Raw genomic sequence first — 120,206 nt, 5'->3', positions numbered from 1 at the left:
ATCTTCAATAGTAGAAGATTAATAATGTTCGTATCTGAACATCTCTCCATTCGTTAGAAATTATAGTTTTTCATAACCGTATCAGTTTTATGGTGTTTTTTCAAGGTAGTTTATCGTCAAGTTGATATCACATCAAATTGATAGTTATTGCCTATGTTACTTATGATGTGCACTTTTTTTTTTTTATCATGTATTGAAATACGGTGTTGCCTAAAATTTCAAGGGTTACGTTACAAGGACAATGCGTGTGATAGAAAGATATATTGAGTCATATGGATACATATTCCTTTTTGAAAGCGTCCGATCAGATCACTCTCAATCTATCAGTCATATTGATATTTGTTTTGTCTTTTCTTCATTTAAAATCATCAACCATAAAACACAATGTTTTAATATGGGAAAACGTGTCGTTCATTAAGTTGAATCCTCTTACAACAACTCATGTTGATTTAGGATTTTAAATGAAAATAGGTTATTTCTGCGATAGTCTATTCCTTAACTTATATCCTAACCAATTCATTCAGGTTTCAACACATTAAACAAACGAAAATCAACTGTCATATTTCTGACTTGGTTTAAATCTTGTAACTTTAAGTTTTTTTTTCAATAAATGAGAACATTGGATTGTGTCATATATAAGTCTGCACACTGTAACGACATATGCTGTTGTTGAAAGGATCAATATGATGTATTATAAAATTAAACAACGCTTTTGAAAGCAAAAATGTCAGACTTGGGGACTGATTCTGAGAAAAAAGTATATTTAGCTTAGCAACTGAAAAAGAGTAGTACATGTATAGTGTCATATGGATACAGAGATTTAATGAGACACTTTAAAACCTTAAGTTAATAAAACCGTGAACCTATGTTGTTACATAGATTGAAACAAATGAATTGCAAATGTTTAGATGTGATATCAAGAAGCTTCATTTAACTTTATTTTGTAAATACTATACTTCTAATCTATTCAACTGATGTCATATTTTCTTTTGTTCATTTATTCTGCAGCATAATATCATTAAATAGAAAGTTCTATATCATTGACCAATATATTAGCTTGGATTTGCAAACACTGTATTTATATTCATTTTCCTCTCTTGCTTCATAATATATACCGTAGTTTGATGCATTAATATTGAATGAATACACGAAACAAATCAGAGGTACACTACAAAAAGTAACTAACTTTACGATAAACATAGTAAAGGTCACAGTTAATATAGCTAGACGTAAGATACTGGATGAAAACCAAACTAGCTGAGGGAATATGGTAACATGTAATGAGCAACAGATCCGGTTTGGTTTCAGACTGAAATATTTGCAAAAGAAATGTTTCTTGATAATAACTAAAGAGTCGTAGTATTGTTTTGTTTTTTTTTCAGTTAAAGCTGGAATCACAGTGGAAAACTATATCTTTGTATTTCTAGAAAAACACGAACTACAAAGAATGAAATCATATTTCAAAATCTGTTAAAACTTGATTAGCAAAGTGACAAGGAAGACTTAAGATAGTTATGGAATTCTCAGACAAAAATTTACAAGGTGGAAAATCCTAAGAATTTTAAACAACAAAGGATATAATAATTGAACATGTTTGTTTGAATATCTGGAATACAGTCTTGAGTATCGAAAAATAGTAGAATTCCCTAAAAGTACTATACATCAATATATGCTGGTATTTACAACAGCATTGGAGAAAACTCTGAGCAATAATTAATGCCAAACCTTTCAAGCAGCAGACACTCCTAACTATTCGGATTAAAGGAAATATCAAGATAAACAAGGAAAGAAAGATGGCAAGTACCGACATATCACATGTTTCAGAAGAAGAAGAAGAGAACTATCTAAGAATGCATTTGTTGCTGACTGGAATTTCTCCAAGGGCTGTGCGTGTATTATTCGATAATGAATTTCATCCTTCTTGTTTAGAAGCCTCTATTAAAAAGGAATATGGAAAATTGTATGACTTGAAAAAGAAGCATGTTATCAATGCAGCTCAATGGAATTTACTGTTTCCAAGTAGCGGTAGGTATTTGAATTTTTTTAATCCTAATAAGGCTCTTGTTTGCAAATTTTTAATTTGATTTGATATCAGGAAAAGGATCGAGTTGTAAGGTATATATGTCAATGAGACAGCTGGCTAACAAGGTAAATATATTCGGAGTGTTATCAACTTAAAACTAAAGAACAAATTCTCTTCTCAATTGTTGTGCTCTTCAACTTCGTACTTTATTTTGCTTGTTTAACTTCTTTTGATTCGAGCGTCACTGATGAGTCTTTTGTAGACGAAATGCGCGTCTGGCGCAAATACAAAATTCAACTTGTATCTATGATGAGTTTATTTATGGCACATGTGTTTACATGTACTTGGGTCATGGAATAGATACATAGTTTTGTGAATCGACACGCAATAGTTTGACCTGTCTGCTCAATAGTGGCATCATATGCTGCATCATTGTCATTACTTCGATAATCAACATTATAATATGAAAGACTCTGATTTTAACCAAGTGTATCAAATTCTAGAAAAAAATCAGTTATGTTCATATTGATTACAAAATTGAAATTAATATTTGATTTGCTATTTAGTGTCTTTACATATCAGATGTACATGTACTTGGCTAAGAAACAGGTGTAACGAGAGCTTCAGGAAGCTATTACTTCTGTTTCGAGCCTAGTACAAATATAGCTGATATGTAAAAACAATAAACAGTTATTGTTTTTATCCTGGAATTAGTTTGGTACATTTTTTCCATATCAATCGTTCAATTTGTTTTTGAAAGAAATCGACAGGTCTTAAGCGCAGACCGCAATGAGCATCACAAATTGAACAAATTGAACAAATTGAACAAATTGAACTGTGACATAAACAGAAATTTGATATAACCGTTCGCTCGCAACAGAAGCAGGATACCAGGAGACTATATACGTCTAGTATATGTATATCGCTTTGGATTATCTGTACACCTGCATTAGTATAAAAGAAAGGTCGATAGCATGATAATGTTCATAAAACATGGGTTGAATTTTACTGAAATCTGTACTTACAGGAGCCCCAAACTCCAATACTTTTGATGTCACATTAATGGTTGCATTACTAAGGAACTTAACGAATTTTCCTCCACCTGTTGGTGGATATGATCAATTACCAATGTGTTTAAATACCACACCCACAGCTGACCTGGCAAGAATAAAGCACTACAGAAACCAGTTGGCTCATCATGATGATGGAAAGATCAAGTCTACTTTATTTACCACCGCATGGGAGGATATTAGTGGGGTAAGTATATCTGTTATAACCTCAGATAATTATTAGCCGCTGCTTGGAAGGATATATGTGGGGTACGAATGCCTCTTTTAATATAGATATAATTATAAGCTACTGTTTGTCAAGGGGAGTGAGAAAGTTTAGTGAGGTAAGCATGTCATTTAACACTTTGAGTAATGGTAGACATTGCTTTAGAAGATTCATGTATCGTAGAGGTATGAATGCAATATTTTCATCTACGACAATGACCAGCCACTGCTTGGGTGTATAACCAGCGGGTTAAGGATGTACCTTATGACCTAGGAATAATTATAAATGAGGTAAGAACATCATTTTAAATAGCTAGGGTGATGATAAGCACTGCTTAAGAGAATACAAGGATATATTTATCAGTGGGATAGAAATATAATTGATTATATAAGGTAATTATAACTGCATTTCAGGATATCTGTAGGATAAGAGTATAAATCATCACTTAAGTAATGATCAGTCACTAAATCGGAGGATATCATTAGGTTAAGAATATCATTTTCCACCCTGTGTATTGATCAACCACTAGATGGTAGGATATCAGTGGGAAAGAATATCAGTTATCATTCAGTCACTGCATATGTGGATACCAATTTATCTTACCTCCTATACATTTCCAGGAATATGATTGGTTAAAAGCGTCCGCGTGCAAACCGTGTATATTTGATATTAGGTTAGTAGGGAGACGGGCCTTATCTCATACACGGTTAGTAGTGGAGTTACGTCCCTTTATATTCCATATTAGGTAAGAAGGGGGCGGGGCTTATTTCATACAAGGTTAGTAAAGGTGTTATGTCCCTTGTAAAAACAAAACGGTACTTAGAAAAAACTTAAAAGTTCCAACAGACGAAGAAATTGATGATTAAGATTGAAATGAATTCATAAAACACATTTAAACCTTACAAGTCGTTATTGTTGGCATCTGTTTTTGTAGGATCAATGGAAGTATTTTCTTAATGCTAACAGTATTGCCGAAGACTTGCTCATTTTGGGAATCACACGTTAAGATAGTCGGTAAGATAAATTCGTTACATAGTGTGCTAGTGACGTAATACGGTATATATGGGGTCAGTAAATTCCATATGGGGATTCGAGCTTCGCTCTCACCCCATATGGAATTTACTGACCCCATATATACCGTATTAGGTCACTAGCACACTATGTAACTAATAGTGTCAAGAATATCTTGCATTACTTAAATTATTGATCAGCCATTGAATTGGAGAAAATCAGAAGGGTAAAAATATGATTTATTCCCCAAGGTAAGGACCAGATTCAAATTCATATCTAAAATAAGAAGGTTTTATACCTCCGTCATATATTATACATTCTAGTAAGACGTCCTTATTACGCTTTGTAAACAAAGCTGTTCTAATTAGCACAAACTGACACATACATGTACGCTTTCATATTCTCGTTTTTTCCATTATTATTCAAAATAAAATACATACATTTTAGCAGCTTATATAAACTTTAATTATATATTGTTTATCAAACAACATATATTTACTATGCTTTTAGTTTTTAAAGTTATTAAATATAAAAATGTAATGTACAGACTTCACAGGGAGGAAACGAGAACAGCCAAATATTTTTCAGGTATTTTCGTACGCTTCCACCTATAAAAATACTAGATTTGTCCTGTTAGAATCCAAATAATTCCTTCATGTCATGCTCCATGCTCATTCTAACGCTCAGTGTAAAATATCGACAAATATAACGCCTACCCATGTTTCTTAACTAAACTTGTATAATGATATAACGTTATTCTATTTTACATGCTTCGTTCTGTACGAAATAAGAAAAATTCTTTCATATCATAAAATTTGTAAGAAATACAAGCCACTTTTGTATTGATTTTTGTTGAAGCTAGTCTTTCAAGAGATACAGGATTTCACTATGTTTGTGGCCAATTGTTCACAATCCACATTTCGTACTTTTTCAGTCCAAGATGATTATAGAACTTAAACTGACATATTTTAGACAACCTTACGCATTTAGAAAGTAACTCTATGTGTATGTGATTCAAATAACATCATGACTGATAGGTTTTTTTATTACAAATGTTTACTAGTTTTACTAGAGGTAAAGGGGGAGGGTTGAGATCTCACAAAACATGTTTAACTCCGTCGCATTTTTGCGCCTGTTTTATTTAAGTCAGAAGCCTCTAGCCTTTGTTAATCTTGTATGGTTTTTTTAGTTCGTTTATATGTTTTAGAGTTAAGTATGACGTCCCTTTTCACTGACCAAGTACACAATTTTATTAAGGGGCCAGATGAGGACCATCTCCAGGTGCAGGATTTTCTCGCTGCGTTGAAGACCCATTGATGACCTTCAGCTGTTATCTGCTCTTTCGTCGGGTTGTTATCTCTTTGACATATTCTCAATTTCCATTATCAATTTTATTGAATGTTAAAATCGAATGTTGAATGTTGAATGTTGAAAATCGAATGCTGAATGTTGATATTGATGATTATTGAAATCGAATGTTGAAAGAAGAAAAATGGGGAAAAATTGAATGTTCAATGTTTGAAATCGAATGCTGAATGTTGAAAACGAATGTTGAAAAAATGAATGTTGCATGTTGAAATTGTGTTTTAAATGTTGAAAACGAATGTTGAAAAAAATGAATGTTGCATGTTAAAATTGTGTTTTAAATGTTGAAAACGAATGTTGAATGTTGACAAACAAATGTTAAATGTCGAGATCGAATTTTAAAAGAAAGAAACATCGTTGATGAATTATTCGACCTCATTGTATCCACATGTAAACTTCAATTTAACTCATAAGCTATAGATTGGTAACGCATGTTTTAGTCGTGTTCAGCTATTTAAAAATAAAGAATGTCAACATTGAAAGTGAAACAAAGGTGAACCATTTCGTTGACTGATTCGATCCACAAAAAGAAGAATTCATTTTTGTAACCTATATATAACCCATGTATAACATGAAATCAAACAGACATAGAAAAATCTTATTGCACGATTTTGCTATCTATTTATATTTATTTTTATGTTTATATCGGGTTGTATGACCATATGCAGTCTTCGGGGGGTCATCTCGATAGTTAATTAGATGGCGTCTAGACTAAAACACACACGAAATTCTGATAAATATTATCAAGTACATGCATTGTTTACTGTTTATTTCAGACTTATTGTATTTTTGATATACGTATTAGTATGTTATAATCAAATATGAGAATTTGAGTCAAATTGGTGTATAGATTTTGACAGATAATCTCCTTTAACAAACACAATATTGAATGTTCAATGTTCAATATTGAACCAACTTGACATCCCTGTTTTTCTTGAGTTATGATTTTATTAAAAATAAAAGAGAAAAAAAAATAAAAGACGAAATACAGCTGAGTAGTACAAACTACATAGAACACCAACACATGACTCCAACCTAAAAACAAACAAAGACAATCAAAGACAAACAATCAAGCTCCAGTAAACTTCACTTCGCATAGGCACAAAATATGGTGGGGATAAACAATTAAAATCAATGCTTTCTACATGCATGTATGCTCCTGTAAATCATAGTTTTACCATATATACAGACACTTATCATTTCTGATTTAAATATCAACTTTTGAATTTTCAATTTATATAGGCTGTAAGAAGAATAGGTGGTCAACATATGGAAGAGGAATGTAAAGAACTAAGATCAAAACATTTAGACCAATCAACAGTGCCTTGGAATATTAGAGGTAAGGATACCAAGGGTAAGAGTTCAATTTCCATTATGTGTGATTTGTGCCGGTTGAATTCGTTGAGATGGTGAAAACAGGTTCCATATATTAGCTTTTTAAAGTCTCGTTGGGCTAAGATTATTGCAGCATTACACTACCTACTACGAAATGTAGATACGATTCTTGGGAAAGTAAATATGTTTTTTCTTTATATTTAAAACCCCATATTAACATAGGATAATGACTTATTACTTTTGAGACAATACTTTGCCTTATGAAATTAAGAAGATGTTTTTTTAAACCATTCATAACAATATTATGATCTTACCACAACAAAATGTAAAAATGCAATGTGGGGGTAAAGTTAGTTTGATGGAGAATGGTATTTTTACCTATACTTTTTCTATTTTTAAATGAAAATTCAATGTAGTTTGAGTTTGATTTTCACAGTTGCTGCAAAAACTGTTTCAATGTTATCCATTTTACATTTTTCAAAATATTTATATTAGGTATCTGAGTTATGACTCATACTCCCAATTTTTGTAATGTTTAAGACTCTTTGAAAATGGTCCAAATGAGTTATATATTCAGAGAAATTTGTTCCTATCTCTTTTCAATTGACGTTTACTTAATTCATTCTTTATCAAATTCATCGAACTCTAGTACTGCATAACCTCATTAAACCAAATTCGTTTATAAATTATATAATGAAATTGGTTGTATTTTAAGTGCATATTTTGAACTGAATGTATGAAAGAGTGCCTGCACAAATATGAATTCTAAACATGTCTTTCTTATATTCATTTTCTGTACATACAAGACATGTGCAATTGCATGTCCTCATCCTTGCTTCCCCAAGTGTGATTGTGGTATATGCATATGGTCACTGCTGGTCTTCTTCCAACCAGCAATAAAATCTATGCAAAAGTGGGGTGTCCGTTTTGCCTTGTGGACTACATTATTACCGTCACGTCCGGTCAGAATGGGACGTTAAATAAAATTCAAAATGACCACAGAAGAAATTTTCATTTTTATATTTTAGTACAAATCAGTAAGATATTGGATCAATGGCAGAAGAATGATGGTGACTTTGTAGAAACTTCAGCTGCAAAACAAGTGTTGGAATGTGCCCAGGAAAATAGTTGTGTAACTATTACAGCTAGTTCTGGTGTTGGAAAGACAGCAAACCTACAACATGTTGTTTTGAAAATGGCAGAAGAAGGATATGATGTACTACTTGTAACCAATCCACAGGACATTGTTAAATTTTATAATCCAAATCAGAAGACCTTGTTTGTTATTGATGACTTCTGTGGGACATATTCTATAAACCAGTCGGATCTACTGAACTGGGAACCATGCGTGAAGCGTATCGAAAAACTGATTCAGAATAAACTCACTAAAATTATTGTGGCTTGTCGATTACAAGTGTACAAAGATGAAAAGTTTGACTCTTTATCAATTTTCAAAGCCAATGTTTGCAACTTGTTATCCGAAGACTTGTGCTTGTCAAAAACCGAAAAGCGGTTAATAGCAGAGATGTATTTGGGCATAAAAGCCTCAGATATTATTGAATACAGTGATTTATTTGATTGTTTCCCGCTTCTGTGTAAATTGCATCATGACAATCATCAACTCAATATTTCCAATTTCTTCCAGAATCCATTTTTAGTTTATGAAGCCGAGATTGATCAGCTGAAAAGGAATGGGTGTTTTAGTAAATATTGTGCCTTGGCATTGTGTGTTATGTTCAACAATGAGTTAGAGGAAAAAGTGTTGACAGACGAGATGGATACAAACACAAGAGCAATCATAGAGAACACATTTGAGGCATGCCGACTAGATAAAGGAACATCAAGGTTAATTTTATTGGATGAACTTGACTCACTTGAACATACATTTATTAAGAAAGAATATGGTATATACAAAACTGTACATGATAAACTTTTTGACTTTTTATCTTATTATTTTGGAAAAACTATGATCCAGTGTTTAATAAAAAACGCACACAGTCAATGTATCATGGAACGATTTTTATTAGAAAAAGAAAAAAATATGGATCAGTTCGTAACTATTGTTCCACCTAAATACATTGAAATGTACATGCAGAGAATGGTTAAAGACTGGTCCAATGGTAAAGTAGTAAATGTTTTCTGTAATAACAATATGACCAACCGAAAGTTCAGAAATAGATACCTGTGTTATTTGAACACACTTGACATATTATATCAAAGACAATTAGCACACACATGTGATATTGATAGCCAAGATACTGTAATACTACAGTGTTGTTTTATATGTGATATTCCATTGATTCAGTGGTGTTTGTATCATGGTGTTGATGTAAACAGGTGTAGGTATGATGGTGGAAGTCCACTATTTGCATCATCACAGCTAGGTCATACTGAAGTAGTACAGCTTTTGTTGGACAATAAGGCGGACATCGATAAGTGCAAAGATGATGAAATATCTTCCCTGGTTATTGCTTGTCAACTATGATATACAGATATAGTACAGTTATTACTTGATCATACGGCAGACATAAATAAGTGTAGAGCTGATAAAACATTTCCACTTTATATGGCCTGTCAACAGAATCGTATAGATATAGTAAAACTGTTAATTTACAACCAGGCAGACATAAATAAGTGTACAGACAAAGGATCATCTCCTCTGTTTATTTCTTGTTATAAAGGATGTATAGATATAGTAAAACTGTTACTCGACAACAAGTCAGACATAAATAAGTGTACAGATAACAGAATATCTCCTCTGTTAATGGCCTGCCAGGAGAATCATGTAGATATAGTAAAGTTGTTACTTGACAACAAGGCAGACATGAATAAGTGTAAAGAACCTGGTTTATCCCCTCTGTATATTGCTTGTCAGGACGGTTATACAGATATAGTAAAGCTATTACTTGACAATAAGGCAGACATTAATAAATGTAGAGATGATGGCACATCTCCCCTGTATATTGCTTGTGCGAATAACCATTCAAACATAGTACAGCTGTTACTTGACAACAAGGCAGACATAAATAAGTGTTTAGATGATGAAACATCTCCCCTGTATATTGCTTGTGAGAATAACCATTCAGACATAGTACAGCTGTTACTTGACAACAAGGCAGACTTAAATAAGTGTTTAGTTGATGAAACATCACCCCTTTTAAGGGCTTGTCAGGAAGGTTATGCAAATATAGTACAGTTGTTACTTAGCAGCAAGATAGACATTAATAAGTGTAGAAATGATGAAACATCGGCCCTTTTTATTGCTTGTCAGAATAATCATGCAGGTATAGTCAAGATGTTACTTGACAACAAGGCAGACGTTAATAAGTGTACAGATGAAGGAACATCTCCCCTCTTAAAGGCTTGTCATGAAGGTAATAAAAATATAGTACAGTTGTTACTTGACAGCAAGGCAGATATTAATAAGTGCAGTAATAATGGAATATCTCCTCTGAATATTGCTTGTTTCGAGAACCGTGTAGACATAGTACATTTGTTACTGGACAATAAGGCGCACATTAATAAGTGTATAAGTAAAGATTCATTTCCACTGTTTATTGCCTGTCAGAAGAATCAGGTAGATATAGTAAGGTTGTTACTTGACAAAAAGGCAGGCATAGATGAGTGTTTAGATAACGGATCATCTACCCTATATATTGCTTGTGAAAATAACCATGAAAACATAGTACAGCTCTTGCTTGAAAACAAGGCAGACATTAATAAAAGTAAGAATGATGGCACATCTCCTTTATTTATTGCATGTGCGTTTAATCATGTAAAAATAGTAAAGTTGTTACTTGACAACAAGGCAGACATTACCAATTGTAGAAACGATGAGGTATCTCCCTTGTTTATTGCATGTGGGAATAATCATAAAGATACAGTAAAGCTCTTACTTGAAAACATGGCAGATATAGATAAGTGTAATATTAATGGATTATCCCCTATTTTTATAGCATCTGGTCATGGTTATATAGATATAGTCCAAATATTAATTGAGAAAGGGGCAAATTACAATAAATGTGCAAGCCTTGATGGTGTTTTCTACTCGCCAAAACAAATTGCAAGAGAACAAGGGTATAATGATATTGTTGCTTTAATTAGTGAACATTCTAGAAAGTATCAATTCAAGATGTAGAATGGTTTAAGAATTAAACAATGGTATTACTTGCTTTTGGTATAAATAGTCACTTTATTTATGGAACAGACAGTACCTAATGCATGGACTTTTACTTTCTCAGTAAATTCAAAATGAAACTTTCAAGTTATATGACAGAACAAAACAGTTATGCTAACAACTGGGCTTCCGAACCTTCCGTTAGTCTGTCAGTCTTTCTTCAGATCTTTTACCCAATACTTTTGATTAGATTGTAACCATTCTTGGATATATGGTCAAGAATTAGTTTTTAACAACAAATGTTCATATTGGTTCATGTACATATTGTTATATTTTCATTATATAGTACCATTTAACCATTCTTGGTGAATAAATAGTTAACCTGTGTCTCGCTATTTGAACACAAAAATAAATTGTTTATGTATTGTGTTAAAATTTTACCTAATTAAATGTATATATTGTATTTTGTATCGTAATTGTTTTGATCATTTCTTTTGTATATCGAATGTGTTATTGTATTTTTGAATGATACTTTTACCTCCATAGAATGTATGGCACAATGTTTTCCTGCTGTCCGCCATAACAGAGCTATGCTATGCTCCTCTTAATTCCTAACTATCATCATTGTCAGTGCTTTCGAAATACAAGAGTGCACACGCTGAAATGTATCGTCTTCTTTACTACTCATTGATATTAATTATGTTCATAGTCCTTAATATAAGGCTTCATTACAACTGTCACATAAACTTAACATTAACCAAGAAAACTAAACATTGACCAATGAACCATGAAAATGAGGTCAAGGTCAGATGAATTATGCCAGGCAGAGATGTAGAGCTAACAATTCTTCCATACAACAAATATAATTGAATAATATATAATATAAAATATATATATATATATATTGACCTGTTGCTTATAGTTAAAGAAAAACGGACCAAAACACAAAACCTAAACACTGAGCAATGTACCGTGAAAATGAGGTCAAAGTCAAAGTCAAATAATACCTCCGCGACTGAAATATAGATAATAAAATATTTCCATACACCAAATATAGTTGATCTATTGCATATAGTAATAGAAAAAAGACCAAAAACTAAAAAACTTAACTTTGACCACTGAACCATGAAAATGAGGTCAAGGTTATATGACACCTGCCAGCTAGACATGTACACCTTACAAACATTCCATACACCAAATATAGTAGACCTATTGCATACAGTATAAGAAAAAAATACCAAAACACAAAAACTTAATTATAACCATTGAAACATGAAAATGAGGTCAAGGTCAGATGACACCTGCCAGTTGGACATGTACATATATGCAATGTAATGTGTTTTTCTGTATACCGTTGTCCAACTTAGGTGATACCAGAATAAAATGATATAGACATATATATCTTACAGTCCTTCCATACACCAAATATACTAGACCAATTTGTTGTTTCAAGTAGTAACTGAACCATGAAAATGAGGTCAAGGATATTTGTCATGTGACGGACGGAAACTTTGTAACATGAAGCATCTATATACAAAGTATGAAGCATCCAGGTCTTCCACCTTCTAAATTATAAAGCTTTTAAGAAGTTAGCTAACGCCGCCGCCGCCGCTGCCGCCGCCGCCGGATCACTATCCCTATGTCGAGCTTTCTGCTACAAAAGTCGCAGGCTCGACAAAAACTGTGCTTCCCTATTAAATTTGAAATATGGTTAACCTTACTTTTATAGAACATTCTTAAATCTTCTAATGTATGTACTTTAAACAATTTTGATATGACACGGTCATTATGATTGTTAAGTCTTTTTCAGTGTTCCAATTAATTTGAAGACTGTGATAAATTCAGTACTGTTCACACAAATCTGAATCATGTAGAAATAGTAAAGTTGTTTTTTAACAAAAAGGCAGACATTAACAAGTGAATAAACAATGAGGAATATACAACATACTGAATTTTCTGTTAAGCTACTGAACAGTGCTGAGTTGGCTGCAAGTAAAGTGTCTTAAAACAGTGCTGAATTTACCGCAGTTATTAAGGCTGAGAGTTGACTGAAAGATTTTACATGACTTTATATTTCATTGATTACATTTAAGACTTAAATAAATTCACTAGTTGAAGCTTCACATGTTTCCAAATGTTTTACGGTGTATAAAGGTGTCACAAAAAAGCTTCACTCATTCCTTTATTTGTACTTAATTGACTTATACTTTATACTTTAGTTTAATATTTGAGTGTATTTTGTAAGTAATATACATGTCTGTCTGACGTATTTCTTAATGTTTCTTCTACCTTTGATGTTTTTCGTCTGAAAGTTGTTCTGCAAATATATAAAATATTCAGTTAAGAAAGCAAAGTATTTTATCTAGTGACATCTTTTATCATATTGTATTGTAAATCGAAAAGAATAAGCATTTTGTGCATTTGTTTCAACTCTGATTTTCATTTTAAATATTAAAATTATTATTATTGTTTTATTGGCAAATTAAACATTTGACTTTGTGCATGCTGTGTTCCTATTCTGGCTGAGAAAGATGATTTGCACTTGGTTAATAAAATAATCTTATGTTATATATAATTATTAGAGTGGCATTTTTGAAAATCAGTTACGTACAAGTTCTGTTTAAAAAGTAATCGCACTAAAATACCGAACTCTGAGGAAATTTTAAAATGGAAAGTCCCTTATCAATGGCAAAATCAAAAGCACAAACACATCAAACGAACTGATACCAACTGTCATATTCCTGACTTGGTACATGCATTTTGTATGTAGAATCTGGTTGTATATCTAGCTAATCATCTCACTTGTATTACATTCGCATGAAATTGACCGATATGACAAAGCATTCGAAGTATTCTTAACATCGTGAATTCTGTGCCTAAAGTCTCTTATTTAAATCTCCATTTTCTCAAATTAATGTCTTCTAATTGACACACTTCATTTCTATAGTAAATATGTATGTTAACCATCTTAAGTATCAAGAATCAATTCACTTAACATAATTTCCAAAACATATTGAAACATACAAGCCACACAAAAAATCCAACTGAACAAACAAAAACAAACAAAGAGAAAATCAACGAAAATTACATGGTTAAGAGACCCCGCCTTGGTACACCAGATACAGTTAAGTGACACGTTAGCAACCAAACACGCCATTGTTGCTCATCTTTATCATATGCTGAAATATTAGCATGACGGGACTCATACACCTTGTACATGCGTCTTAATTACTGCTGTGAAATTCGAATTCATTGTTGAGAAAATGACATTTTAGATCGTTGGCTTTCCGCCATTTTGTTACGGCCAGGAATTACCTTTAAAGTGTAGCCAACAAAAGACACAAATCAATACTAAAATTTAACAATATTTATTATACAAAAGTTTACAAGAAGTATTATACAAATATTACTGTCAACTTTACTGTCAAAATATGAGTCCAATCTTTTATCTTTATCTGTATCCGGATATCTTTCGGAATCCAATCTGAATATTACGGTCACAATCCAGTATGATGTTGTTTGTAGAATAAAAGTGTCAATCCAAATGCTATGAATATTAATGTCTATCGATGTCTAAGTCTAAGTGTGTGTTTAACTTTAGTGTCTATATATATAGTTGTCACGGAAAATTCTAGAAGACTCTATAATGGAACGTCCTAGAAAGTTACAACGGAAGTTTCTAGTAAAATGTAGAAGTTTATATAACGCATCTTTTATTAGGATCATTCTGGAATCATTATGTAAGTCAAATGGAAAGTTACAATCATTCTGTGATTGTTCCAGTGATTTCTAAACTGCACAGTTCTAAGATTATTCTGTAAACAACTAGCAGGCCACACAACACAAATCAGGCCAACATAAATAAATACAATAATTACAATATCATAACAATATCAATGTTAAAGGTCAATCAACTTCTTGGGCTCAAAGGTCAAAGAAAGAATGATCATTTTTCACTTTCTAAGTAAGGAGCCTAGCATGAATCGGACAAGAATTTACCTTATCAAGAGTCAAATGTCAAAATGCAGGTCAGACTGACCTATGCTGTGAATGGAATGATTGCATGATGTGCATGTTAAGTAAACTTAAAATTGGTCAACAACCCATGATAATGATATCAAGATCAATTGAGCCTGGCCAGTCATCATTTTCACCATGCATTAAATTTCATACACCAAAAATAGTTTGGCCTTTTGCTTAAAATATCTGAGAAACAGACATTGCCATGTGAATATTTTACATTGACAAATTTACTATGAAATAAGATCAAGGTCAGATGAACCTTACCGGACAGGTAAGTAAACCTAACAATCATTCCACATACCATATACCCGTATAGTTGACCTAATGCTTAACGTATATGATAAACAGACAAAACTATTTAATCTTCAAAAATAATAAATGAACCATAAAAAGGAGGTCACAGTCAGGTAAAACTAGCAATCTTTCAATACAACAAATGGTCCGATTGCATATAGTATCTGACATACAGACCAAATAAGAAGAAAAAATAAGATTGACCCTATGAACAACAAAAATGATGTTCATATAATACTCTAATCAATGGGTCAACTATACTTGATGTTTGGATTTACATGTCTGTCTGTTTTCAATGAAATGAGATTTTCCAATGCTACTGCATCTGCATACTACATATGATTGGCCTACCATTTAAACCTACTCACTGACTTTTACATGTAAACTAAGCAAATGATTCAAAATCAATAGACCATAGAATTTTTGGCATACGTGTACTTTGAATCGAGTTACATCGGAATATGTAATAAAAAATGGGGGTCACCATTTTTGTTTTTTTGTAATTTTCATAGGAAAACGTCAATTTTGGCGACAAATTTACTTAAGTATATAGGGGAAATGCCTTTTTTTCGGCTTACCTTTTTAGATTTTCGAATGGATGGCTAATTTCTTATATACGGAGAAAAACAAAAAACTAACATAATATCCAGGATTGCATAGTGAATCCATACACGTATAGAAACTCATATGTCACCATCCTTGTTTTTTAAATAAATGGCTTCAAAGTTGATCGATAGGCCTAGAATTTGACCAAAAACGTGTGACGTTATAGTGTACGGAATATAACGTTATTCCTTCTCAGAGAAATGGAGAAAAAAATATGTGTCGGGATCTGAATGAGTATATTTTATTTTCATTTCCCCTGTCGACTGTCGTAAAGTTCCTAGTAATGCAATATAAAATTCTACTGAATCAGATATAATTTTATTTCGTCCAGCACATGGAATTTCACTCATGAATTAATCGCAATATCGTCCGATTTTCACTTCAAACGAGCATATATATACTTGAAACATGCGTGAACAGGTTCCATGTGAATCTTATAATAATAGTTCATGCATAAATCACCGGAATTTTGTACACGTTAAATTCACGTAAATATTTGAAATAAAATTATTTAAATAATATCTTTGTTCTAAAATTTGATTAAAACCATAAAAAATACCTTCAGATTTTTGTTAAGTTTAGGTGAAAATTAAAGGAAACATCCGAATTACTGATTTATAACTCCATCATATTAGACAATGGTGGTATCATCACTGCATCCCGTGATGCAGAAATATAGTATTTTAAAAAATTTGATTCATTTAACAGTTTTTTAATTACTCGGTTTGATGGTTGTTTAACGTTCAGTGGCAAATAGTTCATGCATGTTCGGGACGATACAATACAATTGTGAAAACAGTTGTTTATAAAAGACACATTTGATGCACCAGTCAAAAAAGATTAAACATTCTGTTATTTGTGAAAATTATGAGGAAAAATAATGATCACGATAAAATACACATTCCAAAAAATAAAATAACAAAACTCCAAGAAAAAATCAAAACGAAAAAATCCCTTATCAAATGACGAAATCAAAAGCTGAAAAACATCAAAAGAATGATAAAAGCTGTCATATTCTTGACTTGGTACATACAATACATGTAGTATAGTGTACTCTGCGTGGTGTAAATGTGTTACTTGTTTGCTCAGCAAGTCGGACAAACCTTGCAAACTGTTAACCCGAATAATTCAGTCGTTATATTCCGCTTACTCACATTAAGTAAGTAGGAGAGATCGATTACGGGGAGGGACTGAATTATTCGGGTTAGCAAACTGTATGCAAAATTTCACAAATTTCAACATTCTGTCATTTGTGAAAAATTATTTACATAACAAATCTTGAGATCATATATGCATTCTTTATATAAGTAAAACAACTGCGAAATTTAAAAGTTCCAGCTTGAAATTCAACCTGTATCAGATGTAAGCCGGAGTCTGTACTCTGTGTGCCTTTGTATTTTATCAAAATGCCTAATCCAGCAACCTGTCATGAAACAAAAAAGAAACTCCAGACGATATGCGCACCTATAATATGAGTAGTAACACCAGGTACATAGTTTTAAAGCTGAAGCAAAACTACTGTAGTCCTAAATAATTAACCGAATTAACCCTATATATACTTAGTGCGGGATTAACGGTCGAACGAACAAATGTAAAACAATATGATGATACCATGGATACGTGCTCTATAAGTAATTTGGTGACAACGCATATTTTTGAATATGCAGTTCATATAATGGAATTGTAATTTGGAGATCTGAATGTAGTAGCAATGTAAGAAGGATAGCATTTCCGTCATTTCGTCTTTGGTGGAAAGTTGATTAATTGGAAATTTTACCGCATCTCCTTTAAGGATATAATATATATCATAATGGTTTGAATTTTCTAGAGAAGAACAAAAGTTTTAAGACTTAAACTAATATTTACCAAGAGACTGAAATGTTACTGTGACAATTATACTACACATACTCAAAATTTTCCAACGTTTACTAAAACTACAAATAAGAAGTGTAAAGATACTATTCCAATTAGCTTTAGTCACGATTTTCTTGATGTCTTCAAGGTGTTGATGTCAGTTATTTAATGCCCAGCTGTTGCTATCTTATAAATTGCATATCACATATCTCAATTTATCATTCTATCAGCCAACTTTTGTACAAATAACATGTACAATTTTATTTTTTTTATTTGTACTTGTACTTTTACAAATAAAGTCTCATGTTACCCCATTTCCAAAATGAGCAAGCGGTAACGTAGATAGATCTATTTAGTTTTGCGTAACTGTTCAGTTTTGATCTTCCTCGCGGTCTGCGTTTAAACTTTAATTGTCGAATTTTTTGAAAAAATTAGAGGCAATGATTTAGATTTTAACAACTAAAGTTTCAAGTGACGGGTGTAAATTGTAGGATTGATTGCTTTGATTATTGGTTGGTTAACGTCCAGTGGAAAATATTACATGCATGTTCAGGACGAGAACAAGTTAACAATAAAAAAACAATAGGTAGGTTTTGCAATAGAGGCAGGGCATCCGCGATGATGGTCGGGAAAATTTTAACTGACGCTATACATGTATATATATACTTGTATACTTGTTCTAAAAACTAATTTTAAGAAAGAAATTTCCGGGCCTTTTTCGACGCCTAGTATGCGAGCAATATGGACCTCAGAGCCCTAAAAGGTAACTTTGTTAATTTTCTTTCAGTCGTTTTGTCTCCCAACTTGTACATGTACATTATTTCCAACTCAAAACTAGAAAAACACCGAATACCCATGCAAGCGTAAATTAACACGAATATAAAATCTAAATGATTTCAAGATCAAGCTTTTTTACAGTCTCTTGCCGTTTGAATAATAAAAAGTCAGCCGCTTGCATGTAAATTTCGAGAAAAAAATTATAACGGAATCAGGGAACACGCAACCGGTCTGACTACAGCAAGCCCCAACTATCCGTGAACTTGCGTTTGTAGACGCAAGTGGATACTCGGGGCTGGCTTTATTCAGACTGTAACGGAACCTGAATTTTGTTATTTTATTTTAACTTTCTAATGCTTCATTCCGATGTTGTTGTCCGTCCTAAGTAGACGTGGTTTATACGATTACAAAGCTAGCACTGTATTTTAAAATATTTCCAAAACTATATCGAATTTACTCTGTACAGACCAATGAATTTCAAAGACTGTTTTGTTTACACATGGAACACAGGAAAAGTTATTCGGCTAAATAACCACTTTTTTACATTCCATATAAACAAACTATTTTCTGTATGATTTTCAACGCCTGCTTGTATTGTGCTTTTCCCCCTAATTATATCCGTATTCTCATCCAAATAAATTTCAATTTGCCCGCGCGGTGTTTTCGATGACCATTTTAAAACGAATTAATAGTTGTAAAATTCCCCGTTTTTTCCACACATCATCCTAAGCTTCTATAAATTAGATTTCTACTTTCAAAACAAAATTTCATGGGGATACGGCGTGAATCATGAATAAGTACTTATTGCAAAAATAAACCAAGGTTTACTTTTATAAATTGTCATTTGGATGTGTCTGTTATGCATAAGAACATATATAGATAAAGCGTGCAGATGCTTAAATATCAAAGAAACAGAATATTTAAAACGTAAAGTAATACTTTTTAAAGATTAACAATGAGCAGAATGATTGCAGGAAAACGATAAAACAATCTATGTCAAATAACCGCTACGTATTGCATCAAAACTCTCTGCACTCTGCATCTAGGGAAAGATACCGTTAAAAATGCCACACAAAACCCGCTGCATTGGCTTACATGTGTGAACGTTATTCGATAACGTCAGGAACGATAACTCATGGCGTAACGTCATTCGGTATCGTGTTACCTTATATAAACATATATAATACAGAGCTGCCTCATGGCGCATGATAAGCCTTTAGGGTTTTTTTTAATAACAAAGTCCAGAACTCCTCATGTCACCAGAAACCTATAAAAACAAGAGTGCAGATTCTGAAATGTGTCGCCTAATTTAATTAGTATTGATTTTGTTTTTATAGTCCTATATATAAAGCTAACTACAAGTACCAAATAAACTGAATATGATCCAATAAAATGAGATCAAGGTCAGATATACTTAACTGGAAATACATTGACACCTTAACATCATTCCTTACACTAAATATGGTTGACCTAATATATACATTTTCTTAGAAACGAACTTAACTAGGAATCTGAACACTGACCAATGACCCATGCAAATGAAGTCAAGGACAGATTATATCTGCCAGACAGACATATACACCTTACAATCATTCGATACAACAAAGATAGTTAACCTATTTCTTATAGTTGAAGAAAGATAGATCAAAACATAAAAAAACTTAAAACTGAGCAATGAACCGTGCAAATGAGATCAAGGTCAATTAAAACCTTCCAGACTTACATGTACATCATAAAATATTTCCATTCACCAAATATAGTTGACCTATTCCATATAGTTTTAGAAAAAAACCAACAATAAAATGCTCCACAGGGCGCAGCTTGATACGACCGCAGAGGTCGAACTCTGAACAATTGGGGCCAGTATGGACACAACCTTCAAGCTTAATACATCTCTGAAATTTGGATTGTGAATAAATATTGTACACAGCATAGGTTTCTGACACAGAATGAATGTGGTCTAATCAACTTAAAAAAATTACATTTACCTATTATGGTCCAATATCTATAATCTAAATACATGGATTGATTCAGCATATCCCCTATTTGGACCAACTTGAAAACTGGGCCCATTATCAAAAATATAACTACATGTTTAGATTCGGCATATCAAAGAACCCTAAGAATTCAATTTTTGTTAAAATCAAACAAATTTAAATTTGGACCCTTTGACCCTTAATGTAGACCAATTTGAAAACGGGACCAATCATTTAAAATCTTAAAACACAGTAAGATGCGGCATATCAAAGAACCCCAATAATTCAATTTTTGATGAAATCAAACAAAGTTTAATTTTCGACCTTTTTTACCTCAATGTGGACCAATTTGATAACAGGGCCAAAAAAATCAAAAACTATATACATGGTTAGATTAAGCATATCAAATAACCCCATATTTTCAATTTTTGTTGAAATCAAACTAAGTTTAATTTTGGACCCTTTGGACCTTGATGTAGACCAATTTAAAAACAGGACCAAAAATCAAAAATCTAAATACACAGTAAGATTCGGCATATTAATGAACCTCAATAATTCAATTTATGATGAAATCAAACAAAATTTAATTTTGGACCTCAATTTGGACCAACTTGAAAACTAGGCTCATTATCAAAGATCTAATTTTTGACCCCTATTTGGACCCTAAGAATTCAATTTTTGTTAAAATCAAACTAAGTTTAATTTTGGACCCTTTGGACCTTAATGTAGACCAATTTGAAAAAGGGACCCCAAATTAAAAATCTAAAAACACAGTTAGATTCAACATATCAAAAAACCTCCATTATTTAATTTCTGATGAAATCAAACAAAGTTTAATTTTGGACCCTTTGGACCTCATGTGGACCAATTAAAAAACGGGTACCAAATTCCAAAAATTTAATACACGGTTACATTCAGCATCTAAAAGAACCCCAAGAATTAAAAACATTGAAATTGTTCAAGAAATAAGCAATTTATACAAAGTATTAGATAAGTTTGTTTTGGCCCCTTTTTCCTAAACAGTTTGGACCCCTCAACCTACCTTTTTTGGTATGGAACCATGTTGTACAATTTCAGAAAGATTCATGCACTTACACACAAGTTGTTGTCTGGAAACTAGAAAAATACTTATTTTGACCCCTTTTGGGCCCCTTGTTCCTAAACTGTTGGGACCATAACCCCCAAAATCCCAACCTTCCTTTTGTGGTTTCAAATCTTGTACTAAAATTTCATGTGTCTTCTGATGATGCTGAAGACGACAACAGACGACGACAACATGATACCAATATACATACGCAAAATTTTTTTGTGGTTGTATAAAAACTAAACCATGAAAATTTAGGTCAAGGTCAGATGACACCTGCCAATTGGACATGTAAACCTTACAATCATTCCATATACCAGATATAGTGGACCTATTGCTTACAGTATCAGAGATATGGTTTTGACCATGAAAACTTAACCTTGAAATGATATCAAGGTCAGATGAAAATGAGGATTTTGCAAAGAACTCACATACCAAATATAGTTATCCTATTACTCATAATGAGAGAGAAATTAACATTACAAAAAAACTGTTTTTCAAACATGAAAATGAGGTCAAGGAAAATGGACATATGACAGACGAAAACTTCATAACATAAGGCATCTATAAACAAATTAAAGTATGAAGCAGCTATATACAAAGTATGAAGCATACATCTTCTAAAATATACAGCTAAGTAGTTAGTTAATGCTTCCACTGCTGCAGCCACCCATCCACTGTCCCTATGTCAAGCTTTCTGGGAAGTTGCAGACTAAAAGCAGGTTTCATTTCAATTTCAATTCTGTTATCTATGATGAGTTTATTTACAACCACTGGGTCAATGCCACTGCTGATGGAGTTTTTATTCCTTGAGGATATCACAAGCCCAGTAGTCAGCACTTCTGTGTTGACATGAATTATCATTAATATGGTTATAATTATAAGTTAACTGTTCACAAAATTTTGAAATTTAGAAATACTAAGGCTTTTACCTTAGTTGTATTTGGCAAAACTTTAGAAATTTTTGGCCCACAATGCTATTAAAGTTCGTTCTTTATTTGGCCTATTTCACTTTTTTTATTTGAGAGTCACTGATGAGTCTTTTGGAGACGAAATGTGTGTCAGATGCAAACAAAAAATGTCAATACTGGTATCTTTGATAGATTGATTTATAGATAAATAGCAATAACACCAGTTCCATGAAAACTGCTCAAAGCATATTTATGTTATAGGCCTAAAACTGGAAAATAACCACTTTTTTATAATTGAAATCCCACAACTCGTAAATGTAATATCTAAAAATAATTAAAATTGTAAGGTACCTCACGTCAACAGATATTAACAATTCACCAAAGTTTCATGCAAATTGGTTAAAACCTTTTTGAGTTATGGTCTGACATGTTGACCACAAACTTACAGATAGGCAAATAGAAGGATGGATATGTGGACAGACAGATGGTCGGACAAACAGATGGAGGGACAGGCGACAAAGGTATACCATAATATGTCCTGTAAACAGGCTTGAACAAACTGACTGTATTCAGGGTATTTTTCTTCTTTTAATGGCTACACAAACATCATATATACAATTTTAATGCAAACAATCATTATACAAATTTAGAAATAAACATTTATGACAACTATGCATTTTGTTGTGTTATCTGGTGTGATTGTAGTCTGTCTTCATATGTCTGAATAGAAAGTTCTAATTCTGCTGCATATTCTTTACTGGCATGGTGCTTACAAAAATCCTGAAAATGTAAATTAATCACACATAAAACATAAAACAAGTCATAACAGTTTGAAATCATTTTTCTTTATCAAAATACAGTTTGCAGGCTGTACTGTGGTTGTTAATTTTAACTTCATTATTTGAATTCTGGTAGAAAATTGTCTAATTAGCAATCATACCATACCTCCTTATTTTTGTTGTTGAAAATTTTCAATTGTTTCAATGAGCAATGTAAAGTTTTGTTTCATTGGCAAACATTAAATTTAAACTTGCACACTACATCTCTAAAGGATCAATCTGCCGACCAAATATATAATTAATCCCATTCATAAAATCCAAGAAAACTTTATATACCATTGGACAAACAGACTGCAGATCGTTATTTAGTAATGCTTTTGCTCAAGGCATAAAATATCTTTCATATGAAATTAATTGCTTGTTATACTGAATAGTTTATGTCATGCAATTTGATTTTTATCATAAGCTATTATAAATGTTAAACTCAATACTGCTACAAATAAAACTTTACCATTAAAATCTTCAGTTTTTCACTAATAGTATTCTCATCTGTTTCCCTTTTAATGCAGTATCCATTCATAAGCTTATTTTTCTTTAATTGTTTCATAGCTTCTTCAGACTGTTCAACATTATCAATTTCCATGGTAACCATATTTATACTTTCCAGCATGTTCACACCTGGATGAATAATCTGATATAACTCTATCAAATCTATAGCATCTTCTAACCTGAAAAAATGGAATTCAGTATAATTGACAATTCAATATTCATATTCTAGTTTAAATGACAAAAAATAAAAGAATAATTGCATTGGTATTATTTGGGTCTAAAATCTAAAGAAAAGAAATCAAAAACCTGTTTAAATTTTGGTAAATGACCTTTTATGAGTTATTGAAGTCTTTTAGGGGTAATGCCACTTAATAAAGTATGTCACATACGGTTGAATACAATAAATAAGTTGAAAAAAAGATTCCCTTGAATTTGACAGTTGTTGGTTATCAATCCTAGATTTCATTGCAGAAAAACATTCCTGGGTCATTAACATATATCTTGAGTATTTCAAAGCCCTTTTTTTATTTGGGCTTTCTAAAGAATATTTTTACAAGAGTGCACACGCTGAAATGTCTCGCCTTCTATACTAATCATTGATATTATGTTGATAGTCCTAAGTATAAAGCTATGCTTTATTACAACTGTCACATAAACTTAACATTAACCAAGATAACTAAACAAAGACCAATGAACCTTGAAAAAGAGGTCCAGGTCAGATGAACCATGCCAGGCAGACAGGTACAGCTAACAATGCTTCTATACAACATATATAGTTGACACATTACTTATAGTTTAAGAAAAATAGACCAAACACAAAAACTTAACATTGTGCAATGAACCGTGAAAATGAGGTCACAGTTAAATAAAACCTGCTCGACTGACATAAAGATCATAAAATATTTCCATACACCAAATATAGTTGACCTATGGCATATATAGCATTAGATAAAAAGACCAAAACTCAAAAACTTAACTTTGACCACTGAACCATGAAAATGAGGTCAAGGTCACATGACATCTGCCCGCTAGACATGTACACTTAACAATCATTCCATACAACAAATATAGTAGACCTATTGCATATGGTATGAGAAAAACAGACCAAAACACAAAAATTTAACTATAACCACTGAACCATGAAAATGAGGTCAAGGTCAGATGACACCTGCCAGTTGGACATGTACACCTTACAGTCCTTCCATACACCGAATATACTAGCCCTATTGCTTATAGTATCTGAGATATGGACTTGACCACTAAAACTTAACCTTGTTCACTGATCCATGAAATGAGGTCGAGGTCAAGTGAAAACTGTCTGACAGACATGAGGACCTTGCAAGGTACGCACATATCAAATATAGTTATCCTATTACTTATAATAAGAGAGAATTCAACATTACAAAAAATTTAAACTTTTTTTTAAAGTGGTCACTGAACCATGAAAATGAGGTCAAGGACATTGGACATGTGACTGACGAAAACTTCGTAACATGAAGCATCTATATACAAAGTATGAAGCATCCAGGTCTTCCACCTTCTAAAATATAAAGCTTTTAAGAAGTGAGCTAACTCCGCCGTGGTAGCCGCTGGATCACTATCCCTATGTCGAGCTTTCTGCAACAAAAGTTGCAGGCTCGACAAAAACTTGAGGTTACATGGTTACTAAAACTTGTACACAGGTTAAATAGAGGTGAACATTAGATTGCTTAACGTCCAGTAAACACTTGATTAGTTAACTTTCATTGATGGTCATTTTTTTATAAGCAATGAAATGTTATGTGAATTTTTTTCTATAGTACTGGACAGGATAAAACTTTACTCAAGTATTTCTTTTTTTGAAACAAAGATAAATTCTGCACAATTTTTTGAAAATTGTGAATTTAACACAGACTAATAGGGGAAAATCAATGGATGGTACAACACCTAATATGAATAGTAAAATAGTACCATCATTGTAAATATAACGGAATTTGATGTGACTGTCATCAAAGTGAGAGGGTTAGAGCTACAAAATCAGGTTTAATCCACCATTTTCTACATTTGAAAATACCTGTACCAAGTCAGGAATATGACAGTTCTTGTTCATTTGTTTTTTATGTGTTTTGTTATTTAAATTTTGCCATGTGATTATGGACTTTCCGAATTGATTTTCCTCTAAGTTCAGTATTTTTGTGATTTTACTATGGACTATATATAAATTTATGTGCGGTATGCGTACAAATTTTCGGATCTATTTTAGTCTATTGTTTAACAATAGAATAAACTAGTTATGCAAATTACTAAGGTATATAATAGATTGAAAACGGGTTTTCAAGTTTATCGAAGGCTGGCCGGTGACCACTCGACTTGCAGACAATTTTTCAAGATGTCCGATTCAGATCTAGACCTCGACGATAGAGAATTAACCAAGTCTCCTGACAAGTCAATTGAAGCCTTACGTTCGGCTGCTGAACCAACTAAGAGAAAAGGTAATTCAGAGCAAGATAGGGCACCTGAAGTTTCAAATGCAGATTTGTTTTCTTTGATGACCACTTATTTTAATAATAAACTTTCCGGCATAGAGAAGAATTTCTCAGATACTACAGAGACATTCATAAAGAGAGCAAAGAAAGCAGAGAATACCTTTAAATTTAAGGGGAATCAGTTACAATTTGAGCTTAACTCTGATATTCAAGACAGTATAAGCACGGCAATTGGTTATATTGAGAAGAATAGACCTAAAAAGGCAGTTAGGGTTTTAGAAGATTCGTCTGTTCAGCTCAAGAAGAGAAATAAATTAATTAGAATTGCAAATAAGTCCGAGGGTGGTTGGAGAACGGTGAACGAATACCTTTCAGATGAAGTGGCCAGTGACTCGGAGGACGAGAAAAGAATATGCGCAGCAGATAACAGGGCAGTTAAAAAGATCAAAGCAGAGAAAACAGATAAACGCAGCAGTAGAAAGCGTCCGGCAGAAGCATCTGGTTCAACAGCTCAAATGACACATAATGGTACAGGTGGTTCTGATGCTACATTTCGCCTCCAGTCCTTTCGAGGGGGCTTGGCCGCCAGCGGCCAAAGTTTCCGCAACCAAAATAGCTTCAAGACCTCAGACGTCTGCTACAACTGCAGCATGCAAGGGCACTGGGCAAGAGACTGCAGGAAGGGAAAGGCAAGGATAGGACCTCCCAGAGGATCTTCTTCTTAAAGACCATAACAGTGACATTTTCAAGGTACAAGATTATGATATTGTCGAAACATTTTATGAATATGAAAATTGTAATTCTGATATTTATGTTAAAGGTCGTTTGAAAAAATCTATTAACTTTTGGAAACAACTTAATGCTTCAGATTTCATTTTGAATATTATTACAGATGGTTACAAAATTCTTTTGCTTAATGAGCCCGAAGAAATATTCTTAAGAAATAACAAATCAGCATTTGATAACAGCGAATTTGTATCAAAAGCTATTTTAGATTTAATGAAAAGGGGCTTGATACGTGAGGTATCGAGTAGACCGCATGTGGTTAATCCTTTGACCATCTCGACTGCGAAAAATAAACACAGGTTAATTTTAGATTTACGACACGTAAACAAACAGGTAGTCGATAGCAAGATTAAATTTGAAGATTGGAAAGTAGTTAAACAGTATTTATCTTCCAACTGTTTCGGATTCGTTTTTGATAAGAAATCAGGATATCATCATATTGATATTTTTAACGAGCATCAGAAATATTTAGGTTTCTGCTGGAAATTAGGAGGTGTAAAAAATTTTTTTTGGTTTTACTGTACTTCCTTTTGGTTTGAAATCTAGCGGATATATCTTTACTAAAGTAGTTAGACCTTTAGTAAAACATTGGCGAAAGAAAGGAATCAAAGTTGTTGTTTATTTAGATGACGGCTTCCGTTTAGCCGATAATGAAAACACATGTAAAATGCATTCTGATTTAGTAAAGTCAGATCTTATAGCATCGGGGTTCGTACCAAACAGAGATAAATGTCACTGGACACCAACACAAAAATTAGAGTGGTTAGGTTTTATATCGAATTTAGATATATGTAAACTCAATATACCAGATAGAAAAAAAATGATTGAATTTAGATATATGTAAACTCAATATACCAGATAGAAAAAAAATGATTTAATTGAATAAGTTAATATTATACTTAACAGTTCCTGCAAAGTGAAAGTAAGATTGTTAGCAAAAGTAGCTGATAAAATCATTTCTTTTACGCCTGCTTTAGGTCACATTACACAGATCATGTCGAGAGGTTTGTTTGAAGTTATAAATTTAAGACAAGATTGGAACCAATCTATTAATATAAATCATTATAACGCTTGTATCAGAGATCTGATATTTTGGAGAGATAACATTTTTGAGTTAGAACCAGTTTCATTGTTGGGACTGGATTCTGAATTTTACATATTTTCAGATGCAAGCAATACAGGGGCTGCTGGATATATTGATAATCTAAAACAGATTATGCATAAATCTTGGTCGGACGATGAGAAATTGAAGAGCTCCACTTGGAGGGAAGTCAAAGCAATAGAGTTGTCTATACTAAGTTTTGCACGTTTGCTTAAACATTGCATGGTATCGTTTTATACAGATAATCAAAACGCTGTAACAATAGTTCACAAGGGTAGTAAAGTACCAGAATTACAGTCTTTAGCTTTATCAATATACGATTGTTGTCGCAAAAATGATATTACTATTTTTGTTAACTGGATTCCAAGGGAACAGAATGAAAAAGCAGACATGCTAAGTAGAATTGTCGATATTGACGACTGGCGTATTTCAGATGAATTTTTCACATTCTTGAATGATTTATGGGGTCCATTTTCAGTGGATAGGTTTGCTAGCTTTGAAAATACGAAATTACAAAAGTTTAATTCCTTATACTGGAACCCAGGTTCTTTATGCGTCGACGCTTTCACGTGCGACTGGTCCGGTGAGAACAACTGGCTAGTACCTCCAGTAACCGAGGTTAGCAGGGTTATAAATCATTTAGTAAAATGCAAAGCTAAAGGAACTTTGATAGTTCCGAATTGGCCTTCATCGCCATTTTGGCCGTTGATTTTTGACACTGGTCTAAAATATAGAAAGTACACAAATGATGTGCTTCAGTTCAACGAACCAGAGGGAATTTTCGAATCTGGAAATAATTTGAATTCTATTTTTGTGAGAGGAGATTTCAAAGGAACTATATTACCTGTTTTGTTAGAAGCTTCATATTGTTAATATTAAGTTTTTTATTTACAGAATTGTTTTTACTATATGAATATTGATGTAATGTGTGTGTGTTGGAAATCTAAATGCAACTGTCTTAGATTCGAGGGCCAAGACGACTGTTACAAAATATATTGGAGGTTTCAAACGTTTTTAAAGTGGACACAAAAATACAAAGAGATAACTTCAGTACTTCCGTGTAATAAACTTTATGTGGGTTTATACTTGCAACATTTGATTGAGTCATCAGTAGATACAGCATTTTATAGCATAAAATGGGCTCATCGTATTGCTGGCGTAACTGATCCAAGCGAATCTGAACTAGTCAAGAGTATACTAGAAGGTGCTAAGAGAATACTATCTCGTCCGAAAAAGAAAAAAGAACCAGTTGACTCGAATTCAATGATTAAACTGTTTGATAAATACCAAGATCGTAACTCACTAAAAGAAGTGCGTTTATTGTTAATGTGTTCGTTAATGTATACAGGATTTTTGTGTTTCAACGAGTTATGCAACATCACAGCTAAAGACATAGTTTTTCATACTTCGTATGTCAATATCTTTATTCGTAAGAGCAAAACAGACTGTTATAGACATGGTAATAATGTCGTTATTTCTAGATTAGATAGTTCCTACTGTCCTGTAAAGCTTTTGCAAAGTTATCTAGTTTTCGCTAAGATTGAGAATAATTCAGAATTCTTTATATTTTGTGCATTGTCTTTTTTAAAGAAAACTAATTCTTTTATATTGAGAAGTAAAAATGTAAAAATTTCGTATACTCGAGCAAGAGAGTTAGTCAAAGAGGCCTTATCACAAATTGGTTTAAATGTAAACAAATTTGGTTTACACAGTTTCAGAGCAGGCGGTGCCACAGCGGCCGCTAAATATGATATACCAGATAGACTTTTTAAAATACATGGAAGATGGAAATCTGATTTAGCTAAAGATGGTTACGTATCAGATAGTTTAGAAAAACGATTATCAGTTTCTAAGAATTTAGGTTTATAACATTTTCACTTTCTGCTTTCTTTGTACGTCAAGATGGTCACCGTGTCTGTTAGTATCAGAACTATTCTTGTCTTATTTATATAAATATATACAATATGAGTCAGTTTAGAACAGAAATTAGGAGCAGAGTTGTACAAAAAAAATAGAGCAATTTAGCACATAAATATGTTATGTTCGTTTGAACATCGTGAATTAAGAACATAAATAAATTTATGTGCGGTATGCGTATGAATTTTCGGATCTATTTTAGTCTATTGTTTAACAATAGAATAAACTAGTTATGCAAATTAGTAAGGTATATAATAGATTGAAAACGGGTTTTCAAGTTTATCGAGGGCTGGGCGGTGACCACTCGACTTGCAGACAATTTTTTTTGTATTGTTAAATGTGTATAAGATGTCTGTAGTGGATATGTATATATAGTATACTGATTTGTAATGTTTATTTTATAGATTTGATATGATGAAGTGTTTATGCAGAGATGTTTGGGACATTGTTTGATGAAATGAAATGAAAGACATTTATAGAAAATTGATTACTAGTAGATTGTGAATTATGATGAATAAATAGAAATGATCACCGTGCCTGTTAGTATCAGAACTATTCTTGTCTTATTTATATACATATATACAATATGAGTCAGTTTAGAACAGAAATTAGGAGCAGAGTTGTACAAGAAAAATAGAGCAATTTAGCACATAAATATGTTATGTTCGTTTGAACATCGTGAATTAAGAACATAAAAGTATTTAACTCTAGAAAAAAAAACCAAGGAGGGCAAACATCTAACGCATCTTTCTAAACCTCACCTAATTAGCACATCCTTAAGATTAATAAAAAACAACTTACAAATCATTCTGTATCATATCTGTAAGTAAGGATTCTATTCGATTATTCCAGGCAAAATAAAATGTCATTGGTCCAAAAAATCTGGTCGATCTCAAGGCATTGAATGTCTGTGTTTCTGCTACATGGTTGTATACTCTGTTACAAACCTTAAATGAGATAAAACTATGATGAACTTTGCATGAATAATTTTTCAAAGCTTATATATAAAAAAAAAACACCAATCTGTTTTAAATTTCATGTGTCTGTAGCATTTTTCTTGATTTATCATCAGGAATATTGAAAGCCAAAGTTATACAAGATAAAAAAAAAAAATAGTTACAGAGCTATAATATAATATATAACAGAGCTATAATATAATATATAACAGAGCTATAATATAATATATAACAGAGCTATAATATAATATATAACAGAGCTATAATATAATATATAACAGAGCTATAATATATAACAGAGCTATAATATAATATATAACAGAGCTATAATATAATATATAACAGAGCTATAATATAATATATAACAGAGCTATAATATAATATATAACAGAGCTATAATATATAACAGAGCTATAATATAATATATAACAGAGCTATAATATAATATATAACAGAGCTATAATATATAACAGAGCTATAATATAATATATAACAGAGCTATAATATAATATATAACAGAGCTATAATATAATATATAACAGAGCTATAATATAATATATAACAGAGCTATAATATAATATATAACAGAGCTATAATATAATATATAACAGAGCTATAATATAATATATAACAGAGCTATAATATAATATATAACAGAGCTATAATATAATATATAACAGAGCTATAATATATAACAGAGCTATAATATAATATATAACAGAGCTATAATATAATATATAACAGAGCTATAATATATAACAGAGCTATAATATAATATATAACAGAGCTATAATATAATATATAACAGAGCTATAATATAATATATAACAGAGCTATAATATAATATATAACAGAGCTATAATATATAACAGAGCTATAATATAATATATAACAGAGCTATAATATAATATATAACAGAGCTATAATATAATATATAACAGAGCTATAATATAATATATAACAGAGCTATAATATAATATATAACAGAGCTATAATATAATATATAACAGAGCTATAATATATAACAGAGCTATAATATAATATATAACAGAGCTATAATATATAACAGAGCTATAATATATAACAGAGCTATAATATAATATATAACAGAGCTATAATATAATATATAACAGAGCTATAATATAATATATAACAGAGCTATAATATAATATATAACAGAGCTATAATATATAACAGAGCTATAATATAATATATAACAGAGCTATAATATAATATATAACAGAGCTATAATATATAACAGAGCTATAATATAATATATAACAGAGCTATAATATAATATATAACAGAGCTATAATATAATATATAACAGAGCTATAATATAATATATAACAGAGCTATAATATATAACAGAGCTATAATATAATATATAACAGAGCTATAATATAATATATAACAGAGCTATAATATAATATATAACAGAGCTATAATATAATATATAACAGAGCTATAATATAATATATAACAGAGCTATAATATAATATATAACAGAGCTATAATATATAACAGAGCTATAATATAATATATAACAGAGCTATAATATATAACAGAGCTATAATATATAACAGAGCTATAATATAATATATAACAGAGCTATAATATAATATATAACAGAGCTATAATATATAACAGAGCTATAATATAATATATAACAGAGCTATAATATATAACAGAGCTATAATATATAACAGAGCTATAATATAATATATAACAGAGCTATAATATAATATATAACAGAGCTATAATATAATATATAACAGAGCTATAATATAATATATAACAGAGCTATAATATATAACAGAGCTATAATATATAACAGAGCTATAATATAATATATAACAGAGCTATAATATAATATATAACAGAGCTATAATATATAACAGAGCTATAATATAATATATAACAACAAAAAGGACCAAAAAAATAGCAAACTCCATCAATATCTAAGGTCAACTTTGCCTAAGGGGGTTGAAACTGTATCAGTTATTATTTCAAAATTTATACAGACACTTTTAGAAAGGTTTGTGAGTTGATACCTTTAGAAAACAAATGTTCAAACTAATTAAAAATTAAACACATACAAAATAACAATACTTTTTACTATGTAACACTTTTTTCTGAAAAGATAACTTATTTGAACTTTGAAAGGTTATTTCTATATTCTAATTCCATTTATCTTTTATTACCATCAAATGTTATGTATTATCTACAATATTAACTTTATAAATCAAATTGCCAGGCAAGAGTGCTATAATAAATTTCACAATGTTATTTCCATTTATCATTTTTCTCACTGGAAATCATACAACTTTTTCTTTATTTATGTACAAGCGAATCAAGAGATACCAGAGTGACATTCAAACTGACAATTCAAAAAGAAATCTGGCAACTCCATTGAAAAAAAAAGAAAAGACAACACCAAAACACAAAACACAAGGTATCATTGTGTAAATGATTGTCAAAGTCCCATAACTCCAACTTAAATTGTCAAAATCAAAATGATGGTATTATACATTGTATGTCATATGTATTATATGTCATATGTATTATATGTCATGTGTGTATTATATTGAATTTGATAAAACTGTCATACAAGTAGAAGGTTTAGCTAGCTTTAAAACAAGGTTTAATCCACCATTTTCTACATGAGAAAATACCTGTTCCAAGTCACGAATATGACAGTTATTCATTCGTTTTGATGTGTTTGATCTTTTGATTTTGCCATTTGATTAGGGACTTTCCCTTTTGATTTTTCCTATGAGTTCAGTATTTTTGTGATTTTGCTTTCCATATATGTATAAAACATAAAATCATACCTAAATGAAGAAATCTTATAAAATGACTTACCCTAATAAAATCTGGACTGTCTGGTTCAAACTGTATACAAGCTCGCTCTAATAAATATATGTAGTTCTTTTCATGCAATATATTCTAAAACCAAAAATAGATATTTCAATTTTTATAACCAAGGAACAATATTTTAACATAACTTTTTACCTTAAATAACAAAACATAACAAAATGATTCACTTAACATGTAAAACCAGTGAATAACATTGTGTATTGTTTTTATTTACTCATGTAGATATAAGTACTGTGTTATTCAAACTTAGCAATTTAATTGATTGTTTTACTGTGAAATCTCAAAATGCTAAATGATTTATAGATTGAATTATTGGTGTTTAATGCCACTACTATCAGTGTAGGAAGCCAATAAGTCTGGAGAAGCAATAGACTTTTTGTAAAATAACAATTCTGGTCAATTAAGATTGGAGTTGAGCCATGTGGGATTCAAACTCACAACCTCAGTGTTGACAGGCTATTGATAGAGTAGTTTGACTACTTAAACCATGCTTTGACCTTTCATCATACCTAACTCTCAAATGGTTTACTTTAAATTCAACTCTACAAACAGATCAGACTTTATACTGGTGTGGAATTCCATTAAACCTTTATTTTTCATGTCAGGGCCTTTTTATGCTGACAATATTATTTTTAAATAAATCATGGCTAAAAATTTCTATTTTGCTAATCAGTTTTGTTATTTACAGTTCCTAGCTTCTGTATATTTTGCTAAAAATTGCATAACTTCTTGTGCATTGATCTCAGATCTACTAAAAGATTTTGTCTCAAGTTGATTGGACTTTAACATCATCAAAAACTTCCTCAAGGAAATACTTTAACCTGAAGCGGGACAGACGGACTGACAAACAAACAAACGAACAGACGCACAGACCAGAAAACAGAATGTATGCCTTCCTACCCAGCCCTATACCATGAGTTATATGGTTCGCTACTGACCCCCTACGGATCCATAGAGGGTTAGTAAAATCCCTAGGGGGTGAGGCCGTATAATGAATTTAACGCATGCTGGACTTTTTCTGCTGCATTTTGTTGAAGAATAAACAATAAAACAGATCAAAATTAATATATGACGTCACCATTAAAGCGTCATGAACCCCCTATGAAATTTACTAACCCCCTACGGTCTCATAGGGGGTTACCACGTGACAGCGTTAAACCAATCACAACGTGATAATTTACCCGCTGTGCGATAAATTAATTTATGGAACATCCCTTATACAGGGTGTCCTGATTCTATATATATTAACCTCAAGATGATCTGGTTCAAACATTTTTGGCATTATAACTTTGCGAACTTCATTCGTACTGTACATCTGACATGCTCTCTGTTTCTCATCTGATGTTGCAGGTCTCAGACTACCATCCGTGTCCCTCACTGTCACATGCCTATCCTGAATAAAACAAAAGTACTACATATGCATAACTAATTCATATTTCAAAATAAAAATTTGTCATATACATTGTACCTACTCTCAACTTGTATGAACAACATAAAACAAAAGTATAACTAATTCATAAATACACATTTGTCATTCAATTAACAAACTCACTCATAACTGACAGGTGCCACATGCCGAGCATGTACTGATTCTTTGTAGAGCATCTGAAGTCACTTTTATAGTTTGGTTGGGGTTGTTCATGTGTTGCTCTGTCTTTAGTTTTCTATGTAGTGACTTGCAAGCCTTGTTTGTCTTTTTGTCATTTTTCATTTCAGCCATGGCATTTTTAGTTTTTCTTCAACTAATGAGTAATAAATGTTCCCTTGGTATCATCTTCCTCCATTAAGTCTGATTTTAATGAACTTTCCCTTTTTTAATTAACCTTGGAGTTCTGTATATTTTTCTTAAAATCTATGTTTAGTCACATACTAATGTAGTACTGAGTTTTACTGTGTGTATTGCTGTGCGATTGTGTTTTTTTTTCTACATAGAGGTATAAGGGAGGGTTGAGATCTCCAAAAAACATGTTTAACCCTGCCTCATTTTGTGCCTGTCCCAAGTCAGGAGCCTATGGCCTTTGTTAGTCTTGTATGATTTTTAATTTAAGTTTCTTTTATATATTTTAGAGTTTAGTATGACATCCATTACTACTAAACAAGTACACAGTTTTGTTAAGGGGCCAACTGAAGCACGCCTCCAGGTGCGAGATTTTTTTGCTGTATTGAAGTCCCGTTGGTCAGGTTGTTGTCACACATTCCCTATTTAATTTCCATTCTCCATTTTAATGTCTATGAATACATATTTGAAGTATAAAATATTCGCTATCTCTGGATCTAACATAAGCTAACAATATATAGTCTTACAGATTAGGTCTCTAGATTTTACCTAAAGCTGATTGATAACTTATAATCTTGTAAGATTTTAAGAACCTCCCTTGAATTTACCTTGGAGTTGTGTATTATTGTTTTACTATTTTTCTAACTTACTCGATCTTTAAGTCCTATACTTATGTCTGTGAAGACAAATTTGAAGTCTAAAAGATTAGCTATCTCTGGATCTTGACCGTACACTTGTTCCACTGGTTCATCAGCCTTCATTACTGGTGGCATCTGTAGTTTGTATACTGCCTTTCTTATGGCTTTCAAATGCATCTGTAAAGATAAATAATGAAGTTCTGTTAATTCAGAAGTTTTTGCGTTCATGTGGATTTATTATTGCAATTGATGGCCATATGGGCACGGTGACCTATAGTTGTTGACTTCTGAATTATTTGGTCTAATTTTGGAGAGTTGTCTCATCATTGTTCATTGGAAAACATACCACATCTTCTTTTTATAATGTACATTCAAAATGTCATAAGATAATAGTGGTTGATATTGGTTCATGTAGGTCATATTTATTTGTTGTAAATTAGGCTGATGTATCTTAAAACATTTTTCATGTCAAGGCCTTGTCACATTGGTTATCAATTATACCATAGCTCCTTATTATTCAAATAAATAAAAACAAGATAATTAATAACAATTATTGAGATTTAAAAGTATGATGTCTTTCAAATAAAGCAATTAACATTGAAAATGTTTGTTTTAATTTTCCATTTACATATATAATCCCAATAATAAAACATTGCAAAAATTTGTTAAATTACAGTGCACTATATATGGTGAGTGGGGAAACATAAATTTGTTTGACCCTGCCAGACCTATGGAGTGAATGTGTTTTTTTCTTTTGCTTATCAAATTCTAATAATATAATTATGAGAAATGCATGAGAAGGATATGGCTTTTTAAAACACAGACTCATAAACCAAATCCCTACCAAACAATGGGAATGGAAATATGACAGGCAAACCTTCAGCTTATATTTATCTACTCTCCCTAAACTATGAAGCTGATATGTTGTATCTTTTGTTTCATCAAAATAAATTACAAGTCACCTTTTGATACTTAAATACATTAGTATTGATCAATATTTCAACAATATAAACGAGTGGTACATGTAGTGTTAAGTCAGCCCCTGTCAATGAATTGGAAAAGCTAGTCCATATGAGATGTAGTGTTAAGTCAGCCACTGTCAATGAATTGGAAAAGCTAGTCCATATGAGATGTAGTGTTAAGTCAGCCACTGTCAATGAATTGGAAAAGCTAGTCCATATGAGATGTAGTGTTAAGTCAGCCACTGTCAATGAATTGGAAAAGCTAGTCCATATGAGATGTAGTGTTAAGTCAGCCACTGTCAATGAATTGGAAAAGCTAGTCCATATGAGATGTAGTGTTAAGTCAGCCACTGTCAATGAATTGGAAAAGCTAGTCCATATGAGATGTAGTGTTAAGTCAGCCACTGTCAATGAATTGGAAAAGCTAGTCCATATGAGATGTAGTGTTAAGTCAGCCACTGTCAATGAATTGGAAAAGCTAGTCCATATGAGATGTAGTGTTAAGTCAGCCACTGTCAATGAATTGGAAAAGCTAGTCCATATGAGATGTAGTGTTAAGTCAGCCACTGTCAATGAATTGGAAAAGCTAGTCCATATGAGATGTAGTGTTAAGTCAGCCACTGTCAATGAATTGGAAAAGCTAGTCCATATGAGATGTAGTGTTAAGTCAGCCACTGTCAATGAATTGGAAAAGCTAGTCCATATGAGATGTAGTGTTAAGTCAGCCACTGTCAATGAATTGGAAAAGCTAGTCCATATGAGATGTAGTGTTAAGTCAGCCACTGTCAATGAATTGGAAAAGCTAGTCCATATGAGATGTAGTGTTAAGTCAGCCACTGTCAATGAATTGGAAAAGCTAGTCCATATGAGATGTAGTGTTAAGTCAGCCACTGTCAATGAATTGGAAAAGCTAGTCCATATGAGATGTAGTGTTAAGTCAGCCACTGTCAATGAATTGGAAAAGCTAGTCCATATGAGATGTAGTGTTAAGTCAGCCACTGTCAATGAATTGGAAAAGCTAGTCCATATGAGATGTAGTGTTACTGGTTTGTTTTATCACAAAATTCAAATTAGGAGTTATTGACAATTAACACAATGAATCAAAGCTAGTACAGTGACTTGATAGAAAAAACACCTTTTTGTTGAAAATTTTCTTTCCTGCGTCTTATTGAAGATGTCACAAATAGTACTCTTTCTTTGATTTTCTATGAAAAAATCATAGAAAACGGGTAATTCCCTTTGATTATACATGTATGACAGGAAACAAAGAGCGTGTCTAGGTGACATAAAAGTTCTATTAAAATAATGTTTGTAAGGACATTTTACATGCCAAACTTGAATATTTTGTTTGTCGGCTCCTGTGCTCTGTATTTCCTGGTTGAATTTAGGTCGATCTTGTCAAATTTTGTCAAAATCTCATATCTTGGCCTATTAAGGATGTAAAAATCAACGCTTTAGAACAAAACTATGACACAACTGGTTCTATTTAACTTTCTCTCAATGCAAGTCTTTAATTCAACTTAAAACCTTTTTTTATCTTGTAAAATGGAACTTTATAATGGGGGCCAAATATGGTCCTTACCGAACCTACTCCTTTGAAGGGATTATAAACACATTTAAGAAATAGACTGACAATTTCTACCATCTTGACATATATTTGAGAACTTGTCTAGATATATAGCTTTCTCTCTGTCTATTTTTAAGTATATTTGACCTTTTTTTCTTTAAAAAACATGACTAATCAGTATAAAATATTTGTTTTAATTATTCTCAATAGTATTGACTATTCACCTCTTCAAGTTGTTCGTCTGTTACTAATGCAAATGTAGGCTTCTTTCCTTTTAATGTTAAATTAAATGAAAACACTTTGGCCATATCAAAGCCAGTCATCTGCTTCAGTATTGTCTGAACTCTTTCTTGGAGAAATACTGGTAAAGGATCTTTGTTGTGTAAGCTGGCAGACTTTCCAGGAGAACTGCTTGCACCTTTTTATGAAAAAAAACACAGTTTTAACAATCAAGGACATCACTGAAGCTATAGTTATTTAAAACAAATATATGGTTTATATTTGTGGTTTTTTTTCTTCAAATAACTGATTGATTGATTGTTCTTTGAATTACATCATGTGGCAAATATTCATTGCATGGTAAGAATAGGGGCAAATTAACAAAAAATATAATAGGTAGGTTCTGTAAAAAACTAGCTGCTATTTCAAAAATCCTGGTTATGGGGTGAAATTCTCAGGTGTGACCTGCAGGAAACATGTGAGTGAGGGATTCAATACCTAAAATCCCACGCTTACAAACATAAACTCCCAAGGTCTTGAAATTTAAATCCTGACATTCCGAAATATAGAAAAAAGAATTCCCGGATCCCAAAAGGATCAATCCCGAAATCCAGAGCTTAAAAACACCCCGATCCTGGCATGCCTGGAGTCCTGATAAAGGTCCCAACACCCCATCCCCCAGGTCAGTCAGGGATGTCTTTCAACCAAAAGAAAAGAAATACACAAAAAACAAGATTACTGAGGTTTTCATAAGTATTCATTTTATTTAAAAGTGGTGTGAATTGACAGGTCCTATATTCAACAGGAGTGCAACACTTGACATGACATTAGTGGGACGAGTTGGCATGACAAATTTTATCTCGATTTATCTGTTTTTCATCAGTGGGAGACTTGGCAGACCATATTCAACAGTATTTTACCTTTTTCATTAGTGAGTCGAGTTATGGTACATGTAAGTTTGTGAAAAAGTTAGAAGATTTGGTGTGGAGTTGTCATAGATTTGTTAATTGTTAGCTATCATTTCTTTTGAAATTAATTAAGCTAGCGCGCATTTGTAATTGTTGCAAAAAAACAAACACAATATTTGGTATGTGTTCAATCTTTCTTTATTCACGATAATAAAATATATCAATAACTAAGAAACACCAAAGTCAAAGGGAAATGTCATATGTGACATCTTCTTGTTTCACAGCCAATTGGAACTACATAATTCATGTACACATAATTGTACATGTTGTATATATGCCAACATACTTTTTGTTAAGTACTACTCTATCTCAAAACAAACTTATGAGTTTTGTAAAAACAATAAATGCATGTACATCTGTTAAGATCAATAAGAAATATTAGTAGTGGGGCCGAACTAGTCCAAATAAAATGTAGGAAGGCGTCCCAGAAAAAAATAGCCTTGCCAGATGTCATAATTGTTATGAACTAGGGCCGAACTGATAATTTGTGTCTCTGTTGCCGAAACAGCTCGAAAGCTTTGAACATCATGGTTAGTCCGTCAACCACAGTCACTTGTTTCTATCCATTGGAAGACCCACTATCAACGGGTACGCACTGAAACCCACACCGGACCGGACTCCGGACCCGGACCCGGACTGGCCGCCGGACCCGGACTGAATGCCGGACCCGGACTGTGGGTATTTTACCACTTTGATTTTTTTTAAGATTACTGTCATATAATTAGTTACAGTATATATAAATTTTTTAAAAAAATCCACATTCCGAGCGCAAAATTGAACAAAAAAGAGTAAAGTAAAGTAAGGAAGAGATATATAATAATTCCTTTGTCGTTATTGTTTTATTGAAATTAATAAAATCTTTTTATTATCAATGAAAGTAAAAATTTTATTCTTATCATAGGAAGAGTAAAGCGCAATAGTTTAAAACATTCAAGGGTTATATTTTTTTTGTGTTGTTTTCTTCTTCTAGACATTAAGGAAAAAATAGAATTCCTGCTTTTCTAAAACATTGTTTTGGCATTCTTAATTATTTTAATCACTTTTAATATTGGTTTCCTGTTATGAGAACATCAATTACGCGTTTTTATGTCACTGTGTAATGAAAGTCTCGTGTTTTATTGGGTGTTTGACATTTGCGCCGATTTTTAAAAGTTTCAATCTTTCATTTGCGCCGATTGTGCACAGGTTAATTGCAGGTGAATGTCACATTCTATTCATCAATATAAACCTCTTTCGTTAGCCAATTGTACATATGTTATGAATTGTCAACTAGTATCATATAAGAATTCCTATGATCTCTTATTGTAATTCCGAATTCTTATGATATCTTATTGTTCATCCGAACTCTTATGATATCTTATTGTTCCTCCAAATTTATATCTTATTGTTCCTCAGAATTCTTATGACTTTTTATTGTTCCTCCGAATTCTTATGCCTTTTGATTGTTCCTCCGAATTCTTATGATCTCTTGCTGTTCCTCAGAAGCCTTATGACTTTTTATTGTTCCTCCGAGTTATTATAATCTCTAAGACTTATATGGTTTCTCCGAATTCTTATGAGTTTTAATTGTTTCTCTAAATTCTTCTCTAATACTGTTCCTCAGAATGAATTATTGACAAAGGTTTACACTCGCTTTAGGATATTGGTTTAATTGAAAGAAAAAGAAAAAAGAAGACACAACCAGGAATTACTTACAAAATACATTAAGGCTATTGGTAATTCAGTGTTTAAATAACCAAAGTTAAAACTATGATGGATTGCTTTTTTGTACTTATGTACTAGCTGTGATCAGTAACTGCGAGTATTCTCATATCTGTAGTTGGTGTCGTACGGTGACCTATAGTTGTAAATGTCTGTGTCATTTGGTCTTCTTTGTCAGCTGTCTCATTGGCAATCACATCACATCACATCATTCTTATTCTTATATCAACATCGCAAATAACGCGTCACTTGTCGATAACATGGTATTTATAAATAAAATAATAAAAAAAAGATTTACTTTCTTATTTGATTGTCATCACAAAGTCTATTAAAATAATTCAACAATCCAATGTTTCATGCAAAAGGTGTCAAAGACTACACTATCAATCATAATCAAGCATGTATAGAAGTCAGATTTAAAGGGGCATTAGCTCCGAGATATAATGAAATGATAAATAAAAATGTTCAATATAGTGAAATAATTTTATTTTAGCAGCCATTGTCAAAATAAACTAAGATACATCGCTTATGAATTATTCACTCGTAATCTCCGTATCAGTAGTATTCCTTTGGTAAGAAATACAGAAATAATCTTGTGTTACACGTTAACCGGGATATTTTTTACCCCAAGATGGTACTCTGAATAAAATCTTCTGCGGCTCCTGATTGGATTTTTTAAAAGTCAATAGAAACAAACAAAATTACAATTTTCTTCTCAATTACGAAGTGTTTTATTTTAAAAACACCATTTGCATAAGTTTTCAATTTATTTAGTACATAGTTGAGCAGAACAATTAGATATCAAGTCGATGACATGGGTATCTTTCAAGTTTGATGTAGAAAATGCATAACCTCCGATTTTTAAAATAAAATTACCACGGACGGAAAACATATCAATCTATTAGTTCAGTAATTTTCGTGTCTGCCCTTCCATTATGTGATTCAAGAAAAAAAAAAAAAAAATGGGTAACAAGTGTATCGAAAAGAGAAAATCGAGTGCACCTTTTTATGTTAGGGCGTGTTTGAGTTAAATATTTTGTCTTGATATCGTACAAAGCAAGAATATCTCATACATCGTCTCGCTTCAGATTCTATCATTTTTATATATCAAAGCTACAGGTTGACTTTATAACATAAAAAAAATCACAGTACTAAAAGATGAAATATATGGGTCAAGTGATATACTCACTAATGAATCACAAAAACAGAGTAGGTGTGTTCGAATAGCTATTTTTTTACTGAAAGTACTTGACGACAGTCTTTCAAGTTGGATGATGAAAATGCATATCTTCGAAAAATTAGAATTTTTTGTGTGTGATAACTGTCTTCAACCACTAAAAAAATCTAGTCTGCCCTTCTACGAAATATTAAATTAGAATTTTTTTAAATGTTTATGAATTTTCGAAAATTCCACCTGACAACCGGTCAGACAATAGTTTTAAGTTGAATCAATGCAGACTAGATCATTAACTGATGCTCATTAGCTAGTTGATACATTTGTCTTTTAAAATACAACTGACATATAAGGATCGTAATGGTGCAATGTGGATAAATTTATCGGTTTCCAAGAGCAAAATTGGTAGCGCGTCATCCCTACAATGACTTCAATTTCTACGATTGTGAAAATGAAATGGCGTAATGGGGAGATAATTTTGACGAAGTAGAATCCTGACTGTTACTGCTGCTGCATAAGTATTTCGCAATTTAATATATGTAGTAAGCTTGTCAGTTGCCTATTTTGTCAAAAAAACACAAATATTGACGGATGGGATCTATAAAAAGTTCATTGTAATTATTGTAGAATGCCTCTGCTCCATTAGTTGTACGTCTTTCGGTAGATGGGATTTAAGCACTTACGGATGGTGAAACCAACGCACTATCATCAAATATTTGTCTATCGTTATTATGTATGATACAAATGTGTCACAAGTAAACTGGTGCAAATAATTTCCGAATATTGGCGCAATTGATACATTTGAAAGAAAAAATGGTGCAAATGATACCCTTGAAAAACATTAACTGTCACAAAAGGACTACTGCCAACTATAGTCAGTCGTTTTTAAACTGTTTTTTTTCTAAGTTTATGATTCAAATACATGTATGGGATTATAAATAAGATTAATTTTTTAAATCATTTCATAGTTCAACAGTTTTCAAAATATCATTTTGTTCATAACACTTTTATGTAATACATTTGTTTATGATTCGGTCCTTCCCTAATTTGATTATCAGTATGACTAACGGAATTATTGCCAGAGTTATTGTGAGGTGACATGACCAGGTATTCTAGTGATTTCCTGTCGGACTTTAAAACACATATAGTACACAATTACGTAATGCGTGTTCATGCATCGCGTCACTGCTGCCCATATAAACTACTGTCACGGTATATATCAGTATATGGGGCCGGTTATACAGGTCTGATTAATTTTCATAATTATTATACATGTAATGCATCTTGTTTATTTCTGCCAAAATTAACTTCCTTCTGAATAATTTTAATAAAAAACGGAAAAAATAATTCTAAGAAAATCCACTTTCTCCCTATAATTTATAAAAAAATATTTCCATGTTTTTTAAAGTCATTTGTAAACATTCATACTGTATGTATGATTTTTTTTAAAGTAATTGCACAACTGTAAATTAAAGATACAGAATCATTGCAAGGCTAACTTGCATACTTGTCTACTCTTCTAGACTATACAAGAGTAAGAGCAAAATTTGATTATTATTATAATGTACTGTGTTACAGTTCTCAAAAAATTATCTTCCTTCTCCTGATTAAAAAAAGAAAAGGTGATTCTAAGAAAATTCATAATTATTACCCAGTCCGGGTCCGGTATTTAGTCCGGGTACGGCGTCCGCTCCGGGTCCGGGTTTCATACCAAAGTCTGGGTCCGGAGTCCGGTCCGGGTTTTAGGTGTCAGACCAATTACTCCCTCCAATTTAGTAGTCCTACTTTGACACAAAATAGTGCTTTTGATGTCATTGTTTACTTAAACTAAGCAACAAATTTGCAGAAATGAAACTTTTGGTGAAAGGGAAATATATTTAGACCATTTTGAGCCAAAATTCACTTGTCTATGAGTTTGCATTAAAAATTCAGGATTAATGCGCTACATAGTACACTAATTTAAGATTTCCAGAAAACCGGGAGTTATTTTGGTAGTACCTGTCTTTTCAAAATCAGAAATTTGTTACAAGACTTTAAACATTGGTTGAAAATTGGCATGTAGGAAGGTGATACATGTACAATTCAGGATATACCTGGTTTCCTTGAAGTTAAACTTAAGGTAAAATATTTAGAAAGCTGTGAAAATTGCAAAATTTGGTTGAACAGATAGGGATTTTTAATTGGTGGTCTGACACCTTCAGTACGTACCCTATCAACGTATATTTACGAGAAGGTACCCAACTACTTTTTTCACCTCTCCGCTTAAAACCCTTATTTCTCTGTCAATTCAGTCTCAAATTTTTTGTTCCATACATCATTCAGGGGCGGATGCAGGAAATTTCGAAAGGGGGGTGCTAACCCAGGGCACCCAGGGCAAAGGGGGGGTGCAAAACATATGTCCCGATACAAATGCATTGATCGGTAAAAATAAAGGGGGGTGCGCACCCCCGGAACCCCCCCCCCCTGGATCCGCCACTGTCATTCGATTCATGAAAATTTTTCTTTCAGAAAATATACGTTGATAGTGCTAGTGGGTCTTCCAATGGATAGAAACAAGTGCCTGTGTCGTCAACCTTGGAATAAAGCATTTTAAATGTGCACAATTTAAACAAAATTAAAAGTAAAATGTCAAGATCCTTTACCAGCAGAGAAATTTCGATGCAAGCATATCGTTCTTCTCAATAACCTTTGGAAAATTCTTAATTCATTTGGACAGGACATTTTCACATGTTTTTGCAGAGTTGTCTACCTTCTTTATTAAAACTAATAACCGAATCGAAAGAACAACAACGGACCTCAATAGACGTGAAAACTGCTAAAATATTAAAAGCTAGTTATCTAAATATTGTGGGATGATAAAATAGCTTTAAAAGTTCATCACGAAGAAAACAAAATGGTAAGTATACTTTGAATTAAAAGAATTGAAATGAAAGCACCTTGATCAACAACTTGTAGGTTTTTCGATTGTTGTTTGTCCGGTGGCACATCATGGCCTTCAAGTTGCTTTCGAGACGCGACGGCCATACTTCCATGACGGCCCTAGGATGTGTCGGCCATACCGTCATATCGTCCATGGGACATATCGGCCACACATTGTGAGACGTATCGTCCACACTTTTATTTTTTTTTTATTGAGTTTATTACATAAAATATAATACTAAAAATAAGTATTTGTTCATAATAATAACATAAATATGATTGTGTAGTACTTTTTTTCTGTACAGAAGATTTTATTTATTCTTGTAAGAGTTATCTTTGCTTGATCATCATCGCTCGTGTTTACAACTTGTTGCGGCCATATTATGTAAGTATATTGATTATTTCTTCATTTTCAGTTGTAAACATTTTCTGAACAATCATTTTTATTGTAATGTGATATAAAGGCATCATATTTTATATGAATTTTAAACTGTAGGAATGTTGACTGTCGCTGTCAATGACGATATATAAATACAAGCACATGTTACAGATCTTTTTATTGTATCTGTAAAAAATATATATTATTCTAAACTATAAAAATCTTCTCAATCTCAGTCTTGGTGAAATTAAAAACAGGACTCAGTGTAAAGGTTAACTCTAAGGAAGGCAATTCATCAAGTTTGAGTTATATTTGTCATGATCATCAGACACATTGTTTAATAATTCTGATCTTTTTTTTCTTTCTTATAGTTTAGAGTCATTCTATTTGCTGAACATCTTTCCAAGACAGAGACTGCTGAAGAATTTGCCAATAACATGCAGTTATAAAAAGTCACAACATAAACATGCAGTTATAAAAGTCACAACTGAAACAAAAGCACTAAAACATACCAAAATGCACTATATTACGATCATGAACTCATTAAAGTTACTATTTTAACAAAGCACTAGTATACACATAATAAGCACAATCAATATGTTCATCAAGTCACTACAATTAACACTTAATCAGACTCGTAGTCGGAATCTTCAGAGTCGGACTCTGGGAGGGTCTCTGGTTGAGGAATAGGTGGTGCATACAGATGGCCTACGAAACGGAGAAAGTCGGATGTACGGATACTGTCTTCCTCGTATTGGTCCCACAGTGAAGTTAGACGACATTGAAGCTGCTTGTATGTGTCTCGTTGGTATCGGATGAGCTGCTGTTCACTTACAAGCTGCTGTGTGATGGACACGGTCTTGGCTTCCTGTTGGAAGGCTGGCACAATCTTGTAGAAATGGAGGTGGTTGTGGGAAGCCTTGCCATTGAAACGCCTATGCCACCCTAAAATAAACATTATTAACTTTAAAATAAACTGGATTTTCTTCTGCTACCTCAAGTGTAATGTCAAAAGAGTGGTCTGGAAGCGTATCATCAAGTGGTTGTGGAGATGCTGGTGGGGTGATGGTGGTGCTGGATGTGGAGAAGCTGGTGATGGTGGGGGTGATGGTGGTGCTGGTGATGGTGGTGCTTCTAATACTTCTAGAGCCTAAACGGAAAACATATGTATAAAAGTCGTGAAACAAAATATAATTGTGTATTTTTGCACAAAAGAAAAAGTAAAGAACAAACGTCAAATATAATATTATATTATAAAAAATATTGTCAAAATATATAAATTCACATTAATATTTGTAACATTGTTTGACAATTGGCAATCACATAAACTAATTAAAGGATTAACACCTCCGTAATTTGTTTACTTTGCATTAAACAGAGACACGCGCCCAATGATTGGATTAATATGATTTATGATCGGTCTTTTATAGGTAATCATACATTGTCATAAGTAACGGTTTGAGAACTTTGGCATAACAGCACTTATTCGGACTAATAGTCAACTTCAAAAAATGAAACATTTATGTTTAATACAATTTTTCTTCTAATACAAAATAATAAAGAAACGATAAGAAATTAAACAATTCTGTCGAACACACAACATTTAAAGAAATAATACAATAACGTATATGTACCTCAACCTCCATATCTTGTGGTATGCGGACACATTCTACACAGTGGAAAATGATGTCGACTTCTTCATTGACCATCAGGCGGTAATCAGTAATTGATATACCTGAAATAACAAAAAATTAAAATATAACATATTTCTTTACAGTCAAGTAATATTAATACACTGATAAAAATATTAAAGGCCGTAGTGAGGTGACCTATAGTTGTTAATTTCTGTATCATTTGGACTCTGATGGATAGTTGTCTCATTGGGAATCATACCGCAATCATACCACATCTTCTTTTTATATCTATTAATTGATACCTATTGTCCATTTATTGGACAAATGTGTAATGCAAATAACACTTAAGATTTAATTCTTATCAGGGAAGGGTCGTAACCCAAATTAAAGTAAAACAAAATGTACCAAATATGACCGAAAGTACGAAATATGATTCAAAGGAAAAACTAAATTAATAATAAATTTGTAAATACCTGTATTGCAAAGCCTTTGTTGCCATTTATCACAATCTTCACATTGGAGAGCATGTTGTCTTGGTCGGACTTGCTGGTCACATAGCACACAAGGGTACGACATGATGAACAGCAATTTCCCAAATGATGGCCACCGACTACTACTACTACTACTACTAAATAAAGTTTAATGGCGACTACCCTTGCGGGTATTGCGCCATGCAGATTACCTTATATAAAAACATTTCAAGTAAATGTTTTAAATTTATCATTATTTAGGTGTTAGCCTATATTAGTTATATTCATATTATAGAAATTTTGTGAGTTTTTTTCCCCTTAAATTTAATTAATCTTGTGATTTAAATCTGAGCTATAGTGTGTATTTTAATTATCTTGATGATCTATTGGTTAATTTATATTACGAAAAGAAAAATATATGTGAGCTTATTATTCCGTTATTTGTAACTTAGCCTTGGCCACCGACATTTCTGGTTACTTTTTTAAAGCAAGGTCGGTACATCAAAAAGACTGCTCAAACAGCTTGTATTTTTACAAGAATTTCACTACCAAATGTATGTTTTCACTCCGCTTGAACTCAGCTTGGGAGTTGTGTTTTTATAGTGATCTTGAATTGTATTTCCTTTACAATTTCTTGACAAAAGCATAATTAATACTTGTGTTCATCAAAGAGGTAATAATAAGCAATCAACAATCTTCTTAAATTTCCAACTTAATCATTACTTGATTACAGCTGATTACCTTGTTTTATATTTCAAAACTTAACTCATTGTTTTAATTATGACAGAAATTAGTCTCCCATTCGGATATAGTCATTAATATTTGTTCATTTCGTTCTATTTGCTATACGGTAACAGTATCCAAACTAAAGGGAGAGAATTATATAATTTCATAGTCAATAACAATATAGTCATTCTTAATGATGGAAGTGGTACCAGACTGAATCCAATAAATCTAGAAACGTCGAGTATAGATATATCACTTGTAAGTCCAAATATTAGCCACAAAGCTACATGGGCAGTAGATCATAGCTCAACTTATGGTAGTGACCATTTTGTGGTCTCATTAACACTAAATGAAAAACCGGATTATAAAAATGAATCAGTTTTTAAGTGGAACTACGCTAAAGCTGACTGGAATGGATTCTCCAGCAAGTGTGACCAAATTCTATGTGAAGACATGGTGACTTGTAACACTCAAGAAACATGTACTTTACTAACTGATACAATAACCAATATCGCTGGGGAGTTCATTCCAGTCAGAAAAAATAATAACAAAAGTAACAAACCATCTGTACCCTGGTGGAATACTAATTGCACTAAAGCAGTAAAAGATAGAAATAAATCCAGAAATAAAGCTCAACATACAGGTAATGGGCAAGATTTTAAAAACTATAAAGAGAAACAAAATAAGTGCAGAAATATACTAAATGATTCACAGAAACAATATTGGGAATCATACTGTGACTCAATGAATACTGATACAAAATTATCAAAAGTGTGGTACAATATAAAAAGAATGTTAGGAAAGGTAACTGAGAAAAAGGAAATAGAAACCTTAATAGATAATAATAATATATATGAAACAACAAAGGAAAAGGCAGATTTATTAGCCCAAAAATTTTGCACTGTAAGCAGTACAAATAACTATAACGAAGAATTTAAAAAACACAAAGCAGATATAGAAAATAATGATACTAATTTAGTACAATTCTATAAAGATAATTCAGACTGCTATAACGAAGAGTTCACACTAAATGAACTAAAAGATGCGATTAATGACACAAATAACAGTGCACCAGGAAAAGATAAAATTGGTTACAATATGTTTAAACACATGTCGAACAAATCCTTAAGTGTTATATTATTATTTTTTAATAGAATATGGTTTTTACAGGAACTACCCAAAACATGGAAACATGCAATTATTATCCCACATATAAAACCTGGTAAACCCCACTCCGACCCTTTGTCATATAGACCAATCTCCTTAATTTCAAATTTCAATAAAATTATGGAGAAAATAGTTAATAACCGCTTAAAATGGTATTTAGAAAAAAATAAGTTGTATGCACCCACCCAGAGTGGGTTTAGAAAAAACAGAAGCACATTAGAACAGTGTATTAGATTAGACAATGACATTCAAAAGAGCTTTTTGAAAAAGTTAGTCACTATAGGTATATTTATTGACTTCCAGAAAGCATTTGATATGCTCTGGAAACATGGCTTGTTGAAAAAAATGATTAAACTAGGAATTAAAGGAAACATGCTTGCTTATGTTAGTGATTATCTTACAAATCGAACTATACAAGTCAAAATTAATGACACTTTCTCAGAAATATATATACTTCAAAATGGAACGCCCCAAGGTAGCTGCATAAGCCCTACTCTCTTTAATATTATGGTAAACGACCTCACTGACTGCATTAAAAATTGTGAAATGTCACAGTTTGCAGATGACGGAGCTATCTGGTTATCGGGAAAATGTATTTCTTTTTTACAGAAAAAAATACAACATGATTTAAATAATATTTATAAATGGTGTAACACTTGGGGATTCAATTTATCCACCAATAAAACAGTGTGTATTATATTTAATAGAAAAAAGAATATTCCTGATATCAAATTTAAATTTGGAAACAATATATTGCAAATAGTTAAAGAAGTTAAATTTTTAGGGATTATATTTGATTGCAAATTAACTTGGAATAAACACATTCAGTACATACATACTAGATGCACAAAAGTGTTGAACTGTATGAGGGTAATATCTGGGACCAAATGGGGTGCTAACAGTCACACACTACGAAATATATATGTAGCGTTAATAAGATCCAAAATAGATTATGGATGTCAAATTTATAATACCGCATCATACTCGACCAAAAAGATCCTAGATAGTTTACAAACGCAGGCCTTGCGTACTTGTACAGGTGTCATCAAAGGGGCCTCACTGGCAAGTTTACAGGCCGAAATGGGTGACCCTCCCTACGAGGACAGAAGAAAATCTTTAATTACAAAAGCATATTTAAATATTATGAGTTATGATGATCTCCATCCAGCTAAAATCAGTTTACAAAACGATTTTGACTATCAATACTATCAAAACCGTATTAAAACGAAGCAAAAACCATTTTATAGCATAGCACAAGATGTTATACAAACATTTAACATTGATACAAAAGTTATATATAAACAGAGTGAATGCCCACAGCCCCCGTGGCACTTACTTAAACCCAATGTTAGCACCCAGTTACACAATATTATAACAAAAAAGGACCTCCCACATCTTATCAAAAGCGAGGGCGATATCCTCATTGATACTAATTATAAAAATTATATAAAAATATATACTGACGGATCCAAAGAACCAGATAGTGGAAAAAGTAGCTGTGCTTATGTAATACCAGAATTCAAAATAAAAAAAGGGTATAGACTGCAAAACAATTTATCAGTATTTACATGTGAACTTATGGCAATATTCCTTGCACTCAATTGGATACAAGATGTCCTACCATTAAATGTTGTAATATTCGTTGATTCATTATCAGCTTTACAGGCAATACAGGGACCTCTATCAAAGGTCAATAACTTGATAATTTATGATATATACTATAGTATAACAACACTACTAAAATCAGGTATAAATGTCGTGCTCGAATGGATTCCTAGCCATGTAGGTATCTGGGGAAATGAGTTAGCTGATATGCAAGCAAAACATGCTTTGAATTATGAAATTATATATGCAAATACCCCACTATATAAAGAAGATATTAAAACTTTATGTACAAATATACTTAAAACTATGTGGCAAACTAGCTGGGATTCTAACAAAAAGGGTAGACACTTGTATGAAATAAAGGAAAAAATATCATTTAATGTGTCCTTACCAAAAATGATAAGGCGCAAAGAAACTATTATGTACAGACTTAAAACTGGATATGCTAAACTAAATAAACATCTATTCAAAATAGGAGTTAAAAATTCTGAAATGTGCGAAAATTGCGGTAGAGCACCAGAAACAGCAAAACACTTTCTGCTAGAGTGCAATACATATAGCGATAACAGAAATGTTATGTTCCAAGAATTAATAGCACAAGGAGTTACTAATTTTTCGATGCAAAGTCTGCTTAGTGAAAAGGCACAATCAGTCCTACCCATTATTAATTTTATTCATGCCACAAAAGGGGACATATAAACATATGACATTTGTATAAAACAATGCGTAAATTGCAATTAAACTCTGAAAAGTAAGAAAGAAAAACAAAAACAAAAACAAACAACAGAACTAGGTAGGGATACATAAGTTCAGATAATTTTCTACGAATGGCAGACCAAGTAAGCTATGAAATGCAAAGACAAATATATATATCTTAACATTTTCATTGAAAGGATAATATCCGTAATAAATGTATATATATAAAAAAAAACTAAGATAAGAAATAAGTATAGGAAGAAATAACAGGTTAAAAAGTAAACATGTAAACACAAAACTTACCCAACTTCTTCAATAACACCAATGCCACACCACAAACACGTGTTACAACACTATAGTGCTTGTACATACACACCCAGGTACAAGGACGTGATTTAGAAACCAAACATCCTATCAAACACACCCACATTTTTATTGTTTGATTACATAAGTATAACACAACAACACTACAAGGTCAATTAAATAGTTCAATTGTGAAATAAAGGAACACAGAAAGGGTTAAAGATGAATTCATATATAAGTGCCTTTACGACTTTATAAAATAGCAAACATTTTAAGCAAAACGGTAGTACTGCTACAGTACCCTTAGCATTTAAGTTTAAAAACAAACAAACCAAATTTCTCTACTTAGATTTCAATTTAAAGGCTAAAGCTACAACTAACATATAAAAATATAAAATCTAACTAACAAACAAAATTATTTAAAAAGTCGTAAGCATTACTTGTAGACATGTATGTAGATTAGCGGTGCCAACCAGTGGTCGCCCCCAGACATGGTAGTCATGACATACAGGGCATGAAATTAAGTTAAAGTTAAATCCAGTTTGACATGTACGAAGCTTACAAAACAGTGGAGTCAGCGCAAAGTACATCGATTGTACTGAAATGACAAAAAAGCCCGTACAATTCAAACTGGAACCCTTGTAATTAATTTAGAAGTAAAATGGCCCGTTTTTTTTTTTAAAAATAAGTAATAGTTTCATTTATTTAATTATTTTTAATTTTTTTACTTTATCTATACAATTTGGATTTTCAGGGGGGGTATATCATGAAACAGTTATTGCATTTCGGGAGTTAGACATGGGCTTGTTCTCTGCCTGACTGATCACCAGTCAGAGCACACGACGGTGCCTTGTTCCAGGTTGCAATTAACCTACACTATCATGGTTTGTATCTTCCGTGAGATAGTGCGTATACACGATTCTCACGGGACCACTGGCTGGGGCAACTGATCAAACATAGTCTACTTATAGTATTCAAGAAATATGACAAAGCAACTGACTATCATAATTAAAACAAACATAATTAAGTGACACAACACGTTATTTATAACAATAACACTAACAACCACAGATGGAGAAAAAAAAAAAACAACAACAAAAACAACAACAAAAACCAACAAAAAACTAAAACTAAAACAAAAAACATGCAGCATTTTTCTTCTAGTTAAAAAATAGATGGAAAAGTATAGGGCAAAACCCGAAGTCTCAAAAACCAAATTTCTTAACCCCTTATAAAAGTTTAAAAAGAACATTCATTTGTTTTATAAGTTTTATTTCTATTTAAATTTAATAAAATAAGTTTAAACTAGTACAGGCTTAATAAGGCGCACCACCTGTAAACAAAGAGGGTCGCCTTGAATATATATTTATTTTCTTAAATTTTTATTTAAATGGAATTATCTATAAAGTAAAATATTACTATAATGGACTAATTCCAAATTTAGTTACCAGGGCGCAATTACCAATTGGTAAGTCGTCCACCAAAACATATAACCGTAACCGTAATTTGCTATACGCAAGATATCAAACAATCATTTAGAAAACAATATGATATTTTAATATTTTATTAGATTAAACACATTCATTTACGTAAACATATAATGAGTAAACAAATGATATAACAAAAATTAAGATGAAAAATAATGTAAAAACAGTATAATTTATTTAAAAGTTATAATAACCATCTATAAGTATCAAAATAATTCATCTATAACACTTAAAAAAAAAAAAAAAAAAAACCATGGACGATACGTCTTTACAAAGTATGGCCGTTTTTGTACTATGGCCGTTTCATCTTTTCGGGGTATGGCCGTTTCATCCTATGGCCGTCATGGTAGTATGGCCGTTACGTCTTGCATCGTTCAAGTTTCTGTAATTACCATATAATAAAACATATTCTCTTTTATTTGGCAACAGTATTCAGTATACTTTTTATCCTTTATTCATTTTATATCTTTTGTCAGTTACATTTCTCTATTCATTTGACTGTGTGTGTGTCATTTTCAGCAAACAGAGTTCTAGATCAAAATAGTTCTAAAGCCAAACAACTTTAACAACTACAACTTGAAGTTGAATAGCATTGAAGACCCAAAATTCCAAAATAAATTGTGCCATATACGGCTAAGGTAATGTAGCTATAAAGCCTGGTATAAAAAATCCTTACTGTTTTTCAAAAAAATCAATGTTTTGTAAACAGGAAATTTATAAAAATGACCAGTGGCGTAGCTGGGTCATATTCACGTGTACGCCTGAACTTTGGCGAGGGGTCTGAGGGGGTGACAAACCACTCAATGCCAACACCCCTGTTGGTAGTGGGTCCAAGGGGACGGAGCCCCCGAAAGCGATCGAGTTATCGAGAATGACATACCATTCCTGTTAGTAAAAAATCATTGATAGTAAGATACTTTTGAATCTTAATGGTATATTTTTATGTTTGATTTTGAGAACTTATTCATTGTGTAAATTGGAAGCTAACGGACATTGGTTGTAGAAAAAATTTCAAACCAATATTACTTTAAAATTGTTTAAAGTCGTGAGTGAGCGAGCATACAATCGACAAAAGCATCTTTTAATGAACACGAAAAAAATATTTCTTAGAAATGCAATATAACATCTGGAACACGATTTCTTTCCATAAGAAGTGAATCAATTTACCAGTCTTTTCCAGGAATTTATAAAAAATCAAAAATTTTCTTTATTATATTTTCTTGATCTGGAATTTAACGTGTGCCCATATATCACATTTTATGAAGGTTTATAAATTAAGCAATTAATTGCGCAAAGAAAAGTCCAGCTATCAGTAAAGAACAGAAAAATAAACGAAAACATACGCTTTCAAAATTTTGCTTTAGACATTAATCATAGAAAAATCTTCTTCCAAATTTTCATAAAAATCGATGAAGATTCGACAAGTAGTTAATGTAATTAAGAAATAAAAAAAAATTAAGCCCAAACTGTGACCACTTATTAATTGCAGAAAGAAATACCTTTTATCCGTAAAATGTGGGGGAAATTAAAGAAATAATTGCATTATTATATTGCACTGGATACTTTTTTGATCATAAACAGTTTTTTTAACAGAGAGTCATTCAAAAAACTTTGTCCACATTCGGAACCTAAATATTGACTGCGCTGACGACGCTCTGTATCGCTTTTGCGGCATAAGTCACATGCTCGACAACAATGCAAACCGCATATCGAATCTCAGCAGATAATAAATTGCTTTAAATATAAGAAAAGTACGTAGAATTCACAGTAGATTCAGACGTTTACAGAAAATTGGAACAAATATATGAAATGAACTATTTCATTAAAGTAAATTTAGTCCCTTTTTATTGAAAATTACAATCCATTGAAGAGAGAAGCACAAGGCGGATGTGCTTTTGACCAGTTTTTCTTATTATATTTAGATAAAAAAAAATATTTTCAAAATTCAAGTGTACGCCCGGGCGTTTTGACGTAAACGTAGCTACGCGCATGATGACCATAATCAATTAATATTCATGTCAACACCGAAGTGCTGACTACTGGGCTGCTGATACCCTCAAATACGAAACGTCCACCATCAGTGGCATCGACCCAGTGGACAAGTGGTGTAAATAGTCATCAAAGGTACCAAGATTATAATTTAATACGTCAGACGCGCATTTCGTCTACATAATTAAGACTCATCAGTGACGCTCAGATTAAAATAGTTATAAAGCCAACCAAGTACAAAGCTGAAGATCATTGAGGACCCAAAAATTAAAAAAAAAACTGTGCCAAATACGGCTTATGAAATCTATGCCTGGGATAAGAAAATCCTTAGTGTTTCGAAAAAATCAAAGTTTTGTAAACAGGAAATTTATAAAAATGACCATATAATGGATATTAATGTCAACACCGAAGTGTTTATACTACTGGGCTGCTGATACTCTCAAGAACAAAATGTCTAGTGGCATCGACCCATTGGTGTAAATAGTTATCAAAGGTATACCACGATTATAATTTAATAACGTATTACACCAGACGCGCGTTTCGTCTACATAATCATGATAATTAAGACTCATCATGCAGTGACGCTCAGATCAAAATAGTTATAAAGCCAACCAAGTACAAAACTGATGAGCATTAAGGACCCAAAATTCCAAAAAGCTGTGCCAAATACGGCTAAGGTAATCTTTGCCTGGGATTAAAAAAAATCTTAAGTTTTTCGAAAAATTCAAAGTTTTGTAAAACGGGAAATTTATAAAAATGACAATATAATTGATCTTAATGTCAACACCGAAGTGTTTACTACTTGGCTGCTGATACTCTTAATGACAAAAATTCCACCATCAGTGGTATCGACCCATTGGTGTAAATAGTTATCAAAGGTACCTGGATTATAATTTAATACGCCAGATGCGCGTTTCGTCTACACTAAGACTCGTCAGTGACGCTCTGATCAAAATAGTTGTAAAGCCAAACAAGTACAAAGTTGAAGAGCAATGAGGATCCAAAATTCCAAAACGTTGTGCAAAATTCATAAAAATTACCATATAATTGATATTCATGTCAACACCGAAGTGCTGACTACTGGGCTGGTGATACACTCGTGGACGAAATGTCCAATTCGCCCACTAAACCATAAAGATTCGGCGCGGGTCGGTATTTGGCCATGTTGAAACCACCATCTTTACGCAGAACATTAAGCCAGTGAAAGATTAATCGAGGAGGATAGACATTCTTTTTGATCGGACATTTGAATTTTTACACACAATCACGACATCCTCCCCCTTTTTTCTTCAAACAACGGATCAGTTCATGAAAGCCACTACGTCGAAGTTTAGTAAACAAAAAAGATAACAACAAAGTTGATATTTGATATGAATTAGGCTATCATTGTTGGTCATACTTGGTCCTATTTCGGTTTTATACATCATTTGTTTTTAAAAAAAATCGGTGTTGAGAGTTCCTGATGAATACAGGCAAACCGAGATACCTCGGGCGCACTGGTATTTTCATTATTTTTTTTATAATCTTAACATCTTTTCATTTAGTTACAAAAAATGAATGAAAATTGTTTAAAAAAAATCAGTAATCAAGATTAATATATATAATAATTTCAAAAGATTTTTTAAATTCAGTGAAATGGTTAAAAGAACAACAATTACTACTGCTATATAATATTTTTTCTTTCATACATTGACACACATTTGAATAAAAAATATATACACAAATATACAAAGTAATTGCAACCCATGACAAAGGTAAGGGTGTTTCAAATATTTTTTTTATTACTAGTATTAAAGTTTATTATCATTATTATTAATATTGTTATTAATTTTTAAAGGTTTTTTTTATTTCTATTGTAGTTTATTATTATTTTTGTTATTGAAACCACGTTAAGAAGAATCTATCTGTATTTTCATGCTAATTTTTATATCAAAATGCTATATATAAAAAAAGAGCAGTTAGTTTTTCGGTAAATTGGGGCATGATAAAAATTAAATTATTTTCCTTTAAACTTGCTGTTACTTTGATAGCGGTATGGGTACAACTTCGTCATGTACAATAGATTCTAAAACCATATACTACATGTAGGTACTTGGGGACAGGATGATTTTTATTCCCCCTTAAGTTTCCAAAGTCCTTTATTTATTTTGTTTCCCATTCGTTTCAATTATTTTCGCATTACTTTATTATACGTACACAAATATACTAGGAATATCTTGTATTTGCTATTTACTTTCAATTTCAATTTTACTACCCACAACAGTCACTGATATATTTGCCTCTGCATGCAGAGTCGCTAAATCAGCCCATGTTTTGCCCGCTGTTGATAGTTAACTTGGAATTGATATTAAATAACAATTGCAAGTTATTTCTTGAAAATACACAAACAGACGCAAAAATAATTAAACATAATGGACAAAAATAAATAAAGGGTTGTTGAAAGGGGGGGCTATAAAAATGTCCTGTTCCCAATGCATATGTTTGTAAAGGTTTTGACTTAAAATCTTCTTAAAATGGCCTTTCTGTTTCATAGCTCATCATTATTATCATGAACATTATTTGTTGTTCTGTACACTGAATGTTCACAATTTGATTTTGTTTTCTCAAATGTAGGTCATGAAGCCAGAAGATGTCAATTGTGCACTTTGCGAAACTCGTCACACAATCAAAATAGCAGAAGCATGGTGTTCCATGTGTCAGAAGGGTTTCTGTAACAAATGTCGTTATAATCATTTATCTAACCGTAAAAATAGGGGCCACAAATTCATAACAGTCGAAAAATACCAAAAGCAAACCGCACCCGAAAGTGCAATATGCAAAACCCACGAGAACAAATCTCACTATTATTGCAAATCACACGATGAGGTCGTTTGCGTCGTGTGTTCACCGGAAACTCACAAGGCATGCGCCGCTTTTTCGACACTACATGCAGCGGCAAAGGAGTTAAAATTATCAACTGTTACCATGGAGTTTGATAAAACTATAAAAGCATTGGCAGGCAACATACAGAAGGTTATTGTTAATAGAACTAAGAATTTGACATCTATGAAAGACCGAAAAATTAAAATTGAGGACGAAATTACATCTTTAAGAAATAATATCAACGACAAATTAAATAAAGTCCAAGACGAACTTCTACAAGATCTACAGAAGACTTATCAAAAACAGAAGCACGAAATAGAAGAGTGTTTAAAAACTTTAGACAAGAGCAAAAAAGAAATGCAAAATCTCAAAGAACAGTCCGTTATGTTGAACCAGTCGCCATCTACCAGTATCCATAACTTCCTGAGAACACTACAGATGAGAACGAAATTTAAAGAAGAGGAAACAGCAGTTACAGACGCCATTAAAAATACGAAACCAACAACGTTAGTCCTTAAACATGCGCCTGGTTTGCAGACATTCTATGACGAGGTAGTGGAGTTTGGAAATATAGAGGTACAAAAAGGTGGTTCCAATAAAAAGACACCAGAGCAACAGACAAAACCTAAAAATGGACCAAAGTCGAATACCAAGTCTTTAGAAAAGTTGAAGGTCGAACTAAGAGAAAACGTGAAGAAACCATCTGGACACCAAGGGTTTATAAAAAATTGCGTGTTTAAATCAGACGGGCAAATGGTTTTTACGGAACCTGAGAACAAAATGATTGTAGTTTATGATAAGAAAGGTTCATTCGTTACAAGTATTACTGTACCGGGTCATCCATTCGACATTGCCGCGATTAATTACTGCACAGTCGCAGTAACATTTGAAAAACAAAATTCCATTCAGATTCTTGATACAACGTACCAAAAGGTATCGAAAACGATTCATGCAAAAAACATGTGCAGAGGTATATCGTACATGAACGGCCAGCTGTTTGTCGTTGTCAAAGATGAGGGAATAATGATTCTGGACACGTTGGGTCAGATAAAAAAGATACTTCCAATAAATGTAGCCGATGTTCGTTTCCTGTCTGCTTCCAATAGCAGACTCTGCTTTACAAACGAAATCACGCGAGAAGTTAGTTGTTGTGATCTGAGAGGAAAGATAATTTGGACCTTTAAGGAGAAATCCGTGGAATGTCCACAGGGAATAACATTGGATTCCGTAGGAATTGTCTTCGTGCTGGGATCGAACGCGGTCGATACAGAAACAGAGTCTCCATCGGAAAGTTCGTACAGCGTCGTTGCGATAGCACCCGATGGAAGCAGTAGTAAAGTTGTATTGAAGAGACCTGGTCGACCATCGGGTGTTGATTATGACAAGAAACATAAGCGTTTAGTTCTATACAGTCTTGATGGGTCGGCAGATTTGTATGCCGTTATTTGAATGTCTATCTTATGTACATTTAAGAACTTTTTAGATAGTTTAATAATAAATATTTGCACCAATTAAGTAGTTCTGTGATCTAGAGTGCCAAATTAACTCATCGAAATAACATTTCAACTCAAACGTCTACAGAACCAACTAACAAATATATTTATAAATGCTTAAAAACAATCTCTAAAAAAACGCAATAACAGCAACACATAGACAAAGAAATACCAAATTGACATCCAGTGGTCAAAACAGTACAATACAGGAGAATTTAAGAAATAAATATATTAGCCTGATATGAACTGAAAATAAATAGCGTAGCAAAAGACCGAATGAAAATGCATATTGTACAACAAAAAATGTCGGAAAATAAAAAGGAAATTATTTTGGCTATACATAACATGCATAAGCATGTGTAACAGCAGATGAACGCACATGCTAAATACCGGAAAAAAAGAATGTAGAGCTCGAGACACACATCCCATATGATCGTGAAAGTCAATTCTTCAAAAATAGCAATTTCAGGTTTGGTATCTCTGGGCATACATTACCATCGCCGTATTTGGCACAACTTTTCAGAATTTTCAACTTTTGTTCGATTAAGCCTCTCCATAAATTTTTTTTTTTTTGCGACACTGATGAGTTATACATGTTATATGTAGACGAAAAGTTAGTCTGGCGTACCGAATTATATATTTCTTTGGTTAATTTCTATTTACGTGTGTTGGCGGACGTTTTTGCCCGAGGGTATATCTATATATGTAGACGCAACGTGTGTTTGATATTCCAAGTGATAAACCTTGTATCTTTTTTGTGGGTTACAACAAAAAAGGAAAAAGAAGATGACATAATACCACCATTTCAAATAAATGTTCATACATTGTATAATAATTAACAAAAAGTAATCCATGTCACCAGCACCTGTTCAAATCACCAGCTCAGTGGTCAGAGTTTCAATACTGACTTGATTTATAACATATATACTTATTTTAAATTTCCATTCATAAATTAAGAATTTATAAAGAATAAAAGGGTTCCATCTCCCATAGAAAAAAAAGTAAGCCTGTTATAAATTTGGATATTCGGCTTGGATATTTTTTGGTCATTTAACTCATAACTTTCCAACGTATTCCATGATTTCATATAATCAAATTTAAGAGTCCCTGGTGGAGATGAATACAGGAAAGTGCCTAAGAAGCACAACATTTATGAACTGTGGCAGTTACCAGTTTGGACGAGGTCGGTTTGCTTATAAAGATTTCAAGACAATTGCTATAATGTGTAAACTGAAAAAATACGAATGTATATTTCTTTTTACTAATAGAATAAGAAGATGTGGTATGAGTGCCAATGAGACAACTCTCTATCCAAGTCACAGTTTATAAAAGTAAACCATTATAGGTCAAAAAACGGTCTTCAACTCGGAGCCTTGGCTTTTGATGACCATCTACATGTTAAACTTCTAGACAGATTTAAATAAGTTCTTTTTGTTTCCGAATCCCAGTATTTCTATAAAAGTATAACAAAAATATCGAACTCCCAAGTTAAAGACTAAAAGGGGAGGTCCATAGAAAATGACAAAATCAAACGTCATTAAACAACGGAACTGTAAATCCTCTATACAAATGCAATTCTTAGAGTATAGAATATGTAGCAATATGTATCTTCTTCCAAATTAGGTAAAAACAATATTTATCCTCTTCCAAATTAGGTTAAAAAAATATGTATCTTCTTCCAAAATAGGTCAAAAAAATATGTATCTTCTTGCAAATTAGGTAGACAAATATGTATCTCCTTCCAAATTAGGTAAAACATATGTATCTTCTTCCAATATAGGTAAACAAATATGTATCTTCTTCCAATTTTGGTAAAAAATATGTATCTTCTTCAAATTATGTATCTTTTTCCAATTATGTATCTTCTTCCAATTTAGGTAATAAAAAAAGAAGAGCTGAGGCTGCTATAAATTTTCAATCATTAACGTAATGTAACGAATAAATTCATCAAAAATATCAGGTTTATAATTTAATACAGCCAGACGCGAGTTTCGTCTATAAAAGACTTATCAGTGTAGTGAGGATCCAGATATTTTTTTAATAGGGAGAATTATTCAGCCAATGTTTGGACTGATACTTGTAAAAAGACTATGCATTTATCATATATGTAGCTCAACGAGGAGTAGCAACTGAGCACAACTGATTAAGTAGAAAGTTGTTGCTGGATTAGAAGCTTCCATCTCATAGCTATAGTATAGTCCAGGACATGATCTGGCTTGATTGAAATTCTATTCGATTTAGCAAAAACATATTTAGATTCTTTATTTTTTGACCGACTTTCACTTAGGTTAAAACTGTGCTGTTTTTGTATTATATATCTCTAAACCAAAAATAGACACTGATTATTAATATATTCTGAAGGTACATCAGCACGAATAGATATGAGGCTCTAGAAAGGGTTAACAGAAGAGAATAATAGCAACAACAAATAGAGAATGTTTGGGTGTAACGTTAAATATAAAAATGGGGAAAATAAAGTGCAGATAAAAGGAAAAGAGAAAAATGGACTGAAAAGTGTAAAGAATATAGAAAAAAATAGCCCAATGAATTAAAGAATAAAAGAATACAGAAATAAAGACCCAAGCCACCCAATTCAACCAAGACTTCAGATACGTTGTAGTAAAAAGAAAAAAAATATGATCTAAAGTATAACTATAATACGATATATTGTCTTTTGTCCGTGTCCTTTCATGGTGATTAACTTTTTTTAATGTAATTGTTTTACTTAAATGGACATAGCTAAGTCGTTTAGCCCTTTTCAAATGTTATAAAGTATAGAACTACAAAATGTATTCAAAATTATTTATTCTTCAATACTTTATTTTAAAAAGAGTGACACATTTAATTTACTGTTTCGCATTTGTTGCCAAAGTTTAAAAGATCTCTATCTTTTGAACTAAAATTTAAACCACGTTATAAGATTAATTTACGAGCTAGAATAAGCGTGAGTATATATTTATCTTTTTCGATTAATAACTTAATCAAATAAATGATCAATTTTGCCAGATTAAGGTAGATCATAAGTAAAAGTTTTTTGAGACAGAATTTTCTTATAATTTGACAAAATGAAGATTTTCCTATGTTTTTTTCAAAAATATAATAAAAAGTATGGGTCACCGTGCTATTTTTCAAGCTATGAGTCATTGAAAATTGCCTAAATTTGGTTGGTTTGTTCATGAAAAAACACATAACAGTACATAAAAAAAATTCTATGAGATAGAATTTTGAAATAAATTGTGAGAAGATAGGTTTTAAAATATGTTTTAAGAAAATAAAAAGAAAACATGGTGTCACCGAACTTGTGTTCTTGCCATAAGTAAAAATAAAAAATTTCCCTATTAGCCCAGTATAAATTTTGTGCTAAAAGAGTTATCTCCCCTTAAATGGCTCATTTGAAAAAAATGATTTTAAAAACCAAAAAGGTTGATATTTTGTTAAAATATTTTGAATAATACAATAAATTAGCAAGTTTTCTTAATATAAATAAACAGTCTAACCATTAAATTGCAAATCTGTTTCCAAATTTGCTGATTTGGGCAAATAACTAGACCGATTTTGTACTGTGATTGTACAATCCAAGATGGCGGTATACCATCAATCTACCTTAAAGACAAAGATGATATTTGGCAAAAACAAATGTATATTCGTTTATGATTATAGAGAAAAAGAAAAACATTTCAAAAGCAACAATACTGAGCCATATATCAACATCTAACAAGAAAATAAATCAAATTCATTACGAGGTTTTATACTGAAATATGATAATTATAGTATATATCTAATATTACTTATTTCCGAAACGGAAAGTTAGTCAGGTAAGAAAGCGTAAATCTAAGCTACTAAATGAATTTACAACTAATTCAATGTATACTTTTATTTGAGATTGGGTGGGGATTATTTGTATATATTTATTCACAAGTAGGTGGCAACCTCTCTTATTTTGATTAGTTTATATCTGAGTGTTGTCTTAATGGATTTAGTTTATTTTTTTAAAGTATATCTGCTTTCATTATCTTGGAAATTGCTCCATTTCCTGTATTTTATTTGACTTTTTCCCACTTTTTGCAAGTCTAAAGTGAAGCGATAGAATCAAAAACAGAAACTACTTGTACACAAATTATTATTCTTATCAACATGGATACACAAGATAAATAAACGTTTGGTTCTGAGGGTTGAGATGAAGGTCCTTCATTCCTTTCCTTTTTTATGAATTTTTTGGCAAAAAAGTTTAAAAGTAAAAAGTTGAAGTGCATTGAGGACCAACATTCCAAAATGTTTTGCCAAATACAGCTAAGGTCATCTAGCTATTCCTGAGGTAGAAAAGCCTTAGTATTTAAAAAATTCAAAGTTTGTGTAAACAGGTAATTTATAAATATGACCATATCAATGATAATTCATGTCAGCACAGAGTGCTGACTACTGGGCTGGTAATACCTTCGGGGAAATTAAAACTCCACAAGCAGTGGCATCGACTCAGTGGTTGTAAATATAAGCGGTTCATTTATGAATAAGTCTTGGATTTTCAAATATTTTGGGCTCTCATCACTCAAGATATGTTGAATTTTGAAATGCCAATATGGTGCTTTTAATTTGATACCGTTAATGCTTCTTCGTTTCTATTTTTCCAGAAATGTCAGCACTAGATACGAAACCGTGCTACCACTGCGAGACACGGCATGTCAGTAGAGACGCAGATGCATGGTGCATAACATGCGAAAAAGCATTTTGTCATAAATGTAGATATACCCATTTATCTGGTAACTCTAATCATAAATTCATTTCCATTCAAAAATACAACAAACTTGCTCTTACTGTGCATAAAATCTGCAAACATGACCATGATTCCAAATTTCACATTTACTGCAAGTTCCATGATGACATCACGTGTAACAAATGTAAACCGGAAACTCATTCAAAATGCAATGGTGTTCAGACAATCCAAGAAGCATCAAAAAATGCCAAAACATCTTTTCAGTTGTCTGATCTAGAGAAAAAAGTATCTGAATTATCGGGGACTTTACAGAAATTAATAGCTTCAAGAACGAAAAATCTAAACACCATCAAAGACCAGAAAAAGAAAATTGAAACGGAATTGGAAGCTCTCAGAAAAAAGATAAACGATCATATTACCAAAATTCAGAAAAATTTGCTCGGTGAACTGAACAAAGTGTACGAACGCACAAAAGATGAGCTGGATGAAAGTCTAAAAGAACTAGACCGAGAGAAAACATTGATCCACGATTTGAAAGATAAAACAATTCAAATAAAGCATTTAAGTACAAATGTCGAAACTTTTCTTGGGACTCAACAGCTTCGGAAAAGATATGCCATAGACGAAAAGCATACTTCCGACATGCTCCGTGGAATCAAACATGTTTATTTGAGATTGAGCGTTAGTCCGGTAGTTCAGTCGCTCGTGTCCGATATAACATCATTCGGAATTGTTGAAATGGTGAATAAACCAGACAAAGTTACAGACGATGAGCATAAACTTTCGGAATCCCGTGCTGGTAAAATAAGTACGCCGCCAAGATTTGTCATGAGGGTCAAATTACATCTGCGAAAAACAATAAAATCGCCATCAGATTCCGGTGAATATATGAAAGGATGCACTTCTTCCTCAAATGGACAAATGATATTTGCAGAACCATCGAAGAAAGTTCTAAGTATTTATGATTCAAAAGGTAACTTTTATAATAACATACCTGTTTCTGCGCACCCGTTTGATGTTACATCTATCAATTATTATACGTTTGCCGTCACCTATGACAAAATGTCTTTTATAGAAATGCTCGATATTTCAAAAATCAACGGAATCGTAACAAATCGATATCGAACGAATTATCCTTGCAGAGGAATTTCCTATATGAGCGGCCAAATTTACGTTGTAGTAGAAACCGAAGGTATTCAAGTAATGGATATTTCCGGTAATGTGCAGAAGAGAATTTCAATAAACGTCAATGGCGTTCGATTCTTCACAACGTCAAATAGTAGACTGTATTATACAAATACTGATGCTGGAACTGTTCACTGTTGTGACATGCGTGGAAAGGAAATGTGGAAATTCGAAGACAAAAACATTAGCCGGCCACATGGTCTAGGTCCTGACAGCAGTGGAAATGTGTTTGTCGTTGGTTACTCAGATGCAGCAAAAACTACTGCCCCGAATTCGTATGACGTCATTCTTGTATCTCCCGACGGGCAATATGCCAGGAAGCTGTTACGTAGATCCGGATCCCCATCTTCCGTCCATTATGACAAACGTAACAAACGGTTATTATTATATAGTCATGATGGGTCGGTAGACTGGTACGACATTGTTTGATCTAGAAACTGAATTGTTATTGACATCCAATACATATTTTGTATTCAAAACTAATGTATATGTTTATAATAAATGATCATGCAGAGACAGGTTTTTAAACCCACTTTATTTCCTGCTTAATGCATGACCAATGAACAGCATTAAACTGCTCTTGCCTTTATTTATGTTATAAGGTAAAGCCTGGGATTTTACTTAATTTTATTGAAAAATTAAATTTTGATCTGAATTCATAAAGCGTATGCAGTAAACAAAAAACATATGGAGTAAACAAAAAACATATGCAGTAAACAAAAAAGGAAAATACTTAATGTCGTGTAAGATTTCCTGTATCTATTATATAGAGATAAGAAGATGTGTTATGCATCTGTATGTCAATGAGGTAACCCTCCATTCAAGTTCCTCTTTGTAAAAAGTACACAATTATAGGACAAAGTACAGCTGTTTAAACGGAGTCTTGGCTTTAACAGAACAGCAAGCTATAGAGGGCCCCAAAATGATTAATGTTAAACAATTCAACAGGAAAACTAACGGGCTAATCTATATAAAAACAAGAGTGCACACGCTGAAATGTCTCGCCTTCTTTACTAATCATTGATATTATGTTGATAGTACTAAATATAAAGCTTTATTACAACTGTCTCATAAACTATGTTGATAGTACTAAATATAAAGCTTTATTACAACTGTCTCATAAACTTAACATTAACCAAGATATCTAAACATTGACCGATGAACCATGAAAATGAGGTCAAGGTCAGATGAACCATGCCAGGCAGACATTTTAACAATTTTTCCATACAACAAATATAGTTGACCTATTGCTTATAGTTAAAGAAAAACAGACCAAAACACAAAAACTTAATACTGAGCAATGAACCGTGAAAATGAGGTCAAGGTCAAATAAAACCTACACGACTGACATATAGATCATAAAACATTTCCATACACCAAATATGGTTGACCTATGGCATATAGTATTAAATAAATAGACCAAAACTCAAAACCTTAACTTTGACCACTGAACCATGAAAATGAGGTCAAGGTAAGATGACACCTGCCAGCTAGACATGTATACCTTACAATCATTCCATACACCAAATATACTAGACCTATTGCTTATAGTATCTGAGATATGGACTTGACCACCAAAACTTAACCTTGTTCACTGATCCATGAAATGAGGTCAAGGTCAAATGAAAACTGTCTGGCGGGCATGAGGACCATACAAGGTTCGCACATACCAAATATTTTTGAATTTCGTTAGTCAGTTTGAGTTGGTATAAAATGTTTTTGTTTATGTAAATATTTTTTCATAAACATAATTCAGTAAAATGGTGAAACTTCTAGAGGAAGAGAGAACAAGTGATCAATAAAAAAAATTCAGTTGCAATGGAAATGATGACTCAGAGACGTGTTTACATATTTACATGTGTATATCCTATGTATGTCTCTTGATTACTATAATCACATGTACCAAAAGCCCATTAACTATAACACGGAGGAAGCCACAGAATACAAAAATAATAAATAAAACAAAAGGTGTTAAAAACGAAAAAACTAAATTTGGACAGATGTATGATTTGAAGTGGTCCAGGCATTAATATTATAATTAAAAGATTACTGCAGTTGCTTCCTTGACTTCAATATCACCTGTAGTGTCTGAGCAGGGAGATTTTCTAAAAAATCATTGGACGATCCGAAGACCTTGTTGATAAATATCCCGTATCAACTTCGCAAATAATACACATGAAGGCTCTTTATAGGGCCCTTTAATTGGAAATAAAATATTCTTAATACATTATGGTCTTGCTAGATACTGACGTTGTTAATCATCTTAATTTCGCGTTATACTGTTCTTTTAATTGTCCTTATAAATTATTAATTTTCACTATTTAGTAAATTTTTGGGAATATCCTTGTTGTGGAACTTTAAAACCTTAAATAAATATGCAATGTGTTGCTTTGCAGTGTTCATTTTTTGTATTCTCGCGTGTCATTTTGCTAATAAATGTGCTTTGTCTGTATGGCATTTTTTTTTCTTTGTGTACATATTTGTTCGTCTTTTATGAGATAAAGATTATAAAACAATGTTGACTGCTGTTACATTTTTACCTATTACGTCTGTTTGTGCTTTAGATTTTCCATTTGAGAAGGGACTTTCTGATTTCAATATTCCTCGCAGTTTGGTAATTTTGTGACTTTACTTATTCTTTTATGATTTAATTCTTGTTAATTGGGCTGTAAAGTTGGGTAGGGATTTTCAAGAGAGATCAGGCCTAGAAGTCATAAAACTTTCGAGTCAGATTTTTGTACTCAAACTCCAAAGCATGAATTTTGTACTCGGAGCACTGAGAAAAGTTTTATCACTTCAACCCCAGGTGGTCACATACATTACTAGTAGGTTAAAAGTGTAGATATTCCAGCAAATAGTCGCATCATGATATCTTTGACGCATATTTCGGAGTTACGGGAGCATAACACATGGGAGTCCTGAAAATCCAAGTTAATTAAGATTGGAATGCACCTGTCACATACTGGTTCCGAAATCACAACCCCAGTGTTGACAGACAAGTGCAAGAGTTGTTAGACTACATAGATCATTTGTCCATCGAGGCCACCTGCAAATATTAAAGCATCAACTACAGGGCAGAACATTATTTCTGGTAGTTATAATCTATTGAGCTGGAACTGGTATATTCCTGTTGCCTTTGTTTGTCGCCCAGCAATGGAAACAAAAGTTAGAGGCATTACTAAGGTCAGACAATGTTTAAACTAGTCATAGTATTAATGAGTATCAGTAGAAAGTGTGAAGGCTATAGGGTGATAATGTATACAGAGCTACACCCCTTAAATATGTATTTTGTTCATTGATAATGGTACCTCCAAGGTATTAGTTAAGGACAGAATGGTTTTTACAGAAGAAAAATAAATAAAACCCATCCAGATCCAAAAGGTTTAAAAGTCAGAGAAACAACTAAAACAAACAATAATTTTCTTTTCGCTTTTATTGAGATAACGGTCCTCCAAAGCACCAATTATAACAACTTTCATGACATATAACAATAAGTTGATGGATGTACACTAAGGTTTGTATAAAATCTACTGTTCAATTTGAGACATGTGCAAAATAGAAAACTATTTGAAAAGGTTAAAAATACTCAGCCGCTAAACTGCACAGAATTTTAAACCAAAAAGAAAATCTGTAAAATTATACATTTTTTTTAGCACCACACTAATATGGAAAAATGCATTTTTAATCCTGAATTCATCATAAATTAAACTAATTAATGTAAAATAATCTTTGAGATTGAAATCACAATTTAATACATCATTTTTATCCTTTAATTTACATTGGCTAAAGGGTTGATTGTCAAATGTTTTGTGTGTGCAATAGGTTTGAAAACAAAGATCAATCTACAGTTAATCCAGAAATTATTGCCAGGTTTTTAAGTATAGCAAATAATGCAATTGGATGAGTATCATAATAATTAAAACTTGCATTCTGATATATTCTGATATCTGATGCATATATCTGTACACACATTTTCCTGAAATCATTATTATTAATCTTGTGTATTTCCATTCTTCAAAAATGGCAATAATACATCACACAATAATTTCTGAATTTACAGTACAAGTTGTATTAAATTAACCTGCAAAAAGGGATGATTTCCATTCAAACATGTAAATTATCTACTAAACTTAATATAGTAGTAATATTCAACTAAAACTAAACCATTTACGTTTTATTTCTCATTAAATAGATAAATGATTTCTTTTTATTTTCTGATTTGATAAAGCACACTATAGGATAATTTAAAATGTGTAAATCTACAAGTGGTGCTGAAAAGGCATTATAAATGTATGAAATGAAACTCTAACAATAATAATTTTTATAAAATATTTTTTTAATAAAACCAAAGGCAGCAGAGAATTTTTTTTTTTAAATCCCCATGGGAGATAACTTACATCAGATTGTTCAAACATCCAAAATAGTCATCTCTTAATAGTTTAAAATCATTAATAATACATCCTACTGGCAGTTGTATCATGATATGACTTCCTATTCCCATATTGAGCTTAAGCGACTAGTTATCATTAAAAGTTTCACCATAAAAATTTACAATATAAAATTTCATACATCATTTACAAAAAAATAACAAATATATTCAAAACAACAATACACATGTAACACAACCTTCTAGTGCATAATGAAAGTATGTGCAATGACTGTGCATGAGGGATTTCATTCCTGAAACAATATCACTTCATAATAACAGTAAATTCAAATATAAATACAATGACTATACAATATATCTGAAAAACAACTTAAAACTCAAGTTATAAGTTCTTACTTTTCAGATGCTGCTTAGACCAAAAAGATTGAAATGTTCAAAATGCATTTACTAGTGTTACCAAGTCCAGTCTTCAAGATTTCTTTTTCGGCTTGGCAAACAAATGAACTGTGGAAGAAAAAAATCTTCCTTATGCAAAGGAATACATTATGTTAACCTTTTTCAGGTTTTAAAATTCTCTATGCAAAGTCTGTAACTGTTTGAGAATTGTGTTGATATAACAACCCTATTAAATACATTTGTACATCAAAAATCCTCGTTTATTTCATAATTAAAAGTTCCAAAATCAACTAGTCGTATACATGTACATGTACACTTGCAATAAATAGATTTCTATCTGATGCAGCTCATATTTTGACAGCTACATGTACATGTAAGTATAGGATGTTCAAAGAAATAAAAACCATCTGCTATTGACTTGTTGCTTCTGTCTAGGGTGTAATTTTGTATGAACGACTTAATAACCAATTTGTTATCAAATGAACAAGAAGTCACATTGCAAGGGGCTAGTTTGATATTTTATCAAAACAATTTGAAAATAATGAGAAATGAGGCCAAAAACTGATGTAAAAAGTCAAATACTATTTTGAAGGAGTCATTTATACATACAAACATACACACACGTTAACACACATCAATAAATAATATAAGATTAGGTACAACTATAAAAACACAACACATCATAATACGCATATACCTGATAGTTTCAAACTATATTAAGATTTATTTGTAAGTTCTATTTGTTTTTCAACTTCAGTGATAACACAACTGCTTTAATTTTTATTAAAATACTAAATTCTATTTGTTATTACTTTTTCTCAAAATTATCCATAAGCTTTTATCATTTAATTTTTACTTTTGAGATATCTTGAAAAAAATAAAAGACAAATTTTGTAACTTGATCTACTCAAAATAAGGCAAAAAAAGGAATCAAGAAATCTCAATCATTACAGCAACATCCAATGTCTTGCCAATATATCAAAAAGATTTGCTGTCCAATTAGACCTATAAAGAACAAGGATGTTCCAACTATAATATACATGTATCATTTTCACTTCATCAATTTGTGTAAAAAAAAAGGAATAAACAAACGAAAATTTCCTGGCCAATTTTTGTAAATTTTACATGTATATTTTCTTGAGAGGTCTCTAAAACTATGGTTGTGACAAGCCTAAAAACAGCATGGCAAAACACTTCTTTTCTTTATTTGCTGTTGTGATTGTTTCTTAAGGTGGTACCCAACACTTTCGCTAAAATTAATTTGGCTCGTTTAATTTTCATAAAATTTTGACAAAGTATTTACTTTGACCCTTTAACAAAAATATAAAAATTTCAAAAGTTTTGAACCAACCATTTTATCAGAAAAATTACACTGATTTTATAGCAGTTTGACAAACACCAATTTTGATCACTGAGAAGCTTCATGTTCCCTTTACAACACAACATAATTAAAACGTTTAAATGACTTAACAGAGTTATCTTCCTGTAGTGTTAGGTGCCAATTTAAAAGATGCAACTTTCAAAGATTTGTATCTCGTAACATCAAGAATGACCATTCCATTTCTGACAAGTTTGTATATCTGATTACGCCTGGTGATGTTTCATAGCCTGACCGGTTTCGGTCCAAAAAGGACCTTCATCAGAGGCAGAATGGTGGATCAACATTTGCACCCTATTTATATAGATATGGTAACCGGCGGTTGAGTTAACCAGCAGTTCAGATGATGACAAGTAAAGCGAACATGAAAAATCTGCATTTAAAAAAACCCATAACCTTCTAGAGCACATCAGGCTCATATTCTATTCATCCTTGGGATCATTAAAAAGTTAAACTAGTTGAATCCATCTATTCCAATTATCAAGACAAAAAAAATCAATGCTTTCTTCTTTATGAGAAATTGCACTTTCCCATAGAATAAATAAAACATTTATTTACATAATACATAAAACTTTTAAAAACTTACAATTAAGAGATAACTGTATTGTATTTGAAGCTTTAAGGACGTCCATCGGTAGTTTTACTGTCGCAAATTTAGTTTACCTGGCGACGCGGAGCGGAGACAGGTAAACGGGTATTTGCGACAGTAAAACTACCGATGGACGTCAGCAAAGCTTCAAATACAATACAGTTATCTCTATTCTAATGCAAAACAAGTTTATAATTAAATTTCAATCATTATTTCAGTGTAAAATGTTCATTAAAGAAAATTCCGCGAAAAGATGTTATGTTCTTTGGTCCCTACCAGGGCTTCCAAAACGGTCATATATTCCGGTCATTTGTATAATGTCCGGTAAAAGTCCGGCTGGGCAAAGCATGAAACGGTCATATACTTTTTATTTTTCAAGGCTTTTTCGGTCATTTTTACATAATTCACGATCTTTTTGACCCAACCTTTTGCCTTTAACATCAACACGTTTCCGGTCATAAATGTGACATGATGATTAATTACTATCAAAACAACACCTACTTCAATACTTTCTAATTTTAATCAAGGCTAATTAGTAGTTGGACAGCTGAAATCTACCTGTTCAGGTGACAGGTGAACTATGATCAGTACCGGACATCGTATAAATTGATCGGTTTAATCACAAATATTTTCTTACATTTCAGCGGTTTGTATCTAATTGATTTCGTTCTAAAGATTAAAATTATTAGAAATTAGTTTATCAAAATGATTTGATGAAAAATTTTAAGGTTTTAAATAAAAAAATCGTCAGAACTATGTCGTATGAACTAGAACACGTGTGCGCATGTGCACAGGTGGGAAATTTAATAATGCATCCTACATTTCTTCAAAAATGCTAAAATTATCAATGATACCTGTATCTAACGTTCAATTCAAGTATTTTGTTGAAGAAATAACGTGGAAAGAGCTTCTTCTCTCAGTCGTGCTTTGTAAAAATACACGGATTTTACGTATCCGTTTATGGTCCATGTTCTACCATTGTCAAGTCAACATCCGGTTGAAAACGAAAGTAGTTTTTGACAATGTCATTTTGCACAAATAAAAAGTCTATGGCAGATATGAGCACGCTGATGTGCACACTTTGAATGATGCACTGCCAATTTAACAGTAACATCCTAACATCAAATTCATATCATATCAAAGTAAAGTTTAAAATCGTTTTTTTTTTTCATGTAATGTCAATCATTGGAATGGCCATCTGATTACCATAATTGCCTTTTGTGACTAAGTCTTAAGGGATTAAAATCGGGATCAGATATGAAATGTCCGGCTGGCTCAAATATTTTTTGGAAGCCCTGGTCCCTACACTAGGTGACGTCATAGGTATGCTTCCGGCGTCAAACATAAACACCGGCCATTTTCTGGCTTCTGTGCCGCTTCAGAATGTAATAAAATTTGATAAAAAGAAGTTTTTTTAGGCGCAACAAGTGAGTTTTTTGTTTATTATTGTAGAAATAACATGTCAATACATTCCGAAATACAAAATGTCGGCTTCCTTAGTTACAGACAAGGAGATAGAGAATTTTTCGCTTGCTGGTTATCCAATCAGAACAATTGTTACAAAATAATTGCATTAGAATTTCACTCTGACAAAAAAGGATTACAACAAATAACTTATAAAAATCTTTATAAAACAGAAGCGATAAAATAAAGAATGTTGATGGCAGGCAAATTGCTAATATTATACATTGTTGAAACTAGGGAAAAATTTCCATGTTACTATTTGCTATTTTAATTTTCTTTAAATAAGTAACATGTAATTTTTCATTTTTGACATGTTTTGATGATGCGATGACATTATCTATACTAAACTGATTGACACACAATAAGAGTCAGATACACAAGAGAAATAGATAGGAAAATTTCCCCCTACAAATGCTTTCCTACATGTTATTTTCAAATCACACACATGAACACAAGTGGTAATTAAGGCAAAATGACATATCTATTTGATTTGAATTTGGCATTGCAAAGAGATTTGATAGATTTAAACTAAAGGAAATCATATAAACTTTAATAATAAAAATCTATCATGTTTTGCTCATCTGACTCCAACGTAGGCTGTTCCATTAAACAAACATAACAGCCGGGACGAGGCAAACAAAAAAGATTTTTGAGAGTAATTTATGCTACTTTTTAAAATGAAAATGCATATAGAAAGATGTAGAATACTGATTGTTGTGGCTATCCTTTTTCTTTAATTTTTCCTTTGTATTTTAAAATGACAAAGCTTACAAGAGTGTCAAAGTAAATGACATTTATATCGGTAAAAAAATCTAGTATTCTCCACTCAAAATTGTTCAGTAGAAAAATGTGTATAAATCTTTGTTCTAATTTTCTATTTTGCTTTTCATGATTTTCTTTTGTCATTAAGTGTCATAAGTCATCTTTTCAATACACAAAAGTGTTCAAAACATAATTCATAACAAAATTTCAGTGACCAATTCAAAATTCAAAAGGCAATTAATTCTGAATTCAGGTAAATAATCATTGTAGAAAACATAAAAAATGGAACATGAAATTCTGACACAAGGGAAAACATTTTTAATTGATTGCTAAGACAAGCCTACTTGGAATTCTGACTTTTGGAATTGATCCATCAGTAGACCTATCCATCAAATCTGTCAATCCAATTAAAAACTTGTCAATCGTAAAGTCTTTCTATTCCCACTAATGTCTGAAAATATTAATTTTATTCTTTTGTCAATAAAGATCATTTTGTAAAATTAATAATATTCATACAGAAAAAAAAATAATTCAGGTAAAGACCTTTGTAGACAACATGGAACATGAAACATGGAATTCTGGGTAAGTGTAACAAAAATTATAATTTATTGCCAGTTCAGGCAAACATGGTAATCTGGCTTTTGGAATTGATCCATCAAAAACTCTCTGTAAAATCTTTTTAACAATATCAATGGTCATGGAGTTTTTCCATTTTTTTTTGTCATTAAATATAATTTTTAAATAACTGACTTCAGATAAAGACCTTATAGACAACATTGAGCATGGAACTCTGGGAAAAGACTAAAACCTCTCTACTTGATTGCCAATTCAGGCCAACATGGAATTCTGACTTTTGGAATAGATCCATCAAAGACTCTATCTGTCCAATCAGTCAATCCTTTCAACAACTTTTCGATGGCAACTGGCGTTTCTTTGTTCCCATCACTATCTGAATCATCTGTGTCGACAAATCCTACTGCCCTCGACACTTTGTCTGTATTGCGTATCCATTTCCGTGCTGGTCTTGGATGGTAAATATAGTAATAATTTCTGTGGCCGTTTATGGCTAAAACTGTGCCTATACAATTCTTGACTTTCATATTTGTAAGATCAATCTTTTTGTCAACACTTTCTTCTAGTAGATGTCGATACCAGCCCATATACAAGTCCAGGTTCACAAATCCAAATGTAAGTCCACTATACCTGTAAAAGTAAAGAAGAACTATGAATCATAACTTGATTTGTGATTTTTATGCATTATTAGATGCACAGTATACTCTTTCTTTGTTCTGATGACCTAGAATGTAAGATTTGCCAGCAAAATAGATCAGTTTTGTCCAAAATTCTAAATTCCTCTGTGCCTATCTTTTAAGGAAGTTGGGGTCTCTTGTTTTTGAAATTTTGCAAGGTATCAAGATACCTTTGGTTTTATCCATGTAATGCCATTAAAAAATGTGGCTGCTAACCCCTACTTTCATAATTTTATCACACATAGTTTTAAAGCCATATTTTTTGCTGTTTGAGTTAATATATATTAATGATATATATATGTGGCACCACTGTAAAAAAAATTCTTGAAAACTCTCATATATCTTACCAACTTATGCAACAACAAAAAAAGAAGATTTGAACAAAATATCCTACATTCATCCATCACAAATATATTGGTGAAAATCTTTTTCAACTGAAACAATTAAAAAATTTAACAAATGTTTTCATATAACTACCTCTACATTATCCAAGTTCATAAAGTGAGTAACACAAGTCCTTTTAATTGTTAAATTGCTCAAGCATACCTTGTTAGAGGATAAACCAGTTTCCCAAATTCTTCTAACAAGAACTTTTTAGTATCTTCATCTACCAATGCTATAACTGTTAATCCTGTTTCAGAGTTGGTGACCAATTCTTCATATGTCTCAGGTCGTAGTTCATATAGATTTATACACTTTGTTGTTGTATTTCTGTAAAAAAATAAAATAACGAATTGTCAAATAATTATTACATATTTGCCATTTATGATTTAGGTTAATTGATTGATTATTGATTGTGGTATTAAGGGGGCCTTGGTGGTCAAGTGGTCTTAGAAGTAGTCAAACAACTGTATCACTTGTCTGTCAACACTGAGGTTGTGAGTTAAAATCCCGCATGTAGCAGGGATTGACTAGAATTGTTAGTTTTCCAACTGAAAGTTGATGATTCTCTCCAGCACTCTAGCTTTCTCCAACAATAAAAACTGACCGCCACAATATAGCACAATACTGTTGAAAGCATCTTCTAGATTCTGAGTAAAAAGTAAACATGATTTTTGTTTGTACTGATCAGTTGTAGAAAAAGTGTGCCCTTAAAAATTGTTTGAATAAAAACTAATATCATGGCCAATACCAACTAATGCTAACTTTTGTTCTGTAAATTCAAATCCTGCAAAGAATGATAAACAATTAAACTACTCAAAATATTGTTTAAAATGATATATGCCTCATTTCATGTTCATTTCCATTGCATATAACACATTTGTACAAATGTTAAGATTAACAAGGATTTTATTGGGAAATTAAAATTAGCACAACTTCCTCCTCCCAACCCCTTTTAAAAAAGTTAAAAAGTGTTAAAATATAACTATACAGGGAAACATTTTTGTAACATTGAATTCAACAAAAAATGTTAAAATCTTCCATGACAGTTGTTGTGCCACGATTATTTGCAGTTTATTTTAATAATAACTTCATTCATTCGTATTTCCCAGCGTATATTTTCCGCGAAACTAGGTCATACATGTTTTCACTTTTTGTACACTTGCTTGTTATGCGGAATGATTTTCTATAGTTACAACAAAATTACCTTATTCAGAAGTTATTAATGCATCCTATGTAATCCATATTTATCCTTTTATAATGTTAGAATTATCCCAAATCGAACTTATCAACTTTATGGCCATTTTGGTTACTTTCATATTGTGTACACACGTACTATTTTTAGGTGTATTGATTAACTTGATCTTTTAAACGTTTAGAGAAAAGTATAGTCAGTTTCAAATTAGATCGCAGACAGATCAGCTGTTTTTAGTAAGTGACCTAGATTTTACTATTCATGTATTTTCACTATTGTAGCACACACTGCAATTCTACTTAGATATATTGTAATTGATTCATAATTATTATTTATGATATTAGCTTTTAATAAAGCTGCTTTTATTTAATTCCAACAAATCTTATTCTTGATTATTCAAAGTTTGGACTTCAAAACAGTTTTATTCCTTCGACTTTAAAATTGATATTTATATAATATCTGCCAACCATTTACAATAACGGTTGGCGCTTCAACAGTCATGCATGGATAGTACAAAGCTTTTGCTCATTGTTGAAGAACATATGTTGACCTATAGTTGACTATCATACCACATCTCCTCATTCTTATACAAACTTACACTGATGGAGGTCTAGGTTTACATCTCTTCGGAATTGTCTCCCTTATCTGCTCCTCTTCAATGGATGCCATCTTTTGTAAGAAGAATCCCATACCAAACATTAGAAACAAGGACATAATAACAGTGATGTAAGTTATAGCATCATATCTGGGAAAAAAATCAATTATTTCATAATGTATCAAATTATGGCAATGTAAAATGTAACCATTTAAATATGTGTAATGTTCCCCATTTTCATCATGTTCATAAAAATATTTTATATTAAGACAAAAAAGTTGTCTGATACTGTTCTATAAAAAATTACATAAATCTACAAATATTATCAAATAAATATAAACTATTTATTGATTTATTCAATGATTGTTGATCAACAGATAATAATCAATCTGATTTAAGAAAATATTACTACATATTCATTTCTTTTTCAGGGTAACAACTTTATTGGATTGAGGAAAATTTGTATTTTGCGGATATTTATTTTCCTGGTTTGCCAAATTCTGCAAAGTTGATTGAAAAATTGTTCTTTGTCAAACATTGAATTTCAAGGATGAAATTCACAAAATTGGTACTCCATCAATATATATATAATAATGAACCCTCAGTGCATCCAAATAATGCTTTCAGAATTCAAATTTACATTGTTATCTATGTAATCACTTACGTTGCAAGATAGTGATAAACTTTCTCTCCCCAACTCCACAACTTGTAGAAAATTCTGATGATCAAATGCTGAAAAAATATACCAGAGTATTAAAGGTAGATCAGTTGTCTTTTCTAAGCATCTGTTCTAGGCATGTTGCAAAAATGCTCTTGATTTAAAAGATACTTTATCAAATATAATTCAATATACAACAGAAACATAAAAAACTTGATTTTTAAAGATTAAACTATCAAAAATTTGTAAGGGTTCCACGAAACCCAGTGTCTTGCCTACTTTTGCTGTTAATCGCAGGCTCAACAAAAATGAGGAAAAAAATCAATAAAAATATTCCTCTTGATATTATCTTTTGATTTTTAAGAAGCTACTGTCCAAGTTTGGTAAAAATTCAGGATAGTTAAAGAAACTAATAAATGTTTTAAAATCTTTTACACTTCAGACTACATGTATGTTAACAGGAAGTAAAACTAAGTCCATTTATAAGTAAAATACAGATAAACAGGTACCAAATTTTAACAAAAATTTCCTTCAAGATAGCCTTTAATCATAAACAAGCTTTTGTCCAAGTTTGGTACAAATCCAGGATAGTATAAGAAAGTTATCAAAATTTTTAAAACTTTTAACCTCAGGCATGTCAGAGTGAATGTATTGAAAAACTAAGTCCATTTATAAGTAAAATACGGAAAAAATGGAATTTTATTTTTACAAAGTTTACTTCTGGATACTATCTTATGATCATAAACAAGCTTCTGTCCAAGTTTGGTACAAAGTCAGGATAGTTTAAGAAAGTTATTAAATTTTCAAAAAACTTTAACCACAGAGTGAGTATTTGTGGAAGCTGCCACCGCAGACGGATTGTAGGATCACTTTGTCTCGCTTTTTCGACTAAAGTCGAAGGCTTGACAAAATTTAAGTACTGTAAGGTGTATTAGAAAAAAAAAATTAAAACAAGGGCAGATAATTATGCTAAAATAAAAATACTCTTATTTCATTTACTGTTATGTATTCCTCAAAAAAACAAGGACTGTGTGACGCCAAGTTTTAATATTGAAATTTGAAAATACATTGACCCAAAAGTAAAGAAAAATGTATCATCAAACATTTAGACACCCAAGCTTAAGGATGTTCGTTCCTCTTGAGATCACCTTAGATCACCCCTAGTTTTTGGTGGGGTTCGTGTTGTTCATTCTTTAGTTTTCTATGTTGTGTCATGTGTACTATTGTTTGTCTGTTTGTCCTTTTCATTTTTAGTCATGGCGTTGTCAGTTTATTTTGATTTATGAGTTTGACCGTCCCTCTGGTATCTTTCGTCCCTCTTTTGCTTTTGATTGTTTATCAGATTCTAGGTATCCTCTTGCTTTATCCATGTATTGCTATACAAAAATTATGCCCACTAAGCCACTTAGCTTCTTTTCTTTTCATCATCTTATTACACATAGTTTCAAAAGCCATATTTGATAATCTTATTAAATCCTTGTTATTTTTTCATTGTTTTTGAAAGAAAAAGCTGCCTATGTCAACTGTATGAAAAGTCTAGAGAGAATATTTTCCAGCCAAATTTTCAATGGCTTATATCTCAAAAACAGGCACACAGAACGATAGTTTTTTTCTTCTTTTTCAGTTCTGTTATATGGTCCGAGAACACAATTATTTTGTAGTGCATTTCTTTAAGAACATAAATGAAAAAAAAAAAAATCCCACCTGCGCTTTCTCAAAGAAACTTTTACAGTGTGTTGTACTACTTTTGGGACAAATTATATCAAAATTATAGAAAACTTCATCGTCTCTAACTCAAAATATGGACAATTTTATGTTTAGGGCGTCTTGAAATCTTTTGACAGCTTCCGAAGTGCTAATTTTCAACCTTTTTCAGCTGGACCAAATCACTACTTTCCTTTAAAATTCTGGACCCAATTTTTTTTACAGTGTAATTTCACCCCCCCCCCCCCCCTACTTGCAATTTGAGGCATTAAACATGGAGAAATAAATTTGGAAGGGGTATAGAATTTAATGGCAAGTAACCCACTGTCAACACTAGGGACTATATTCGTGAACAACGAAAATCAAGGGACGACAATTGTGGTCTCGGACCATATACTATCAATTTATAACAGTCTTTTAAAAAGCTTGTTATATTGAAACAGAGTAGCAAACATCCTTAACTTAGCTCTACAGTCATGACAGCATTTCTAACAATTTGTCGCAAAGGCTACGTGAACATTTTTTAAAGTTGCTTGAATCCCATAAAAGTTATCTTAGAATTTCAGAATTAACTTTTTTCTTACCAAAGCATGTTCATTGTTAAATTCAGGAAGTATAACTCTGTAAGCTAAGGACTGGTCTGAGTTAAGTAAATGCTTGACTTGGTCTTCCAGATGATTGCGACTGTCCTGTATATTATCTATATCCCATCCTTTTGAGAGCCAGTTGTAACTTAGATGATTTTTCTCCATTCTCCATAATATAATCACCTACAATGATAAAAAAAAATATATAAAATAAAGAATTGTGTTGCTATTTTGATCATCAGGTGTACTCCTAACAACAAAATTATCATCTAAATTTACCTGTGAAAATTGGTATCTAACGATATCAATGAATCCACAGTACCTTTAGTTATTCCATCTAACGCCATTCTGTCCCAGGTGAAATTTGTCTTTTTGTTTTACATCTTTTTCTTTTTAATATTATATTTATATTGTGCCATAGATCAAATTTCTTTACAGTGTATGTTGACTTGTTTTTGTTTATTTGTATTTTTTTATCAAGTCAAGCCATTTCAATTGATCTTTTTAAAGTGTTTTTTATGTTGTAATGACTCACTACTGTTTCAGGTTAAAGTGAAGGTTGGTGCATGTTAAAACTTTTAAACCTGAAACTCTAAACCTGCTGTATTTGTATTCACCTGTCCTAGGTCAGGAGCCTGTTGTTAAGTGGTTGTCCTTTGTTGATGTGGACATAAGTGTTTCATTGTTTCTGTTTTTTTATATAGATTACATCGTTGGTTTTCATATTTGATTGTTTTAAACTAATTATTTTGGGAGCCCTTTACAGCTTGCTGTTCCATGTCTTGGCTCTGTGTTGAAGGCCATACTTAAATCTATAGTTTATTTTTTACACATTTTGACTTGGATGGGAATTTGTTTCATTGGCACTCAAACAACATCTTCTTATTTCTTTTCAGTAATTGGAATTTGTATTGATTATCAGCAGGAGTATTATTGATTCATTTTTTCTCCAAGGTTACTAATTTTGTGGACTGAAGAAAAATAGTATTTTGGTGGATATCTAATTTGATTAATTATTAGCGTGTACTTATATACTGTATAGAAAACTTGTACCTTAGTTGCACATTCAAATTCATAAAAAAAAGTTGTAGCCCAAGAATAATAATGAATCTCCAGTATACCAGAACATTACCTTGCTTTGTGTATCATCAGTTCTGGATGTATCACCTTTAGAGAAACTCTGAATCACATTTTTCTGTGTATCTTCGTAGATGTAAGCAAATTTCACTCTTTCATTCCGTGTCAGTGACGATGACTGAACATATTTTCTGAAGCTGTTCAGGAATTTTTCATTACCAGTTTCACTTTTCTTTGTCACCAAAACCACACACAGTCTGGAAGAAAAATCAAACCAAAGAGTTATCAATGCTGTTAGCCAACCAATTTATCTATATAAATAAAAGAAGAATGCGTCTAAGGACATGAATGTCCCTGCTTAAGCCTTGCAATTTTCCAAGTTATTAAAGGGCCATAACTCCAAAACAGTAAATGACCCACTACCAAACTCTGTTGTGGTTCTTAGCATTATGTATGAGTATCATAAAAAATGCATGATGATTTCGTCGGTAGGGGACTTATAAAATATATTTAATGCATTTCAAATATGTATAATATAATGGTGTATAACAAGTAAATATTTGCAAACTGTCCTTTTGAAATTTCTACTAACAACATCTTATGATTTGATCCACAATTCATTTCAATACATTTCATCATGACATGATAAAGAATTTCACAGGAAATCTTTTTTCACACAACAGGGCTTGTCAATCATATCTAAACAATATTCAAAACAAAAATTAAACAAATGAGAACACAGTTTAAATATGAGGATATCATATATTAAAATTAAACACTAAATCCCAACTCTTGTTAGGATTTTTTTTCCATTCCAATATCAAAATTTATATTACAGCAATATTTAAGATAAACATTAAAGTTCATTTATATGTATACATAAGACCTACCTCCTTCGTTTTGCTTTCATTTCCTCTGGACAAATCTCTTCAAATCTTCTCTGCGATGATAGCCGTGGCAGGGTGATAAATCTATTGGCTATCAATACCTCTTCCATTGTACTCCTGCTTAACTGTGGCATCTAGAAAATGTAAACATTTCTTTATAAGTTTCAAAATATTCTAGAAAATATATTGTAAAAACAATTTCAAAATTCTGAAATCCCATTCTCTTATTTCAGTAATTTTTAAGTCCCTTTTGTAGTTTGCAAAAGAATTGACTACCCTATCATAGAATTGGAAAAAAAACAACTCTTAACTCATATATTTTTGCCAACTCTTAAATAAATAAGAAAAACTCTGAAAAGGCATATGTTTCCCTCTCAGAAGCACACATGCAAGCAAGGGCATGCTAAAATGCACATGTACAAATAAATCACATGAATTTAATTACTCTGGGTTTTTTTTTAGCAAAGAAACATGTATAGCTTAACATGCTTAATTTACGTTTTTTTATTGAGTTAAGCCTGCCAATTGATATTTTATCGTGTGTTTTTCTATGTTGTGATGTTATGCTATTGTTTCAGAAAAAGGGAGAAGGTTTGGTACCATTAAATGTTAAATCCCGCTGCAAATGTTTGCACCTGTCCTAAGTCAGGAATCTGATGTACAGTAGTAGTCGTTTGTTTATGTAATTTATACGTGTTTCTCGTTTTTTTTTATATAGATTAGACCATTGGTTTTCCCGTTTGAATGGTTTTACACTAGTAATTTTGGGGCCATTTATAGCTTGTTGTTCGGTGTGAGCATGGGCTCCATGTTGAAGGCTGTACATTGACCTATAATGGTTTACTTTTTAAATTGTTATTTGGATGGAGAGTTGTCTCATTGGCACTCACACCACATCTTCCTATATCTATTAAGTTAACTCATCCATGTCTTCAATGTTGGCAGAATTTAAATTCCATTGTATGCTATAGTAACTATAGTCACCAGACAAAAGTGTGACATTAGGGAATTTTTTTAAAGTGTTTATGCAAGCTGGTTGTATAAATATGAAAAATAACTTACAACCAAAGTAGCAACAGGAGTCTGTGTGTCTTCATTAAACATAAGTAAAGTTTCTCTGTATCTATTCACGTTGTATTTCTTTGTCAAGTTACTATTTTCATTTGTCCATAAATTGACATATCCAAACTTGATGAATTCTTTGTGGTAGAAGGCTGGCGCTAGGAATCTCATAGATATTTCCTCCCTTCTGATAAACAGTAAAGCTCGCACGTGGTTGTCATTCCAGCCATCAAGAAAATCTTGAAAGTTTCCATCATTGATCTGAAAAAAAGTTTAATACATTGGATAATTTATACCTTTCAACTGTGTTTAATAAAAATTCCTATAAAACTGAAAATTACATCATTTAAACAAGTCACTGGATGAGGACAAATAATCTTTGAAAGAGAAATCATCAATTTCCTTTCATATTCTCCATAACAACTCTGTAAATGAGTTTTGGATACATGAAAATCTTTATCCTTAGAGATCAATCCCTGTTTGGAAAGGCCTATGTTTCCCAGAATTTGGTGATTGAAACAGGTTAAAAATTATATTTCATTTGAAAGATGGATCAAAAGGATAATTCATTTAATTCATTATCATATACACATATTTTAACAAATAAATGAACTTCTAAAAGAAGGTCATACTGTGACCAATAGTTCCTTAAAATTGAGTAATTTGGACAGTTGTACCAATGGCATTGGCAACCATACCTCATCTTAAGTTAGTCACATCAATGTACCCTAATACACTTACACATATATGTTCATTACAGCAACCTTTAAACAAACACACATTTACTCATATGAATGATATGTATTCATGTACATGTATACACATACCTTTGTAAACAAATTTTTAGGAAATACTCCTCTAGCAAAGTTATTCAGACCAGCTGTGTTTACACTACCCCTGAAGGTGGTCAACTGGCCATTGATCAGCATGATAAGTGTTGGGACCCTTTCTATCCTGAGTGCTCCAGTCAAAGATCGTGCTCGTCCAGCATGGAAAGTACCAACACATATTCCTGGAATTATGGGTAAAATATAGTGATATCTGCCTCAACCAAACTCTAAGTGTCAAAAATACTGTAAAATCTGCCTAAACCAAACCCTATGTAAACTGTGAATCTGTCTCATATTAGCTTACGTACATGTATCATCACATAAATATAATATGTAATTTTAAGTAATTGAACTTATTGTGAAGCAGAAAATAGTTCTGTAGAGGGGCGGGGGGGGGGGGGGGGGTATAATTGCCAGCAAATATACCCTTTTGTTAATTTTTTCTGTAGAGGACAAGTAATACACAAAATTATAAATCGTATGGAAAGTTCTTTACCTAAAAATCAGGAAATTTAAACAATGAGGAAATAAATTAATTCACAGTATGTAAACACTTGAAATTGAACCAATGAAGTCACTTTATTTTTATTTAGTGTAAGAACATAGTTTCTGAAAAGGTGAATTGGTTATCAAGTATTGATTTTTTCAAATTCTGGAATAGATTGATGTACACTGTATCTAAATCTATCTTTTCTTACCAGTCAGAGCTCTGACATAAACAAGTCAGAATAAAATGACTTCTTCAAGTCAGAAAATGTTTTGACATTCTGACCTGTACGGGTCAATTTTTGTTTTGCGTAGTTTTCCATCGAGTCCGTCAAACCAGAAGATATTTTGAATTTGCCGCCGATCTAAGACACATACGATCACGTGGTTTTTTGCGAGAGATCACGTGTTTGAGAGTCGTTGTTTTGGGAGTTTCTCGAACGAGAAGTTATTGAAAATATAGTTATTATTTACGTTTTTTTTATTGAAAATCTAGGTCAATGTGGTCATTTTCAGAAGGTAATACATATTACCTCCGTATTTTCATGGCCATTTTAATATTTTTTGCGTGTGAAGAAGGTCTTTGCAAGTGATTTTGTTGCTGTTTCATGAAGGCGCGTGACCTGTAAATACGGACGCGTGGCCTTTGAGATGACCTGGTGTCTGACAATTCTGACTTGTTCAGGTCAGAAAATGTTGTTATAATAATGAACTGTTATTTTCGGGAGACAACTCCTGTTGTCTTAAACAGTATTAACATTAATAACCAGTCAGTGCAATTTTAAAAGTAAAATTATTGCTTCGAGCTGAACATCATCACGTGATTTTTCTATTTTTAAACTCAATCATGAATTGACTTTTTAACCTTTCCAAGTTTGCGGCTTATAAATATATTTGTTTTTTCGTTTCTCCCAATGAGAAATACGATCTTTTGAATATTGATATTAATGAAAATGAAATGAAATCGGAATAATTTTAATAAAGGAAAAGGGAAGGGAGGGTTTAACTAAAAGAACCGAAATATTTTTTTATTTTAATTTTAAAAATGATTTTAACTTGAGAACATTATACAGAGATTCACAAAACGGGTTTTTCAATTATGAACATGGAATATGATATTAAAAACAAATCAAATGAAATGTAGGGTAAGGCTCCAGTGATCACCCTACCCCTGTCATTTGACAATGTTGAACAGTCGAGATCCCTGCCCCCTTAACTCAATTTTTTCTCTCTGTAAAGTATAATGAAATATACCAAGCTAGTCTCTATGAGTCGCCCCACCCCTTGTCATTTGAGAATGATCTTATATCTTGAAAATTGTCGAGATCCCCACCTATAAACGGCCATATATTCCTTTTTATAATGTCAAATTGATTTGAATGAAATATACCGAGCTAGTCTCTGGGTTTACCCCTCCCCTGCCATTTGCGAATGTTCTTATATTTTGTAAACGGTTGAGATCCCCACCCCTAAACTATATATATTCTTGTATGGGAAAATAAAACAAACCCAATGTAATATAGGGGAAGTCCCTTGGGGGGGGGGGGGGGGGGGGGTTACCCCTACAGTGTGAAAACATGTAAATGGTCAAGATCCCCACCCCTGAACCATATATATTAGTGTAAGGGACAACAAGACAAATCAAATGAAATAAAGATAAAGTCCCTTGGGGTCACCCCACCCCCTCATGTTTGAAAACATGTAAACGGTTGAGATCCCCACCCCTTAAGCCTATATATTATTATATGGGACAATACAACAAATCAAATGAAATAAAGGGAAAGTCCATGGGGGTCATCCCCATCCCCCTTTTTGAAATGGTCTGGATCACCACCCCTAAACCATATAATATTCCTGTTCGTCATTTCAAGAAGATTTGAATGACATACATGTACAGGGTCAATCCCTAATTATATGGCATATATGTTTTCCTATGAAGTTACACATCTATAATTCTTACCCCAGATGCTTAGCCACATAAAGCATTAACCTTTTATTTGAAATATAGATAGTCTTTGTTTCTACAGAAGTGAGAAGAACATTGGAAGTCAGTATGTTCTGACTTATAAAAGTCTGAATGTTCTGACTTATGAAAGTCAGAATGTTCTGACTTATGAAAGTCTGAATGTTCTGACTTATGAAAGTCTGAATGTTCTGACTTTAATAAGGCCAGAAAGACTCAGAATGATCTGAAGATAATGACTTGTTTTTAATGTTTAGAGTATTTAAGAATATGAATGCTCTTGTCATGCTAGTACCATAAGAAACCCTGACAAGATTTTGTTCCCAAAAAAATATATATTAAGAATAACAAGTGTACAATTGAACATAAATTACAAAGTTATAAATGTTGCTAAAAAATCTATTTAAAAAACACCCAATAGATAGTTGTAGTGAAAATATTATGTATTTATATGTACCACTTCTTGAAGGACAACAAAGTCACCAAACTTAGTCTGATTTTCATAGTATTTTCTCCTCAACATTTTTTAACAGAACATGATTTGACCTCACCTGTTTAAGTCAGTTTACAGAAAAAAAATCTGATCAAACTAGGTTTCTTCATCTTAGCCCCCCCCCCCCCTTTTTTTCTCGTTATCTGAATCTGCTACTGTTGGGATAATTAATTTTTTTTAAGAAACAATTCAGTCAAATGGTTTTTAGAATAATGATTTTTTACAACCAAAAGTTCTATATGTTAACTTTACAGAAAAAAAAGTCATGAAAATACAGAAATAAAATAAATTTTTAAGATATAAATTTGATGAAATTTGTTAAAAAAAATACATTTGAATATAAAATATACCAAATACATTTTTTTTTATAGTCCTCAATATTGTGACTTGAGGGGACCATATTTCATCAGTCTTTTATCTGGTTTGTCATACATTTTAAAATCAATATGAAAATCCTAGACTTAAAAGTCGACATAAGTTTAGTTTTGACTGACTCTCTGAAGTCAGAACATGATTTGACCTGTTAAAGTCAGTTTACAGAGAAAATTAAATCCAATCAAAACTAGGTCTTCTTCTTCTAAGCCCCCCCCCCCCCCCCCCCCCCTTTTCCCTTTTATCTGAATCTGCTACTGTTGAGTTAATTAATTGATAAGTTTATTAGAAACAATTCAGTCAAATGGTATAAAATAATATATTTTACAACCAAAAGTTCCATGTGTTAACTTAACAGAAAAGAAAGGTCATGAAAATACAGAAATATAATAAAATTTAAAGATGATTTGATGAAATTTGTAAACAAAATATATTTGAATATAAAATATTAGTTCTCATTATTGTGACTTTATTATTTGGTGTCTTTTATCTGATTTTCCCATACGTTCCTAAATGCATATATTTATGACAATGCCGGACTTAACAGTTGTAATAATAAGTTAAAGTGAAGTTTTTGACTGACTCTTTGAAGTCAGAACATAATTTGACCAGTTTAAAACAAAATACATTTAAATATTGAATAATCAATATGCAAAATAAACTTTTTTATAGTCCTCATTAATTATTGCGCTGTATGGGGACCTTATTTCCACTGTCTTTTATTTGGCTTTCCGTACATTTTTAAATCAATACGAAGAAACTAGACTTAAAAGTTGAAATAAGTTTAGATGGGACTGACTTTTGGAAGTCAGAACACTATTTGACCTGTTAAAGTCAGTTGACAGGAAAAAAATGTCCAATCAAAGTTAGGTGTTCTTCCTCTAATCCCCCTCCCCACTAAATATCAATCTGCTACTGTTGAGTTAATTAATTACTGATTTTTTTTTAGAAACAATTCAGTCAAATGGTTATTAAAATATAATTTTTTTTTGCAACCACAATTAAGTTCCATGTGTTAACTTAACAGAAAAGAAAAGTCATGAAAATACAGAAATAATACAATATTTTTTTTTTTTTTTAGATAATTTGATGAAAATCTTTAAAAAACAAAATGCATTTGAATATTGAATATATCAAATAAAAATGTTCCATACATTTTAAATCAATATGAAAATCCTGGACTTAAAAGTTGAAATAAGTTTAGTTTTGACAGACTCTTTGAAGTCAGAACATGATATGACCTGTTAAAGTCAGTTTACAGAAAAAAAAATCCAATCAAGCTATGTTTCTTCATCTTAGCCCCCCCCCCCCCTTTTTCCCTTATTTGAATCTGCTACTGTTGAGTTAAAAAAAATTAAGAAACAATTCAGTCAAATGGTTTTTAGAATAATGTTTTTTACAACCAAAAGTTCTATTTGTTAACTTAACAGAAAAAAGTCATGAAAATACGGAAATAGAATAAATTTTTAAGATATTAATTTGATGAACAAAATACATTTGAATATAAAATATACCAAATACATTTTTGTATAGTCCTCATTATTGTGACTTAAGGGGACCTTATTTCATCAGTCTTTTATCTGGTTTCCCATACATTTTAAAATCAATATGAAAATCCTAGACTTAAAAGTTGAAATAAGTTTAGTTTTGACTGACTCTTTGAAGTCAGAACATGATTTGACCTGTTAAAGTCAGTTTACAGAGAAAATTAAATCCAATCAAAACTAGGTCTTCTTCCTTTAAGCCTCTCCATATCTGAATCTGCTACTGTTGAGTTAATTAATTCATAATTTTTTTTAAGAAACAATTCAGTCAAATGGTTTTTAAAATAATGTTTTTTAAAACCAAAAGTTCCAAATGTTAATTTAACAGAAAAAAAGTCATGAAAATACAGAAATATAATAAAAAATTTTAAATAATTTGGAGAAATTTGTTAACAAAATACATTTGAATATTAAATAATAGTATACCAAATACACTTTTTTATAGTCCACATTTTTGTGACTTTATTATTGGGTGTCTTTTATCTGAGTTTCTTATACATTCTTAAATGCATATGACAATCCCAGACTTAAAGTTGCAATACTTAATTAAAGTATAGTTTTTTACTGACTCCTTGAAGTCAGAACATAATGTGACTTGTTCAAGTCAGTTTGCACAACAGGATTTACCTCAATGAAATATTAAGATATCAAAAATATACCAAATTATCTTTTATATATATAGTTCTTATAATTGTGACCTAATTTTTTGTGATTTTTTTTCCTACTTGTATCCATACATTCTAACAATCACATCACAATCATGATAATGCACAACTTTTACAGAACTTTGCAAGCCATTTAGTTTTTGACAGACTCTTTTAAGTCAGAACATGATTTGACCTGTTTAAGTCAATTTGTCCGAACATGCCCATTTGACCTGTTTAAGTCAATTTGTCTGAACATGATTTGACCTGTTCAAGTCAGATTGCAGAACAAATTTTCCAATCAAAGCTAGGTGTACTTCCTTTAAGCCCTGCTTCTGAATCTGCCATTTGTGAATTTATTTGATAAATGTTTAGAAACAATTAAGTCAAATGGTTATTTATTTTAGGGGATCTTACATATATTTCTTATGTCTGACGTTCCCATACTTTCATTTAATATCATATGTCAGTGCCCCACTCTAAAAATTTCAATAAATTTAGTTTTGGGCTACCTGTTTTAAGTCAAAACATGATTTGACCTGTTTAAAAGAAAATGCATTTAAATATTGAATATACCAAATATTATTTTTTTTTGTCCTCATTGTGACTTTAGGGGACCTTAATATTTTCTCTGTCCCATATCTGGCTTTCTCATACATTTTTAAATCAATATGACAGTACTAGACTTAAAGGTTGAAATAAGTTTAGTTTTGACTGACTCTTTGAAGTCAGAACATAGTGTGACTTGTTTGAGTCAGTTTGCACAACAGTATTTACCTCAATGAAATATTAAAATAATAAATGTTTTGCTCTTGATAAATTTAGCTAAAAGTGGATGAGAATAGATCCCTTATTTTTTCCTTGGAAGATTTGAAGTATTGTCATGGTACTAGTTAATGTATCCAATATTGTATTTTGTAAATCTTTTGATATTGACAGAAAATTGTATGATCCTTTTTTTTCTGCTTTGGTTTTTGTTTGTATTTGGAAATGATTGAATTTGATGAGATAAATATATTATGTTAAGATTCTGGAAAGAAGAAGGTATGATGAGCCCCACTTTTTAAACTCTTTGATTCGAAACTAGTAATCACTATATTTTATGGAGATTGATAACAAAGTGGTAGAAATGACTGCTTACAGTCAGAACAAAAATGACCTCTCTAAGTCAAAATGCATTAAAAAGGGACATAAATCTTATTAGAATATGAAGATATTAAGTCACAATATTTTATGCAAAAGCTGACCTGTGGAAGTCATTTTATGATAAATTAAAGTCTGACATAAACTGACCTGTACAAGTCATATTCTGTTGAGTGCAAGAAGGGAGACAACACTTACATCAAATTATATCTGACCTATGGAAGTCATTTTATTCTGACTTGTTTATGTCAGAGCTCTGACTGCTTACCAACATCTTCCAGATCTCTGATGAGTTTTTCCACTAGATGTTCTATCCTGGCACAATCAAAACAGAAATCAGTGTAAGTATATAGAAAACATGGCTTCCTGTCACTCTCTGGTAAGATCTTTGTTTCATAAGCTCTGGAATAAACCAAAAATAAACTGTTAATACAGAGATAAGTCTTGCCTTTGTTAACTTATAACAAGCTTTAACAATTGTTAAAGCAGCCGACACCCAAGGCACACCTAAATCAGAGGAGTTAAAAATTATAATTTTATCAATCTCTTAAACTTAAAGTAAACTTTAGACACTGTTAAATTGAACATTCAACTGAGTCAGTTTGGCACTGCAATCTTCCATATACAGTTCAGTCAAAAATCTCACTTGTGTTGAGTGATTCACTGTGGTACAGGGTGATTGCCAGTGATTTAGATAACACTCTGGTTTTTGGTCCTGTCATATACAGAGAGATGTTGCCAGAGAAATCTACTACAATCAACAGTATTCACTGTGAAAAGCTTCCACCAAAAGTGATTTTAAACTGAATCACCTTGAATGCACTGTTTAAATCAGATTATTTGTTGCTTGTAATTGCATGTTTATCAAATCTATTAAGAAAATGTAGTACAGTAAATGATTGGATCCAGTATCTTGCTTAGAATTAGCTAAAATAAATGGCTAAACCTATCTATGAAGAGTAGCAAAGCAAAAGCATTTTTTTTTATTTCTGTTATTCTTGTTAATTTTATACAAGGACAAAACCTTGTTTTTTTTTATATACTGTGGATTCATCTATTTTTCGTGGGTATCAATTTAAATGGATTGAGGAAAACTTGCATTTTCACAGATACTTGATTTTATGATTTTGATCACTCTGCATAATGAACCTATAGAAAATTTGTAAATCGTTGATCATTTTATTTCATGGTAAACCTCTACCAACAAACCCCATGAAAATTGGTGTTAAACTAATAATAATGAATCCACAATAGATTTTCTATTTTAAATGCATCAAAGAAAATCTCATGTTTTTGATACAAATACATTTTTTACCATTTTTTATTTACATTTTCTCCATCCATTGGAACCCACAACTGTGATATACATAAAAAAAAAAGTGTTACTTCTTTTCAACACCATGAATACTGATATATGAATCATATGTTTCAGCCAAACAAAAAAAGTAAGTCTGTTTACCATGTGTTTACTGTAACATGCTGAAAATTATTGAGGGTAGCAGATAAAAATTAAGGTAGGTAGGGGTACAGTATACGCACATTCTTTTTTGTTTGGCCTAGGAATTATTTGACTTACCTTAAATTTATATTAAACTTTTCTATAACTGATTCTCCTTGTTGATTTCCATTGAAGTTAAAGTTGAAGCCCCTGAAGAAATCGTTACCAAAAGGATTATGATATTCATGTGAAGGTTTTTGTTCCCTTGCAGCTGTGTAACCAAATCTGTCATACTGGTCTCTTTTGTTGGAATCACCAAGTGTCTGTAATATATCTATCAAATTAGCAATTCAGATTCTAATACATTATAGGTAATATTTTCAAAAGTGTACACAAAAGAGTCACGATTGGTTAAAAATTTCCTAAACAATGGAAATTTGACGTTATTTTCATTGATTTGAGTATGAACGATAAAATTACCCATATAGCCCTTTAGATTCTAAAACAGCCTATTATCATGATTATCTTTTCTAGAAAATATTTCACTTCAATAAAAGACAACATAAACTAGTTTGTGAATCTTTAAATCAATGTTTCTTCTTTATTTGAATGCTGTATATCATATTCTTTGTTGTTTTGTACATAAAGGTCATTGGTTTTCTTGTTAAAAATTACATGTCAGATCCTTTCATAGGGGGTCTCATTGGGGGGTTCTGATCCCGGATCCCGCTTACTGTTTTGTCAGATTCCCGCATCCCGCTTACACTATGTACATAAGCAATTCTCATTTTTTTGTCATTTCCCGGGTCCCGCTAGACCTTATTTCCAGTTTTCACGACACAATAATTTGACTTTCACGTGTCACACTTACAAAAATCTGCAATCCCGTGTCACGCTTAGACCCCAATGACACCCACTTCATAGAGCTGAATAAGTTTAACTCAATGGACATTCTATGTCAGTTGGTCTTTGGTGGAGAGTTGTCTCATTAGCAATCATTTCCGTATATTCATATTTAACAATAAACACTCAATAAATCGATCAACAATCTATTAAAAAAAACATAAATCATTATTAAGAACAAGCACTACATTTAGTTAATTACTGTAATTACAAAATGTACATCATGTACATGTACAGTGCATTTTGAACTACGGTTCATTCTGTCCTGTTTAAAAAATATTTTTTATATATTAAAATGTTATAAAAAAGAGGGAAAATGAAGATTACATGAATTATCATCATTACCATACCTCATAGGCTTCATTTATTTTGGTAAATCTATCAGCAGCATTTTCGTCACTATTTTTATCTGGATGCCTGAATGAAAAAGTGGATGTGCAACAGGTTAACAAATATTTTAATACCTTCAATAAATGAATTATACATATTGTCAAATAAGATATACATGTACAAATGTAGTATGTTAAGATTTAGTTACAGCACTGTTACTGCACAAATTAAGTAACTTACTACATGTAGGTCTTCTCTGAACTCAATAAACATTACAAAAGACAACAAATAGCGTTAAGCAACAAATTAATCAATCAATAAATCAATCTAACATGTCTGTATTTATGTTTCCATATTTGTTACAGCAGATTCCAACGAGTATGAAGCTACCTGAGTACCTGTAGATTCTTTGGTTAGCTTCCTTGTTAGTTCAACCATGAAATCATTATTAGGTACGGTAAACAAGCCTGTGGGTGGAGTCAATAGTTAAACAGAGAACCAATCAGAACTAGTGACAGAATAAAAACATTGTAAAACTAGTTTTACAAGTCAGTTTAAAAATAAGTTTGCAATCTAAATTTAAAATTTATTGATTCATAAGCATGTTGTAGGTGTGTTTGAATTGCCAATTTTATTTCAATCAATTACTCAGTTCATTTATAAATACAGTTTTGTGTATATACTTTACAATGGTACAATCACGGCGTAAATATCCTTCTGTTGCCTTTGAATTACGAATTTTTCAAACTGCAATAGTATAAAAACAGCAAAGATAATGAATAATAGAGATGGGCCATTGTGTACATACACAAACTGACAAAGGGGAAACTTCAAGCAAGCATTATTATTTATAGTTTCATTGCATTTTTAAAGTTAAACGGGGTTTTGTGGCACAGATATTTTTGTTATAAAATTTTAAGCATAGATTACTCTGTTGATTATGCTGCAATAATCCTCCATCTATCAAGTACCAAATTGCCAACTATGAGAGTACAAGGGGAAATGATGTGGATTTTCTATAAAATTTCTATTTGTTTAGCATTGAATCAACCCTAAATATCATCAACCTTGAACAAAACATAAACCGTAACTCCGCTTCTAATTTATTGTAATACAAAGAATTTTTTAATTCAATCAAAGACTATAAGAAATAAAATTTAATTTGCAAAGTTGTTTAGGTAAACCTGTTTGTATGAAACATACATTATTATTATAAAAAGGCCATTGATATGAGTGTTTTCATTGGATGACGAATTAGTGTTATGCTCCTCCCAATTTTAAGGTAATAATCATTTCATGGTTGAGCTAGCAAGGAAGCTAACCAAATAATCTACATGTAGCTTCATACTCGTTGGAATCTGCTGTAAAGTTCATTAAAGGTCTTAGAATGATCTGTAGGTACTAAATCACAATTTCCTAATGACAGCAGTTCTGATTATCAATTTACATGTATATAAGAATTTTATTTGCTGAATTTTTCTTTCAATATGCATGTAACATCATATTTTTTCAACCTCTTGCTCAACATGGGAATGAAGTGGAAATTATTTGTTTAATTTTTGGTGTTTTAACACCACTTTTAAACACCGCTTTTGGGCTATTTAGTGTCAGCCAGTTTTTTATTCAATTAAGATTGGGGTCGAGTGCACCCGCACAAGCAGGGATGGAACTCACAACCACAGTGTTGACTGGCTAGTGATTACAGAAGTAACTACTTAGACCACTCGGCCACAGCAGAGGCCCCTTGAAGTGGAGATGCCCTTGAAGCTAACCGTACAAATGATGTTTTTGACGGAAATGCAACAAACACAAGAGAGGCGTATACCCTTTTTAAATAAGTGTAAATCACTCTAATGAAAGAGGTGTATGTTTTAGTGTAAGATGACTAGTCCAAATAATTATGACGTCTTGAAAGGCTATTATAATTTTTTTCTTTGACGCCTTACATCGATGTAAGGCGTCAAAGAAAAAATTATAATAGCCTTTCAAGACGTCATAACTATGTAAGGCGTCAAAGAAAAAAATTATAATAGCCTTTCAAGACGTCATTTGGACTAGTAAGATGACATAAATTATTCTATGTTTACCATTCCCTTGCCATTTCTTTATATGCTTTCTTTATTTCTTTCTGTGTTGCTGTTTTTGATACGCCAAGAACTTTGTAAAGATTCTCTGTACTGGCAGAACCAGCACAGAGGCAAGCGATCAAAAACAAATATGCTATCTTCATGACTATCTGTCAATATGAAGAGGCTCGTAATAATTCGGGGTTGGTAGTCGGTAAAAGTGGTAACCCGAACCCGGACCCGAACCGGAATTTGCCGGAAATTTGCCGAACCGGAAATCTATTTTACGAATTTTATGCTCTTTGCGTTTCGATTTTTTCTACTAACTTTTATGCATTTGATGTATAATTAAATTCTATCTCATGTGTGAAAAGATTTTTGTCAAAACATCACTAACAAAGATAAAATTAAGGTTTATTCATTTCCACCTCGGTAAAAGTGGTAACCCGAACCTGAAAGTTTTTCTTTAACCAAACCTTCTCTACCTTAGTGTTTTAAATTCGCTTTATTATTTTATGTCCTGAATGTAATAATCTTCCATATTTTACTTAAAATTGTTTTTACAACTTTGCCGAAAACTTTTTATCGTGGATATTAAAAAAAATGTTCACCCGAACCCGAAAGGGAGACAACTCCATTTTGATTTGAATTTTGGGGCGATTATGATGCTACTCGTTAACTCGGCCTATGCCGAATTCGGACCATAACTTCGGCCTATGTTGATTATTGTGTTTTCTGAATTATTATTTCTTTTTTTCTGTATAGCTTTACTGTTTTGTTTTGCCATAGTGACACTATACAAATCCTTGAACATATTAACATAATAAATAAAAGACCCCCCCCCCCCAAAAAAAAAACCGTAACTATCTGCTTGTTTATGTCATAAATGTATTCAATATGTTTGTGTGTGTTTATTTGATATTTAAGTGTGATTCCTCAAATTTTTATGTTTATAGCGAAGTAAAGTTCGGAGATTATAGATGAAATATATAAGTAAAATTTAAATCGGACAGTCCTTTAGCAATTGAAAAAAATCACAGGCACTTGTCTCAGAAAAAAAAAATCACGTTATATTAAGGTATATAGGTAAAACAAAATTCTGAGACAAGTGCCTGTGAAAAAAATATATATAACTGATCACAAACACAAATACACCAAACGAATTGATAACAAATCATTACTGTCATATTCTTGATTTGGTACAAGCATTTCCTATGTGGAAAATGGTTTTAACCTGGTTGTGTTACTAGCTAAGCCTCTCACTTGTATACGAGAGTCATATAGAATTCCATTATATTAACAACATTTCTTTAGGAAAACAAACAGACATGATAGATAAAACACAAAAGCACAATATCACGTACATCAGTTGATAAACAACAAGTAACAAAACACTACATTTCAAGACCCCCAAGAGTGACAGAGGATTGGAGAGATGGTATTCATTGGTAGATACCTCCACGAAAACCATAGTCAAAGTGGAGCGTCCATTTTGCTGTGCGGGATGCACAAGTACGTATCCACGTCCAGTCAGAATTGGGACGTTAAATTAGATGCCTCGTGTACGGAGAATTCCGTGCTCTTTGTACGTTAATAGCCCTTGTAACAATTATTTGAGGGGTCAACAGATGGCATGTGGCAAAGATCAATTTCTGTCTCTATCCAATCTGCTATTCCCGTGGCAGTCGAAATGTCTTCGACCTTCATCCAGGACGGCCTCTGATGCAAAACTTACATGTACATGTACGTACCTTCTGTATCTATTATTTTTTTTGAACTTTTTGTCGTCATGAACATATATATAATAAAAAGAAAATGTGGTACGAGTGTCAATGAGACAACTCTTCAGAAGAGACCAAATGACACAGAAACTAACACTTATGGGTTACTGTACGGTCTTTAACATTGAGCTATGTCTATACCGCTATTAAAGGCCCCTAAAGACAAATGTAGCACAATTCAACAAGTCAACTGATGGCCTTATTTAGGTACACAAAAAATAAATAACGATAGGCAAATATGTAACAGCAACAAACGACATCCACTGGATTGCAGGCTCATAATTTTGGTTAGGCCTAGACATATACAGAATATGGCGATGTTAAACATGTTAGCTGGCGTCAAACCCTCCCTTAACCTGGGACAGTGGTGTAACTGTACAACATAAAAGCAGGCTAAAAAATCAGTTTGAAAGGCTCAACTCATCAGGTGGATACAAATAAAAATAAATTTTACACAAAGTGAACGTGGAAGGGTCCTTGTACCTCTCGAAAACAAACAGACACTAAATAGGAAATACAGATCAGGGAGTAAAGTACTGAAAGCTGGCTAAAAGCTATTAAAGACTAATAAATAATCATGCATCTAAGACTAAGTTATTATTTATAACACATCCAACATCCGAAGGATTTAGTGTGAAGATCATAAACAGTGGAATTTTGCTAATGTTGTTATAACTTTGTGGGCATATATTTTTATCTCGATGATTTAATATGTTTTGACGAATTTAAAACAGTTCAGTTTATTTCCGAAAAAAATGATGGTTCGAAATATTAAATCGAAGATAATGAATGAAGCAGAAACAACGCAACTCAACAGATATCCTCCTCTAAACGTCTATTACAGTTGCAGATATCTGTCTATACAGTTACCCATATCTTCGCGATTTTTTGAAATGATAATTTTTCCATTTAGCGGTTGAACTACGAAAAGAAGCTTTGTATTTCAGTTTCAAACTTAGTTATACTTTAAATAAGACACAAAATACCGAAGAATAATACAGATCATCATTCAAAAAGTTTACACTTGGAAAAAAAAACACAATGAGATTACAAAGCATAAATCACACGCTGATAATTACAAACAAGCGTTGCGATTTAAAAAAAAAACAAAACAAAAAAAAAACAACTGCAGAAGATTATAAATATACAAGTAAGAGGATGTGGTAGAATTGCCAATGAAAGACTTACAGTCATTCCTTATATATAGACTATCAGACTCAGAGAACAGTTCCACCATAAAAAAAAAAAAAAGACCCAATGACATATAAAACCTTCAAAACAGACATTTACACATGACATGGTTCTACCAAATTTAGTTGTCCTATTGTTCAAAATAAGAGTCTATTTATATATAGAATATAATAGAACAGTATAGAGTAGAATATTTTCCACCCAAATTACAGGGCCATAAATGCCATAAAAGATACAACTGATTTACATTATTGGTAACAACAACAACAATAATAGTCACATATAAATATATATTTAGTAAATAAGCATTGGTCAGAACCAAAGCCAAAAACCACATTTACATATTGTGAATAAAAGAACGTGCTGAAATGTCTCGTCTTCCTCACTTTTCATTGATATTATGTTGATAGTCCTAAATATAAAGCTTTATTACAACTGTCACACAAACTTAACATTAACCAAGAAAATTAAAAATTGACCAATGAACCATGAAAATGAGGTCAAGGTCAGATGAACATTGCCAGGCAGGCATATACAGCTAACAATTCTTCCATACAACAAATATAGTTGATCTATTGCTTATAGTTTAAGAAAAACTTACCAAAACACAAAGACTTAACACTGCATGAGCAATGAACCGTGAAAATGAGGTCAAAGTCAAATAGAACCTGCGTGACTGATATAGATCATAAAATATTTCCATACACCAAATATAGTTGACCTATTGCTTATAGTATTAGAAAAAATTACTAAAACTCAAAAACTTAACTTTGATCACTGTACCATGAAAATGAGATCAAGGTCAGATGACACAAGCCAGTTTGACATGTACACCTTACAGTGCTTCCAAACACCGAATATACTAGACCTATTGCTTATAGTATCTGAGATATGGACTTGATCACCTAAACTTAACCTTGTTCACTGATTCGTGAAAAGAGGTCGAGGTCTAGTGAATAATAAAATTGAGAATGGAAATGGGGAATGTGTCAAAGAGACAACAATCCGTCTAAATAAAAAAACAACAGCAGAGGGTCACCAATTCATAATTATACACAATATACAATTCGGCGGAATATTTATCATAAATATTTATTTATTAATTTACTTATTTATTATTTAATTAATTAATTAATTAATTAATTAATTAAATTATTTATTTATTTATTTATTTATTTATTTATTTATTTATTTATTTATTTATTTATTTATTTATTTATTTATTTATTTATTTATTTATTTATTTATTTATTTATTTATTTAATTGTTTGTTTGTTTGATTATATATTTAAAAGTTTAATTGTTTGTCTTTTTGTTATTTTTACTGTTTTTTTCGGACAATAGTCCTATTACCACCGACGTTGTTAAAATTTTTCAAGAGCCCGGGTTTATACCAAAGTCCATCCGGAATCCGATACAGTTTTATTCCGTCATTTTCCTGCGCATTCTATTAAAAAAACGAGTGGTCTCCCTTTCGGGTTTGGTTTTCCACCTATTCGCTTAGAAATGAAATAAATCGTTAAGTTTTATACAGCTTGGAAAAAACTTTGTGTTTTAATATGAAAGATGATTTTCTTCAAACGAAGTCTGAGTGTCCATTCAAGAATTCATATAATACAGAGATATAAAGAAAAATAGGTTGCCGAGTTCGGGTTACCACTTTTACCAAGGTGGAAATTAATAAACCTTAATTTTTTGTTTGTTAGTGATGTTTGGACAAAAATCTTTTCATACGTGAGATAGAATTAAATTATACATCAAATGCATAAACGTTAGTAGAAAAAATCGCAACGCAAAGATCATAATATATGTAAAATAGAATTCCGGTTCGGCAAATTTCCGGCAAATTCCGGTTCGGGTCCGGGTTCGGGTTACCACTTTTACCGACCACCATTCGGGGTACACTAAAGACCTGAAAGTGGACCTGAAAAGACCTGAAAATATACGACTAAAATTATTCAAATTGCAATAGCTTTTTCATTATTGGATGGAATTTCTTCAAGTTACAATTTTATTAATTGTAAATATTCATATTTCATTAAAATTTAAATGTTTTAAATTAAAAACAATTTTTTGATGCCAAAAGTTGGACCTGAACGGAGAAATGAAAAGACCTAAAGCTGGAAGATATCCATTGAATATGAAAAAAGTTATTGTAGTTAGAATTAGTCCGACATAGATTTTCAGGTCCCTTCAGGTCTTTTCATTTCTCCGTTCAGGTCCAACGTTTGGCATCAAAAAATTGTTTTTAATTTAAAACATTTAAATTTGAATGAATTATGAATATTTACATTTAATAAAATTCCAACTTGAAGAAATTCCATCCAATAATAAAAAAGCTATTGCAATTTGAATAATTTTAGTCGTATATTTTCAGGTCTTTTCAAGTCCACTTTCAGGTCTTTAGTGTAACCTAGAGATAAAAATAGATGGCTCTCTGTGATTGGTTGTTATATCTTTTATATATTTTTCTTCTAGAAAGCATTATGAATGAAGTTTCATGCAAGAACAAATTTGTCCTTAAATGTATAGTATGAAGGGCCGGAAATATTTTTTTTATGTTGCTCAAAATTAGGGAAATTTTTCTGCGAAATCGTCAGGTATCGTGAAAAAACCCAAAATTCACCAAGAAAAGCCATGGGACCATATATATTTGAGTTCGGTAAAATCCCTAATAGATATCGGGCTTCAATTAGACAACAGCAGTTTTTCCATAATTAGTTTATTAAAAGCGCCTTTTAAGGAGATAATTGCTAAAAATAGCCAGAGACATATATACACAGAGATTGGCAACTCCGTGAAATCCCGTTAAAGATCGCGGCCCGGGATGAGATTCTCGTCGATAAATATATTAGACCATGTAATCAAGTCAGGGATGAATAACCTCGATAGATAATCAAGAAAAGCAATGGGAAAATTATTTCAGATCATTTATAATTTCTTTTCTAAAAAATAAATACTTGAAATCGTTATATTCATTTTTATGTATTTATTGAGAAAAATATTTTTTCTGCATTTCATATACATGATATAATTTAAAAATTCAAATCTGGTAATGATCAATTGTTATTACAAAAAACTTTTCTTTACCGCATATCTTTGCAATAGTTTGCTCCTTGATAACGCAGTGAAATTATGTGTGTCCGATTTTCCGGTAATTAGTCCCTTAGAGTTGTGACTGTTGATTCACAGGTGTGCGATTACGCAATTTATTGCCCGCCGATCACCTGAATTTTGCCGGAGGTGAAGTTCTATATGGATTATTACTTGGTAATTGTTTTTAAAACTAAACGAATTCTGACATATCATTATTTTGGTTTACTCCTGGTTTGCCCACTTTTAATTCTACCAATTATCTATTAGTAAAGAAAACAAAAAAGACAAAAGGTTTAAAGAGCATACAATTGTATAGTCTGTTCCAACTTAGGTATGGTCAGGTATATTGTTAGTAAGTGTTTTCTGCATATTCAGGTTGGTTTTTTTTGTATAGAAAAAATTATTAAAAAAAATCAAATATTTTTTCTCATTATTCTCAATTTTATAAATGCATTGCATAAGGTAATATGTAAAATGAGGATAAATACAATCTTTTAAATTCACACCAAAAGTCACAAAACATGATATTCACAAATCTTCACTTCATTGTCCAGTTCAAATGGAGAAGATGGGATCGATCATCAGCTGCGTCCGAGTAATCTACCACGCTGATTAGTCCTTGTTGGAATCTTTCTTTCAGTAGTTGGAGTCTGGTTCTTATACTCTGTATCGTCATCTTTTTGGGGGCGGGCTCCTCCTGCTGCATACTGGATAATGTTGCATTCTGTAAGTGCCTGTGTCTTTTTCAGTAGCTCAATGATCTCGTAGATGTTTGCGTGGGCATGTTTGAGTCTCTTCTTAAGTTTGTTGTGCCATCCTTCCAAGTGATTTGTGGTGGGGGTCCTTCTGTGTAATAGTGATTCCATAGAAAACGGTAGCTTTCAATCCTGAACTCTGTCATGTATTCTATAAATGAAGTTGTAGCCAGTATGTTTTCAGTTTCTTAAATGTCTTCTTTAGTGTTTAGCCAAACTTCTCCAACAAGGTGGGGTGGAACAAGAGGTAGTACTGCGGCTCCTCGTTGCAGTTGAGTTATGTCTTCATCTCTTTAATAGGACTGTAGTCCATATTTCTGTGACTATTGCCAAATACACTGGGTGAAGTTGAAGTAGCAGACTTTCACATTAACCCCTGGCCACACTGTTCGTGCTGCGTTGTTGGTTGCTGTTTCATAGTCAGTAAGTAGCCTTTCTGGTTGAAGTTCTAACTGGTGTTGTTAGCAATCATGATTATTAATCGAAAAATATTTTATTGTTGTTATTTGTTTTTTTTGTAAAGAAAATGCTAGCTTGGATGCAGATTACTGTGTAAATTGTGTTAATGTGAGTCAATGTGAAATTTAAAGAAATGGATATGGAGTTTTTATGTAATACTGATTTTTCTATTGATAAAAATACAATTAAACAAATTGAAAAGGAAAATTTTTGTAAATATAAAGAGAAGTGGTACTCTGACTTAATGTACAATGAAAGAAGTAAATTGCGAACGTATAGAATGTTTAAGCAATGTTTTAATAGGGAAAAATATTTATGTATTAATATGCCTGGAAAATATAAGAGTGCATATGCTAAATTTAGATGTGGTGTTGCACCTCTGAGAATAGAAACTGGCCGATATGAAGGCATTATGGTTGACAATAGATTATGTTTTAATGAGCAATGTAAGAAAAATAACATTATTGAAGATGAGAAACATGTCTTAATTAACTGCCCAGTATATGCAGATTTACGAGCTATTTTATTTAGACATGCTAGTTAGGTCTTTCCACTTTTCTGTGGAAAGACCTATTGTTTTTCTTCTGATTATTTTTTTTTTTTTTTTCTTCCGCCTAATTTTGTTCTTGCGATAAACATTTGTTTCGCAATATGTCGCTTAGATATTTGGTATATGATATCGAACAGTTTATGCGCTTTTGAAATTTACCCTGCGTAAACGAATACTTTTCTTTGTAGGAGTTATCTCCCCAAACACTGTTTTCCTTGTTAGCGGATCTCCTTCGCAACCGTAAAATATTATGACAAATTTATTTTACAAAATTGCTCGTTATATCCTTCGCATGATTTGTCCTATTTTGACCGAAGCGATATGAACGCTCCATATGAGAGTTATTTCCCCTTATGCATTTGTTATAAGTGATATGCATTTCTATCTTGTAAACCATAAGTGCTAGAGACCTAGAATCTTTAGATTTAAGGTCCTTGGTCCAAAAAAATGAAAATTAGGTCAAGGTCAAAGGTCAAGGTCAAATTCTAAATTTTGATTTTGGCTTATTTTCACTCTTTTTCATTATTTTTATAAGATTTCGACAAATTATTTTTACTAAATTGTTAGTTGCGACATGTCGTAACTTAAAAATTTTGATTGGAAGGGTGCGTAGACAATAAATGGGAGTTTTGCCCCTTTTATATTTAGAATTATGCGTAAAGGGATATTACTCATGAACCATACATAATACAGACCTCTGGTCTTTTGATATGGAATCCTTGGTTTATGACCTTAAAATTGAGGTCAAGGTCATAGGTTAATTAGACGTTCTAGATTTTGACCTTTGCTTGAAATTCATATTTATACATCATTAAGCCATAGGAACTGACATTTTCAACTGAATTTTAATATTTTCATATCAAAAAACATACTTATTGGTGGAAAGACCCTCAATTGTTCTTTGAACAATTGGTTTTTAATTCTTTTAGTTGTGATTTTGTTAATTTGTCTGATGATGATAAATTCAATTTTTTATTCACTGATGAAAATGTGTGTTACTTTTTAGCCAAAATCTGCTATGATGTATTATTAAAAAGAAAAGGTATTTTATATAATTGTAGATAATAATGTGTTTTGTAGAAATTTTATAGTCTCTCATAACTCTTTTTAGAGTGGCTCATGTTGTTTTAAATATTACTGTAATTTTATAAATGTATAAATGTATGTCAATTTTGAGGTGAGACTCTAATAAAGTATTTGTCTTGTCTTGTCTTGTTATATTTATAGCTTGATTATTGAACAGTTGCATTTATATTCTAGTTGTTAGACTAAATTGGATATTTTTTATATTAAGTTTCAGAACAGTGTATTTTATTAAAATTTTAAAAAAAATAAGTTAAATAAAGTTAAAGATATTCAATGAGATTTATTCTAATAAATCTTTAGTTTCATTCTTTTACTTTTTACCTTTTTTCAGAATGTACCAATATATCATTTGTTGATAAATTGGAAAAATAATTTCATTTCAAGTGCACATTTTTCCTATTTTTTGTATGAATAAAAATACATTTTCCTGCCAAAAATATTATATAAAATTTAGAAAGTTTTGCCCACTTTCTTTTATTTAATAACAGAAGATAATGTTCTTTTGAACATTTACAGGTAAAATAAAAGGTAAAAAATATGACTTTAATTCAGAAATAAACTATAATTGTTAAAACAACAATTCCCTCTATGTTTACATGGGCAGAATCAATTTGCGCCAATTGCAGTTTTGAAAAGGTATTAATTGCGCCACTGTCTTTTATTTTGATGGTATTAATTGCGCCAATAAATGAAATGAAATTGCGCCAGATTTACCTGTAAATATTTTTTACCTATATCATACATGTACATGTTTTACCAATATTATACATGTATCATAATTAACCTTTCCACTGAACACTTATCAACTTTAAGAAAACTCACCAAAAAATAAATTGTTTAGTAAAAGAATATTTTTTCACGAGTCAAGATGTCTGATATACCATTCAAAAAGTCTGATAGAGGAAAACCGGTCATCATTGTTGAAGAACACAAATTCCGTCAGGCATTTGTAAAGAACTAATGAGTAGAGAAGTAAGCAGAAAGGAATATGTCTCTATTCTCAACTACAAATACCAGCCTTTAATTCAATGATGAACAGAGACATTTTATATGGTTTTAACTGTATATATACGGGTGAACGTTTTAATTCCGCATACATTTCGTTATTAAAATGACTTTAACTCCGCCAGTCGGTAAACTGCCGGACCCAAGCCCAAAAATAGGAGGATGGAGGTCAATCATTTAGTTGTTATATATAAATAAAAATAAACAAAATTGGGGCAATTAGATGATTATTTCATTGGCGCAAATGATACCTATAGTTTTGAAAATTATGTGGCGCAAAAGAAGTATTGGCGCAATTAAGTTGTGGCGCAAATGAGTTACTTTTTGGCGCAAAAAGATATCGCCCGTTTACGGGCAATATACATGTAATTAAAAGTGGGCAAACCAGGATGACACCATTATTTTAACCATGACCAAAACTTTATTTTAACAGAATTACTGGGCAATACTAGTATTCAATCAGGAAAACAAAAAGTCTTTTAACATGTTTAACATGTCAAAAATAGAAATGAAGCAACTTTTTCATATATAAAAAATGTGTAGCCAGTAGAATTTTGTATCGTGAGAAACTGATTTTATATCTGTTTTAATTTAATTATATTTTTAATTGTCGATTGACCTAGAATAAAATTATTTATGGAACCTTTGCATAAATTTCCTAAATGAACGTACATTATAGTGTTGTCGAAATCACTATTTTTGCTGCCATGAAATATTGAATATGAATCTGTCATTATTTGTAGTTTTTTTTTAAGACTTTATAATATCACAGACTCTGATTAAAAACAATTTGTATCATAACATAAGTACATTAAAATGCCCTGCTGAACTGTAGAATTTTAATGTTTTGTTTCATAGATCACCGGAGTACTACAACATTCTTATGTTTACTCTTTCCTATCGGGTAGTGATACTTGAGTTTGAAATTAGAAATTAAAATTGTGCACAAGTTTTATCTGATCTTTTGCGGGTTTATGTTGTTCAAGGTAATTTTCGGTGCAGTTATTTTCTTTTCATTTGTTATTTTTTCCTCTGTGTTACACGACCTTGTACTTTTTGTATTGCCCCTTGACATCTCCTGCTTCTGTTTAAACCTTTTCCACCAATATCTTTTATTTAAAACAGATGTCATCTGTTTTAAATAAAATAGTCTCATTCCCGGAATTTGTTATACAGTAGTCACTAATTCATTTTAATATCAGCTTTTTTATAAGCATATAAACTGCTTGGTCTCTTCACACAACGTATGTTAATTTAGGACGGAATGCATCAATAGGTACATACATGTACCAGGTTATGGATATATAAGTACATGTTATGTGCTTTTGACCTTCACAAGAATTCTTAAACATTCATAGATGTGCAAAGAATATTGTTTTCGTTGGGTTGTTGTCTCATTGACATATACCTCACATTTCTGTTTAGTCATAGCATCTGTGCCTTTTCAATTTATTGCAGAAAATATTAGCATAAACATTTTTTTTCAAAACAGGAGAGGTGAAATAGCGGTCTCTAAAAACACCGCAAAGGACCTCCTTTGTGCACAAAGGAGCACAAAGGAGCACTAAGGACCTCAAAGAAGTTTGATAAGAGCACAAAGGACCTTAATTTCCCTTTAAAGCATTAAAATATTATAATTCCTGAAGAAAAATGTAAAAAAATTAAAATAGTTTCAATAAAAATTGCGATTTTTATGATGTACGATTTGGTATAATCACCGGTATCGGTTTGGAACCGACTTTATATCCGGGCTATATGATAGCTCATGTATGTGAATTTTTAAATAGTTTTGATATGATATTTATGATAAAAACGTCATTTATTATTTTTAATATTTTGTTGTAATATTTAAAAAAAATATGTATTAAGTTAAATTGGTATTAAAGTTGAAGATTTACGAACTGCACAGTCATGTGTTCTGTAATGGGTACGGATATGCATAATATTACGACCCTTTTCTATAAGATTTTACTTAGTAATACATTCATAAATTAGAAAATATTGAGAAAACACAAACATATGATATAAATACGGACTGGGCAATAAACCGAACAAAAATAAAGCAAACATTGTTGGTCAAGATTTCGACTCGAGCATTAATAAGGATTGTTTCATGAAGACTTGATAGCACTTGGGATGACAAAAACGTTATAAATTCTTTACAGTTAATTATTAGCGTTAAAAGACTGTCTTTAATAACAATTACATTCAGAAAATAATAAAATATGTATTTTTAAATTATAAATATATCTAAAAAAACAAAAGAAAACTATAGACATATGCACAATAATAATATTCCAGTTTTCGAAATATAGATCTCACAAGCGGCGATCAAAGACATCGTCTATTGAAGTTTAAAAAAAATATGAGGAAACCATTTTACTCTAAATTTTTTAAGAAGTAAAAGACATTAATATAAAAGAGTACTTCATTGAAACATTCAAACTTCACAATTTCAACATGCATCACTAGATCAATAAAACTACATAGCCAGAAATTAGTAGTGGTTTTGCTAATTAATATTCATGATATGTAAATGAGAATTGTACCACGTGATAGTGCTTTGAACTGGACTGGCTTGATAGGCTTGATATCATTAAAATCTTTAAAACACGGATATTATAAGTTGCCCGTCACAGACTCCTTATTTACAATCACTTTGATATTTCCGTAAAGTTGTCAGGCGGTCAAAATCAAAACAATGAACGCGAATTTAGTGAATTTTTCGTGCTTTCGTGAGTTTATTCTTCTTGAAATAGTGACATTTTAATTTTACGTGGGAACCTAGAGTTCAACGACTACACATACAAGGTTTGGACTTGCTTACTCTTTGGAAATTCAAGTTTCATATTTCACCCCGGCAACCTGTTTTTGTAATGACCTTGTAAGCCAATTTTCAACACGAAGTTTGCAAATTTGACGTTTCAGCCATTTCAGCCTGTATTTTATACTGCAATGTTAAAAGTCTCTCGCTTCGATTTTTAAAATAGCTCAGGAACCTGTATTTTTGCAACAACAACCATTGTGTTTCGTTTAAATGGTGTATATTGTTGTGTATATTCATTTTCTGCCCCGGCAACCTGTCTATCACTTAAATTAAAATTAAAACAGATTTTTTTTCAAAATTCGCTATCATTTTAATGTAATTTCCGTGACCCGTATCCGATTTCTTTAGTATAATATTCAAATAAGCAAAGTGGCGTTGATTTCTGGATTTGACTTTGTTTTGTGCGAATAAAATTTGATAAAACAAAGACTCACGGTATTGAAATTTCTAAAAAACGGATTAAAAAATTCAAACCAATTTCCTATACCTTTAGAATAAATCTCATACTATTTGTTATATTTATGTTTACCAACATTCGATTTTTGTACTTTTTATTGTTTAGGAGTAGTTATCTTTTTTTATTAAAAAAGACTATCAGAAAAATATAATGTAATGTTGTTTGCATTGTTTAAAATTATTTCTATTTCTTGTTAAAAAATACAGCAGTTATTTTTGTAATTTGTTATTTTAAATGCTTCGATTGTGACGAGAATATAGAAAGTCCGTGATTATGAGAAGTTTGTTTGAAGAATTTTATGATGATAAGGATACAAAAATTTAAAATATTGAACAAAATAGACTACATTTTTTCAATAACTGATTCTTTCATTTTGTTTTTCCCGAGAATGTTTGGAAAAGAATGAAATAAAAATCGCGATGTAGACACCGTTTTAGAACTCGCCGGTTTTGAAAATATATAACCTAAATTAAACGAAAAAGACCATTCTTTAATGATGATATTTTAATTTAGGTTTTATCTGTACATTTCTTTTCATTTCAATTCATAAAACTTTGCTAAATAATTAATAAACAAAATGTATCATTGAACGTTCGATTTTCAAGAGTCGCCATTTTAATTAGATTAAACGAAACTAAGATTCCGTAATTTGTATTAGTTTATCATGTGACGTATTAAAGTTCAATCCGTCATCAAGGTCGATCGGAACTATCCGTCCGATCAGTCAATTACTTTTACTATAAGTCTGACGGATTGCTGACGTGAGTTTGACGCGAACTTGACTGATCGGTGACTGATCGATGACCGCTGACTGATCGCTGAAATAGTAACGCCTAAGGTTGCAAGTACTGTACCATTATCTTAGTCTGTCCATATCAATGATTTTGCCATATTCAATGATTTGTATAGTAAGAAGGTTCTTTTACTATACAAATCCTTGCTATATCTATCTGCAAATGTGCCCCCCCCCCCCCCCCCACAAGTCACTGTTTTATGCGATTAATTTATTGGGTATTATACAGGGATGGGGTAATTGAAAATGTAATGGTAATTAAGATAAGATAAGATAACTTTATTAGCACTAACACATTGACAATAAATGTTTATGGCAACAAATTAAAGACTAACTACAATAACATATATATACAATGAAGGAGTGACAGTGGATAATTATGAGAGAAATATATAAAAAAAATAAATGAGAAGCATATACATTATTACAAAAATCAAGTACCTTTTAATAATGAGTTTCTCACCAACAAGCATTCATTCAAATAGTTGACAACAATTTTTAAATATTGTTTGGGATTACTATTTAGAATTGATATAAGTAAGTTATATGATAAGGAAGAAAATTTGTTGTTCAATAGAACATTATTTAATTTTTTAATAAGGTTATCTCTCACATATTTATAGGAGGAACATTTTAAAAGAAAGTGAAGTTCATCTTCAATGTCTCCATTGTTACAGCAAAGACATACCCTATTCTGCTTTGGTATTTTTAGATATCGCCCTCTTTCAATAGATAAAGTATGAGCACTTAACCTCAATTTACATAATGTTGATATATCACTTTTGGATTTGCATTGATCAACATACGAGGGTCTTTTATTTGGTTTATAAAGTATATTAAAAAAGTTCATTTTTTTATTTTGATTGATGTCAGTCTCTTGCTTTTGGAAGGCTATATCATTGATTCTCTCTTGAATGTGTTTTAAATACATCTTAATATCAATAGGATTTAGATTAATAAAATGAAAACCAAGTCTTGAAATGAGATCTTTCATATTTATTATCCAAGAGTTATTTTTTTCAGTTGCTTTATATATTTTTAGGGCAAGTGAATTATTTGATTCAAGTATATGAAGCCAATATTTTATTGCTGAAAATTCTATTCTGGTATATAAAGGCAATCTATTTAGCTCGGCTAAACATGCAGCATTTGATGCTTTACAATGTATTCCTAGAATTTCTTTAATAAATTTATACTGCAAGTGTTCAAAGGGATCTGAATCCCTGTGTTGTTTGCCTATTCCCCATACTTCACTACCGTATAGAGCAATAGGCACAACTAGGGAGTCAAATAATTTTTCTAATAGCTTGCATTGGTTATTTAGTCCAATTGGTTTTTTTTTATTTTAAAAAAGTGCTTTTCTACCCTTTTCAACAAGCAATGAGCTGCACAGATTTAGATTTTCTGTGTGTTGCAGTGTCATGCCAAGGTAGCAGTATGATTTGACAGTTTCCAGGAATTCGTTATTATATTTAAAAAAATTATTATGGGTTTTTCCATTTGAGTTAAATATAATGACTTTTGATTTGTTTATGTTGACTTCTAGTTTCCAGCATTTACAAAAATCACTAAGAACATTTAAAGCTGTTTGTAGTCCCTTTTCAGAATTTGATAATAAAACTATATCATCTGCAAATAAAAGGGAATTTATTGTTGTATCTCCAATTACAATGGGATCTGTATTAGCATTAAGTGTAATGCATTACAATTTCCCATGTAATTGAATGTAATATGTAATTGAGCATTTTTTCAATTACATGTAATGGTAATTTAATTAATTACAATGAAAAAAACATGTAATGCTGAATTACTTTTGAATTGCATTTGAATTACATGTACTTTTATGGTGTTAATGATAAGGATTTATGTTTAATAATCATGATTATATAAATTGTAAAAATTTTTTTTTTTTTCAAACATTGATATCACATACTTTTTTAATATATAAAGTCTGTAATTTATTCTGAAGTTTTTATTTGACCTACAGACTTTTTTTCTGAATAGCCTTATAATTTAAAATTTAAATTAAAAACAAATATGTGAGAATCATATATTAGTGTTGTTCAGTTTTTAAGAAATATCTTTAACTAAATGGATTGATAAGTTAATATTAATCACCTTGTTAAACAAAAACAAACACAATTGTGTGAAAAGTCTTTCTTAGACAGTCCATTTGGAATTTAAAATCACTGTACACAATCATTTTGTCAAATTAGTGTACACAAAAGGATTATAGAAATAAAAATTAACAGCTGTGAAAACAAACAGCAATTAATCAGATTAAAATGTCCAGGGAAAATGCCACTATTGCATGTATTTTATCTAATTAGCAAAATATTGCTGATATTTTGACATTATATACATTGTTTGAAATAACAAATATTTTCAATATTGTAACAAGCATACTTTTTAATATTTTTAAAGTAAAAAAACTTATTTTTAATTTCTTTATTTATATTATGTTTACTTTAAATAACTTCATTTCTGAGATGTCAAAATATCCCTTAATGTATTGACATGTTAATAGGAACACATTCCCTCTCCTATCAACACATCTTCTGATCAGAGAGATGCGGACTAAATGACAAAACATTAAAATTATTATAGATTATCAAATGCAATGCTTAAACTATGCTTACATGAATATTTTACACATGCATTATATATACATGTATACTATTGTAAAAAAATATTATGGTGAAATGTAATGTGTAATTTAATTAATTACTTTAGTAAAGTAATTGTAATTTAATTAATTACATTTCAAAAACTGTGTAATGTGTAATTAGTGTAATTGATCATTTTTGCAATGTAATGTGTAATTCAATTAATTACATTCATGAATCATTAATAGAATCTGTGATAAAAAAAAAACTCTAGAAAAGAATAGTATACAGACTAAGGTTTTTTAAGTGTGAGAAAAGACTTTTAAACAGTATAATTCAAATTCTAAAACAGGCATATAAATCATAACAAAGAGAGACATATGATATACTACTTTCATCCATCCAATCTCACAACTGTCATTCTGATTGGGAATGATTCATCAGGAAACCAATATAATCATAAGTCAGTTGACCTGTTATGTACAAAGAGGGATAACTCGAACATTGTTTTAAACATTTCAACACCACAGAGCATATAAACAGAAGACAGAACACATTAATTTATATAATGTATCTAATTGTTATTAGTAAAGGCTTGGGTAAAGATTTTTTTTATATATTTGACAGACTGCTGCTACTTAGCGACAGACGAATATATGTCTTAATTTTGTATGCCATAACCATCAGGGGCGGGTCCAGGTAAGGGCGTAATGGGCGTACGCCCCCCTTTAAAAAAAAACATAAAAAAACTATCGTTATAATCTGCTAGTATTGTATTGAATGATGGCAATTTATCATATTCATTAATTAAACACATACTCTGATTTCTTTTTATACGGATTCCCCAATTTGATGGGTCATTCATCATCAACCGTAAAATTTCGTTTCTCGGAGTCCGGCGTGTTCGACTCTATTATCCATTGTTGTTGATATGATTAAGAATTCGCAAAGATGTCGATGTCAAAAACAAAACGTCAAAAGACCTTAAAATCGTTCATAAAATCCTGGCCTAGGTATTGAAATGTTAAGTTACTCCTTATACCCTTGAGTTTAGAATTTCTCGTTATTGGTCTACTGCTGTTAAGATCCATCCAATCATTTTAATATACCATAGACAATTAATGAAGAAAACTCGGCATAAAAAATGTCACACCCTGACACTTTAACTATAAAATATACATGCTCCAAGTCAGGAACCGTTACATTAGTGCAATTCTCTATTATTTTATGTTTTTAAGCCAAAAAAGGTCCAAAAAAATTTTCTCCTCGCTTCGCTCGGCGAAATATTTTATTCTACGCCCCCCCTTTCAAATATCCTGGACACGGCCCTGACCATTGAATGTAAATGTGTTTGCTAATAAAATATTGTCTATTGTCAAAATGTAGCTGTTACTTCCATTTTGATTTGCCAATTGGGTATTTTTTCCAAACAAAAGTGTAACCTATTCTACAACTGAGAACAAATTGACTTAACTGGTAATACTTCTAACAGTCAGATATATATACAAACAAAGGAAGAAAGATGAGTTACTGATCATGATGCCAGTGGTGTCACCTTTGGTCTGATTTTGGCGAATTTCTGATAAAGGATTGGAAGAAGGCTATTGATGATAATCAATATATTGCTGCTGTGTTGATCATGATGGACCCCTCGAAAGCCTTTGATTGCATTCCTCATAATTTATTAATTTTAAAACTAAAGGCATATGGATTACCTGAAACAGCTTTAAGCTTGATAGACAGATATTTAAGTAAAAGAAAACAATGTGTAAAAGTTGGTATAGATACATGTATGAGTACCTGAAAAGATATATATGAAGGTGTGCCGCAAGGCTCTATATTAGGACCTGTACTTTTTAATATTTTCTTGAATGACATTTTTCATTTTGTGTCAAGCAGTTCATTGTATAATTATGCAGATGACAATACTTTGTCATAGTATTACAGACTAGGGGAATAGCTCTGGTAGCATGGATGGAGAAGATAACATACGGACAAATAAAAAGACACAGCTTTCATTTTCTACATTTTAATCAGACAAAGATGACGTCACAAACATAAATACAAAATACTGATAAAAGGGGAACAACTCTCTCACATACAGAAACATAATCTGACCATACATACTGATATATAACATCCCGCCCCCAAAACAAAAATTTACTAAATTTTTACAATGGTCAATATGTTTATGTGTTATAAAAAAAATACAGTATATAATAATTTCCAAAATTAAAAGTTCACATGAATAAAGTTAATCTCTCAACACTCTAGTAACCATTTTAAAACAAACGTATCAACGCTGCAAACCCGAAAGTCTGGCATCTCGGACTCCTCCCTCGGATGACCTTATGCACGCATTACTTCCACACAACAACTACAGTGATACACACATATTAATGGCATTTCCTACTAGACAAACTGATATCATTATAATAGCTGAATACAAATTTGATAATATCATCAGAGACCTTAAACTCTTAAATTTGATAAGGTTTTATTTATGATAAATATCACACCGCTAAATGATAAACACATTCACATTAGCTTAATTTCAAAGTAAACAAATAACGTAGATCAAAATTAGCATGAAAAGTGTCTGGATTCATAAAATCAACATGGTTAAAAATAGAATGTTCTCGTACAGAATAAATTCATCATCTTTTCTTTAAAATAGGTCTTCTTGGTTCTCTTCAAAACCATGGCGATACAGTTATCACCAAAACCAGTAAATCTAATTACGTTTTATAACAGTTAATGTAGGTTACGGCGGAATGGACACAACAGCAATACAGTCAACATTACGCATTACACATCACACGTGTAGTAGGTTCAACGGATAAATCTGGGTCAACAGTAAAAATGGTTCTTTTGGTGAAATCGAAAGTTTAGACTATGCATGGCGATACAGTTATCACCGATACAAATTGAATAATGTCAAATGAAAATAACATATTATATATTAACAGGTATGGCGCGGAATCAGGGTCATAAATATCGATTTTAGTATATCCTAAAATGATTTCAGTATATACTAAATTACATTTTAGCATATCCTAAATTGATTTTAGGGTATCCTAAAATGATTTTAGTATATCCTAAAATGATTTTAGTGTATCCTAAAGTCAATTCAGTATATACTAAAATGATTTTAGCATATACTAAAATCATTTTAGGATACCCTAAAATCAATTTAGCATATACTGAAATATTCAGCATATACTGAATATTGGCGCGATTTCAAGGTCATAAATAACGATTTTAGTATACACTTAATTGATTTTAGTATATCCTTAATTCAATTTGCTAATAGTTTTGTTCACCAATGAAAAGATCGCTTTCTGGGGGAGTTGGAAAGACATCGGAAATAAACACATTTATTCTAAAACCAGTTGTTGGCATGATACGTGTTATGTTCTTCTCATTTATTTTATGATGGTATGATACTAAACCCCTAAGGGGAGGGATTGTACTTGATTTTCATATGATGAAGACATAATCTTTCAATCAGTTTAATTGAGGTCTGCAGCTTGCATGTCAGTCCTTTGTTAATTTATTTATCATTGTCATTTTGCTTGGTTTCTTTTGTTTCCTATTCTGCCATCGGACTCGGACTTCTTTTAAACTGAGTTTTACTGTGGGTATTGCTATGTGTTTCTTTATTCTACATTGGCTAGAGGTATAGGGGGAGGGTTGAGAACTCACAAAACATGTTTAACCCCGCCGCATTTTCAGTTGCGCCTGTCTCAAGTCAGGAGCCTCTGGCCGTTGTTAGTCTTGTATGTTTTTTTTTATTTCATTTATATGTTTTGGAATTAAGTGTGACGTCCATTTTCACTAAACGAGAACACATTTTTAATTTGGGACTAGCTGAGGACCACCTCCGGGTGCGAGATTTTCTCGCTGCGTTGAAGACCCATTGGTTGCCTTCGGCTGTTGTCTGCTCTTTGGTCGGGTTGTTGTCTCTTTGACATATTCCCCATTTCCATTCTCAATCTTATAAATATCTCAAGGGGCGGATGCAGGATTTTCAAAGGCATATGGGTTTACTAGTAAGTTGGAAATCAATCAGACTTCGTTTAGATGGAAAAGTTAAACGTTTTTTGTTTGTTTTGTTTACTAAATGCACAATAAATTTATGTACATCTCTTTTCGGTTAATCTTCCTCTTGGCATATTCATTTAACGATTTAAAAGTACATCAAACGGAACTAAAACTGTAGAAGATGTGTGTTATACGCCAATAAGACCGCTATCAAAGGACACAAAAACACCTAATAGATAAAGGAAGATGTGGTATGAGTGTCCATGAGACAACTCTCCAACCAAGTCATAGTTATAAAAGTAAATCATTATAGATCAAGGTACGGTCTTCAATACTGAGCCTTGGCTCACACCGAACAGCAAGCTATAAAGGGCCCAAAAAAACAGTTACTAGTGTAAAACCATTCAAACGGGAAAACCAACGGTCTTATTTATATAAAAATCGACAAACGAGAAACACTTATGAACCACATACGCATGTCTAGAGGGCAACATATAGTGTTCAAAAATAGACAGGTGTCTAAACTAAATCGTTATGTTGGTTCAAAAGCTCACTCAGAGCTTAAGTAGTGTTACTTATCCTGCAAAATTAACAGAAAACTTACTTGATGTGATTTGATCGTCTAGAATGCATGTAAAAGAGAGGCGAAAGATATACCAGAGGGACATTCTGGTCTTGTCGAATCCAAAGAAATTTGGCATATTGGTGCTTCTCGGAAAATCACAAGGTGTAAGGTCAAATACTAGTTGACTACGAGTGGCTTGTTGCTTTGTAAATCCTCCTCCTAAACATCATCCTCATCCTCATCCTCGTCATCATGTCACGGGGCATTTTATAGGCGACTATACGGTATGGGTGTTTCTCACTGGTGAAGGCCGTACTGTTGCCAAAAATTGCTTACATCCACTTTATTTGAACTATGGTTGGTAGTTGTCTCATTGGCAATCATACCTCATCTTATAACCTTTATATAGTATTTATAAAGGTCTCTGAAAACTGAAATGCGGCATTAGGGACAGACAAGATGCATATTTCAATGCAAAACTGAAAACCATATCTGTTAAAACCCCCATAAGTAAGTATGAACTTCATTTACTTTTCAGCTGTCCAAGTTTCATGACAATCATGAAAGCTTATCAAGAGAGGAACAAAAGGCATATAGTCAATATGTTCCGTAACGCATATTAGAGGAGTAACGAAGGACCGAAATATCGAAATACGCTTGAACATTGAGAAATCGCTTATTTTGAACAATGGAATGGACTGCTGCAACCCGTCAGCCCCTAATCAAGGCAATATGTATTTTTCATTCCAACCACACATTCGATACTACTTGGCATATCTCAACCGGACCTAGCTCATTTCAAAGGTATTGACCAAGGCTATTTTTCAATATGCTATATATGGAGGTCGTAATTCCTGGGGCAAATAGTTCTTAGTATGTCTGCAATTCTCTTGCATAATACCACTGATTTCAATGGATAATATTAGCATTTCTCGCTTGATTGCAATGAAACTTGGACAGCTGAAAAGTAAAAGTAAATGTAGTTCTTACTTACTTATGGGGGTTTTAACAGATATGGCTTTTAGTTTTGGATTGAAATATGCATCTGTCCCTAATGCCGCATTTCAGTTTTCAGAGACCTTCATAAAAATATAAGATGAGGTATGATTGCCAATGAGACAACTATCAACCATAGTTCAAATAAAGTGGATGTAAGCAATTATGGGCAACAGTACGGCCTTCACCATTGAGAAACACCCATACCGTAAAGTTGTCTATAAAATGCCCGGCCGACATGATGACGAGGATGAGGATGATGTTAAGGAGGAGGATTTACAAAGTAATAAGCCACTCTAAGTCAACTAGTCTTTGACCTTACACCTTGTGATTTTCCGAGAAGCACCAATATGCCAAATTTCTTTGGATTCGACAAGACCAGAATGTCCCTCTGGTATATCTTTCGCCTCTCTTTTACATGCATTCGAGACGATCAAATCACATCAAGTAAGTTTTCTGTTAATTTTGCAGGATAAGTAACACTACAAAAGAGGGACGAAAGATACCAAAGGGACAGTCAAACTCATAAATCTAAAACTAACTGACAACGCCATGGCTAAAAATGAAAAAGACAAACAAACAAACAATATTACACATGACACAACATAGAAAACTAAAGAATAGACAACACGAACCCTATAAGCTCTGAGTGAGCTTTTGAACCAACATAACGATTTAGTTTAGACACCTGTCT

The 120,206-nt window shown here is 31.8% G+C and overlaps 4 protein-coding genes and 1 long non-coding RNA gene across 6 annotated transcripts; 2 read left to right on the top strand and 3 right to left on the bottom strand.

Annotated features, from left to right (window-relative positions):
- Window positions 1-1,388: 1,388 nt before the first annotated feature.
- Window positions 1,389-9,501, top strand: LOC143057774 (uncharacterized). Its single transcript, XM_076231168.1, has 4 exons — window positions 1,389-2,025; window positions 3,051-3,280; window positions 6,917-7,013; window positions 8,038-9,501. The coding sequence occupies exons 1-4, from the start codon at window positions 1,794-1,796 to the stop codon at window positions 9,492-9,494; spliced, it is 2,016 nt and encodes a 671-aa protein (XP_076087283.1). The 5' UTR covers window positions 1,389-1,793; the 3' UTR covers window positions 9,495-9,501.
- A 13,718-nt stretch (window positions 9,502-23,219) lies between these two features.
- LOC143057773 (small ribosomal subunit protein mS22-like) lies at window positions 23,220-45,874 on the bottom strand. Of its 2 annotated transcripts, none has more exons than XM_076231166.1 (8): window positions 45,734-45,874; window positions 39,254-39,447; window positions 36,513-36,677; window positions 35,335-35,478; window positions 34,071-34,154; window positions 31,051-31,196; window positions 23,942-24,158; window positions 23,220-23,431 (listed from the first exon to the last, which is right to left on the bottom strand). In XM_076231166.1, exons 1-8 carry the CDS (start codon window positions 45,810-45,812, stop codon window positions 23,321-23,323), a joined length of 1,140 nt encoding a protein of 379 aa, XP_076087281.1. In that variant the 5' UTR covers window positions 45,813-45,874; the 3' UTR covers window positions 23,220-23,320. The 2 variants fall into 2 exon arrangements, with proteins under 2 accessions (XP_076087281.1, XP_076087282.1); XM_076231167.1 differs by lacking the exon at window positions 45,734-45,874 and adding an exon at window positions 40,661-40,685.
- A 1,506-nt stretch (window positions 45,875-47,380) lies between these two features.
- Window positions 47,381-48,628, bottom strand: LOC143057401 (pygopus homolog 1-like). The gene is made up of 3 exons (XM_076230706.1): window positions 48,497-48,628; window positions 48,024-48,124; window positions 47,381-47,539 (listed from the first exon to the last, which is right to left on the bottom strand). The coding sequence occupies exons 1-3, from the start codon at window positions 48,597-48,599 to the stop codon at window positions 47,381-47,383; spliced, it is 363 nt and encodes a 120-aa protein (XP_076086821.1). The 5' UTR covers window positions 48,600-48,628.
- A 14,909-nt stretch (window positions 48,629-63,537) lies between these two features.
- LOC143056219 (uncharacterized) lies at window positions 63,538-67,233 on the top strand. The gene is made up of 2 exons (XR_012972256.1): window positions 63,538-63,765; window positions 65,450-67,233. It is a non-coding gene; the product is annotated as an uncharacterized LOC143056219 (long non-coding RNA).
- A 7,813-nt stretch (window positions 67,234-75,046) lies between these two features.
- Window positions 75,047-97,496, bottom strand: LOC143057144 (dnaJ homolog subfamily C member 16-like). Its single transcript, XM_076230384.1, has 13 exons — window positions 97,323-97,496; window positions 95,256-95,322; window positions 94,141-94,325; window positions 92,833-92,966; window positions 85,917-86,101; window positions 85,090-85,350; window positions 84,031-84,161; window positions 83,196-83,397; window positions 82,061-82,246; window positions 79,779-79,846; window positions 79,118-79,264; window positions 77,490-77,654; window positions 75,047-76,896 (listed from the first exon to the last, which is right to left on the bottom strand). Exons 1-13 carry the CDS (start codon window positions 97,463-97,465, stop codon window positions 76,506-76,508), a joined length of 2,265 nt encoding a protein of 754 aa, XP_076086499.1. The 5' UTR covers window positions 97,466-97,496; the 3' UTR covers window positions 75,047-76,505.
- Between the last annotated feature and the right edge of the window lie 22,710 nt (window positions 97,497-120,206).

Source organism: Mytilus galloprovincialis, chromosome 13 (assembly GCF_965363235.1).
Source record: "Mytilus galloprovincialis chromosome 13, xbMytGall1.hap1.1, whole genome shotgun sequence".
NCBI lineage: Eukaryota > Metazoa > Mollusca > Bivalvia > Mytilida > Mytilidae > Mytilus > Mytilus galloprovincialis.
Note: the sequence above shows the minus strand (reverse complement) of the source record. Positions and strands in the feature narration are given on the sequence as shown.

Excerpts from the sequence above, each read along its gene's own strand:
- LOC143057401 (XM_076230706.1), bottom strand. The coding sequence starts at position 48,599 with ATGTCGTACCCTTGTGTGCTATGTGACCAGCAAGTCCGACCAAGACAA. Across the intron at positions 48,125-48,496 it reads ACAAAGGCTTTGCAATACAG|GTATATCAATTACTGATTAC; the intron begins GTATTTACAAAT and ends TTGTTATTTCAG. Across the intron at positions 47,540-48,023 it reads CACAAGATATGGAGGTTGAG|GCTCTAGAAGTATTAGAAGC; the intron begins GTACATATACGT and ends TTTTCCGTTTAG.
- LOC143057773 (XM_076231166.1), bottom strand. The coding sequence starts at position 45,812 with ATGTCCTGTCCAAATGAATTAAGAATTTTCCAAAGGTTATTGAGAAGA. Across the intron at positions 39,448-45,733 it reads GCATCGAAATTTCTCTGCTG|GTGCAAGCAGTTCTCCTGGA; the intron begins GTAAAGGATCTT and ends TTTCATAAAAAG. Across the intron at positions 36,678-39,253 it reads CAGACGAACAACTTGAAGAG|ATGCATTTGAAAGCCATAAG; the intron begins GTGAATAGTCAA and ends TTATCTTTACAG.
- LOC143057144 (XM_076230384.1), bottom strand. The coding sequence starts at position 97,465 with ATGAAGATAGCATATTTGTTTTTGATCGCTTGCCTCTGTGCTGGTTCT. Across the intron at positions 79,265-79,778 it reads GTTTATCACTATCTTGCAAC|ATATGATGCTATAACTTACA; the intron begins GTAAGTGATTAC and ends TTTTTTTCCCAG. Across the intron at positions 76,897-77,489 it reads CTGGTTTATCCTCTAACAAG|GTATAGTGGACTTACATTTG; the intron begins GTATGCTTGAGC and ends TTACTTTTACAG.
- LOC143057774 (XM_076231168.1), top strand. The coding sequence starts at position 1,794 with ATGGCAAGTACCGACATATCACATGTTTCAGAAGAAGAAGAAGAGAAC. Across the intron at positions 2,026-3,050 it reads TTTACTGTTTCCAAGTAGCG|GAGCCCCAAACTCCAATACT; the intron begins GTAGGTATTTGA and ends CTGTACTTACAG. Across the intron at positions 7,014-8,037 it reads AGTGCCTTGGAATATTAGAG|TACAAATCAGTAAGATATTG; the intron begins GTAAGGATACCA and ends TTTATATTTTAG.